The sequence below is a fragment of the Gossypium raimondii genome, chromosome 4, assembly GCF_025698545.1.
Source record: "Gossypium raimondii isolate GPD5lz chromosome 4, ASM2569854v1, whole genome shotgun sequence".
NCBI classification, from domain to species: Eukaryota; Viridiplantae; Streptophyta; class Magnoliopsida; order Malvales; family Malvaceae; genus Gossypium; species Gossypium raimondii.
The window spans coordinates 49,204,918-49,336,922 of record NC_068568.1 but is presented as its reverse complement, the minus strand read 5'-3'; the positions used below and the strand labels follow the sequence as shown (position 1 = coordinate 49,336,922).

The following is a 132,005-nucleotide window of genomic DNA, read 5'->3' as shown; positions in this document are numbered from 1 at the left end:
TTTTTTATATGTCATTCAATTTGGCCCCTAATGTACGAAACTAACAATTAAGGTTTACAATTTAGTCATTTTCTTAATCTAAATTTAATTTCTAACAATTTCACACCAATTTCATCTAATTCTTAACAGTGCTGACTTTCTAAAACTTTAATAGTTTTACAAATTAGTACATGGGCTAGCTAAATCAAACTCTCATGATTCAATTTCCATATAAATAAAAGAAAAATGGCTAGAGACTTACTTGAACTAAAGGCCGAATAGTATGAACCCTAACAATAGCGTCTTCCTTGGTTGATTTCTTTGTTTTGTTCAGTTGGAGAAGATGACATATCATCTCTCCATCCATCAATTTTACTTTTATACTAGGATTACTAGTTAATTAGTTTAATCAATCATGTTTTCACATGAATTAATCACAATTTACTTAATTAATCAACTAACATCATTACCGTCCACTAATTCTTACTTATACATGGTTTAATTGTTGTTTCGAACCTTTGACTAATTGCAATTGAAGTCCCCAAGTCATTTCCTAATTAAAAATATATAGCAATTAGATTTTACAATTTAGTCCTTGGGCCCTAATTAAACACAATTTTGGCTAATTTGACCATCCAAATTTTAATTCATCTATATAATAACTCCATAAATATCTTTATTTAATATTTACGGACTCAATTTAGGGAAATGGTGTCCCAAAATCGTAATTTCCGACCCCACTGAAAATCAGGTCGTTACAAAGAGATAGCTCTTTCATCGGTCAAAAGGCATCTCGAGCGAGAAATAGTTGGATCCCATAAAAAATTTGTCGCAGGTTGACTAATCTTCTAGACTTGAAAATTGACGGTTTTGGTGAAATTAATTTGATAAATTTTAACCCATCCATGCATGCATTAGATCCACAAATATTTTATTTATTATTTATCACATTAATTTAATTAGTTAGAAATAAAATAATTATTTAGTGTCATCATTTAAATAATTTAGTTAGTGGTACTATAAAATTTTATTATTTACCTCTTAATTAATTTAAAATAATCAATGAAAAATAATTATAGCAAAGTACACGATGTCACCATTTTAATTCAAGAAATTTTCAGCTTGACACGTGACATTTTATAATTGGTCCGAAAAGTTGTCCTCTACACCATCAATGAAATCACATCTTGATTAAAACCCGATCCATGCTTCGCTTACATCTCTAACTTCAAAGCAAAGCTTCAACAAGTTCCCAATCTTGTGTGTGCAAAATCTCGAATGCATCCAAAGCAGTATCTGAAATCAACCGTACAGGAACAAAAACATTATGTGCCTCCCAACACAATTTTGAACATATTAATAATCACTGTAGAAACTATTTTGTACAAAACATTACACAACCTAAACCTGGTTATGCATAGTGTGTTTTTTACCTTTGGGATTAAAAGAAATCTAAACAATACCCTGTAACATCCAGACCAACCACATTCCAAGACTTGGATAGAAAAAAGCCTGCATACCAGTTGGACCAGTGCCTTGAGACGATGAAACAGGAACACAGCCTCGACCAGTCGCCTATGTGCCCATGTACTTTGATCCATAAGGTCTATTGGACATAGTTTCCAAAGTTTTGGGCCTCTTACTTGGACGTCAAAACTTTTGATATTGGACGAAAGATTTTGGACATCAAACATTAAAGAAAGAATTACTGTAAGTGAATATATTATTTAGATTAGATGATTACATATTTACACAAACATAAATTTCATTTTTTACAGAACATCAAATATTTACATTGACCAATTGCTGAAAAGCTCCAAAACAATTTTTTACTAGAGGTTTGGTGCTTTTCAATTTGGAAATGGACCACGGCTATCCTCATATCCTGACGGTCCAACGAAATCACATTTAAATTTCAGTGAACCATCGGTGTCGAAAATTTAAGAATCCATGGATCAAGGATGTAGCGAATCAGAGCTCTAAGGACTTTGGCCATATCCCAAGTTCTTTTATTTTGTTTTGTCACCATAATGATATATTTATGTGATGGTCACCTCTGCAAAAACTGAGAAGGAAATGAAAGAGAGGGCACTAAACCCAATGCAACCATTAGCAAAACAGATGCAGATACAGTGCTGAGAATCAGAATATAAGACGAGAGAAGAGCTTTGGTCATGAGAAGAAAATTTTTCTTTGTTTTTGAAGTTCGAGTCCCAAAGCCACAGTGAAAGAGAAGAGAACAACATATACTCGATAACATTTTTATAGAGGCGGAAAAGATACAGTTTTTTTTGGTTGGAGAAGGTTGTGAAAAAAGAGTAATAGATTGTGTTGATAAAAGAGATCGTCGTCGTCATCATCAGCACCATCATGAGTAATTGGTTGGGGTTTTCTCTGACTCCAGACCTTAGGATCGATGAAAGCTTTGGCAGAGAAGACCATGGAGGTTTCCCTTCTGTCATGCCTTTGCGTTCTGATGGCTCTCTTTGTGTTGTTGATCCTTTTCGTCGCTCTTCTACTGCTGCCGATGAAGGTCTTTGCTCTTTCTTTCACTCTAGTATATGTTACTTTTTAACTTTGCACCATGCATGTTTTCTTTTAATGGTTAAATTTTAGTTGCATGCCAGAAAAGAGATTCGCTCTTCTCCCAAAGATCTAAAAAAAAAGAAATGGGTTCTCTTTGTCACTTGTTTTCCGACACTGATTTGCAGATTGGAGATATGAAAATGGTATTGGAGCTGCAACTGCAAACGAGCAGGGTCCCAAACTTGAAGATTTCTTGGGTTGTTACTCAAACTCTCCATCTCAGGAGACCAAAGCTTATTGTGGAACACACGAAAACCAAAACACTGTTCCTAGTCCTACTAGAATCAACGTGAATGTAGCACCAAATTATAGCAGTAGTGGGGATGCGGACGCTGCAGAGAATTTCACAAATCCATCGTCTTTCATCCAAACTTACCGAAATTACAACGAAAACCCTCAAACCCTAATGGCTGGTGGTCACAGCCTCCAACAGTGTGACCCAAACCCTAACCACAACCAGAGGAGTGGCGTGTACCATGTTCCTTTTGAGAGTGCAACTTCAGTTTCAGGATTCAAATCCTGGTTGAGACAAACTCCATTTCCTGGTGGAAAAGCTTCGGGTAATGAAACAAATAATAACTTTAACTTTCAGGCACTCTCTCTTACCATGAGCCCAACCTCTCGAAATGGGTTCCCTGCTACAGCACCATTGGAGGTGGTTGATAACCGTAAACGACCTGTGGGAAGGACCCTCACCAGGGAATCAGTTCCTCGCAAATCTATTGATACTTTTGGTCAAAGAACTTCTCAATATCGTGGTGTTACAAGGTATTTTTACCTTTCAATTTTCATTGTTATCCGAGTTTAATAACATTCAGAAATTTACTTCCTTTTATTCAATAGGCATAGATGGACCGGAAGATATGAGGCTCATTTGTGGGATAATAGCTGTAGAAAAGAGGGACAAACAAGGAAAGGGAGGCAAGGTGCGCGCAGCAGTTCATTATTCTTTTTTTTTTCTTCATTCCTTGATCGTTTTGGTTTCTGATTCTTTATTTTCATTTTTCGGTTTCCTGGAAAGAGAATTAACTAATGCTTATGTTTCATTCACTTTCTGGTTCTCATCCTTCCACTCTGCAGTTTATCTTGGTAAGTGAACTCGTATATTATATCCTTTTGCATGTCTCTTCGGTATTAAACATTTTGGGAGTGCATGATTCTTTTAACTTTATAAAGATTATTCAAGTATGAGAACAAAGAGCATTGGGCTTTGTGCAGTTTCTTTTAATCGTTTATTCTTTTTGTTTAAAATGTTTGTGGATATGATCAGGTGGTTATGACAAGGAAGAAAAAGCAGCAAAGGCTTATGATTTAGCTGCTCTCAAGTATTGGGGTCCAACAACTCATATAAATTTCCCTGTAAGTTTGTTGGTGAACCACAACACTGACATTGTTCTTTCTAGGGTTTCAACAGCTTATTTCATTGACAAGTACCAAGAAGAATCAACATCCAAATTATAGAGTATAAGAAAGTAATCTTGACTACTTTTGTTTTAGTTGAGTACTTACGAGAAGGAGCTGGAAGAGATGAAGAACATGACCCGTCAAGAATTTGTTGCTCATTTGAGAAGGTGCACCAAGTCTTGTGCATTTAAATTCAAAGATAGAGTGGGAAAATTTTTTTTAAAAAAAAAAAAGGACAGACAAAGGAAGTTGTAACATTGATTAACATCTTACTTTTTTGACAGGAAAAGCAGTGGTTTTTCAAGGGGAGCTTCAGTGTACAGAGGAGTGACAAGGTAATGGCAGAAAACGACCTCATTGATAAAGTTTTGCCAGTATGTACTGCAATTTTTGCAGCCTTTTTCAATATTATAGTAGACAATAGTAGGCAAACATTACTATACACATGCAGATAAAATCTCAAATTCTAAAATGTGTGTTCTTACATGATACATCATTTACAAGGCAATCCAACTTTATATCTATCTATCTTTCCTCTTACATGTCAAGCTATTTTCTGTCTCCGGCTAGGCACCATCAGCATGGAAGGTGGCAAGCTAGAATAGGAAGGGTTGCGGGAAACAAGGACTTGTACCTTGGAACATTTAGTAAGCTTAACTTCCTCTCTTTTTTCCACTCTTTGTCTCAATTCAATTAAATGAGTTTTTATATAGACTTTTTTAACTGAACACTCAAACAGTCTTAACTGTGATATATATACAGTAATAATGTGTGTTACTTACACATTGTAGGCACACAAGAAGAAGCGGCTGAAGCTTATGATATTGCTGCAATTAAGTTTAGGGGAACAAGTGCGGTGACCAATTTTGACATAAGTAGGTATGATGTAAAGAGAATATGCTCAAGCTCTACTCTTATTGGGGGCGAACTTGCAAAACGCTCTCCAAAAGACACTGCCTGCATTGCTCCTGAGGACTACAATTCATGCGCTTCATCAGCATCTCCTCAACCTCTTCTAGCTATACCAAGCGGTGAAGCATCAGATGAATTGGCGGACATGGTTTGGACTGCAAATTCAGATGAGCAACAACATCAAAATACTAACACAAATAATGATGCATCCTTGGCAAACTCAAGTAGCCGCAATTCCTCTAAACCGCAAAGCCCGAAAGGCTCCATTGGATTAGCTAGTGATCAGTTTGGCATTGGCGGAGATTACTCTCACCAGGGCTACTTCTCATTACAGGGTTCAAAATACGAAGATGGCAACAGTGAGACTGATAATTCCAATGAAAATCGGCTAGGCAATTTGGGTTTAGTTCACAAGATCCCAATGTTTGCACTTTGGAACGAGTGAGGTAGTGAATTTCTCAAGAATTTGAGACACTTATCAGCGATAGAGAAGTTTAGTTTTAGTTTCTTCACTAAAGAAAACTGGTTAGAAAGAGGGTAGGATATGTAACACAGGATATCATGGAATTCAATGGTCTTTAATTAGTGCTTTAGTTCCGAATGAAATTAACTAACTGTTCTCTACCTTATCAAAATGTCTAATACAAAGATGAGGCAATTGGTTTGTTATTTGCTGTCTGACTCTATTTATGTATTTAGTGATTTTTTTCTTTTGTAACTAGATATATTTTCGGTGTTCTAATAGTTGATCATAAATGTATTTCATTCTGATTAAAGAATGAAGTGAACAATCATTACAGTTCATGGTCAATTCAAACCTTCATTGCACCATTAATACTCCCCGGCAAGGAATCTAGTAAAGTGGAAAGCGATGCAACATTCATTCATTGAGCTTGAAAGGAAAGGACATGTGTGATACTACCTGATGCTGTACCAAATATTGGTTGGCTTAATTGTTTTAAGATAATGATGTTTTTAACATGAAAAAGACAAAACTGATGGGAAGGTCGAAGGAAAACCAAAGTACTAAATTCAAAAGGGGTGAGTTTGTAACAGGTATGCAGTAGGGAGAGAGACACGAAACCAGTCAAAATATGGTTTTGGATTTCATAAGAACGGGTGCTGTTTTATTAAACCTGTTGGAGGAGTGGGTGCACCGGTAATGTAGTGAACAACATCTTAGGCACCCATAGTTCCCTCTGGAACGCCTTGAGCAGTTTGACAATCAAAGGGAGATAGCTGGGTTGGTTCTAACCTAAAGCCTCTATAGCCTTTAACTAAGCAAACGGGATGTGCCTTAACTTGCGTGCCTTGTAGCTTTGTTTTTTCTTTAATTCTTTATTCCAATAAAGTAAAAGCTTAGTTTTGTTCATTGCTAAACCCACGCTCTGTTCGTTCCACGCGATTGCACCTCCCACCAGCATACAAAAGTATCTTGTATTGTTGGTCTCCTCTTATTTTTGCCACGTCGGTAATCACCTCGTACTCATGACAAAATAAGCTTATATATGTAATTCTCCCTTCAATTTAGTATTTCCTCCCGATTTGATATTTATAATTTTTTTATTCCAACTTACCACTCGAATTTTTTATCAATTATTTTAATAACTTTTTAAAATATAGTTTGGATGAGTGATACATTTATCTGCGGTTAATGTAAAAACAGCGGTGACAATGAAATTAGATACTATAGCGATACTGTAGCATGAGATAAAAATTAAGCTAAATGTATCACACCGCACTACCCATCCAAACCAACCCTCAATCTCATTTTTTATTGTGTTTAGGCTTTCAACATTACTGTTAAAGAACACATGTTTTTTTAAGTCAAACTAACCGTGGAAAAGTGTTTTTTAAGTCAAAATTACTTTCTAATGGACTATTGGAGGATGAAATTGAGATCGATTTTGAAATTGAAAACTCCAGGTTTAATCACACATATAACTTTCACCTGTGTACAAAGTTTTTTTTTCTTTTACGAAGTTTTATCGGGTAGAATTGTGAATGAAAAGGTGATGATATGCCATTGGATGTTGGCAAAATAATGTGCATGATTTGGATATAAGGTACAAGTTGATTTGAAATGAAAATGTGAACAATTGAGGGTTATATGTGTGATTGAGCTCAAAACCTTTATGTTTAATGATGTTGTTTGAATCTTGATAGGTATAATATTTGTTTTACATAATGAGTTTGTATGTGATAGGAAATTGAGGTAAGTAAGTGTTTATATTGTATGAGCTTACTACGTATTTTAAATACTTACCCGTATTACTACTTTTTTGTAGATTTTGGATGTTTGAAACGTGTCGACCGGATCAGCGAGAAGCACACACCTACCGTCTTTTGATTCGGTAGACTTTTTAATGTTTCATTTTGGTTAGTTGTGGCATGTACATAGGTTGGATTAACTTATGTAATTGTATATTTTTGGTATAATAGCCTTGTATATAAGCTTATGTTTGTGGTTTGATTTAGTGTATGGTTAACGCTAAGTTTGGTATTTTTAATGGCATTTTGCATATGAATTAGATGGTGGCATGAAATGGCTATAGATTTTGGCTTGTGTTAAGCAAATGTTTATGCTTCCATGTCGCGACATTAAGTTCAATTTCTAGCTTCTTAATTTTTTTTCGGATCCGTCACCCTACTATGTCAACACCTACTATGAAAAACAAATAAAAACAACTAGGATTAATACTAGAAATAAAATAAACAAACAAGAAAATTTAAAAAAAAAAACAAAAAGTAAAGAAAATCATAAAAGTCCTTTAAAAAAACCAAGACAATCCATACCGTCACCATAAATGAACTTCCATCTAGTTCTCAACACTTTTATTCGTCATTTGTTCTTTCGTCGACAAATACAAACCAACCTCCTCGATCGAATCCACTGGCAACGTTTTATCTTTGACCGGTGTGACATCCACATTATGAGCCATTTGATACAAAATTCAAGCCAATCCCACTATGTTTCGAGGTATTATTACCTCGCGCATCTTCACCCTAATGTCATGTGAGGCTTTGGTTACTTAAGCTATACCTCCATCTTCGAATGAGAACAGAATGAACTCGTCGATTTCTTTGGTTGGCATCTCTCCAACTATAGCCAGAAAGTGTACAGACTCTATTACACATTCATTCAGAACTGATTTAAGCTCACTGTTAGTGGTTACTCCTACATTTACTCCCACTCCTACGTCAATTGGATCAAAGACACATTCTTCCATCTTCAACTCCTGATCATGGTCTTCGATTCTAATCGCTTGTTGAGTTTCATCAGTTAACTTAGCTTGGTCATCAATGATACAGTGGCTCTCATCATCAAAGTTAGGAATATCATGCACGACCTATTCCATTGGAGCCTGTACTTTATATTGATATTGGAGAAATTCCAACCTTTTTGCAAATTTATTTGATATGGACATGGCCAACACGGTAGCTTCAACAGAAGGCATTGGAACATCATGCATGACTTCTTCCATTGGAGTTTGCGCTTTCGATTAAGATTGGACAAATTCAAACCTCCTCGCAAACCTATTTGATATGGACATGGCCGACTCGAGATTATTCAAAGCACTAAAATGAACATCCATTTATGGGCACTCGGCATATCCGCTATGTACTTCACCCCAATCCGGATAGGAATATTGAGACTGGGGGTAGTTCTGAGGTTCTGGATCATTAGTTGGATAGTTGTTGTACCATATCGGTTATAGCTCTCTCTTTCGATTGCATACTCACACGAATCATAAGGAGGTTCGTATGAATATTTGTGCCTACCATATTCTTCGTCATAACTTTATTGGTTTGTTGAGGCTCCGTTTAACCAACTCAATCTTTAATTGTTCAGGTGTTGCATATAATACCATCTATACTTGTCATTATCCATGATTAAGTTAAACTTCCAACAAGGTGATGAGTCCTCATTATATTATTATTTTGGGATATATCTTACTTACGTTTTCTTAGTTTCTTGTTTTTTTTTTATATTTTTTAGTTTATCTGACTTTTTTATGTTTATATTGTAAATATTGTGTGTTTTCACGCATTTAGTTTCAATAAATTATTCCATGTGGAATTTGTAAGTAAAACAGGTTTGGGAAAAAGATGTCAATAATGGAACCATGAGATTAAATGCACTATGCCTAAATTTAATCCAAGATGATGAGTGAAAGTTCATTGCTCAAAGATTTAAATTTTGTAATTTGGACACATTCGAAACTTCTAGTCGGAACACTTATTAGGGTTTCAATCATTTTTAGAGCTTCAGGACTCCATTTTAGGTGTAATTTATATCGTCAGAAAGGGAATTTAAAGATATATTCAAATATTGGAACACCAATACCAAAATGAATCGGGAAGAAATCCAAAAGTAAAGGTAAATTTACAGGTTTCATATTGATGGACAGTTTGACGACGCCTTTTCGTGTTTGGATCATATCTCCTAACATACTTAGAGTTTGGAGTTGAAATTTCTACAGTGAATGTACAAGATCCGGACCATCAATTGATTTTCCTGTATTTTTTCGATTGGGAGACGTTAACTTAGACAAAAGATGACATCAATTAAAATGTGAAAAATGACTCAAAAAATGACAAAGAAGTGGGCCTAGAAATTTATTATTTGCAAGTCCTTTGCATTGTCATTTTTCTCTTCACAAACCTCTATGAATAGTCATTGGTTTTAGAATAGGAGGCATCTTGGAGTTGGGATCAAGATCATTTCCTTGTTAAGTATCTGTTTGTTTCTTTATTCGTGTAAAAGCTCAAGTTTCTTATATCTAATCTGTCTTTTTTATATAAGTTTGAGTTGTATAATTTTGTTATTCTAAGTTTTCAATGCTGAGGTGAAATGGTGAATCTCTTGGAAAATATTAAGGTAAATTTCATACTCATCATTTGAGCTAGAATTAATTATCAACCACTATTCATAATCATACTTGTAAAGTAAGATCTTTTATTTGTTATAGACAATAGATGACACAATGAATGCTTGGATAAATTAACCTTGATTTTTGTAGACATAAAAATTGGCATTATAAATATTAAAAAAATTATAAGGCTTGAAGTTATGAAGTGATTATAATACCATATGGTATATTTTTTTACTGAACTTAAATAGTTGAATTGTCATATTACACCATCCTTTGCTTATGGATTCATTTGCTAAACAGTTGGACTTATTGAAAAATCATATTGGACACTCATTTTATGGACATGCCTTTGCTTATAGATTCATATGCTTAATTATTGGGTGTACATTGCTTGGTTATTCGATTGGGACCTCCAATTTTGTGTGGATTCTAATTGAGTAATAACAATGAGTACTAAAATTTAAATCTTAATATGACACCAAGACTTGATCCTCTAACATCAACACATTTTCTTCCAAGTATTTGTTTTTATTATTCTTAGTTAATTTATTGCGTTGACTTTTATTTTTATTTCTAGTGTTTATTGCTACTACTTTCATTTTCGACACTCATTCCAAAGTTAAATGTTAAATTTTTATTCTCCCATAATACATGTAATATTGTAAGCGCTAATCAACTTCTCTATAGATTGACCTCAAACTCCTGAGATTTTATTACTTGAACATAATTTGCACTTGGGTTCTAGACCTAGACAGTCCTTGTCAACTTTTTAGCACTGTTGCCAGGGAAGGTAAGATTTAGACTACAAGTTTATAAGTTTTTTTTCCTTTACATATGTATATTTGGTTGGTTCTACCACCTATAATATTTTTCTTTATTTCATCTCATTTTTTTCTTTAAAGGACGGTTGTATCGCCTAATTTGTCTGTGTATATTTGGCATCATGATTTTAGTTCTCGTCGTTTAGTAAGAAAGAATTGTGAAACTTTTGTTGGTAATTTGATTGAGACTCCTCCACATTCACCTATCATGGATGAAATTGAAAGAGCTCCTAATGAAAATGAGATTCAACAAGTGCACACCATGCGTGATTACTTTCAACCTCCTAGAAACTCAATACCCTCTTGCTTTGTTTTACCTTTGAATGCAAATAACTTTCGATTCAAACCTGGTATGATAACCTTAGTTCCTAATTTTCATGGCTTAGAGTCTGAAAGTCCTTACTTACATCTTAAAGATGTTGATGAAGTATGTGCCACCTTTAATGAGCGACCTTGTGCTAATGAAATTGATAAACTCAAATTATTTCCTTTTTCTTTAAAAGGTAAGGCAAAAATTTGGTTTAACAATTTAAAACCAAAATCAATTGGTACTTGGCAAGAAATGCAAACTGAATTTTTAAAGAAATTTTTTCCAACACAAAAGACCAATGCTTTTAAAAGACATATTCAAAATTTCTTGCAAATTTCAAATGAACCATTTTTTCAATGTTGGGAACATTTCAAAGATTTGTTAAGTTCTTGCCCACATCATAGTTTTGAAAACTGGCGGACTTTAAGTTTCTTTTATGAAGGTTTAATTTTTGAACTAAACAATTTGTTAAGTCAATGTATAATAGAGAGTTCCATGATAAAGAACCTAAAAAGGCCTTTAACTACCTAGATCACTTCGACAAAAAAATCACTACCTTGGCACATAGTTAACCCTTCTGAAGGTTCTATTAGATTGAAACTTGCTAATAAGAAAAGAAAATATCACTTCAGTCAAAAATATGATTTAAGTGCTCGAATTGCTAGTTTAACTAGAAAGGTTGAAACCATGAAGCTTAGGAAAGTGCAAAGAGTTAAACTGATAAAAAATGAAGAAATTTACGGTATTTGTGAAATCATGGGACATTCTACTGTTGAATGTCCAAACATTCCTCTTTTCAAAGAAATGTTGCATGATGAATCGAATTTTACATTCAATCAAATGAATCAAACGTACTAATGTAACATATAATCTTACATTTTTGTAATTCAATTACTAAATATAATTTTGTATTCCTTGAACCAAACACCTTCGAAAACCGAACTGGAAACGAGTGAAGACCATGACACTGCAGAACGAGGGCATGTAGTGCTAACTGAAAACCATCTTTATATAGCATGAGCCGGAGCTACTGCATTTGTAGCCCATTAGATGAAAAGTAAGCCCAAACACAAGTTAAGAATAGTTAAACATATTTTTTATAAATTTTAATTTAATATGTAATATGAAAAATAAATTTTGATTTAATTTATTTATACATATAAAATTTTAATTTGATTCACTTATACACATTATAAATTATATATATATTCGTTTGTGAATTTATTTATTTATATCAAATATCTAAGCAAGATTCACTGAACATTTTGACTTTGTTGAGAAGGCAGGCAGGCTGAGAAGGTTAGCCCTAGAAAAAGAGCAAAAGGGGTCACATGGGAGAGAGATGAAGAAGAGGAACAGAAGCAGCCCTTGGGTGCATAGTGCAGTGCTGCCAAGAAGCATGTTTGGCTGGATCCAGTGGCATCAGCCGCAGCACCTGCTGTCTATTTACAGTCCCAAATTTTGTCAGCACAGACACACACACAAAAGAAAATTTTAACCCCTCCCTCATAGAAGTTTTTTCTTATAAGATAAGCGACAACGAAGAATCTTTCTTTGGGCAAAAGTTGTTGCTTGCTCTTGTCTCATCAATGAACCCTTTTTCTCCCAATAAATAAACCCAACCCCCCCTATAAAGACATGGAAAGCGATGTCATCATGTTCTATATTTTGTGTATGTGATGTAAGAGGGAGAGAGGTTGATGAGGTGTTGGAATTGCAGAGACAGCTAAGGATTAGAGAACAGATGGAGGGATGGGCCAAAAAGATTCTCTTTCTTCTTCTGAATTTGAAAGGCTAAGAAGAATAGATCATATATTATGGAAGCAAAATATATAATGCATTAGTATGATCAACAACTGCATGCCTTGGAAATTGATGCTATTGTCATTGTTTCTATTACTGGCTCGCTTTCAGAAACTGGCCAAACGGCAAGGGCACGCCATATCTCCATAACAAGGAAATGTCGTCCTTGGCCAATTTATTTATGTTAAAATATTATCCCATGTGACTGTCCATATGTCAGAGACATGAAATATGATATTATGATTTTGAGATGATTTTTAATACTGCTCATTATACCTTTTCCCCTAAAACCGGTGGTGTTGATGACAGACTAACAGCTTATCCATTGCTCCTAGATCTCAAAATCTGATTCAAAGGTTGGGTTGGGTTGGGGTGGGGGGACATATGAATTAGTAAAGCTTGACAACAGTCAAAACTTATCCAATCATGGCAGAGAATGTGCAATACACAAATTTGGGTGATTAATAATATATAATTTTATTACATAATCAGGACCTGTCTAAATCAAAAGCACAAAGCAAGTAAATATCCATGGCTGATAAAAGGCTATCATATATAACAGAAGCCAAAACCATGCAAAATGAAAGTACACTGCATTGATCTTTAAATTTCTTAAAGAGTACAGTACATTGCTATTCCTAGAATGCTAGCCCTACCCTAGGATATGTAACAGCAGTTTTATGTATGAGATGGCTAGTTGTAGGTCTACAGTCTAAGATTTGCTTGGCTGTGTAGGTTGTGCTTTTGGGGAGAGATTGACGGGGAAATGTCCTGAATGAAGTATCTTGTCCCCTGAATTTTGTCTTCTACCTCTTCTGTGAATGTTCAAGTCTGCCAGGTATTTTCTTTTCTTTTATTTTATTTTAGGTTGATTCCCTTCTGTCGCGAATCTCTCTCTAAATTTTCTTACTGCAACACCTTCCCAGTCCGTACATATTCCCTAACTTTGTTATTCACATATAAATTATGCCATCTAACTTTATTTACATAATAATTATTTTTAAATAAATATTAAAACTTTAAACTGAAAGTAAATACTCAAGACCCTAAGTTTTCAATTTGAGAGTTTTAATATTTATTTACAATAACTATAATTAATATTTAATTATGTTTAAATAATTTATTAATTTTATTTAATAATAATATCATTGATAGTGTATAAGATTCATGTTTAATGATCGTTTTATAATGTTATCATGTTAGAAGAAATTAGGAGAAATGATTATATAAAGCGTGATTTCACGTCATCCCTATACATTTTCAATAGGAGAATGACAAATCAGATTTTTCTTCCTAATTTTTAGCATTTTAGTTGAATTTAAATTTTTCAGGAGGAAAAAGCTGAAAATCAGGAGAAAAAATTCTGATTTGTTATTTTCTTATTAGAAAGTGATAGGGATTACGTGGAATCACAATTTCATATAATCTCTTTTCAGAAACTAGTTTCCCATTTAATTTGAGAATCTTCGAGACAAACGTATGTTTAGTTAACCTTGAATGGATGAGATCCACTCCAATAAAATATGATCAAATGTTTTCTAAACCTACCTTTGAAAACGGAAGCTCGATACTAAAAATAAAGTTTTTAATAGTAAAAATGGATAAAATTTTTAATAAAAATATTTTTTTATTTAAAGTAAAAAGTTTATTTTCCTCATTTTTAAAATATTAAGAGTAAAATGTAATTTAACTCTTCGTACAAGAACCTCTATACTACTTTTACCGTCTCTTTTCCATTAATGAAGTAAGATCGAACAACTTATTTTAAAATTCTTGAGACCTTCTAAACTTATGGCTTCTAGATTTAAATTTGAAACGATGATGTTTCTTTAAGAGTTTCCTAAAATTGATCAATTTTCTTTCTATGGAACAAGATGTGAGATTAGCTATTGAAATATCTTCGAACCCAAGCAACGTTCTTCTCTTTCATGTTTGCTACTTGTAAAATTATTCTAAGGAGACTCTTTCTTAAAGTGTCATCCATTCAAATAATTTTTTATATGACATGATTTCTTTATAAAAGAGTTTTAAAATAACATGTTTTTTTTACTAATTTCTTAATTATGTTACAGACTAATTCTTAAAGAATTAGATCTTTTTATAAAAATGTTTTAATAGAATTTTACTTGCCAAAAACAGAGACGTATCCCAACGTCTGGTACAAATGGGAGGCGTTACCAGAGCACATACATAACAAAAATCCCAAAGATATTAAAAATTTCAAACTTTAAAGCAAATTAATAAAATCATAAAATCAATTTTAGAATAATTTGGGGCTTTAAAAATATTTTAGAATAATTAAATTGGTGAGAGTGATCAAAGGTGTCCAAAACCCAAAAACGAATTCCCAAAAATCAAAACGGCTCGAAATAGTGTAGCGGCCAAAGTAGTTTGGCACATGATGTTGTTCCATATGCACCCCCTAGTGAAAAGGAATGTGAGAGAAGGGGATATAAAGAGGTGAGCTAAACGTTACACAATAGGGAGCATATGAAGACACATTATAATATTTATAAGTACATTCAATTTAGCGAGTTTTGTGCAAAATGAATGAAAAGTTTCCTAAGTATCTGTGATTTTAATTTGATAACTCTATTTCGCTCTTTTTCAGTCACACAGTTTTGCCCCGTTCTATACTTTTATTTCTCTTGATTTGCTTTTAACCCTCACAATGCTTTTGTTCTCACATTAATTTTTCATTTAAGCACACTTTTTGCAAGAATCCTATATTTACTATATCATATTGTGTCTTACTTTTTTCCACTCTAGTTCTTTTGAAACCTCCATGATGTATCCATCTAACTCTCAACATCTATGACCTGACATCTAAATTCATGCATAATCTAAAGATGGGACCATGAAGGAATAAATAGATTTCAACTTTTAGGCTCTAGTTCCAACCAAACAATGTCTTAGGCCATCCCTAGACATCTAAAAATCCATGGATTCAATCATGCGAGTGACAAAATTATAGCTACTTACAGTTCAAGACAAACATACATGTCTTCCTACATAATCGTTTATCATTTGTTATACTTAATCGCTTTCACCTATTATACATTGTAATAGAGTGAACTAACTAGTTTAGTTTTAAAAGCCTAGAATACTTATCATGCCAGATTTACAACTTTCAACCAAACAATTTCTATTATCATGCTCATAATCAGTCACTTGTATTACTGCAAGCTCAAGCACCATGCGTACAAAAATAAAAAATTTTGGATGAAAATAGCAAGAAAACATATGAAAGAAAAAATAAAAATTTCTATGTGTACTCCCCACACTTTAGATTGCACGTTGTCCCTAATGTGCCCCAAACTAGAGATAAGAGTGAGAACTTTCCTTTTTCAGCATGATGGTATTGCAAGGTGTAGATGGGATGTTCTCTTACAGGTTTCGCTTGAAGTAGTAGTGCATTTTCATGTGGGGTGCCTACATAGAACAATAGATTGTTTTAAACAATTATCTCAAAGGTTAGCAAAATAGTCACCATCTAACTTTTTTGTACTATTTTTGTCCAAGATGACCATCTTCTCATTCTCTTTACTTGTAGATTGCACTTTTGAGAGGGGTCTGGAGTGTCAGATGGATCACAAATAGTAATCCCCTTTTCTTTCAGTCTCGAATGCGCACCACCACTTTGTGGTGGAATCTGCAAGAGCGGTCCAATATGAAGGTGGTTGTGGCCATGGAGGAATCTCAAGCCATGTATCTTAGCATAGTGCGTTGTTACTGATCTGCCACGAATTACACTATTATTTATCCTTTTTTACACATAACATTAGATTGTTTAATAGTTAAATCAAATCATCTTAGTATATATTTATGTTTTCATACTTGAAGTCATAATCTATAATTTTCAGTCATTTTTATTATACTTTAGATACTTAAATAAAGTTACAAGGTCTTATAGGACAAATCAGGAGCTAAAGATGCATATTCAGGCTAAAACTGTTGCCTATGTCACGACACCAAAACACTGATGTTGCAACACTGAAGACAGAAGAAAAAACAAATCTTGGAACAAAACTGTTTGTTGTGTCACGACACACCTCTTGTTATGTTGTGACACCGACCTATGTTGCACACGACGGGCCTGTGTTGCCAGACGGCTTCTGCACAGCCCAAAAATCCTTGCATATGACTGTTGCATTTTTAGGCCAATTAGGGGTATTTTTTCTAGTCGAACTCTAAGTACTTCAAAGATAGTTTAGGCACTTTAATATTTTAAGTTTAACCTATATAAAGGTCATTGTAATTAGATTGAACACATATTAAGGAAGACAAATTATTCTATAGGTTTTTATTAGTTTTCAGTTTTTACTTAGGTTATTTTATGTTCGTGTAAACGAAAGATCTTATTCCAATGTTAGACAATCACGAGTGGAGATTGTTTTGAAGTTACACTTTTCTATTGATGAAATCCATGAGCATCTATTTCCTTTATTCTATTCTTTATATCTCTTTCTTTAACATTGTTGATTGAATATTTGTGTAAAGATTAAAATCAATTTATGCTTTATACATATTTCACATGTTTCAACTGTAGTAACCCTATTAATTCATTGAAAGGTAGAGTTTAATTTAGATTAGTTAGATTTGGTTTAGTGCAATTAAACCTTAGGATTGATGACCCTAGGAAGTCATTTGGGTAGATTTAAACTCGAAATCGATATAGTCTACCAAGCATCACTTAGCGGATTAGTTGGTTGGGAAAGGAAGAACTTAAACCCTAGGATTGACAGCCCTAGGAAATCATAAAGGTAGGAATGAACCCAAATTCGGTATTGCCTACTATGAAAACCTTACCCTGACTTGGTCTAAACTGTGGCATCGAGAGATAAGTAGTTCTTCCTAACTAGTTAGGTTAGTAGAAAGTTGAGAGGCCCTACTAGGTCAATTACTAGCCAATTATTTAAAATCTTACATCAATAATTAATCAGGTAAAGCAACTGGATCTAGGCTAAAGGAACCCGCATAATGGAAACAAGGAATAGGAGAAGCTAATACATTAACCTAGGAATAGATTTAGGTTTAGCATTAATTTAACTAGTTTAATATCATTATCCTAATTTATAATTAATATTACTAATTCATGACTCAAATAGATTAGGAATAATTTTGGGTAATTGATTTAATAATAGTTTTCTCCAAATTGCAATCCCTTGGATACGATCTTCAAAGTACTTTTTGTACTTCGTTGTATGAACTATATTAGAATTTAACCCGTACACTTGCAGACACCGCCTCAGTTCCATATCTTTTGTAGTAGTATTCACACTCTCAATGTTAGCACGTCGGAAGATGGTTAGTTATCCGCCCGAGAGAAACTATGCACTGTGTCATGTGCTCAATATAAGCTTGCATGGTCAGGTCTTCACTCATCGAGATTGTTGGAATTACCCTTTTTCGTTGCACTATCGATGGTTCAGGCCGTGGATCCTCCATTGTTTTCGGAAGCTCGCAATCTTGAGTATACTTTCGGTGTGCTACCATTTTCTTTTGAATAAATGTTTTACCTTGTTTGTTGACACCTTTGAGATTGAAGACACTTCTTTGCCTTAATGTGAACTCCTTTGAAAACCTACAAAATACACAATAAGAGAAGAGAAAAGTGCATAAAATTTTTGTAACAAATGAATGAGGGAGAGGGTTTTTAGAGTTTGAAAGAGGTTTAGTGAACTAGTATTGTGTTTTAGGGATTAATAATGTTTAAATATGATTTATACTTAGGTTTTTAAAGTTAAAAAAGATAGGCTTTAGGGTTTAAGTGTTGGGTTGCATCACCTGGTTAAGTATTTTGTTGTAGAACCCAACTCAATGTCATGGCACCCATTTCGAATGTCGTGACATTCTGCCTAGACTGTCCATGTCATGACATCAAGGTGCAATGTCGCGACATTCCCCCTAGAGGTTCAAAACTTCGATTCTGTAGCCGATTTTGTGACATTGTTGGGCTAATGTTTGACATCGATTCTATTTTTGAAAAAAATAGTATCTTTGGGGGTGTCCTAGCATCATCATATCAATTTTCTAAGTGGCATTGATAACACTCTAGAATAACGTATTTTTATGTATTAATTATGTATTTATTCTGAGTATGATCCTACTAATTTGAGCTATTTATGGTCTTTTATCTCATAGGGACTAAATTTGAGGCAAAAGAAAAATTAAGGGCCAAAAGCGTGAATTTAGAGATAAAATGGGCCAATGTGTGACATAAAGAAAAGTTGGTGCCAAAAGTACAAGCATGGAGGAAACAAGGGTTTAAATGCAAAAAGAAGAGATTTTATTCTATTAGACTCTATTTTAATTATATTAGGATAATTAATATTAAGATAATTATTAAGGATTATTTAATTTTAGGATTTTATTTTAATTATCTTTATTTATCTTCAATTAAATGTATTTATCTTTTGGGACATTAAGTAGGATTAGACTATCTCCCCTAGCACTATAAAAAAGGGGTGAAGTGACTCAAAAGGATCCATCTTTTTTCTGTAAACACTCTCTCCCCAAAAGTCTAGGCTTTTGTTATTCTCATATTTCCTTTAATAAAATCTCCATTTTTATTTTATTTATTTTCTTTTCCACCACAACCATGAGCCACTAAACCCATCTAGCCGAAGGTTGTCGATATTTCCCAAAAAGGGTTCTTGAGGCTTAGAGTCCGCACTTAGCCTCCTCGTCGAGTATTCATTATTTCTCTGCACTACGAGGTTGATGCTTCCGTCCATGTCCCTTAAGAAGTAAGCTTTTCAACGTATGCAAAGGCGGCGACTTTGTATGTTTTGATAATGTTGCACAGTCGGTTCGTTAGTTTACTACGTTAGAGGTTAGCGAGCCCAAGAGAAAATGGCGTGGGATTCGCCATTAAGAAGCATTGATCTAGCATAAGACGATCCCATAGAAGCAACTGTTGGCTAGAGTCAGGTTCCACTAAATCGTAAGTCTAAATCCTTGTAGCTGGTGGTCGTAGGCATCCTCTTCCACTATAACTGGCTTATTCGGTTTGGGAAGGATCATCTAAAAGCCGAGGATTGAACCCAAGGTGGAAAAAAAACTGTAGCCTTGGACCTCCCATAAGAAATTTCTTTCTCTCAACTCTATTTTTAATTTCTTGAATCTTCGATTCAATATTCTTAATTCTGTTTTTATTTTATTTTTCGTTTCTAGATCCAAACTTTTAATTCTGTTATTTGCTTATTTTTTTTCCAGGAATGCAGGTTTTCTTAGGCAAGATTCTGCTTGGGATTTCATGGAACAAGACATTGTGCAAATCCAGTCCCTGAAGATTTGACCCTACTTCCCTTTTACTATTCTTTTTCATTATTTATTAGGGATAGGATATTTTTGGTGCTTTCAACGACCGCATTAGGCCTCAATATTCGTCATACCTTAACTCCTAATTAAGTACTTCCTATTCCTACATAAAAACTAATAAGAAGCTTACAAATCAAAATTATACAAATTATACAAAAGAATTCAATTCTTGTAGAACACACAAATGAAGAAGTTAAATTTTACAAAACTCTCTTTTATTTTATCAACTTACACTATGAAAGGGGTTCACCTTCAAGTCATTCAACACAAATGCTCTTAAGAAACTGAAGAGTTTGAAGAAATTCTGATGAACACCATATCTCTTTTGAAGAAAAGTCACATTTCAATTGTTCAATCGAGGAGAGGAAGTCAAAAGGCGTTTATGAAGAAAGTCACCTTTTGGTTCAATTAAACCAACAAAAAAAAAGGTTGAATTCATTTTATTTTTTTCAAGATCAAGCATAGAAAACCCTTGAAATGGAATCATCATTCCATCTAAGATCAAGTCTAGACAACCCTTGGTTCAAATCTCTCTCAAATCTGATTGTACCCATAAAGGAGATAAAACATGTTTAAAGGTCAAATCTTGACAACCCTTAAACCAGACTCAACCATCTAAGACAAAACTCTAAAAATGTTGTTGAGATAAAAGCTACACACTATGATGAGTGACAAGAGAGTGGGTACTCCTTCACCACTAAAAGTAAAACAATAAACAAACAAAAGATACAAGAGTTTTTACGTAGTTTAGTTTCCTTACATCTGCGGAGCCTAGCTCAGTGAGAACTATCCACTATCTTATACACTTACAACAAGTGGTCCTAATCTATCACACACCCGTAACAATTTCTTCACTATTGCACCTTGAAGAATGATACTCTCACTAAAATCTACCCTTGTGAATTCAACAAGTAAAACCATAACATAAAATGTTTTACTATCAATATGCACTCATACGATAAACTTCCTTACAACGCCAGATTAAGTGCTTAATTCTTTTAGTACAATAACTTATACAAGTCCCTCAATTATATAGAATATTTCGAGACTTGCTAACATAAGAAGATTTATATCAATCCCCATTAAACAACAATAGAATAAGATAAATATAATAATAAAGTACAAGATAGACATAGAATCTTGGCAACTAAGAAATCAGTGTTCGAATTCAGTCCAGTATCCACAATCCAGGGGATTAAATAAGGTAATTCGATTTGATCGAATATCCAAAATATGTTTCCCCAAGTGGTATGATCTTCATTGATGAGCTAGACATCATCCACATACTCAGCACAACTCATAAATACCATTTAATCTCAAATATGGAAATTATCTCAAACAACTCTAGTGGTAAGGGAGTGGGCACTTGCATGGCACTCAAATAATATTTTCATATTTTTCAACACAAGATCAAGTATTGAAGACCCTTGGATCCAAGTTCTCTAAAATCCATTTTCAAGATTAAGTCCCAATAACCTTTAAGCAGTCATCATTAATTCAAGATCAAGTCTCAAAAACTCTTTAATCTAATAAAATAAAATCCTCATGCAAGCATCTTGTCAAGCTCAATTTCAAGATCAAATCTCAATGACCCTTGAAGCAAAGCACATCCTTCCAATATTAAGTTTAAACGACCCTTGGATCGAAGCCAAATCAAAGAAATTTTTTTATAAGAAATCTAGAGATTGTACTCTTTTCAAATTTCATCAATAAAATACAAAATTTTCAAATTCAATTTATGACTCAAAATTTGTCTATACAACGTAATTAAAGTATTTTTTTTCCTTCCCTTCTTTACCTTTCTCAACCTTTTTCTCCTTGTTTCATGGCTTGAGCTCCATTAAAATCCATTGTGCATTTGGTGATGTCTCTGTTTAACTTGCACCATATTATCTGATATTTTTTTTTCTCTCTCTCTCTCGTTTATATCATAGCTTTCGAAGAGAAATCTTCCCTTTATTCTTTCTTTGCTTCATTAACCTTTAAAAGAAATAAAAACCCAGCTTTCTTTTTCTCTTGTGATTAGCATCTCCGTAGATTTTGAAAAGTGGGATTTACTTTTTCAATGGAGAACATTGATGTATGTTTTAAGAATGAGTATTCATTCTCTGCAAACAGTAATATCTTGACATAGTTTTGTATATTTACATGGTGAGACCTACGTCTAAGTCCATGTGATTAACTCGAATACCACCTTTTGAGTGGTGAAAACAGCCCATTAGATATCTGTTTATACCATGCTCAATACTAAAGTTTGTCAAGGATCTCAACAGGGAAGTTGTGGAGTTAAGGGAGGAAATGTATCAATTTTGTAGTCTCTACAAAATTGGGATATTTATTATAGTGTTTACAAATAGAATAACTTAGGTATGCCAGCAAATGGCTTAAGCCCAAGACAATCAACTACACTGATGCTAACGTGATAATGTTCTTTGTAACTACAGCAATCATGCCCAAAGTCATGAAAAATGTGAAAAAGAACCTGGATTTGAATCGAAATTTTGTCATTTTTTCAACACCCTCCTGTAATGGAAAAGCTAGAAACTGAAGAAGCATAGCTGTTGAGAATCAATATTCATTCTTAAAACATACATCAATATTTTTCATCTTTGAAAGAAAATCTTAATTTTCAGCATCTAATATTGCTATCCAAGAAGTTAAAATAACCATAAGAGAGAAAGAACAGTACTAGGGTTTTTATTTCTTTCAAAGGTTAGTGAAGCAAAGGAAGAATGAAGGAAAGCTTTCACCTGGAAAACTCTGATCCGGAAAAAAAAAGAGAGAAATAAAGAAAACCCAGATCGGATAACATGTGCAAGTTAAAAGGAGACATCATCAAAGGCACAATGGGTTTTTGATGGAGTTTAAGCCATGGAGCAGAGAGAACCAGATTGAGAAAGGCAAAGAAGGAATGAAAAGAAAATACTTTAATTACGTGGAAATAAAAAAAAAAACATGTGAAAATATACCCTTAGCATTCTATTAGCATGGAGGAGTGATAAATTTGATAAAACTTTTCAACACCGATGATTAATTTAATAAATTTTTTAATCATCAAAATAATACTTTCTGGTATTTAAAGTAATTAATTGGATAATTTATTATTCATTTATTCAAGAATAGTTTTGTCGAAGCATACTTATGTGCCCCGCTATGCATAACCTAAGCCAAATAATAAATCAGGATTTTTGTTAAAAAATTATAAATATAATACAATACAATAAAAACATATACTAATAACAAAATAAAAAATTTAATTTTTTTTCTTTTTCTATCTACAATAAAGCATTGATCAGAAAACTTAAAAGATTTTTTTTTCACGTTAAAACTGAAAAAAAAAATTGGATTCGTTCCAGCCGTAGACCCTGAACGACCGCACTCCCAAGCAACCTCGGATCTGCTATGCATTACGAAGTTGTGAGCCGAATTTATTCCAGTTTTTTTTTTTGCTCAATGCTGTTGCTCAAGTTAAACTTTTATGTTTTAATTGGGAAACACATATACTTTTATACAATTAATATTTTAACGATCCAACTATTATATTTTATATTTCATTCATATAAATCATATATGCCAAATTTGACATAAATTAATTCTAACTATATTTTTTACATAAAATTTTTTAACCATTCAATAAATATTAATATATATATATATATAATATTTTAGATTGATATGATAGATATATTGAATCAATTTGAAAGTTACATGCTTGACGTTGATAAATTCAATGGTTAATTTGTTAAAATATTAATCGTATAAAAATATACGAAAGGATATAAAACTACCTTAGCTTTACACTAATATAAATAGATACCTTCTATATATATATATATATATTTGTTTAAGCTTGGTCCTCTTTTAAACAAGTGTATGAAATTTTGTTTAAATCTATTCAATTAGATAATTAATTAACCCAATTAGGATCATCCATATTTAACATTTTTTTCTATTTTTTAAAATTATGTTATTTTCATCTTAATATTTAGTAATTTAATAATTTTCTTTTATTAAAATTTTAATAAACAATATAGTACATTTCTTAATATATATTATAATATTATATATTTAACTTTCATATAATATAATATGATATGAAATAAGAAAATGATATGAATTTGGGCTTAAATGTTGGAGCTTAAGCTCAGTATATTTTCTAAATGGATTTTTTTTTTCAAACTTATTTTTCAAGTCTAACAATTTTATGAGTGAGTTACACTAATATCACTAAATTATTAGTGAGTTTAGTTTTGGTCAACTTCAAAAAAGTTACAAAATAGTCATTGAGCTACTTGAAAGTTTTCATTTAAGTCACTGAGCTGTTAAAATCATTATTCTATGGCCTTCTTTATCTGCAATGCCAATAATCTAAAGCTCTCATTCCCCTTCTCTTCTACAGTTCAATTTTTTTCTTCATGAAACAACTTTGAACGACACGAATTTGTGAGCCAAAATACAAACATCTTTCTTCTCAAATCTCCGACACTAGTCGTCAGATCAACTTGGATCTAATCTATATTATTCTACTTGTTGACGGATACTGAAGCACAATATTGATCATCGAATCGTCGCTTAAAGCTCCCTAGCTAGACTTTAAAAAAAAAATCAAACTTAACAACCCTATGACTTAAATAAAAACTTTTAAATAGTTTATTTACCATGTTGTAACTTTTTGAAGTTGAGTTACCAAAACATAAACTTACTAATAATTTGATGAATTTGATGTAATTTACCCTAATTTTATTCAAATCCTCTCAAATGTCAAGGGAGTCTTTAGATTTAAATGGATAACCTAACCAAATCAAATTAATATTGTTATCAATGACAGTATGTATAATATTAGAAATTCTATCACACGTATATGCATATGGAAGCCACATATTTAGAACACGAGGTGTGTTTAAAAATAATATATAATAAATAATGAAACGTATGCTTTGAAACTTATTAATAATAACTCATAAAATACATATATTATTAAAATAAAATATATATTAAATTGTGAGTAAAACGAAATTTAAATACATAAATATATCAAATTAAGAATACTAAATAAATACAATTGTTTATCATGGTGTAGTTATCAATCTTGAGTTGGTGTCAAATTAATTTGTGAGACCAACTCAATCAAAGAACATTGTTAAAACTAGAAATTTTATCATAGCGTATGTGAAAAAACTAAGTACTTAGAACACATATGTTAGTTTAAAATAACATACAATAAATAATCAAATTTATGGTTTGAAACTAATTAGTAATAATACATGAAATACGTACAATTTTAAAATGAAAAATAGACTAAAGTGAGTAAAATGAAATTTAAACATGTAAATACATCATATTAAGAATATAAAATGCACTACAATTGTTTATCATGGTGTTGTCATCAAGATTAAGTTAGTGTCAACTTGACTTGTGACACCAACTCGATCAATAACATTATTAATATATTCAATTGATGGAGATAATAAAGTACACATAATACAATTAAAATGTAAATATTATATTAAAATAAAGCTTTGTTTTAGTGGTAAAGTTGATATTTTATTGACCTAAAGAGCACAAGTTTAAATCCAATCACATGTATGTTTTTATTGTTTTTAAAATACTCTCAAATAATATAGCTTATTTTAATTATGAAAGAATATTTTGTAATTTTCTTAATCGAGTTGGTGTTTGGTTTGACTTGTGACACTAAAGACTTAAATAATAATATGGATAAAAGAATAGAAACTAGAAAATAACGACTATGATTGCTTTCTAATTCTTATCTTGTCAATTTCGAAACAACTTCGTTGACATTGTAGGGTTTTGTGAAATTAATGGTGGAGTCCTTGATTACGATAGTGAACTCATGGAAAAGAAAGGTTGAGAGTGAAGGTGGAGTTGCAGATATTAAAATCGACGATTGTCTAAGAAGATTTTCAAAAGATGTGATCTCTTGGAAACAATTATTCCAAAGGAAAAGAGCTTTTCTTAAAAATTAGTGCTCTTATTCCTAGAATGAGGTTCTCTCTCTCCTGTTTTGTTTGATTATATCTAATTCTAATGAGTTAATATTTTTAAATACAAAAATAATTTTTAAAAATTTAAGTTTTATTTTTATGTTAATATGTAATTGATAAATTTCATTTTTATGTTTATGTAATATTACATAATTTTTATTGTTATGCCTTGCCATCTTAGTGCCTTAAATTTATTAATATTATCATATTGTTATATTTATATCGTGTTTAACATGTATTGTATGTTTATGTCTGTGCTTCTCAATCTCCCACTTCCTAAGTTGAACCATTTTAATGAAATGATTGATATGAAAAAAATTTCAAATATCTTCCAACCAGGATCAATACAGAATTAGAAAGATTAGAGAAAGATATTCGAAGCTTAATCTTGAATGTTGTGAAGGAAAGAGAGAAAGGGGAAGGTACAAAGGACTTTACAAATGATACTTGAAGGTGCAAAAAGCAATGATCTAGACCAAGATGAAACAAATCGATTCATTGTTGACAATTGCAAGAACAAATAGAGGGTGAAAACAGGGGGAGAGGGAATCTTATGAAAAAAAGTTGATAATTGATATAGATATAGTGAATCGATGAGAAAATTTGGAAATGAGTTAAATAAATGAATCTTATGGAAAATTTTTGATGATTGACATGGAAAATTATGAAAAGAATTATAGAAGTGAAAGGTTAAATTATAAAATTTAAAAAAATTAGGGACTAAAGTGCAAATATGACTAAATTAGAAAAAGTGAGTTATTAGTGATGAATTGGCTAGAGGTTAAGTTGGAATATGTATTAGTATCGTGATAATCACATTTGGGACCGAATTGGAAATATTAGACCACATTTTAGCAAAATTAGACTTATAAGTTGGGCTTGGGCCCATTGTTGGTCTTTTTATAAGGGAAAAGAACCCCAGCTCACATTCCCTTCTTCTTCCGTTGGCAATAATATACTATATAATATATGTGGAATGCATGAAATATGAAATGCGTATGAACGGAAGAAGAAAAATTATACTCAAATTTTTATTTATATTTATAACAAACAGATACAAAAAAGAATTGATAAATGTCATTTAGCTGCATAGAGTTTCGTTTTTTTATAGAATATAGCCCCCATGGCTGAACATCTTCTTTTTCATTTTTCCCACTTTTTTTTTCCATTTTCTCTCAAAAGCTTCACTTTCCACCTTGAGATTTAAAAAAAAAATCTTCATGGAAACAACCTCCTAAGCTCAATTACTCCATAAATTTCTTTAATGTTAGCCTAGGGTTTTTTGAGCTTGAGTGAGAGAAGTTGAAGCTAGAATGATAAAGTTTCAATAAGGTAAGAAATAGCTTCCTACGCATCCACTAATTTGATATTTGTTGTGAAATGTTATGAGAAAGCTTGGAAAAAAATTATATTTACTTTTTGATTTTATTTTGTAATATGGAAAATGAGTAAATGATAAAAATGAAGTTTCCAAGCTTGATTGGTGATGGATTGGAGCACATAGAAGCTTGATTTGGTATTGTAGAGCATCCATCAAGGTAAGTACCTTGGATACTCTTATTTTATCTTATGTCGAAGTTTATGAATTAGGTAAAATTTGGGTGATAAATATGAAATGGAAATTTATAATAAACATATGTAAACTCTATGGTTTAAAAGATAGGTAATAAGTCCATAATGTGTATGTTGAAATTGTTAGTTAAGAAATGCTATGTAAAGTGAAAATATGATATGGGGATATTAATTGTCATGGAAGTGTTGGTAAGCATGATTTGACATATAAAAATTATGTTATTAATGTAAAAAATGTGAATAGTTGAAATTGTGGCCACAAATAAGACTTATTGGTTAATTTATGCTTTTAGTTGATAGAGTCAATATCATGTTAAAACATGAGAATACACGTTCATAAGACATTTTTTTTTGAAAGATAAAGAGCAATTGAAAATATGACTTTCCACTATTGGGAAATATTAAATGAAATGGACATGTGTGTAAGGCCTAAAGAAATGTAAAAAATGCGTGTTCAAATGTAAAGCACCAGTGGTACCTACAAGTGAAAATGAACAAGCTCATAAGACATTTATTAATATGTATTTGATCATGAATATGTTAAGGCACTTAATGTACTCTTATATGATATGTGTAAATGTATGTATTAATCACCTTGGTATATATATGTTAATTGTAAGCGTAAAGTGCCCTAGAAGACTTAGTGAAATGTTAGGATATGATTGGCATGCCAATTAGGGCTTATAGTGTGTTGGAGTTTTGTCGGAGATTTCACGCTTATGCATGCTTTATATCGCCTTCAAGTCTTGCACTCATGTGCATCTTGGTGTGGTGTAGTTTATGCTACTATAAGCTCTTTGGTGTGGCGGAGGGATGTGTTATGCTACTTTACAGTTTAGCACTTCAATGCTCATTGGTGTGGTGGAGGAGTCCTATGTATTCGAATAAATTTTACTCGAGTTTACTATAGGAGAAAATGAATTAAATATTGTTAATAAAATTTAAATGTAATTATTTATGGCTAAAAGCAAGATTAAGTGTCATGAACTAAATGTCTTATAGCTAAAAAGATGATAATATGGAAAATGAATAGGTAAGCAAAAGAGAAATTAACATGATAATGAGCTTTAAAAGTGTATGGCCTATTAAACTTACCTTAAATGATATTAAGGAAATTGGTGATTTAAGCATGCTATAGTTTAAAGAAATGAAAATGTTGTATATGATTCTTATAAAGATTAAAGGCTAGAAATGAGAATTGTGAAAGGACATGCCAAGATATTATGACCTACCTAAGAGTCTTGAATAGGTATTTCATTAAATGAATTAGCTAACAAATTGTTAATATGTAAGTTGAGGGGATTCCTAGTTAAGAGTGATAAAAAATTCAATTAGGGTTAACTATTTGCTTAGTTTATAATTAGTAATTCAATTGATTCTAGGCTAAGTAACTCGCATCGTCAAAACTAGGAATAGGTGGTTCTGATAATTTAACTCACGGTTAGTTTTAGTTTAATTACATTTTATTGAAATTTTATATTGAATCTGCACTACAAATTCGTGACTTAATTAGATTAGTACTAATTCATGACATTGAAGGACCTGAGGTTGTGACCTAACTCACTGTTTGGACGTGAAAGAATCAAGTAAGCAAAGTAACTCCATGACATAGTCAAGTTGAGGGTGCGACGTTGGATGAACTAGACTTAAAGGTGAGGCAGATAGTGAGCAAAGCAACTCCATGACATTGTCAAGTGAGCAATGTTGGCACATTGAACCTTGCCTAGGAGAACATGCCTTCGTCACACTACGACGCTGCAAAAATGGAGGTTGCGATGTCATGTTACAGATCTATTAAGATGTTGGTTACTCAGGGTTTTTTAAAGGGAATTGGACACTCCAGCCTTTGAAAAGCTAAATATTAACGAAAGTAAAAAGGTCTTTTAGCTCACTAATATAAAAGCACCTTTGTATTATAAATTAGAGAGAGATTAGAGATGGAGAAAAACTTGGAGAGATTTTGTAAAGAGAAATTTTAGTTTTTTTTTTAAGTTCTTTATAGTAACTTTGTAGAGATTAAATTTGTTTTAGATTTTTAAAATTCTTTCTTGTCGATGGCAATGTAAAAAAGGAAATCAAAGCAAGCTCCAGCTTTGGAATTGGATGCTTCTCCATGAATGGGCATCTCTAAACTCTTACTCTTACTAATTTATGTTTATTGATTGTTTAGTATGGCTGCTTGTACTTTGAATTCCATGTTGTTCTAAAGTTTATTCGATGGTTGATGGGATGCTAGTTATTAATTAAAGTTGACATATACGTTGACGATTAATTTGGTTGTTTGATTGTATTAAAATGCTTAGTAAACTAGAATTGACAACTCTAGAGGAAGATGACAATTTGGTGGAATTTCTATTTCCAACCTTTGTTAAAGTTATTTTTAATGAGGATAAAAAGGTCACTTTGATCCTTACTATAAATATTTTGTTGGGGATAAACTCGATTAAGCAACGAACTAGTAAAATTAACGAAGAAATTGAAAAGATTGAACATAAATATTTTACATGGAAAACCCCACTTCGAAGAGGATAAAAAACCACGGGTAAAGATAATTTCACTAAAACGACAAAAATGAAGAGTACAAAGATGGAGACTAAACCCCGAAACCCAAAAATAAGAACCCGAAAAACTTAAACACAAAATTCCTTGAAAACTTGTAAAAGTTAATACCTAAATGTGTTATGGGTTAATCTTTATATGGTAGAAAATGGCCTATTTATAGGCAAATTTTGTAGGTCAAATAATATTAAAATAATTTGCACTAATTAGAGTTCGAATGGGACAAATAATCAAAATTTGGCTGGAAGAAAAAAATCGAGAAAATTACATGACATGTCACCACGTAGTGACGTGGCTGCTGCCTCGTCAGTACGCCCTTCATATCGTGTCAGGATGAGACATCTCCTCTCGCCGGGACGTCAAACTTGTTTCGGCCTAAAAATGCGAGGCATACTCCCCTTATCTACCTTTAACTAGAATTTAAATTATAAAGAAGAGATTTTAGAGATTACTTTTTAGATTTTTAAAGTTCTTAGAGAAAACTTTGTATAAGCTTTGTAGAAAGTGAAATTGTTATAGATTTTATTGCTCGTTCTTGTGGATGGCAATGTAAATGGAGATCAAAGCAAGCTCGAGCTATGGATGTGGGTGTTTCTCCATGAATGAGCAATTCTAAACTCTTTTTGTCACTCATTTCTATTGATTGAATGTTTAGAATGGTTTATTGTACTTCGAATACCATGTTATTCTAAATTTCTTTGATGGTTGATTGGAATATTGGTTGCTAATTGTAGCTAAGATACTGATCGGCCACGATCTAGGCTATCATTTACATATCTTTTCACATAATTTTAGCTTGTTTAATAGTGGAATTAAGTCATTCTAGTATTTATTTATGATTTTACAGTTCAAGTATTGTTTTATGCTTTTCCATAGTTTTTATGCTATTTTGATATCTAAATAAGGTTATGTGGTTATGTAGGATGGACCGAGAGCTAAAAGTGCACATTTGGGCTGAAATTGATGCCAATGTCGTGACATCGAAGATCAAAGCAAAAACAAAATCCTTAAGATGTAACTGCCATGGATGTCGCGACACCAACTGGATCTTGCAACACCGGGTCTAGATGTCGCAACACCACTTTTGCCCGGCCAAAAATTCTTGCACACGACGATTGCAATTTTAAGGGTAATTAGGGGTCTTTTTCTAGCTTAAAATCCTAATGGACTTTGCAATCGAAGGGGAACTTTAATCTTTTGGATTTTTGTCTATATAAACAACATTATAACTAGATTCAAAGGGGGATTCAACAGACAACACAGAGATTAGGTTTTAGATTTTATTTCATTTTTAGCTTTTACTTAGTTATTTTTATGTTCGTCTAATCAGAAGATCCTATTCCAAAATGAGACTATCGCGAGTGGAGAGTGTTCCGGAATCGCATTTTTGCATCGATTAATCCATGAGCATTCTTCATCTCTTCTTTTATTCTATTATTTATCTCTTTCTTTAACTCCGTTAATTGATTGTTTGTCTAAAGATTAGAATAAGTTGACGCTTTATAAACATCTCGCATGTTTCAACTGTTAACCCAATTAATTGATTAAGTGACTAATAACCTAAAATTTGATATTTATTCAAGAGTAATTAGTATACTAGGAAGTGACGACCTTAGTAGAACATCTAGATAGGTGAGATTGGGAGACTATCCTGTTGAGTAAAACTTGTGCCAAGTGGTAAGACTGGAAGGGTATTCGTATGCCTAGGTGAGACTGGGAGGGTATCTTAGGTAGTAATTCTTAATGAAGATACAAGGATTGACAAACCTAATAAAACCTCTAAGGATGATAAATACTTAATTAAGGGCAATTATTAAATTAGTTAATAATTTGGTGACACAATTGATTCTAGGCTAAGTAGCTAGCATAGTCAGAACTAGGAATGGGAAAATCCGAATAAATTAACCTAGGGTTATATTTAGTCTTAGTTAATTTAATTAACTTTATTATCATTGTTTAAATTGGAATTTACACTACTAATTCGTGACTCTAGTAGATAAGTAATTATTTTAGGTAATTAATTTAATAGTAATTTTCTCCAAATAGCAATATTTAGGTACGATCCTCAAAATACTTATCAGTGTTTTGTTGTAACACTTCTATATTACATCCTGACATGTTCGCTTGCGGAAACCGCATTTCAGTTTGATGTAAATAAAAGGTTGATTTCAAATAAATAAATAACCGAAAGATGGATTGTTGACTTTTGGTTGGGACCATGAAGAATTAAATTTCTAATGTCCAAAACCTTGCACTCACTTGCGAATGTGAGGTATTGTATACCACACTTTCTAAGTACTTCCAGACTTATTTTAATTGCACGGACTCGTGTTTGATTTGAAAAATAAAAAAAGAGTCTAAAAAGTTGCTTGTTACCCAGCAATGATCAACGCCGCATATTTACGTTTCAAGTTTAGATGTCAATGTTTATAGCTTATATCATGGTGTTGCCTTCTGACCTTCTATGTCTTGGAGTCCTGGGATTTGGGCACATGACGCAGAGAATGTAGTAAAGGGATGTCTAAATCTCTGGAATCTTTTGCTGATACAAGATTTTCAAGCTTGCAGTCTTCAATTCACAACAATATCAAGTTGAGAAAAGAAAGGCAGCATTAAGAGTCAGATTATAGACAAATCCGACATTAAGAGAGAAGAATGAGACTCATCTCAGGTTCTGCGGATGACCGAGACGCCGAATCACTGTTCCGCGCCAAACCCATCTCCGAAATCCGCAATGTGGAATCCGCCACCAACAAACAGATTCAAGACAAGAAGGAGGAGCTCCGGCAGCTGGTTGGCACCCGCTATCGTGATCTGATTGACTCGGCTGACTCCATCCTCCAAATGAAATCGGCATCCGAATCTATTTCCTCCAACATCTCTTCCATCCATCATTCTATCCGCTCCCTCTCTATCTCCGTCTTCGAAGCGCCATCCCCGAAACTCCAAACCCCCCCTAACCCTACTACTCGCCTCCGCATCTATGGGATCGCCTGCCGCGTCAAGTACTTGGTGGACACGCCGGAGAACATCTGGGGCTGTCTCGACGAATCCATGTTCTTGGAAGCGGCCGCCAGGTATATTCGTGCTAAGCACGTCCATTCTATCTTGATGCTGCCTGACGGTGATTTGGATCACAACAACATATTGTCCAATTTCCCTCTGCTTCAGCACCAGTGGCAGATCGTTGAGAGTTTCAAGGCTCAGATTTCCCAGAGAAGTCGTGAGAGGTTGTTGGATAGGGGCCTGTCCGTTGCTGCCTATGCTGATGCCTTGGCTGCCGTTGCTGTCACTGATGATCTGGATCCTGAGCGGGTTCTGGGATTGTTTCTTGAAGCCAGAAAGAATTGGATATTGCATACATTGACTGCTTCTGCTGGTAATGGTAATGCTACCTCTTCTGTTGCCATTTCGGCTTTTTGTGATGTTTTAAACATAATTCAGGTCACCATAGGGCAGGTGGGAGAGTTGTTTTTGCATGTTATGAATGACATGCCTCTCTTTTATAAGGTTATTTTGGATTCTCCCCCTGCTTCTCAGTTATTTGGTGGGATCCCAAATCCGGATGAAGAGGTCAGGTTGTGGAAATCTTTTAGGGATAAATTAGAATCTGTCACGGTTATGCTGCATAAAACTTTCATTTCTAGCACTTGTTGGAGGTGGGTGAGGGATTGCGGAGCACAGATCATCAGTAAGATTAATGGTAGGTATCTCATTGATACTATACCTAGTGGCCAAGAACTTAGAACTGCTGAGAAGTTGATAAGGCTTACAATGGAAAGCAAGGAGGTTTTGCAGGAGAGTTTGGAATGGCTTAAAAGTGTTTTTGGGTCTGACATTGAATTGCCTTGGAATAGGATCCGGGAACTTGTTTTGGAAGGTGATTTGGATCTGTGGAATGAAATATTTGAAGATGCTTTTGTCAGGAGGATGAAAATGATTATTGACTCAGGATTTGAGGATCTGACCAGAGCTGTCAATGTGTCAGACGCAATCCACACTATTGTGGTGACCTCTGGTGAGAAGATGGATTTTGAGACATATTTGATTAGGCCTTCTACAGGTGGTGGCGTTTGGTTTGCTGAACCTAATAACTTAAAGAAGCTTGGTCCACTGTTGGGAAATAGAGCACTACCTGAGGAAGATAATCTCCAAAGTTGTCTCAATGCCTATTTTGGCCCTGAAGTGAGTCAAATTAGAGATCAAGTGGACAACTGCTGCCAAAGAGTTCTTGAGGATCTATTGAGTTTCCTAGAATCTACCAATGCATCTGTGAGATTGAAGGATCTAGTTCCATATCTGCAGAATAAATGTTATGACTGTGTTTCAGCTATATTGAAAGAACTCCAAACTGAACTTGATAATTTGTACACTGCGATTGGAAGTGAACACAAGGAAAGCGATTCTGTGCCTCCTCCTTTAATTGTTGAGAGATCTCTTTTTATTGGGAGACTCTTGTTTGCATTTGAGAATTACTCTAAACACATTGCTTTGATTCTTGGCTCTCCACGGTTCTGGGTGAAATACACAGCTCCTGCAATTTTTGAGAAGCTCCCTTCCTCGTTGTGGCAATCTAAAGCTGTCAATGGTTCTCCTTTCTCTGACAGCCTTGGAAGGCAAATACTCACTAGTTCCGAGAGGCAAAGTTCATCAGCTACTGCTGCATTGCTTGGTGCAAATGAAAGTGCAAGCCCAAAACTTTACGATCTTCGTAAGATTATGCGGGAGTTGTGTATTAGAGCTTACAGCTTATGGATATCATGGCTATCTGATGAGCTTTCAGTTATTCTCTCTCGGGAGCTTGGACAAGATGATGGGTTATCTGCAACAACTCCCTTAAGGGTAAGTTTTTACTGGACTACTTTTACTTCCTTTCTCTCTCCCGCTCTCCTTTTGCCTCTGTTTTCATGTCACTAGATTGGAATGGCTATACAGAAGGATGGATTTCTTTGTCATGGCAGTTAAGAGTAGTGCTGAAATTTTATCATTGGCAAAAAGTAACAAGGTCTTTATCATATAAGTTCAGTCCCTTTCAACTTAAGCTTCATATATAGCACTTCTGTTTGTTCTGCCTTTACTTACCAGTCAAAACATCTTACCTTCCCAATCTAAATAATCTTTTGCATGAATCTTTTCCTAGAAGTCATTACCCAAAATGTTAACTCCATTCTAGTTCACATGGACGGCAGGATTTGCTGGTCCAGCATCTTGAAAACATTTATTTGCTTCCAATCCATATCTGGTATCTTCATCAAAAGACCACTCTTTGGTTATTCCAAAGATCATGGTTGCATTTTGGATTTTTTACCAGACTCATTGGTTCCTGTCACTGTAAAGTTTGCTCTGCTCATATTCCTTGACTCAGCTAATTTTGTTTGCTGGATTGCTGTCCTCTTCCACGTCCTCTACTGCAACCAGTAAATGCTTATAATCAGAACAACTATTTCAACATTAATATTAGTTCACTCTGATATCACTTTGATGCACTGCTGTAGAGATATTAAAAAGAAAACCAAACAGTAAAACAAAACCATATCTAATGTTAAATCAAAGTTGGAATTATCAAGTAATGATTTCCAAAAGCGGAATTATCAAGTATACTAGTGATACTTTTGTTTGACTTCAATGTTGGTGTAGGGTGGCTATGGGTTTGTCTTCTGTTTCAGATATTTCCTTTTCATTTATTTTTAATTTTTTGACAATTGGAAACATTTTGTTAATTATGCTTTTTGCTTTATTTGAAAACGTACTAACTTAAAACATGTTTGCATACCATAATCAATTGAAACATGACAAATATTTGTAAGGCTAATGTACTAAATAAGCCCTTGAACTTTGTCACTTTATTTAGATGAGCATATACTTTTGTTAAACCCAAATAAGCCCTTAAACTTTAATTGGTACTCAAATAAGCCCTTAAACTTCAATTGGTACTCAAATAAGCCCTTAAACTTCTATGGGTCCAATGTTAACTGTTAAATGATATTTTGGACTTTTAAAATTATTTTCTTGAAAAGTAAAATGTCATTAATTTTATTTACTTTTAAATATTTATATTAAGCTTCATGAGTCTATAATTCTTTATCAATGGTTATTTGATTTTTTATCATTAAAGTTATGAAAATGAATTATTTGTATAATAACTTTTAGAAATTTATATTATTTGAATTAAGATGAACTATATATATGTGTGTGTGTGTGTATATGCATATATGATCTAAAAATGTTGTGTTTTAATTAATCGTACTCCATACCTATTAAGCGAACTGAAGAAGAATATCCCTATCGAATTATGTTTTAGGTAAGTAGTGATTTATGCTCTAATTCCCATTCCTCATACTAGATCAATAGTTCCAAGTAACATCGATCACTAGAAAGCTTTGTAAACGCCATTGGCAGCTTCCTTTGTGGTTCATCAGGGATGGATGATCAGAGTACATTTGCAATATTTGAGTTGTTTCTTCTACTATTTGAGACGCTTTGCATTGTCCCTCCATAGTCCCTTTTGACATGCAAGATTTGTGTTCTCCTGCATGTATGCAATGCACACACTGATACAAGTTCATCATAGTTATCTATTTATATCTTACATTTCCCCTTTGGCATGTAGAATCTTGAAATTTGATATATGAATGCAACAAATTAGTTCATTAGTAATTGGATGAATGAAATTTTAGAATCTTGCAATAGGGAAATCATGAGAGAAGTATTGCACTTTGCTTCTTCTCAAGTGATTTTAAAACTTTTGAACACTAAGACTGAGGCTTGATTGGTATTTTATACCTTTTAGACTATCTTCTGTTCGTATTGTTTGTTTGTGTAATTTAAGTATATTGCTTTTTTGCATATTAAGTTCCAAAATGCAATTATGTTAATTATTAGCTTATTCATTATATTGCTCAGGGTTGGGAAGAGATAATTGTTAAGCAAGAACAATCTGGTGAGGGGTCATCAGAGATGAAAATATCACTCCCGTCTATGCCGTCTCTCTATGTGATATCCTTCTTATGTCAAGCATGTGCAGAAATTCATAGAATCGGAGGCCATGTTCTTGACAAATCAATTGTGCAAAGGTTTGCATTGAGCCTTATTGAAAAGGTACAAATTTTGTTTTGCATCATGTTGGCTGATTATTCTAGGAACCCTGCAATTATCTTGTTTATATTCTATATACTAAAACAATGCTGTGTGTACTTTAATTGCTCTCTTGATGTTATTTCTGCAGTTCTTTTTCTTGTAAACATATACATTAAAGCCTTAATTGACAGCAAATATTGGAAGTGTTGAATTGCATACAGTTACATTATTGTTTCTTAACTTCAGTTTTATCCCTTGAAGAGCTTTCTTAACTTCTATACAGCTCCATGCACTATGGTTTTTGATGTCTTGACTTATTTGGATTTTGGGGGTTTAATTACTATAAGATTTCTATTGACTAGCTGATTTGCTATTCCATTTGGGTGGTTCTTGAACGGATATATTTTTGCCAGAGGAGCATGTAGTAATTTAGGTGGGTTTTTCTTTTCTAATGTAAAAGTGGTTAGCTTTTGGAAGAAAAAATAAAAAGATTTATAAAACATTAAAAAGACATTAACATTCCTCTTCCATTTTTACTATGAAAATTTTCCATTTTGACTTATGACACCAACTCAATTAAGGGTTTTATTATTAGTATAGATGCAATAATTGGGTGCTACCTATTTTGATTTTGCTTGGGTTAACATGAGCCCAGCTTTGAGGTGTCATTCGTCAGGTTTTTAACCTAATCATTCCATTATTGAGCAGACGATAAGTTTGACTTCATTCAGTTTAAAGTTGCCTTCTCATTTCTTTCCCCTAAATAAGATGGATGGCATAACTATGAGTGTACAATGTAACCATGGAGAATTTAAGTATGGTAAACATGGAAGATCACCTGATACTGTCTTTTAAGTTGGTAAAAAAATAGAAAAACCCAGGTGGTAATAATAAAATAGAAATATAGTAAATTTCATTATACCTTTTTTAATGCTTGATGTTCTTATTAGATCTAGCAGTAATGTGTTAATGTATACCATTCTTTCTTCACATAATTTAATACGTTATCTATAACATATTCACCACCTTTAGCGTTGATTGACTTCACATTGATGCATGGTACATTTCCATGTCATATGAACAACTTGGGAGCATATTGAATTGTCTTCTAGTGCGGCAATGGCTCATGCTGAAGTTGTTCATGAATTCTCTCTATGATTGTTTTGCATCTTTACTTTTCCACAGCCACTTCAAATATTCTTGTCTGATGTTATATTGCTAACCTCATCACTGTGCTCCGTTCCTCCTAAACTAGAAATTATATCCACACAAATATGTATTTGTACTTGAGGCTGTTAGGGATTTAACCATGGTTATTGGAATTACGAGTACTGTATTATTGACAACTCATACGTTTGTTGGCAAAACGGGAATCATCTTTTCAATCCCACATATGTTTTCCATAATCTGTTAAATCTTGTTCCTGTGTGAAGAATAGGCTCTTTGATAAGGGCTCTGATTGTTTAAAGTGAGAACCCTAGAAGATGAAAACATGCTGCAAGAATAAACTCTTTGATAGAATCCATTGTTTTGAGAAAAATGTAGATAAAAAAGGAATTGGATTCTGAAGGACGCATAAATGCTGAGGAACTCCTTAATAGCCTTCGATAGAATGATGAATGCTAAGTGTAAAGATTGGTAACTGCTCCGCAGAATAAAAGTTAATCATTACCAGTACTCTTGGTTTTGTTTACCATTTATAAGGGCAGGATGCGATTATGAGTTTAGATTTTTCTAAAAGAAGAAATAAAGAAATGCCAGGATAGATTCAAGATAGGCCAGCTGGTTTATTGTACTCCTCTTTTAAGATTGCGTTACTGTTCAATTAACTGATATAAGCCTATCCACCGTTAGATTTCTCCTTGTTGCTACAATAAGAGTAACGGGTGTGATCTCATATACTGCTTAAAAAGTCTTATTTATTACCTACAATGGAATAATATGATAAAAGGCATAAAGAATTCTGGTAAATCTATATCTTGTTGTTGAGACATGGCAGTGAAATCAGTCTAGCCTCTGATTTATATTCTATATAGGCTATACCATCCTGGTATAAGGAGCTACCCCTATAGCACTAATGAAAGCCTTATGTCAGTTTTTAAATATAGGATTAAGTTTTGCATGCATGGTTCATTTTCTGACACTTAACCTTTGAATACATATGGAACAGAGAAATGAAATGAGGAGACTTTCAAGTATTCTTTAGGTCAATTAGTCTTTGGTATAGTATAGTTTCCACGTACGGAAATGGTGAAACCACTTTGGTTCTTCAACCGCTTTTTTGGTCTCTTTGCATGTTTGTGTCCAACTTACATGATTACTGTCGACTTAGATTGATTTAAGTGTTTTAGTGACTGTCTGGTAGCTCTTGTTTATGTTAGAAATTGTTAATCTTGTACTCAGTAATTCTTTTCAATTTCTAATCTTAAAGTGAGATTTCCATTGAATGGAAAAGGAAAAAACTATTGCGAGGGAAGAAAATGATGCCTATAATGTTAGTTAGAATGTTAAGCTTATGTTTATATGGTAAATCAGAACATAGAAGGGCTCAACGGATGGATATGATGCTTTTTGTGGCCATTGGCAAACTCAGTTAATTGGGGTTGAAGCAATTGATTCCAAATGAGTTTCTTTGGAGTATATAGGCACAATGTCCTGATGACTAAAGTTCTTGAAAATTAATTGGTCATTACTTCTGTCTGAAGTATTAAATGATTTCTTTAAATGAATAAAGAAATTATGCTTCTATCTTGATAAGTTTCATATGGTGGGTACTTTTTCCTACAAAGCTTTCTTTTCAAAAATATTCACTAGCTCTAAATTATATTTTGCTAGATTCTCATTGGTTTCTATTGTATTCATTTTTTTTATTCATCATGTAGGTTATTTCAATTTATAAGAACTTTCTCTCTACTAGAGAAGCCTCTGGAGCTCAAGTGTCAGAGAAAGGAATTTTACAGGTCTTGTTGGACATACGGTTTGCTGCTGATGTTCTTTCTGGGGGTGATGTCAATGTAAATGAAGAGTTATCTATAAAACTGAAGTCTAAATCAGCATTCAGAAGGAAGCAGGACCACATTCAGACAAAGTCTGCTGTTAGAGACAGTGTTGATGGACTTATCTATTCTTTTTCACAAAAGTTGGATCCCATTGATTGGCTGACGTAAGTATTTCCATATCCTTTTTACATGATGAACAGGATACCTCTAAGCTTGGTTTTGATTCCTATTCTTTTCTTTCATTTAATATATGTTGCCATCAAACTAGTAAAGTATCACTGGGGTATTGTCAGGCACTTTTTGCTCAAATTGTTAGTGATTTGCTTGTAGGGCAAAGCATGATTTAGGTGCACTACTTTTCCCAACATTTTAAGTCGTCCTACATGTAAAATGGTTCAATTAGTCTATTTAACAAATTGTATGTATTAATCACCCACAATTGAATCATCTGCAATCCAGATAGTAAAATATTAAGTGAGATGAATATTCTTTAAAGCCTATCAGCAGGATTTGATGACTGCATTTAGTAAATTAAAATTTTTTATGGTGAAGGAAACTTTTTCCAAGCTGGAAGTCTTGATGTTATTTTTTCTTGAGCTGGGACCTTCATAGTTGATCAAGACCCTAGTCCTTGATTTACCTTCTTTTGTTTTCTCTTTCTATTTCCTAGAAACTTAGTGATTGGTGTAGATACGAAGGAAACCCTGGAAAATCAGTAAACTGGCTTGAATATCTTCTGCTGGTTTTCACCTCCAAACTCTAAGCACATTGCAAGTACAGGTTGCTGTAATTTATTACAATGGGCCTTTCCTGTTAAGAGAAGATATCTGCTTGTTTTACTTGCAACATTGCAAAAGTTTATGCAAAGCTTCTTCTGGTATATTATTGCCTTTGTTAAGTATACCAGATTATTACTGGTCTGATATTTATCCATACCAGATTGTTACAGGTCGGATATTTATCGAACTGTGAAATTCAGATGAAATTGTCAGTGTGTCATCTACTCACTCAGTGCTTCCTTCTGAATGCATTTTCACTTATCAGTTCATCATTAGCTATTGTTTCTACTAGTAAATGTTTATATGTTCTGATTAATGGTATTTTCTAAATAATTTTAAGGTATGAGCCATACTTATGGGAGAATGAGAGGCAGTCATACCTCCGGCATGCTGTGCTCTTCGGGTTCTTTGTTCAGCTTAATCGGAAGTATACAGACACCATACAGAAGCTGCCTACTAATTCCGAGTCGAATATTATGAGATGTTCTGTGGTTCCTCGTTTCAAATATCTTCCAATCAGGTCTATGTTTAACTCTTTTTTTTTGGGTACACAGTCTTGCATTCACTTTAATCAATTTGCATACTATCTAGAATTATTTACTCGTGTAAATGCTTTTCGTATAATTTACGGCTTGTCATGCAGTGCTCCAGCATTGTCTTCTAGAGGGAATTCTGGGAAACCTATTACAGCTGCCTCCAATGATATTACTTCAAGAAGTTCCTGGGAAGCTTATACAAATGGAGAGCTTTCCCAGAAAGCTGATTTGGATGACCACCAGAGTTTTGGTGTTGCAACGCCGTTCTTAAAATCTTTCATGCAGGTGAGGTTATTCATCATTTTTTTCTCTTTTTGAAAGGTTTGTCTAATTCCCTGTCTTGTGAGTCAAAAGGTTTATCTAATATAGAAGTTAGCGTACACCTCAAAAGTAAGCTTGCTGATGCCCCTATGTGTTGCCATTGGCTATAGAGTCTAAGGTACATGGTTGAATAGATTTGTTTGGTTTCATTTGAGCCGGTCTTGAGAGCAGAGGCAGAGCCTCCAAAGAGCCAGAGGGGGCCTTGTCCCCCAAGGTTTTTGGTAATTTACCAAGTCCTCCAAGATATTTGATAGTTTACCAAAGTACATATATATACTTATATGCTAAATTAAATTAAATTGGCGCCCTGGAAATAAATTTTATATATTTTTCATGTGTTATGGGTAAAAGAAAGCTAAAAAACTCTATTTGTTATTTATCTTTTTCATTTTACTGATCATTATTTTTACACTCTTCAAATTATTTGGTTTATCATATCAAGTTATAATCCCATGACTTAAACTAATTTTTCTAAATAATTTTATTTTCATGATTTCAACCACAAGTATGAAGAGAACCATTTTCTTTTTATAACTTCGCCACTCCTATACCTGTCATTTCTATTTTTTTTCTCATATTTTATTTATTAATCTCCTATTTGCTCAGTTTTAAATCTCAAATATCTCTTTGTATTTCTATAGATTAAGCAGATATACTAGCTTCTTTTTTCCCTCTTTGCCTGAGCATATACTAATTTTATTTAAAAATTAAATTACATATGTCACAAAACAATATTTTTAAAAAAGAAGAAAACTAGTGAAGTTTTCGGGAATAATAACAAAATCTATTGTTTTGGAAGGAATTTAGTTGAAATTATTATTGCAAGAAAATAAATTCATTTTCTAGACAATTTAATATTGTAATTGGCCCCCTCAAAAGTAAGTGCCAAGATTGCCACTGCTAGAGAGACTCGATTACAGTTTCACTCTAGTTTTACCTCTGCAAATAATACCTTGTCATTTTTCTTTTTCTTTTTAATTTGCACTTAGAACCCTGAGGTTTCGTTTTGTTGTTATAAGGGGTTGTGATATTAATTTCACACAAAATAGTTAGAAAACTAACTTCATTTTTTTGACAAAGATACCTTTTACATCTAAGGGAATTCTTGCAATTTGTTGGTCAAAATTGATGTTTTAGTCCACTATGATAATGGAATAAGGCTTTTGGTTGTTCAAGTGCCAAGGAAATGAACACAAGGGTATTCTTTAGAAAAATAGGAAATGATGAGGGGTGTAATTGTAATTTAACCCTGAAAACATAGTAAAATCAAAACCCTTGAATCTTATTGAGGAAGTAAAATCTAACTAGCTAATAGAAGTAGAAAATATAGACAAGTTTATTTTATTGGAGTAATACGCTACACTTTGAATGTTTACATTGTTTTAGTGGTTTTATGAAGAGGAAAACATGTCTAATTAATCATAGCTAACCTCTATATTCTTCTTGGAAATAGGCAATACCACAGTGGAAGACACCTAACATTTTTATTTATTCTTTATCGAAGGTAGATTGTTGTACATAACCAGCAGGGAGTGAATTTGAATAATGCACTTTCAGTGTGGTAATCTTGAGCAACCCTGAGTTGTGCCTTTTTTAAGTAATCTATTTTTCCACATTCATACTGTTGTGGACTACTACAATCCTGAAGTATAATGTACTCTCATACCATGGAACACAATTTGTTTCTAATAGTTTCTGGTCTAGACTTTTTCTTAATTGATTCTCAACCGGATTTGTCACAACCAGTGGTGATTATTGCACATGTCAAGTTAATGAATGTATTGACATGTGAGGGAAAGAATACTGGAGTGAATCTCAGGTCTCAACCCTTGTTGAGACTATACATACAGTTTGGCAAGTTTTCTTAACATGAGTATGGTGTATATATACAAAGTGACTTCTTAGCAAGTTGTAAATATCCTGGCATATTTGATGTTTTGCAGCCATGTCAGGCATATTAACTTTTTATGTTGATAGTGATTTCCGTTGTATTTGCCTGGGCAGGTTGGCAGCAGATTCGGGGAGAGCACTTTAAAACTGGGATCGATATTAACGGATGGGCAAGTGGGCATATTCAAGGATAGATCTGCAGCTGCCATGTCAACATTTGGTGACATCTTACCCGTACAAGCCACAGGACTTCTATCATCCTTTACAACCACCAGATCAGATCCTTGATTTCTGCTATATTTCCAGATTTAGGTAGATGTATGCTTTACTTTATATTGGTGGAGAGGGCTGCCTGAAATTTCCAACCTCCGCGATAAATGATGGGAAATAGCAATAGGAGCAGCCATCCTGCCCCATGTGGCACAGCAAGGCAAAGGGTATATGTTGAAAGAAACTAGGGCATTATCATGTGAAATCTAGTCTCCGTTTTTGGTTTCATTGCCTCTTGTTGCTTTGTCGGGTTCAGTAATTCCACATATCATGTTTCAAGAAAAGTAAATAACATCACATATCCTACAAATGAATTTTATGGGCCAACCGGACTGTTATGCCTAGATATGCTTGGTGCAAGCGCTCACTGTTCTAGTTAGCGATGCCTATACGAGAACCACATTACTTAATAATTAAAAAGAAATAGCTTACTAGAGATGAAGGTTGTGGATGCAGTGGGGAATATTGACTTTCTTAGCTACTGACTTCTGATAATTGCTTTCTGTTATTCTAAAAAAACGTGGTGTTCAGAAACTGAGAGATGTTGAAACACTAAAAAACCCAAAGTGAGGAATCGCATCCTTGCTTCATCGTCCATGGTGTATCCCTTATGACAAGATGTGCTTAAATATTAAATATAAGTATTAGATTAGATTTATGTGTGTATGTTAAAAGTACGTTGGAGGTCGCTATATTATAGAGATTTGATCAAATTAGTTTATCTATTATTAAATAGATCAGTTTAGTCATTATGTTATTAAAAGAATCTAAATTCAAATTGTAACAGAGTTAAAATTTATTGTATAATTTTTTTGATTTTTCTCAATTGCAGTTTAGTTCCAAACAAAATATTCATTCACTAAATCATAAAACTATAAAATATTAACTTTGTTAAATAATAAATTATATTTTTAAACCTTAAATGTTAGCTCTATTCCAATTTAAATGTCGAATTAGATTGGATTTTATTTTATTTTATTTTAAAATAAATAAATGAATCCAGGCTAAGCATGATGTATGTTGAAGGTTATAACCTAAGTTAGTTATGTAAATATATTTTAATGGATGAAAATTATATGAAGAAATATTATCAGGGTATTTTTACTTAATTAGACCTTATATGTTTTCCTGTTATTAATGTAACTACAGTAAAAATCGTAAAACCACCGGACCTTTTACCCAAATCCCAAATCCCAAATCAGTTCTTATTCTCACAAAAAAAAAAAAAAAAACCGTGCCGCTCACCAGTACCACCACCATCTGTTCAGCGTCGCTGCCGGTCGACAGCTGTCTCCACTCCGGCGACCACTCTGTCTCCCGCTTCCTCTGTCGTCGGCGCCCATTACCGTTGCGTTCCGGTCAAGCTGCTGCTTCCTCCGTCGCCGGATTTCACCACTGTCGTCGCCTTCTCCGCTCCAGCCTTCAGCCGTCGCCGTCCAACTTCATTTCAAATTTCAGGTATCTTCTTTTCTATAATATATTGTTTTATATAATTTATAGACAATTTTTTTTATTGTTCCATTTTGTATAGATTTGGGAAGTGATTACTTGTTAGTATCAAAGGCATATTTCGAAATATGGGATATTTTCCATCAAAACTATATGATATTTCAAGAATAAAGTATATGTTTTGATTTGGTCCTTTCTATATGTCTCTAACAGCTAAAAATAGTATGATCTATAAAAGCCAAATTACTTGTTTGCAAATAAAGTATCATATATTTATGATTAATTAGAAGAATGTTGTAATGGAATGAGCCAAAGAAGATATTATAGATGATTTAGAGGATGAAATGATGCTTTGTGTTGAATGCTTGTACTAAGGCCTATGTTAATTTTTTGTGTTTATACATATTCTTGAATGTGTTATTATTAATGTTGATATGATATATGTCATATTTTTCTATGGATAAATTTAGTTACTCACCTTATCAATGAAAGCATATTATTGCCTATAAATTTTGATAATACAAAATATTAATAGTAAAAATTAGACACCCATTTTGTGAGTTAAAACAAAAACTTTCTATGGATCATAATCTTTTTACTTCTTTTGTTCATTCTACATGGATCATGGAAGCTGTTTATAAACTTATTTGTTGGCAATATATCTATCATGTAGTGATTAACATAACTTTGGAGATGCATTCTTTTTCTTTTGTTTGTTTTTCTGTTCGTGTTTCTTACTATTGCGCTATGGTGGATTCTATTTTGAGTTAACATTACCTTAACTTATTAATTGATTGTCATTAGTACTTAAATGTGCCTTTCTTAGATGATTTTGGTACTTTGTTTCTGTTTTACTATCCTTATGCCCTTAGATTACTGTTTCATGGGGCAGGTAGGATTATCAAATAGGATTCACCAACTCGATTAACTCAAAAGTTTTTCATTCAATTTAATCGAACACTCATCCCTACCTAATCTATTATTGTACTGCAAAACAACTTGGATTTATATAACTAAGGTTAAAATATGTCACAGGGACTTGTACTCTTTGTAAATTTAGAATTTAGTCCCTGTATTTTTATTTCCAGGAATTTAGTTCCTGTACTTTTCATATTTTAGTCCAATTATTAACGCTGTTAATTTTTTGTTAAATTTGTTTGTGTGACTTTTTGAATGAAAATATATTCACTCAATGTAACTAAAATGACATTGTAATGAACTTGAATTTAACAAAATGATTTTAACAGTACTGTTAAAACTTTGATTTTGATTCAATTTTATATATTTAAAGAAATAAATAGATCAATTTATTTTTATATCGATTAAATATAATTATTTGTGCACACAATATGTAAATTTAATTTTGTGCTATATTGATAATTGTGTTAGTAGTTTATAAAAATTGAATTAAATCAAAATGTCAAAGCCACAGCCCAAGCCAAACCCACTTGAGAAACAGGAAGAGAAAATAAAAAATGCACGGCCGCCCCCGAAAAGCACCGAAACCTGAAGAGGAAGCGGCTTCGGTTGCCAAAGCTCAGAAGTTGCGCGCTCTCCAAACTCAATTCTTCTCCTTTCACCATAATAAAATGTAATCCTTTCTCTCTTTTTTTGGTTAAATTTGTAATATTATTTAGAACTTTTTTTTAATCTAATTTAGGATGAATTTTTTGTTATCCATTTTGATTTTTCTTGGTATTTAAAATTCGTCAGTTACACTAAAGAGGCGGTTGAACTTAGTGCTAAGCTTCTTGAGATCAATCCTGAATCGTACACCGCTTGGAACTATAGGAAACTCGCTGTTGAGCACTATCTGAGTCAGCCCGATTGTAATCCTGACTTGATCAAATCTGTTCTAGATGATGAACTCAGAGTGGTGCGTTGCTTACTTACTTTAAGGATTTCATTTTACTGCCCTATTTTAGTTAAATGAATGTGATTTTATTTTACATTTTGTAAAAATCGAGATTTTCTAGTTTGGATTAGTTAGGATCTGAATGATACTATAGTTTTATCCCATTTCACTTTATTTTAGAATTATATTTCTTTTGTTGCATGTATATATATATATATTCCTTCTTTGGAATTTATTGATTGAAGGAAATTGTGCAGGTAGAGAACGCATTGAGGCAAAATTTTAAGTCATATGGAGCGTGGCATCATCGAAAATGGGTTATCAGCAAGGGCCATTCATCGGTCGATAATGAGCTCAGATTGCTGGACAAGTTCCAGAAGGCTGATTCTCGTAATTTCCATGCATGGAATTATAGGAGGTGAAATTACTATGCCTTTTCTGTTAATCTTGGCGCGTGTAGGTGTGGAGAATTATTACTTTGTGCCATTCATGTTTTCTTTTATTATTCTTCCCAGATTTGTTGCAGAGTCAATGAAGAGATCAGAACAGGATGAATTGAAGTATACTGAGGATATGATTTATAAAAATTTTAGTAACTACTCTGCATGGCATAATCGAAGGTAAAATCGTTTCCTTAAATCTAAGGTCAGAATGTTTCTTTATGGTGCTTTCATTGTGTATATAGGAAGTGAATGCCAGTTCCTTGTTTGATAAATATATTAGTTATTTGTGCTAGATAATTGTTGATGTTTCTGTGGACAAGTTTCTTTTCGCTGAGCTATAGTCAAAGTGTATTAATAAATTCAAGCAATTCACTGTAATCCTGCCCTTGATATGGTATTTGTTGTTGGACTTGGGCACTAATTGCGTTATCAATTTTTGTTTTAATATGAATAATTATTCTAAATAGCATCTTGATTGCCGGAGTATAATGTTTCTCTCCATGCTGAATATATCTGCTAATGATATAAATCGCATGAATAATTTTTGCAGTGTATTGTTGTCTGCTTTATTTGAGAAAAAGGCTGAAGGATTTCTCTCGAAAGAGAAGGTCTTGCCAGAGGAATATGAATTCATACACCAAGCTATATTTACAGACCCTGATGATCAAAGTGGATGGTTTTATCATCTTTGGCTACTAGACCAAACAGTTACAACTGACTCTCCTCTACTTGCTTCATCTTGGCCTGGTCATGGTTATGATGTCCTTTTAGTGGAAGATAGATGCTATAATGGTTCTGCATTTTCTCCATTTACTGCTTTGCATTCTGATTCAGGGTCATTTCCTATTGTTCTTTATTTTAATCAACCTGTTGGGGGTGTAAGCTCATCTACAGTTACTGTAGAATGTGGATTTAATAAAAATGAAGATCTTCTTTGGAAACCACTTTCTGCAAGCAACTCACAAACTGCACGAGTTTGGGTTGCACATTTAAAAATTCCATCTTCAGATCTTCATTCTACAGTTGAAGTTAGTGTTGGACATTCTAAGGGAATCATTTCAACAAGAGGGTTTGAATATAGCGATCCTTCAATGTTTTCATTTAAAGTACATGTACAGCCTATGGAAAGAGGTTTCTCTCAAGTTTCTGTTGCAGAAAGTATTTCATTGAGAGAAGAAAATTTTAAGATCTATGGAACACAATCGGAGGAATCAATTATTAACTCTTTTAATCAACTAAGTATCAAGAATGGTCATGAATCAACTGCATCTAACTGGCGCTCTGAGGCTTTAGCTAAAGAGATTGAATGCTTCCGTGAACTGTTATCGTTGATGGACTGGTGAACTTGGATAATTTAATTATTACCTTTATTGAACTCTTAGGAAACACGTTATTAATACTGTCTCTTATTTTTGTTTTTTTCTTCCTTTTCTGTAGTAAAATTGGAAAGCTTACACTTGCTAGATTACTGATGGCTTATGATGTAATGTCATATCCATTTGCTAACAAACTGGTGCATTCAGAAGAAGTTCTTGAGCTGTATAGTGATTTGATGAAATTGGATCCAACACATTACCAGTACTACAAGGATGAACATAGCATGGTCTTGCTACAGAAGGTGAGTACATACTTTCTCAGTGATTTTGTCACTAAAAGCATCATCATTTAAGCTTTAGATTTGGACTGTTGTTTCTGATGTTTTGTGCAAGTAGCCAGATCTTTTCTACAACTTCTAAAATATATGTTTACTTGTTAGGTTACTGTATCTTATGTATGTTTATCTGAATTGGTACTTTGTGGTGGAAAAAGAACCTTCCGCTAGACAACTAAACTTTGTGTTAGATTCTGTGCACGTTTGGTCTTTTCGTTTGTTATTTATTTTGCACCCCCGTTATCATAAGATATTGGTTTTCGTTTTTCACTATTGTACTAATTTCTGGTATAGATTGTTAGATTTGCATAGAGGTTAACTGAGAACCTTTTGACTATCTATTCTATAGGTGACTTCTAGTAAAGAGTCTTTACTTCAACATTGCTTTCAGTATAAGGACTCAGTTTCATCAGCCATATGTGGTCCTATCTGTCTCCGGCTGAATAACTTATCGCTATCACGGATGGGAGCTTTTGAGAAATTATTGTGGGTCCAAATGTTAGATCTCAGCGACAATGAACTACAATCAATTGAAGGTACTGTACTCTCACTAATGTTTCAAAATATTGTTTGTCGAATTGTAGACTATTCAATAAGTTCCTTAATGCTTGAGCTGTTGTTAGTGTTTCTTACAAATTTTAGATTTCTGTCTTCCCACTCCACTTCATACCCTTTTATTCTTAAAAGTATGAAAACTATGAATCTAATGTGAGTGTAAACAATGCATGATGCTCCTTTTTTGGGTCTTTTTCCTATTAGTCTGCACTGATTTGGAGTAGAACCTTTTTAGCAATTTACACTTGACCGAATGTATTGTTTTAATGTTAGGATTGGAAGCTATGCAGCTCCTCTCTTGTTTGAGTTTGAGAAACAATAAACTGAGAAGTTTAACTGCTCTGGAGCCTTTGAGAAAGCTCAAGTTATTAAGAGTACTGGATATTTCATACAACCAGATTGGTGATCATTCTATTGACACAACAAGGTACTTGTGCTCTTCTCCTTTGTCTCATTCAGTTGGAAGTGAATCGAACAAGGATGAAACCGTGACCAGTGATGTTGCTCTTATTGACAATTGGGAGGCTTTTTATATTTTTATAGACTTCAACTTGAATCAATTAGATATAGTGGGGAACACAATTGCTGATGAAAAGTTTAAGTCAGTTCTGGTTAAGATTATGCCTAAACTTAAGCAACTAGATGGCAAACTCTTAGGTTGAGTTTCAATATATTTGCTTGGTACTCTTTACATTTAAGTTTCAATATTAAGTCATCGAACTATTCAAAAAAGTTTTTACTTAAGCTACTGTATTGTTAAGTTGCCAGCAAGCTTCAAGTGATGATTTGACGACCGGTATAGTGGATTAGTACCCATCAGTGAGTAGAAGAACATATCATAGATCCAAGTTGATCTAACGATCAGTTCTGAAGATAAGAAAAAAAAAACTATTTAGTTCATCCAAAGTTATTTCATAAAAATAAACTAAACTATAAAAAAGAGAGGGAAGAAAGCTTTTGATTTGTTGAAGTCTTATTAAAGAAATAAAGGAAGAGGACTTTAAAGTGTATTTGATAAACTATAAAAATATAATCTTTGATATATATATATATAATCATTTTTAAAATTATATACATCTTTATTGTAATTTTATATTTTATATAAAATCAATAAAATATAACTCCATTTTAACTAATTTTTATGTAACGATCGAGATCTGATAAATTGATAATATCTTCATTTAAAGTTTGTAAGGCATTTAAATATAAGAAATGATTGGTGACTTGCAGGGCACGAAGACGACCTTCAATGAAATACATCATAGAATAATACGATTAAGTTTTTTTATTAAAAAAATTACAAACACCTCTCTCCAAATTTCAGTTATGATATGCTTTATCTTATAACGAAGTAAGTGGAAGAGATATTTGATAATTTTTTTAAAAAAATTATATTAAATATGATAAATAAATAATTATTAAGGCTCTCTTGGGATCCTATCACGATTGAATCTCTAGAGCAAGTTAATTTTATTTTGGTTGAATCCCACCCCACCCTCACTGAAGTTGAGAAGCTGTTTGTTCATTCACTGGATTAATATAAAAATTACAATTTAATATATTTTATTAACTGGTATAAAAATACTTTAATAATTTATATGTTTTTTAAAATATAAATTTAAGAAATTATTAATGTGTTTTAAAAATACAATAATTTACAGAGGAAAAGGATTATGAGCCATTGACGAGATTGATATTGTAAATGGAACCCAGAATGATAAAGACATTGTTGAAGGTGCCAAAAGCAGGGCCGATAAATATAATTGTCTATACTTGAATCCAAACACAGATTGAAGCACCACCCTCATCCCTCCTCATATCACTCTCATTCAATGCTCGCTTGACAGTCCACTACAAACACAGCAAAATGAATACAAAAGTAGGGGCTAAAGCCAAGTTTTTTGTTCCATCATTGGCACCAAAAACACGAAAACATATCATGACTAATCCGAATTCATAAACATTTCGGCTTTCTTTATGCTGGAAAAGGCAAAACCTACACAACAACTCATTACAGCTTTGCTATATTATAATACATACATACTAAGTAGTGCTTCAACTATTTGTTCATATTTTAATACACTCATATCGGCTGTCGGCTGCCATTGGTGCCGCCTAATATATATATTGCTTCTACTTTGGTTTGACCATAATTCGATTCTCGGTCTTCCTCAATTCCCGACGTAACCAAGAAAACCCAAATCTCAAAAATGGACCTTTCATCTTTAAAATGCGCCAAGGAAGAGTTGAAAGAGCTGGGTTTTCGGGAGGCTCTTGTTGAACTCTTACCACTTGGTATGCAGATCTTTATGCTTTGTTTCTTTTGAAACTTTGGTTGATTTACAGGCCTTCATTCACTTTAATCTACCCCTTGGACGTACCTATCTTGTCAGACTTTTGCCGAATTTGGGTTTAAATTCTTCCTTGAAAATTCAGAAGAAAAAAGACGAAATCTATTAATGAGAAAAAAAGAATTTAGACAGCAAGCAAGTAGGCTAAGAATAGGAACAAATTAAACCATAGCCAACAAGCTCACCCAATACACCCGAACCTATAATTACAATATTATGATTATATAAAAAATTAACCTCTTAAATAATCCTAATTTAAAATTTAGTTTGGGATTGAAATTAAAGTATCTCAATATAAAGCAATAAAAAGCAGAAGGGATTAAAAGTGAAATTCACCCCAAAATCAAATATACATTGATCCTCTCATGGTTTCAGTCCCAAAATCTTTATATACATTTATGATATTATTATTATTCACAAACTAAGATTAAAAACAGAAAATAGAAACACAATGTGTGCAACCATGCCAATAGTGTTAGCAATATCCTTTAAAAATAACTCGAGATAATTTTCTTGCCAAAATCTCAATAACATGTCTAAGGTCCAATCTACTTGAGCTGGATCATGCAATAAGCGGCAACAACTCTGGAACCAGGAAGCTAGTATGCGGCTATTGTGGGAGAGAGCAGCGGTGCACTGCTGGCTGCTGAGTTGAGGCATGATGCAGCGCTGAAGAAAAGACCTGGTGCAACGTATATTGTGCTACTTGCTGGCTGCTATGGTTACTTGAGAGCAAGGACGTGGGGTAATAGAGGAAGGGAGAATTGATGATGGTGGGCACACAATAAGCCTTTTTAAGCACAATACAAAGGCAACAGAGTATTGGGAAGAACATAGGTTGGCGGCAGAGAAAAAGAAAAATGAAAATAAGGGGGACGTGATTTGGTGTTTTAAAAAGCTATGGCCAATTAGCCATTAAGCCCTTGGACTTATTCCTTCTTAAAACCTCTTCTTTTCTCCCCCTTCTGATTTAGTCCTAACCCTTAAAAATTTTCAATTTTATCAGTCTAACAAACAAATATATAAAAATTAAAACAAGCCAAAAAAAATTCAAGAAGAAATTAAAGATTTTAGAGATGGGTATTTCAGCTTGGATTTTTTTTCGACCTTCGGCTTGAATTTGTACAATCCAATGGAGAGGGAACCGGAGGGTGGGAGGAATAAGATGGGGGGAGAGGGAGAGGGGAAGGGAATTTTTTATTTTATTTAATATTAATATAATTTTTTGTTTAATTATTTTTTCTCTTAATTCTTTAATTAAATTAAAGTAAAAGTAAAATTTTAATAACACGTGTCACTTCTTAATTGGTTGCAAATTTTTAATGAATGAAACCATATGAACATTAATTACGAAAATACGAAAATAATATTTAGATATCTAAATTTAAATACCTAAATTGAAAAACTTCATAGTTTATGACCAATTATTCAAGTAAGCCTAATTTTTAATGAAAGATTTAATTTGTTAGGAAGAAGATTATTCGGTCAAAAATTAAATGGGTGAAGGAGAGAGGTCTATTAATTATTATTCTTTGTTCCATCAACAAATCTTTGTAAACTATATTATTAGTCATTAAATTACGAGTAAGTTTCGCTTAATCACTTAACTAAAAAAATTACAATTTGGTCATTGAACTACTTGAAAGTTTTCATTCAACTTATTAAACTATTCAAAAGTTTTTACTTAGGTCACTGAGTTGTTAAATTCATTTTTAATAAAAGTTCTGCCAGCAAGCTCTAAGCGATGATTCGATGATCGATATAATGGATCAGTATTCATCGATGAGTAGAAGAACATATCATAGATCCAAGTTGATCTGACGGCCAGTTTCGAAAATCAAAGAAAAAAAATGTTTGAATTTTAGTTCGTAGATTTGTGACGTCCAAAGTTGATTTATGAAAAAACACTAAACTATAGAAGAGAAGGGGAAAGAGAGTTTTCGATTGGTGTAGGCAGTACGAAAATAGAAATCCATATAACATCGATTTTAACAAACCAATTATTTAAATGAAAACTTTTGAATAGTTCAATGACCAAATTATAACATTTTTTTGTTAAGTGACCAAAACAAAAACTTACTCATAGTTTAATGACTAATGGTATAGTTTACCTTTATTTTTTTTAGAATATTCAATTTCTTGTTTTTATTTCGAACTCATATTTGAACATGATATAATATATGATTCTTTAATCAAGTGCTGAGTATACTACTAAGGCACATTGCACTTTTAAAAGAGAATACAAATTCAAATAAGGCACATTGCCCTCTTAATAGAGAACGCAAATTCAATCTTAGAGATGACGTTGTTAGAAGGGGTAGCCACATATCCATGAAAGAATTAACTTTCATGGACAGTAAAACAAACATGAAGGATACTTTAGTTATACAAAAAAAATATGATCTTTGATATGTATAATTATATAAGACTTAAATGCAGCATATTGAACGAAAGAGATACATTGGCAACGGGGATGAATGTCCATTTACATGCACTACAAAAGGAGAGTATTCGGCCATACATTGACTTGTCAATTCATGCATCATTTTTTTATTCAATGTACAACACACATTCATGTACCATCTTTTATGGCTATTAGACTACCTAGCTTGTTCAATAAATAGGGCTCTTTTGTACTCTTGAAAGGAAATCTAGATCAATATACATTTGAGAGTTTAATATCCTTCGTTCTTTGAGAACTTATCTAAACATATCTGAACTTATCAAGATATAAGTCTTGTGGCATTCAACCAATTGATCTTATCACTCTCAGTCTCATCCCTTTTTGGAGTGTGGCGGTCAATCATACCCTAGCTTCCTATCTCTTTATAGATAGTGGGTTTCAGTTCTTCTGCTTTGTTGATACTTATTATTCATTAACAAACTTTATAGAAAACAGGTCGGGTTCTTAACAAATTCGATTCTTTTTTGGGTTTGGTTAACGATTTGAAAGTTCAAATTACACCTATCTTTTATTTATCTTTGTTTAATAACTTCTATTTCTATTTTCTTACATGTTTAGAACGATGAGGAAAACTTAGCATTCTTGTAATTCATAACTCGATTACAAGCATGCATCATTTGGTATCAGAGCTAGTTTTCTAATCAGATGACAGTTATTTTATCTTTCAGTATTAAAAAAATTTATGAAAAAAAAGTTTCATGGAAAAAAAGAGAATAGCACACAAAATTTTTAAAAAAATTGGAGTAGAAAAAGTGAAGAAAATTTTTCAAAGTGTGTTTAGTTGTTGTGATATCATTTTACACCATTTGATATCATTTGGGGTTGTATGATTTTTATTTTTGTCAAAATTTTCATCTTGTTAGTGTTTGTCAATTTTCACCGTTTCTTCTTATTTCTCAGAATAATTGCCACAAACATCATTCACCCTAAGACTACAATTTTGTTTAAGTTCATTCCAAGCAAATTCTTAAAGGACTTAAGAGAATCTAGTGGTAAAAGGCAAGGGTGGTGAGAGCAATAGAGTGGTAAAATCCAAATTGAGTGAAACACTAGTTGAGTGCTTCATCGATTTGTGAGGGTGAGTGAACGAGAGATTTAATTTTGTTACTGATCTTTGGTTTGTTTTATAGCCATTATGTCGCAAGACGAACATGAACCCAGTGAAAGAGGTGGAGTTCCCAACCTTCAAATGCAAGCTATAATGTGGGAAATGTGAAGGATGATACAAGAAGGTTTCGAATAGTTTAGTAAGCGTCTTGAACGTATGGAGGAAAGGTCTCAAAGGGGGAGATCTCCAATAAGTTCGACAATGACAAATACTATGGACATGATGATGAAGGTCATGAACGGGCTTCTATACTTAGCATAGGCCTAAACAATCAAAGGCCTAAAGAAAGCAGAGACTATGAGCGAGTTGATGACAACCTTTTTCACGCCCCATATTTTTTTTACTTTAATTCGCTAGTGTATGAATTTAAGTAGCCTAGTGGTTAGGTGAGACCCTTTTCCTAAAGGTCCTAAGATCAAGCTTTCACACTTTCAACTTTCTAATTAAATTTTTTGGACAACTTTTGCATGAGTCAACTTTCCCTCAATAGCCCCCTTTTCACTCCCATGATCCCTTTTCCATGCCATTGTCCCCTCAACATACCATTTTTCCTCCCTTATCATAGTGTGTTGTCCTATGCACCTAGACAATACTCATACTACTTTTTATTTTATTTTTCATTTTGCTCACCTCCTCTCTCTTTGTCGACCTCCTCATTGCTCCTCTCCCTTTCTTTCTTTTTCTTTTATTTTCACCACCTAAATCTCCTATTCTCTTCCTTTCTCCTCCATCTCACCACCATTAGAAGTCACTGAACCACCGCCATCGCTGTCACGTCGTCGCCACCGACCACCACTGAATTTTTTCATTTTTGATCTTTTCTTCTCCTCTACTTGTAATCGATTTTCTAATCATTCAATTTTAGTACTTTGATCTTAAGAGGGATTTATCCACATCCTATTTTCTAATTCATCTTTTTATATATATTTTTTATATTTTGTCTACTTGCGAATCCTCCTCCCTAATCGATTCGTCGTGGGAAGTTGTTGAGCCCCTATCCTTTTGTTATTGCATAGGTATTGAAGATCTTCCGTTCACAATATTTTCTCGTACTTTTATATTTGATTTAGGCGATTCTAACATTAGGTTTATTGTGCATTACTGAAGTGATATTCGTAAATCTCATATTTGTACCCCACTTTTTGGAAGTGTACGTTTGGACAGCCAATTAAGTAAGTATTTTACTTAATCACTAAAATGAGAATTATTCATTAAAATAACATTATTTTGATGAATTTTTTTTAAACCTGAGGACTCAAGAATCAATCTCCTCCCTTAGAGTTAGAAATGAAGTTGTTATCATCAGAATTTGCAAAATTAGGTGTGGGGAATCTATCTTGTTAAAATATATGATATTTTTGTTAATCATAAAAATCAAAATATTAAATAATTGTTTAAGAAAAACTCTAAAAAGTGAAAATGGGTGAATACACTAAGTATTTAATTGGATTGATAAAATCCGTTAAAAAGGAAGATTCCAAGTAAGCGATTCTAAAACTTCAGATCTGTGATATTATGTATGTGATTTTGTGATTTTCTGTTAAATGTGTTGATATATGTTTTCCTGATACTCATGTAATGTGATATATGACATTATTGAATATGCATGTAAAATAAACATGCCATCGATTTGTTGATATTTTGATTCACATGTTAAGCATGTCATTATATTGATTATGATTCACATGTTAAGCATGCCATTGCTCTAATTCTGTTTCACATGTTAAGCATGTCATTATACTGATTATGATTCGCATGTTAAACATGTTGCTATACTGATTTTGATTTGCATACCTACTGAAAACTATGTTTTGTATGTCATATCACATGCATAGGGTTGGGATACGAATGTACGAATGAAGTTTTGACAGTTTACATTAGTAAGCCATCATGGTCGGGCAACTCGGGGTGGTAGGTCATCATTGTCAGGCAACCTAAGATGACTTAACTGATGGCTTAACCACAACATTCTGTATTTGGCAGCTTGGCTGCATTTTCTGGTGGTTTGTCCATATTATTGGTGTGTTATTGGATGAACAAGTTTTGGGGAACTTATTATGGTGTGTAGCGGAGATGGGTAGGAAATGTTTTCTAGAAATTTGCACTGTTTTTGAAAAAGCGTTGCATCGACATCATTGATATGCATACTGATAAATGTGATTCTAAGATTGTGTGTTTATGAACATGTGATATGTTATACTGTTGAGATTTTGTTTAAATTGATGTTGCTATGCAAATTGACCCACACTGCTTTAAAAGCCCACCCCTTTAAGTTTCTGATTTTTCAAATATTAATCGAGGTTAGGGCATGGGATCAGCTTACAGAGGTGTACTCGGATATTTTTTTCAAATAAATTATCACACTATAAAACTTGGTATTTTGGGATTGTTTTTTGTTATTTTGGACTGTACTTTGGGACATTTCATTTGGTATTTGGATTTTTGGGTGATTATGCATGATTGAATTTTTAAAACTATCATCTAAATTGATTTATAAACTTAGTAAGAAAAACTGGATTTTTCAACCTAATCGACAACTCAACTCAATGTTGATATTTCAAATATAAAACTTCGTTTTTGAAACCCAATGTTATTTGTTCATTAAAATTGTATTTAACAAGACATGTCAAAATTACGATTTCAAATCAACAAACGAGAGTTAGCTAAGATATTTTCCACTGGGACAGTTTTGAAATATGATGTTTTCTGTAAACTTTCAAAGCTAGAGTTTTCCAAAGATAACTAATTTTGACAAATTCTTTCCAAAAGAAAACTTATAGATGCTATTTGGTTTTTCTCAAGCAAATCAAAATGACGATTTTTAAATAACAATGTTAGTCGATAGAAATAGTTAAATAATTCTTTGCGTCATTACTATAACCAATGTGATCTTTGAGATTCGACCATAACGTCCAGGTTGAGTTTAGGGGGTTACAAAATTAGAAGCATCAAGTTGAAAATCCCTTCATTTCAAGAGCGGAATGACCTTGAAGCTTAGTTGGCACGGGAAAAGAATATAGAACTTATTTTTTTATTGTCATAACTACTCTAAATTAAAGAAGGTAAAGGTAGTCACCATTGAATTTACTGATTACGCCTTAATCTGGTGTGATCAACTAACCTTAGTAGAAGGAGAAATGAAGAACAGTCGATGGAAACCTAGGCCGAAATGAAGGCTATTATGCGAAGAAGGTTCATTTCTAGTCACTACCATAGGGACTTATATTAGAAACTTCGGACTCTCATCCAAAGGTCTAAAAGTGTGGAGGATTACCACAAGGAGATGGAAGTCGTAATGATCCGAGCAAATATCGAGGAAGATCATGAAGTAACCGTGGCAAGATTTTTGGTCGGACTTAATCGAGAGATTGCCCACATAGTGGAGCTACAACAGTATGTTAAACTCACAGATGTGGTACACATGGCGATCAAGGTGGAGAGTTAGTTGAAGAAGAAGGGATCTTCTAGAGTAGATAACACTTCTGGTTCTACCTCTACATAGAGCCAAAATGTAAACAAGAAGGATATGGTGTCTCAAGTGAAAAGTAAAATTGACATGTCTAAAGATAACAAAAAGGAATTTGTTTTAGATAAAAATAAGAACGAAGTTCAACTAGGTCGATCAAGAGATGTTCATTCAAATACTTGGGAAAGAGGAACATTACTAGCCAATGCCCTAATCGAAACGTGATGGTCCTAAAAGACAACAGAGAAATTGAATCTAAAGGTGATGCCAAAGAAGAACCTATGCTACTATTGCAAGATACAAGCGAACTAGAGTACCCAATGGAAGGTGAACTCCTTGTCATAAAAAGAAACTTGAACATACACGTTAAGGATGAAAAGTAGCAAAAAGAAAATATTTTCCACACCCGACGCCGCATCAATGGTAAAGTGTGTAGCATGATAATAGATGGAGGTAGTTGCACCAATGTTGCTAGTAATAGATTTAGTGGAGTAGCTTGGTCTGCCAACAACAAAACGTTTGCAACCATATAAGCTATAATGGTTGAACGATGGTGGTGAGACGAGTTTTGGTATCATTTAATATTGGTAAATATATCAATGAAGTTCTATGTGATGTTGTTCCAATGCATGCAGGGCATATTTTACTTGGAAGGCCATGGCAAAATGATTGGAGGGTTGTGCACGACGGCTTCACTAATCGATATTCATTCAAGTTTAATGGGAAGCCGATTACGCTTGTTCCTATGACTCCGAAACAAGTATACGATGATCAGGTTCGTTTGAAAGAAAAAAAAGAGTCAAAATAAAAGAGAATGAGGTGTTAAAATCGAGTAAAAATATAAAAGATTGAAAGAAAAAGATAATGAGAAAGAAAAAGAAAAAGGAAAATAACTTGTGTTAAGAGAAGAGAGAAAATCAAAAAAGAAATTGAATTTTCTGATAAAAGAAAAAGAGTTTGAAAGAGTTGTTATGAGTGGTTAGTCTACTACATCTGTACTTCAGTACAAGGTGGACGGCGTTTTAACTAACCAAATTTATTCATTTGTGCATCAAGATATGTTTATTCTACAGGTACTCGGAAAAGCTTTCCTAAAGTTGATGTTCGAAAAGGTCCGTGACCACGAGAAATTTTTTTTGAGCAAATCGCCAGATTTGAGGACAAATCTTTCTCGAGAGGGAGGGTATGATGTATGCACGATTGCATCATGTGATCATCCAGTTTGTTAGGTCGATGAATGGGTCAAAAGGCAAATGATATCTTCAAATGGATCATTATTGGGTCAACCAGGTGTGGGTCGAAGAGGATTTATGGAAAACCCATAAACTCTCTTTGGTCTTTGAAAGATTATGAAGATGATGGGTTTAAGTTTATACTTCGTAAACAAGAAGATTGGGTCGTTCAAGTGAAGCCAAAGCTAATATGAGAAAAGACTTTATTGGGTTTGCTATTTGTGCTTTTGTTTTTGACCATTTAGCTTACCACCTTTTGAATCCTAATTGATGATACCGTTCTTCTTTCTTTTGAGTTTTATGTTATGTTTTAGTATGTCTATTGGTTTTGAGTCTACTGTTTTATTTTATGTTTTAATCTTGTCTTATATGATTATGTTTTCATGCGCCACTTATATCTTATGTTTGTTGTGTCTATTCTATGTTGAGTGCATATGTGGTGTGTCCTAGTGTGTTATTTTACTATTTCTTTTATATGTCATGTTACAGTCTTGTTTGAGTCTAATTATATTAGGTTCAAATGTTCTAATTTGTTTTACCTTCATGCATGGGAGTCTATTTCTAAGTGTTTATTTCTTTGTTCGAATAAGCACTATTTATACAATTTATAGATACATGTGGTTGGTCACATTTTTCACTTATGCACCAAGTTCAATGGATGACAACATATCCAATGCACCAAGAGAAGTACATGCATGAAGACCTTTCAACTTCCAAGTTTATTAAATGGTTAAAGGGGGAAGCATGGACGATAAGGGGCCTTAATATTTCGGCCGGTACATGTTTTTCCCAAATACATGCACATCCAAGGGAGGTTGTATGACTTAAATGCAACACATAGAACCAAAGAGATACGTTGGCAAGGGGGATAAACATCCATATACATGCACTAGAAGGAGAGAGTATTCAGCCATACATTGAACTTGCCAATTCATGCATCATTTTTTTATTCAATGTACGACACACATTCATGTACCATCTTTTATGGTCGGTTGTAGCTATTAGACTACGTAGCTAGTTCTATAAATAGGGCTCTTTTGTACTCTTGAAAGGAGATTTGGATCAATATACATTTGAGAGTTTAATCTATTTCGTTCTTTGAGAACATATCCAAATTTATCAAGATGTAAGGCCTGTGGCATTCAACCAATGGATCTTAACACTCCCATTCTCATCCCTTTATGGAGTGTGGCGGTTAACCATACCGTAGGTTTCTATCTCTCAATAGATAACACGTTCGGATTCTTCTACTTTGTTGATACTTTCAATTCCTTAACAAACTTTATAGAAAACGGGTTGGGTTCTTAATAACTTCGATTCTTTTTTGGGTTTGGTTAACGATTCAAAAGTCTGAATTGCACCTATCTTTTATTTATCTTTGCTTAATAACTTCTATTTCTATATTCTTACCTGTTTAGAGCGATCGAGCAAACTTAGCGTTCTTGTAATTCATAACTCGATTAGGAGGATGCATCAATGGTCCCATAAAATCTATGCCCCAAATGTCAAAAATTTTGACCTCTAAAATTCCATTATGCGACATTTCATCCCTTTTCGAAATGTTCCCCATTCGTTGACATCTGTCACAGGATTTTATATATTAAAAACATTAATCAAAAATAAAAAAAGCTTAGAATAACATGAAATGAAAAATACAAATTTGAGTTGGAAAGCAATTAAACTCGAGACTTCAAAAATAAAACCACTAATATTTAGTCATCTAACCAAATGAATTAATGTGTTAAAAGAAAAATATCTTGTAAAAGTGTTTTTAAAAACGTGTTTTCCTACCAACTCAACTGAAAACGTCATGCTAAAAATATTTTCTGTTTATCTCTAAAATCGAGATATTTTTTAAATATAAAAAACCTACAACCCTAAATATTTTTTAAAATAGGTGCATACTGCAAATTTACTCAAGATTTTACAGCATATTTTGAACTTCAATATTAATACCAAAAAGTCAACATGATTGAATATTGAGGCGGCTTGCGTAGAATTAGCTAAAAATAATTTTTTTTAAAATATGGACATTAAAAAATGATGATGACCATCCCCCCCATGATTCTCCTCCCTCAGCAGCTTCATCGTTATTAAAGTGCCCTTCTGAATCAAGAATTGGGGCATCGTCATTTGTCAATCACACGGTCGTGCAACACGACTAGTATTGGTCATGGCATCTTCCTCTCCCAAGAATCTGACAACCACCAACCATTTGAGACATGTGGAGTCCATGGCCTCCTTGCCTTCTGGCGCCGGCAAGATTTCCCATTTGAACGCTGTCATTTTGGGGGAGGCTCTTGCTTCCGAAGAGAACGACTTCGTTTTCCCAAGCGATGACTTCTCTCGTCAGGCTCTCATTCCTTCTCCGCACAAGGTTCCTTCTCATTTTTCTCTTCTTAAATATGAATATGAACAATTGCATACACACACATATAGTTGCATGTATCTATGAATATGAATAAAAATATGGTGTTACTACATATGTTTACTTATTTATTTGTTTGTTTAAATCAATAGCAGCAGTAGCAACTGTACATGAAAACAGAAATGGGTATTCTGTTATTCATTCATTTCTCCCTAGATTTGGCATGTTCTGAGTAATTAAATTTATGATCGATGATTCTTACAAAATTGTCATGTGAGGCGAGATGAGATCAGTATCTGGAGATGTACAAAAGGTCAATAGAGGACCCGGCTGGATTTTGGTCAGGCATTGCGTCATCGGAGTTCTACTGGAAGCAAAAATGGGGAGATCAGGTCTGCTCTGAGAATCTAGATGTCAGGAAAGGGGATATCAAGATCGAGGTATTTCTCTCTACCTTTTTCCTTTGTCCATTTTTTTATTTATGTAGTTTAGCATTCGGGTCAACGTAAGTGGAATCACTTTCTTTCTTTCTGGGCCTTACCAGTGGTTCAAAGGCGGAATCACCAATATATGCTACAACTGCTTAGATAGAAACATCGACGCTGGGCTTGCAGACAAAATCGCCCTTTACTGGGAATCCAATGAACCTGGCTTTGATGCCCATCTCACTTATTCCCAGCTACTGCACCGAGTTTGCCAGGTCTATTCAACTTTATATTAATTCTCTGCATATTTTCAACTTCCTCAATTGGAATCACTTCTAAATTTAGTGTGTCTTCTCTGCAGCTTGCTAACTACCTGAAAAGTATTGGTGTTAGAAAGGGTGATGCTGTTATTGTTTATTTGCCTATGTTAATGGAACTCCCGATTACCATGCTTGCCTGTGCCCGCATAGGCGCAGTTCACTCGGTATACATCCTTCTTCCACATAAAATAGTTGAACAATGTCAAGCAACCAAAATACTTTGTTAATTTCTGTTTTTATTGTTGCATAAATTCCCAACGCTTTTGTCATTTCAGGTTGTCTTTGCTGGATTTTCTTCAGAATCTCTTGCCCAACGAATAGTGGACTGCAAACCAAAAGTTGTGATTACTTGTAATGCTGTTAAAAGAGGTCCTAAGACCATCCACCTCAAGGACATTGTTGATGCTGCCCTTGTTGAATCTGCCAAGAATGGGATCTCCATAGGTTGGTATACATTAAGAAACCGGTATCTGATTTGAAGATGCTTTTCTCCTTTGCAGTTCATGCATAGTTAAGTTGGGTCAAACCTATTTCCTGTATTGAATCTTACAACTTTTGCTTAAGACCCTACATTGGAGCACTTATCTTTAACAGAAAACTTGTTTCTTATATCAATGAAAATCTTGGGCAACAGTCTCCCCTTGTGCTACTGTTCCTTAAGTGCTATTCGGAATGTTTTAATAGCCAAGGGCAACGCGGTTACCATTTTCCCTAACATTGCTTATGGAAAGTACCATGTCTTAGTCAGATCTGGCTTAACATAACAAATGTAGATTTAACCAGGTTGCTAATTACTTATGACTACCTGCATCCTGTGCTTTGTAATTGAACTACTAGCTCAAATTGCTTCACTGATTACCATCATGATAAGACAAGATAATCCAAAAGAATGTCTACCAAAGTGGTCAATCACATCACTAGTGAGACACTACTTGCTTAGTTTTTTTTATATTCATTTGGTTGTCTATCAATGGTGATATCTTCTTTTGGGCAGATGTATGCTTAACCTACGAAAACCAATCAGCATTGAAGAAGGAAAGCACTAAATGGCAGGAAGGAAGAGATGTATGGTGGGAGGTTAGTGTACAAAAAATAGAGAAGTATTTGGTGGCCCCTGGTTCCAGTAACCATTATTTTTCAATAGCTTTTTCTTTAATGTGGAGTGCTGATTTTCATAAGCTTCATCTAGGATGTTGTCCCAAAATATCCAACCACTTGTGATGTTGAGTGGGTTGATGCTGAAGATCCCCTTTTTCTACTGTATACTAGCGGGAGCACTGGGAAGCCAAAGGTGTCGCTTGGTATAAGTATTGTATATAGTTTCTCATTGTCCTTTTCTATGTTCTAATTTGAACTTTGTAAAGGGCGTACTCCACACAACCGGGGGATATATGGTGTACACCGCGACAACATTTAAATATGCATTTGACTACAAAGAGTCTGATGTTTACTGGTAATTTTGACACTCTTCGCCCTTGATGTTTTTGGAATTTATAAATTCTCACTGTTTGGTAATCTATTGATATTGGGTCTTGACGTATCTTTTACTTTAGGTGCACTGCTGATTGTGGCTGGATTACAGGGCATAGTTACGTAACCTATGGACCTATGCTTAATGGAGCAACAGTTGTTGTATACGAGGGAGTAAGTTTCTTTGTTGGTATTTAACATAGAAAATATAGATTAGGCTTCCAAGTTTGGCAACTAATTCAGCAATAGATCTGACACTGAATAGTGTTTGTAATGTAACTTTTGATTCCCTAGGATTGTCATTAGTGACTAAGGAGAGAAATGTTGGATGAAACATCATGGTGTATAGAAGATTTGACGTGTCACGGTGTTTCTAAAAGTTTATCAAAAGAGCATCTAGGTAGTAAAAGGCTGCAGAATAAAAGAACGACTATTTTAAGATTTTAAAAAAAATAAGTAAATGGTGGAAATATGGGGGATTATATTTTATTGTTTGCATCATTTACATTCTTGTTAATTATAGAAATGGGTGAATTTCCAAGGATAAGACTCTTAGAAATAAGTGGAATAAATTTGCAGCAGCATATCAACATGAAAAATATATTAAAAATTACTTATCAAAAGAAAAACTTGAGCGTTGGAGATATAACAGCCATTAGTGAGTGCAGGAATCTTCATCTTAAACCCGATATTTGATTTCAATATATTATAGATGTTTCAATAGATAGCAATATTTCCACATATTATATGCAGGCCCCAAATTACCCTGATTCTGGAAGATGTTGGGACATTGTTGACAAATACAAGGTGACCATATTCTACACTGCCCCTACATTGGTGCGCTCTCTCATGCGTGATGGTGATGAGGCAAGCTGTATCTCTAACCTTGTTTACACTCTAAAATCTCCGGTTCAAAATGTTTAGCAGAACTGCTGCAAATAAAAAGAGCTTCTTGTTATTATTTTGCTTCATTTATGTTGGTATTTGACACCCTAGTTTAGAATTTCCACCTGCTTTTTTCTTTGTTTTTTCTTTAAACATTGTCAACTAAAATTAGAGTGACAAAGATCAGAGCAACTCCATTCAATTTTGCAAGCATTCAGCTATTTGTTTAATTCTGGCATGAATGTTAACTTGCATGATCTGCGAAACTATTTTTGGGCCTGCGAAGAACTATTTTGCTTGGGGTGTCATGTTTCGGAAGAATGTATTTGAGTTCCACTTGATGCATATCTAGACTTTGTATTGATTTCACAATTACTGTCTTTGCAGTATGTTACACGCTACTCACGGAAGTCTCTGCGTGTTCTTGGAAGTGTTGGCGAGCCCATTAATCCAAGTGCTTGGAGGTTTTCAGCCTTATATAATTTCTTTTAATCAATAGGTTTTCTGTTTTTGAACTTTCTTTTATCTCCAATGCTTTCTACATGTAAAAAGAAAGTGTTTAACCTAAAACAATCCTTGTTACCATAGGTGGTTCTTTAATGTAGTTGGAGGGTCTAGGTGCCCTATTTCTGACACTTGGTGGCAAACTGAAACAGGTGGCTTTATGGTAATTCTTTTTCCTTTATTTCTTCATGTTACATATTTTGGTAGCATTTCCTGGAAAATATTATTATAACCTTTTACCTTGATGACTTAGTTGAATTTACTCTGCTTTGTGTGCATATTTCAACTTTTTTATTGTTTTCCATGTCTTAACTGGCAGATTACTCCTCTACCGGGTGCCTGGCCACAGAAACCTGGTTCTGCCACCTTTCCTTTCTTTGGAGTTCAGGTTTATTGCAATACTGTAACTAAAAATTAGAGGTTTTTTTTTTCTTTCAAAAATTTTCATAATTTTTTTTTCTGTTACAACTGCAGCCTGTCATAGTGGATGAGAAAGGAACTGAGATTGATGGTGAGTGTAGCGGTTATTTGTGCGTGAAAGGCTCATGGCCTGGTGCATTTCGAACTCTTTACGGTGACCATGAGAGATATGAGACAACATACTTTAGACCATTCCCTGGATATTATTTTACTGGCGATGGCTGCAGTAGGTACGATGGTCCTAACACTGAAATTTCTTTTTGATCGGTCTGGACTTTTATTAGTGCAAAATATTGATTGCTAATCTTTATCCCTATCCATTTATCCACTGATGGCATTCTAGCCCAGGCACCAGCATTGAGTTACTGTTATATCTGTTTCAGGGACAAGGATGGGTACCACTGGCTTACTGGAAGAGTTGACGATGTTATCAATGTTAGGTATATTTTACTGAAGCTCTGCTGTTATCTGGCTTGTTGAATGGCTTCACGTTCCTTATTATTATTTTGTTTTTCCACTGCCTGCGAATGATACAACCTTAATATTTGCAGTGGACATCGTATTGGCACAGCTGAGGTGGAATCTGCTCTAGTTTCTCATCCTCAATGTGCAGAAGCTGCTGTGGTTGGTGTTGAGCATGAGGTAATCAAGTGGTCTGTTGCATCTGTTTAAGAATGATGGCCTAAATAGCCCCAAAGCATGCTTGTGGTTAGTAAGTCTAAACTTTCATTTTTCCTTGATGTTAGGTTAAAGGACAGGGCATATATGCCTTTGTTACTCTTGTGGAAGGTGTTCCTTACAGTGAAGAACTTCGGAAGAGCCTTATACTCACAGTGCGAAATCAGGTTTGAATTTATTGTTCCAATGGTTGATGTGGGAATGGTAGCTGCATTATCTTAGGTCTGTTGTAATCTAAGGAATATTCATGTGGGATGCAGATAGGAGCATTTGCAGCACCTGACAAGATACACTGGGCACCTGGCCTCCCAAAAACGAGGAGTGGAAAGATCATGCGCAGGATTCTGAGGAAAATCGCATCCAGACAGTTAGATGAACTTGGAGACATAAGCACGCTTGCAGAACCAGGTGTAGTTGATCAGCTTATTGCACTTGCGGATAGCTGAAACAATTACAAGTGTAGCAGAAGTGGGTCAGAGTTGAACACTGTTGTTTGTGCTTTCCTTCTACTTCTAGTTTGATTGATGAACTATTATTATTCATTTTGTTGTCATTACTAATGTATTTCTCATCCTAGGGTTCCTCTATGTTTGTCTTTGGAGGTTGTTGTACTTTAAACCATAGTGCGGGTTTATATATCATGTGATGCGATGCGAGCTAGGTGGTACTTGTAGACCAATGTACAATTCTACTCTGAAAACAATAATCACCATCACAATAATAATAATAATAATTGTACTTCTTTTTCTTCCCATCTTTGTTAAGTATCCTTCTATCCTATGGAGTAAAAGTATGATGGTAGTTATTGTATTATGGGTTTTTTTATTGAAGAAATAGATAAATTGGTATCAAACTATATGAAATGTGAACAAATATTTTAAATTTTAAAAAAAATTAAAGAATTATGATAAAAAAACGATAACACTAAAAATTATTTTTTTAAAAAATTCTTCAAATTTAAAATTTCATTATCATGCGCCAATTGAGTCTTAGTTTGATTGGCATGTGCATTGTTGCCAATATAAGAGCACGTGGGTTCAAGTGCGCTGAAGTGCATTATCCTCATATTCATTACCATGGAGACCATGTTATCCAAGCCATTTTGTTAGTGTACCAAATATCAATCCAAGACAAGTGGTCAAATCTTTATAAATCGATAACGCTAGTGACCGAATCATAACAATTAAAACATCAGTGATCAAAACGCAAACTTAAACAAACACAAGGGATTATTTTTGTAGTTGACTTTTTTAAGCTTTTGATTTTTGAGAAAAATAATTGTAAGTTAATAATCATTTTTCTGATTTTTTTTAATTGAATTTTAAGAGTTTGAGATTATTGACTTTTTAGTGTACTAGTTCTCATACTACATGTATTGCACGTGATTTTAAGTGTTTGATTCTTAAAATTTATTAAATAACAAACTTTTATAATTTTTTAAAAATATTTGCTAATTAAATGAGAAATGATCTAATTTATAATAAAATCTATTAATTTTAAAAATAATGGAAAGAATAAAATGATATTTTAAAATAATGAAAATAAAAAAGTGAAAAACAACCAAATATTAAGTTTCACCTATAAAGAACCATTACAATGAACTATGACTTTAATAATTCATTGCCTTTAACAAAATATTTCACAACACAATGGTAAGCAACATTCACAATTATGTAAATATTATTAAAATAAAAAAAATAGTAAAACTGTTGGTATCAAATAATAATAACTAAACATCTCAAATAATATGAAAATCATACATTTTTAGCGATGGAAACAAAACCTATTAAATAATACAAAAATGTTTTTTTTTGTTGAGTATGCCTCATATTTCAATCAAATTTGAGAGATAATCTCCAAGTTAAACTATGTTTATTTGTTTCAATCGAACTCTGATTAGTCTAGGTTATTTTATTATTATTTGACCTACGAATTTAGCGTATAAATAAACTCTTTTACAACCTTAGAAAATACACCCATTAAAGATTAGAACCCATAACACTTTTGGAGAATTTTGTGTTTACGTTTTGAGGGTTCTTTGTTTTCGGGTTTCGGGGTTTAGTTTTTATCTCCATCTTTTATACTCTTCATTCTTTTGTCATTATAGTAAAATTATCTTTACCCATGGTTTTTTATCCTCTTTGGAAGGTTTTTCCATGTTAAATTTTTGTGTTCAATTTCTCAATTTCTTTCGCTATTTTTTACTTGCTCGTTTCTTAATCGGGTTAACCCCCAACAAGTGGTTCAGAACTAGTTCAATTTTCGTAGATCAGGCCGTTCAGAGATGATAACAAGTTTTGACATTGAGAAGTTTGATGGCATCACAAATTTCAATCTGTGGCAAGTTCAGATGATGGCAATTCTAGGACAGACCGGCCTGAAAAAGTTCATTACCGGGAAAAAGCCTGAGAATTTAGATCAGACAGAATGGGAAGAGCTTGATTAAAAGACATTGTCTGCAATCCAATTGTGTCTTGCGAATAGGGTATTGCAGGAGGTGTTGATGGAGAAAACCCCATCCGCCTTGTGAAAAAAGTTAGAAACTCTTTATGTGACTAAGTCCCTGGCTAACTGTTTAGTGTTGAAACAACGTTTATTTACGTTTCCCATGAACGAAGGTGAGCTTCTTAGAAATTACATTAGTCAATTTATTACTCTTTTGAATGATTTAAAAAATGTCGAGGTTAAGATTGACGATGAAGATCAGGCTAAGCTATTGCTGTGATCTTTACCCTCTTCATACAAGTCTTTCAGGGAGACCTTGACTTATGGCAAAGATAGACTCTCGCTCGAGGATGTGAAGGGTTATTTGTTGAGTAAAGACAAACTCGACAATGAGTTTGGTTCGGATAGTAAGGCGGATAGGCAAGCTTCCATTTTGGTAGCATCAAAGAAGCGAGACAAAATGTGTCGCTATTGTAAAAAGTTAGGTCACGTCAAAACAGATTGTTATAAACTGCGAAATAAAAGGGTTGCTGAGAGTAACAAGGAAGATGTAGCTAGTGCTAATTTGGCTGATGAAAGCGGTAATGATTTCTTGTTAGTGTCAACAAGCGATAACTCCGAGCTTACGTCCAAGTGAATCCTAGATTCAGGATGTTCTTTCCACATGTGTCCAAATAGAGAATGGTTCTCCACATACAATTCGGTTGAAGGTGGAGTTATGCGCATGAGAAACAATTCATCCAATAAGGTAATCGGTATTGGTACTATTAAATTAGGATGCACGATAGGACGATTAGGACACTCTCAGATGTTAGGTATGTACTTGATTTATGAAAGAATCCCATCTCCTTAAGTATTTTAGACTTGAAAGGTTATAAAATCAACATCAAATCGAGCGATATTAAGGTGTCTCATAAGGCTCTCGTTTTGTTAAGAGGTAAAAGGACCAACAATCTTTATATTCTGGAAGGTTCTATAGTGACTGGTGAAATCAGACGTCCCTCATCCGTTACGAAGTTGAAGTCAACTCTTTTGGAGCGAATGCAACTTGGTCATAATAGGGAAAAAGGTATGATTTTTTTGTTAAAGCGAGGTTCTCATTTGGATGCAGGTTTTGAAAAGTTAGGGCACTATGTTCGTGAAAATTAGACCCGGGTTAGTTTTGATTTGGCAATGCACAAGTCGAAAGCTAGAAGTCTTCCAGCTTCTAAGCACAGATTCGACTCAGTTAATTCCCTGCATAGTTCAAGATAGACCCATGGCAGGTTTTGGTAAATATGGCATTATGGAAATACGAGTTAATAGGGAGATTTGTTGAGTATTTTAATCAAATTAAATTTTAGGCTTAATGATATAAAAGGCCCTTGAAGTATTTAAAAAAAATCAATTAAGCCCCGTCCAACTTTTTGCACCCAATTGAGCCATGAATTGACAATTTTGACCTAACGGACACTATATTTACTGTTAGAAACTAACGACAACGCTGAAGTGGCCGTTAACTGACACCATGTCAACTAACAAATGTTAACATGGTGTTTTACCTCAACTAAAAAATTCTAAGAAAACAAAAAAAGTATTATTTAAAAAAGAGTCTAGAATGAACCTAGACAAATAAGCGTCCAGCTTCAAATATTCATTCTAGAGTTATTAAAATTATAAAATTTATAAAAAATATATAAACATTATAAAACCATAAATTGCATCTTTTCCATATGAATTGGAGTTTAATGAGTTATTAGGTCCACTCTCTTTTCTCTTTTATTATGTACTTCAAGAGAGATTATCTAATCAACATCTGCATTGCTATTTCAATTCAAATATAAACATATGGAATGGAATGTCACTATAAATTATGGACAATTTTTAATTTTTAATAATTCTTTATGATTTCTATAATTCACATTTTAGACTTTTAATTTTAAAATATTTTATTTGTGAATGTTTGTGGATAAATCTCACTAGTTGAAATGGTAGGTTAGGCTAATTTGGGTTTAATTGTTTTTTGTTTAACTCTTTGAGTTACATTTTAGTTATATAAATTTCGATTTAAATTATAATTTGATACATAAATTTTGATTTTTATAAAATTTTGACTGTAATTCAAATATATTTTAACTTTGATCTTACATATTTAAAAATAAATTAATTTATTTTTATATAATAATACTTTTTAAATAATTTAATATTCTAATTATATTATTTCCTTTTTAACACAATGCGAAGGGGCTCCTTTAAGCCCACCGGCATGCGAATTTACCTTAACAACACCCGAACGAGTAAAAAGGAAGTTACATTTGCTCATCGTCTAAATAGAAGAAAGAAAATGCCCGTGTTGACGCCATCTTCAGATCTGAGGCTCCAAATCCATCCTTTAATCGCCAGTCTCGAAGACAAAAAACACAATTTCCGGTCAGAAGCAACTCAAGATGAAAAGCCGAAGCAGCTATGTCCCACCGCCTTACATACCCTTGGGGCAGTCGGACGAAGACCTTCCTCGTCCTACTGGGGAGGGGGATGGTGAACCAAGGCCGTCGCCGTCGCCGTCGCAGTCTCAGTCTGTTCAGTGGTCTTCTGGAATCTGTGCTTGCTGCGATGACATGCAGAGCTGTATGCTACTTTGACTTTTGGTTTGTCAGGTGCCTCTATGAGTTTTATTTGATTGGAGAAATTCGGGAAATTTTATCCAACAGAGTTTTAGGCTTCTATTGTCACAGTTAATGAAATAAAATAAAAAAAAACTCTTAGGTGATTGTGCAAAGAATATATGGTCATATGCTCAACTGAGTTTGAGACTGTCACTCACTGTGATTTGGTGAATAATAATACTTGTATCCCATTGCAATGCACAGGTTGTATAGGTCTCTTTTTCCCCTGCTATTTGTTTGGAAAGAATGCAGAATTTTTGGGTTCTGGTACTCTAGTCGGATCCTGCATCACCCATTTCATTCTTTGGGCCCTTGTCAACACTCTCTGCTGCGTCTTAACTCAAGGCTTCTATTTGGCTTTACCTGGATTTGGATGCTTTATCTCTTGTTATGCTTGTGGCTATCGGAGGGCACTTCGCTCCAGATACAATTTGCAGGTATTTGCATATCTATTTCTGTTTTCATCCTTAATTTTGTTTAAACTTTAAGGCTTTGCTTTATATGAAGGATGGAAAGGAGTGAGGACGGAACATTAGTTAATCAAATAGTTAAGATTCATATCTACTTTCCTACTTTGTAGGTTAGCCATTAGATTAACAAAATTTTCATTCTCATTCCTTTTCATCCTCCATACCAAGTAGAGCCTAAGAAGTTGAAAACGGCGCATACTGCTTAGCTTATTGCAACCATGCTGCCACTCTGCCCACATATTTTCTCTAAATGATTGGTTTTACTTTTGTTAAATATTACTAGCTAGAGAATACAGATGGACTATATTTGGAGTTATTTACTTTTATTGATCATATTTGAACGTTAGGTTCATTTCCTAAGTTTATTTGCCTCCCTATTGTACAGGAAAGAAAGTGACAGTGTCAGAAGCTAATATGTAAACCTGTGTAATTTCAGATTTTAACCAAGATTAATTTATGGATAGTAAGCAATACATATGCATGCATAAGATTTTATCTAAATGATTTTAATATAGCATATTTCCCAATATTAGTATCATGTTATTCTCCATGAAGTTATTGCTAGTCCCAAACTCCCACTTAGGTCTCCCTTTCATGAGCAAATCAAGTTTTTTAATTTATTGGAGGATATTCGTATCATATTTGTGAGCATGGTTTGTGAATAGTTCTCTTTCAATAAGGGTTTAAAGGACTGATTCTTAACCAGGGAGTTTTATAACAATTTGATCCTTTACTAGGAAACTTCAGGCTTTAACCATGTGATGTAAGTTAGGTGTGGATAATTTGTGTTTTTGGGCATCTTTGGTGTATTTAATTAGGAGAAAATGTATTTTTAAGTTGGTGCTATGGTTCAAACATGGAGTCCTTTTTTGTCTTTTCCAACTGTGATTAGATACAAAGTGTCTGAAACCTAGATAGCTGGTGCTGAAGTTCTTTTCAGTAGCAAACAGAAAATATCTTTTTGGATTCATTGATAGTTATCCTTGGGCCATTTGCCAAGTAATCTTAACTTAATCCTTCAATTAGCTTCTTTGCTCAATGCATTAACTGCTTTAATGTTTTAGTATCTGACTGTTGACTATTCTTCACAAGGAGGATTATCTTTGAAACACATTGATCATATTCCATTATCAATTTCTTATTAACATGCCATGGGACAGTGGGAACTGTTTTTGCAAAACTGAACTGCCATTCACCCTTCCATTGGTTTTTTGGGTACCATTAATCAATTGGTTGAGTCACTTTTTTTTTTCGAATCACTTTTACTCTTGAGATCTAATTTCTATTTTCCATGGAAAGAAATACTTAACAATATTAGACCCAAAGGAAAGGCCTTTTGGTTTTGAAGGCCAAAGAATGGAAAGATTCCCTCTTTCCTGTTATTATTTCCATTAAAATTGAGCTCCACCAATTGAATTGATAGGATTACTTCACAAAGCATTAAAATCCTAATAAGAAAGTGACTATGCCATGAAGTGGAGTTCCAGGAGGTAACCTTCCATGAGGTGGCCTCAACTGTAGGTAATTATCATGTGACTTCATTAGAACACCCTTTTTCTGAATTATCAGGGATTATGGATATACACAATAGGATAAGAAGCATTCTCAAACAGTTCATCAGCAGGGGAAAAATAACAAGTTCCCCTCAGTACTTGCACAAAGTACGTGTATATTTTACGTGAAGTCTACTTATTTGGAAACCTCTCTTTGTAACTCATGTCACAATGTGTATAGATGGTACAGTTACTAGGGATTGTTGAGACTAGATTATAGGGAAATACTTTTGGGTTCTTTTTATTAGATTTAAAGTGCTTGTATCTCATTCCTTTTATTAACATGGTCTGGATGCAAAATGGTAAATGAACTCAGAAGTACTGCTAAGTACAAGGTTTCAAGATGGGAAATGGTTATATTTTAGCACATAAGTTGAGTGATTTTTGTATTCACCTCATTTACTTTTGGTGAGATATCTAAGAATTTAATCCTGCCGTCATACTCAAAATTAATGGATCTTACGTTATCAACAATGTAAAGGTTTGACCTTTAAACAATCTTAAATATTTTTCATACACAGGCAAATTGTTTCAACTATTATTAACAGGATTTTGTGAAATAATCTAATAGTAACTTTCTTCTTTTTTTCCGTTCGGCAGTATCTGTTAGAATGAATTCCATTGGGTGACACCAACTTTCTTTTTATATGTTAAGCAGCTTAATAAGATTTCTATCCATCCGCTTACACTTTCATTGGATGCATCGTTTGCTAACTATTAATAGTATTTGTTAATGCTTGATGCAGGAAGCACCTTGTGGGGACTTTGCTACTCACTTTTTCTGCCATCTTTGTGCCATTTGTCAAGAGTACAGGGAGATTCGTGAAAGGGCAGAGGACCCTAAACCCCCTGATCTTAATCTGGCTGTCGTAACTGCACCAGACGTCCAGACAATGGAATCATCAGGTCTCTAGTAATGAGGTGCTATTACTTGGAATTTTGTTTCTGTAGTGGGTTGTACTTGTTTCATATGTTTTATCAAATCTTCTCCCAGCACCAGGATATCTATTAACTTTTTTGTTCTAAGACTACTACCATGAAGGAAGGTCTCTAATATGATATTAGATTGTATTAGTATGACCACACCACTTGTTTGGTTTTCTTGTTTTTGGGCTGCATTTATGTAAAAATGTCTCCAAGTGCTGCTAGAAAAGGCTCTAATTGTAGCATATTAATTATGAAAGATTAAGTCTGCTTGGATGAACCAAATCACCAGTTGATTCCGGAAGCAATCTGATGTAATATATCCACTTAGGCATCTTAACTTGGCAGGTGTTATGATTGTCATCAGGTGATTGACGGGAAAGTTTAGATTAATTGTCTTTCCTTTATCTCGATTCTTCGAACAATTTATTGTAACCGATAGTTTATCTCGTAAAAAGATTCAGATTTCTAAGAATAATACTTCTTTTATTAAGATGTAATACAACTTCTTTTCTAAGAACAATATTCTCAAAATACTTTTAATTTTGGTGATAGATATATTGTTATAAACATCACAAATAGTCTGGTTTTAATGGAAACTTCAAAAAATTTTGTTGTTCTTATTTCTGTTGTTTCAAAATGAGATATTGTATGACGATGGATTGAGACCACACATTACAAATGTATGTAACTCTTACTTGGTTTAATATTTTTAATTGGTTTAAAAAGGGAAAATAAATACGAGAAAACTCGTCTCTACCAACTTGTGCTGCCGACCAGCCTTTTCCATGGAGGCTGTCTCTTTCTTTCTCATTTTTCATGTTTTTTTCTTAAGATTTCTCTAAAACTCAACACCCAAACCTTGAATTTTTTGTCAAATTCACTTGGAAACTTATTTCCACCTTCAATTTTCCCCATTTGCAGCAAGGGCTTAGTTGAGTCTTGACAGAGAAAGTTGAAGCTAGAGAGATTAAGTTTAATTAAGGTAAGAAATTGTGTTTTTCATCTTCCCTAGTTTGATATTTGGTATTAATTACTTTGGGAAAGCTTTGAAAGATTATGTATTAACATTCTTGTCGTATTTTTGTGCATGGAAATGAGGAAATATTGAGAAATGAAATCTCAAGCTTGGGCACAAATGAATTCAAGTACTTGAAAGCTTGATTTTGAGTATTTATGCATCCAAGAAGTAAGTACCCTTAGATACTCATATTTTATTATGATAACATGTTTAGGGAATTTAAGAATATGTATTATAAATATGGAAATAAGCATGTGGATGAATGTTTGTAAGCTTTCACTATTTAAAGTTTTGTAATTGAGTAACTTGAGAACTTGAGTTTTAATAAACCTTGCTTATAAAATGTTTTATGAACTAATATTGTATAGGGAAAATTTGGTTGTCATGGGAGGACTAATAAACATGAATTGGGTATGTATGAATATGTAAGAAATGTGTATGCCTAAAAGCTCGCAACTAAAAAAACCCTTAAGCAAACAAAACACCCTTTTATCGTTTCGCTAGTGCAGTCGACCTTATACCAGTCGTTGCCCAACTTTCTTTTTTTGTCCTCCTTTTGTTTTTAAAGTTTTTTCTTTTACTTTTCTCGTTTGTCTTTCTCTTTCCACCGACAAAATAATATCTTGCCTTTCGCCTTCTCGTTCATCGTCTTTTCACTAGCGATTTGAGAATTTTTTGTTGGCCAACTTGCAGAGGTCCTCCTCCTGTTAGCAGCTCCTGGCTTGGCCTGTGTTTTCTCTTCGATTGCCTCCATCTCAGTTTCTTGGTGTCGCCTTCACCATGGATCCTCGATGGATGAAATTGTTGGAGCCTAAAACTCGTCGCACCAAATCTCTTGAATGGTAATTTAGTAAGGCATGTACCTAGGCTTTCATAAGATTTAAGAATATTTTTTAAACTATCATGATGTGTAACACTCCTTGCTCGACTCGATCGCCAGATCCAAGCTACAGGATGTCACAACCATTGTTGGAGCAACGATAATCAATTGCAACATACTTTCTATTCATTCAACACAATATATCCACAACCGTGATCATTACATCATTATCTTATAATATATTATCTTATATAGGGTTTATAAGAGCTAAGAAAGCTCTTTTTATAACCCTGAGACTATTGGAGGACTAAACTATAAAGTTTCCAAAATGTTTCGAGCTGGAGTTTTGACTTTAGGGGTACAATGTTACAACTTCCAGAACATTTGGTTGACATCGCAACTTGAGGACTAAAATGTAAAGTTTCCAAACTTTATCAAGTTAGCATTGCGACCTCAAACAGGGGACGTCACAATGTTGAAAGATGGTGTCGCCACATTCATGAGGTGGTATTGTGACTTTGTAGGCAGAATACAACAATTTCAATCCCTTTTGGTTTCAATATATCATTTCACATAATATGCCAAATTTTGTGACCTATAATGACAAACATCACAATAAAATTTCATTCCAATTTCGTCAAATATCATATCATGCCAAATTATACCAAATTAAACTTATCACACTTTTGAAATCAAATGTTCAAATGGTACAAAACTCATGATCAAAGTCTAGACATATCCAAGCCATTTACCAACCTTAACATACCAAGTTACCACATTTCCAAGTTCAAACACATAAGGTCTATGTAACCGTTGAATTCAAGAATCCAAATGGGATTAGCATTATCAAACTAGACAAAACTAAGCCATATGTCAAGCTTAACATGCAAACATAACCTTAACCATAAACACAATATTGACATTCACATTGAGGATGATCATTTATATAACAAAATGACCTTATATACATGTCACAATATTAGGAACCAAAATGAACATTTCTACCGTCTTGATAATAGTGTGTTATCTGCACTGATCCGTCTTGGTAAGTTCCGCAACTTGGAGATCTATATGTAGAGAGAATAACAATAGGTGAACATTCAAGTGGAAATTACAACACTTACCTTGTTCATAGGTGAGCATTTAACTAACAAATGTTTTGGCATACATTTAGCTAGAACATGGCACTTAATGCCACAACAAAGTGAGCATAAGAAACATAAGCATTCATATGCATCAAACATTATAACATAGCTCAAAGCATCACAAATTTGTACCAAGCCACATCTCCTCACCTCAAAGCCATAGTCTATCATCAATTCATAAGTTTATACCATTTCATGTGAATCATGTATCATATTAGTTTATCAAATTCGATTCATTTTATTTTTCAATTTTAAGATTCAATTTCAATGTTTCGTCCAATGAACTCTAGTAAAACGAACTTGAACACATGGATAAACTACACCACACTAAGGCCTTGAAGTGCAAAGCTTGTATGCATCAAATGTTTAAACATATTCAAATACATCCCTCCACCATACCAAAGTCTTCGTGGAGACAATGAATACTCGATGATTCGCAACAAATGCTAGATCCCGAAATAACCTATCATAATATTCATATCATTAACTATCCCATACACAAGCGCGTAATTGATCTTATTGGCGTGTCAATTGTATCCTAGCCTTTTACTAAGTTCACATGGGCATCAATCATTCATATTTGCATATTCATACCCTATACTGTCACATATCAATTTTTGAGTTCTGTCGATTGAATCTAAACATGAATTATACATACATTTAATGATCTTTGACATTCCCCTAGTTACACTAACATATATAATGTCAATCATTTATCTTATTTTGTTTCAATTCAATCACATTTACTAGCAATGTAAGCCAATTTCCACCAAAACCTTAACTATGCTCAAACATAGATGTAATGAAAATAAATACAAGCATACCTATTTAACAAGTAAGGGTAGAAGTTCCACAAGAACTTACCTTTCAAAACACAAAATGAGTATGTAACACCTAGTTACCCAAATTGACTCGAGGTTTGGAAAACTAGGATTCAGTTTAACAGAATAAGAAATTGTCGGTCTCTGGTAGAATATTAGAAAATTTAGAGACTGAAATGTGAATAATTGGATTTTAATTCTGGTTCGGTTGGAATGGAACTGACAAGATCCAAAGTGGGAGACAAAATGATTAAGAATGAATGGTGGGAAGGGCCCGTGAAGACCATGCCTAAGGAGTATATATATAGGCGAGAGTGAAGACAAAATTCTCTCAATTCTGTTTGTAGTCTTCACCTCCCCCTAACATCATCTCCTTCAATCATTCTAAAGAGAAAGGGAATGGGAATGAAGAAATCTTTGCATGTCGTAACAAAGGGGTGAATCTAAACCTAATGGTGCAGAAATTGAGGAACTGGTAAGTTTCCTTATATTCCACTATGTTTAGGAACTGAGGAAAGAAGTAGAACAAGGCTTTCAAAGATTCTGTATAATTTAAGATTCTGTGTTTCTAAAAATTTACCACCATTGGTTTAACCATAACATGGTTGTCATGCTTAGCCACTAGAACAAAGGAAGTTCTGGCGTTTGGATTAGCTAAGCTGTTAATGATGGAAAAACAATGAGAGTCTGCACTTCGTCCTCTTATATGAGGTTATGAGTAATTGCCATGTTATTGTTGATCATAATATTAGGTAATTGATGAATGATTATCTGGCGTAGTGCATTACTTACTGATGTTCTGCATGATATGTATGATTAATGCATGCATATTATGTAAGGGGTGACTAACTATGGGTTAGGTAGAGTTAGGAACGAGAAAAATAGATGGTTTTGTTAGATACTGTCATAGGGTTTTGCTGAGTGCAAAACGTGATGTGCAAAACTTCGAACCTTGCAGAGGGGACACTACGGTGTTCGAGCATCAAGGTTAAGAACAGTGGAACGAAAGAATGGAATGAATGAAATGAGGAGAGTGAAGATCATGGCAAGGTCATGGAACCGATCGGAGGCTATATACCTAAATTGAGTAAGACCATAGCTAAAAGATGTTATGGCATCATGACAAAAATGAGTAAGACTATGGCTGAAAGACACCATGGCATCATGGTAAACGAGATTAAGACCATAACTAAAAGACGTTATGGCTTTTTGGTAGTCCATCGGGACGATAAACACGGGGAACACCTAAGGTGTAAGTGTTGGAGAAAACGGGTTTGGAAAACGCGGCGGAAAATAAATTTAGGGAAAATAAAGTTTTAATTTTTTTCCAAAACAAGATCTTGGTTGTGATATCTAAAGTAATAAACACTTAATCAAAATTGAACCTTTTCGATTTGTCTAGGATGAGCGTTTCGTCCGAGCACTCTTCTCCGCTATCCTCAAGCTCACATCTATCGAGTGTGGGCTCGCTTCGAATCAGAAAATTTTTCACAAAAATTATCAGTGGGGTAATTTCATAATTTCTCTAAACTTTTTGGTCAATTTATGAATAAAAAATATCAGAGAATTTTCTCTATACAATTTTCTCTTGAATTCAAGTGTATGTAAAATAATGACCCAATAGTCTCTTTATATAGGGAGAGTTTAGAGTTCAACTATGATTAAACTTAATCACTTTAATATTAAATTTAAATTAATATTTAAATTTAATATTAAATCTTATTAAAATAATAGAATATTTATTTATAAGAAAATATTAAATTAAATTTAATATTAAAATAATCACTTTAATATTAAATTAATAAAATACTATTAAGATAGGTATTAAGTTAAATTTAATATTAAACTATTAAAATAATATTATTTTTGGAATAGTTAATTTGAAATCAAATTCTCTGGTAGAGTCCTAGTAGGAGTGTAACTCTTCCACTGCTCAACCACCGAAGACCAACCACCGCCGGCCACTGGAATGCCGTTGTTGGAGCCGCCGACACCGCTGTGTTCAGTGATGCAGGTGCAAAGCCTTTACGACACCTCGAGCTAGTTCGGTTATTGCCGATCGGTCCGGGTCAATGACCACCCGATAGGTTTGGTCTAGCCACCGATTGGATTGTCGATCCGATTTCATATACTAGGTCTGGTTTAACCAGTTTTTGAGTATTGGTCTCGGTTTTGGGCTCCGGGATCCAATTTATGATCTCAGGTCCAATTTTCAAGTTCAATTACCTATTGGGCCAATTATCTGACTTGAAATTTAATTTCCAAAAATATCACATTTATTTTAATTAATTTGATTAATTTAATTTTACTTAATCAAAATTAATTTTCTTAAAAATCACTTAGATTTTCTAAATTAATTTTTCAAAAAATTTCTTTAATCAAATTCTCTAGTTGAACAATTCTCACAACCACTTAATTTAATTCCAGATCGAATAAATTGACTCAATTAAATTATTTCCAAAGTTGTAGAATTTTCTTCTGATTCAAATGCAGTTCGATGAAGCTTTTGTTAAGCTAGCGGATGGACCAATCGAACATATACAATTAGGCTCTAGTAATTGCAATTATGTCTAGAAGCATCGTTCCGATAATTCACAATTACTTAATCATGGAGTCAGTCCACAAGAAGTACCATGATTGAAAACTCCGTATTGAATACTCTTTACGAGAACAATTCATCCAGCTGTTTTGTCCAATGACTTCATTATGTGTGTGTTACCCTCATATGATATCCTTGATTCATTTGAGTTAAATTCGTTCACTCAATACAATCTTATTTTATCTCATTGTCACCATTGTGTCTTCTTCATGATTAATATGACCACTATCAACAAATAACTGCGATAAATTACTCGTTCGAGAACAAGCAACTCGTGGCCATTTCCATATTTATCAATCCACACAATGCCAATATGAGGATATCATTAATTTTTTAATTGAACTATAAATTCCACTATTGCTAGTAAAACCATGCCATACACAAATCATGTACCCAACATACCGGCTATGGGCTCGATTATTTTTAGAGCATAAGCCTCCACTTATATCAAAGCATATGAGTTACAGACGCATGATTAATGACTAACTCAATATTTAGGTAAATCAGACTACGAACGTCACAAGTGCTTTGATATAAATGGTCTGTGACTATTTTATCACTTGCATCAAAATTCAGTAACTCTTGGTGTAATTTAACCTAAAAAAAAAAGTTGGGTAGTAAATATCAGACAGCAAGTGCTAAGGTTTAAGATTTAAGCAGCACTTGTTTCTGTATAGGGTTTTAGCATATTTTTGTTTCTCTCATTTTCATTTCGACTATGTCCCTTTTCCGCCTCCTCCTCCTCCGCTCCATCAACCGAGACCCTCCCAAGCCCGCCGCTTCTCTTCTCCTCACCCACTTCTTCCACAATGTAGCGCTTAACCCTGCTTCCGAAAATCCAATCCAAGGTCCTCCCACCCCTCCCCCACCCCAACGCTCCTACGCCTTCACTTCAGCAGAAGAAGCCGCTGCTGAACGCCGCCGGCGCAAGCGCCGTTTGCGAATTGAGCCTCCGATACATGCCCTTCGTGCCTCTGCCCCCTCTGCTCCTCCCACTCGTGACCCTAATGCCCCAAGACTTCCAGACAGCACCTCAGCCCTCGTTGGCCATCGCCTTAACCTTCACAACCGTGTTCAGTCGCTTATTCGCGCCTCCGACCTAGACGCCGCCTCTCTTCTTGCTCGCTCCTCCGTGTTCTCCTCTACTCGTCCCACCGTCTTCACTTGTAACGCTATCATCGCGGCCATGTACCGCAACAAACGCTTCAACGAGGCAATTGCTCTTTTTCATTTTTTCTTTAAGCAATCTGATCTTGTTCCAAATGTTGTTTCTTACAACAATTTGATTAATACCCATTGCGATAGGGGTGAAGTTGATATTGCTATCCAAGTTTACCACGAGATTTTGGAAAAGGCACCTTTTAACCCCTCTCCGGTGACGTATAGGCACTTGACCAAGGGCTTGATCGATGCTGGGAGGATAGGGGAAGCTGTGGATCTGCTGAGGGAGATGTTGAATAAAGGGCACGGTGCCGACTCTTTGGTTTTCAACAACCTTATATCAGGGTTTTTGAATTTGGGGAATTTGGACAAAGCCAATGAGTTGTTTGATGAGTTGAAAGAGCGTTGTTTGGTTTATGACGGGGTTGTCAATGCTACGTTTATGGAATGGTGGTTTAATCAGGGAAAAGATAAGGAGGCCATGGAGTCGTATAAGTCGTTGTTGGATAGGAAATTTAAGATGCCTCCTCCTACTTGTAATACCCTTTTGGAGGTTTTGCTTAAACATGGGAAGACCAAAGAAGCTTGGACCTTGTTCGAAGATATGTTGGATAATCATACCCCTCCTAACACACAGGCGGTGAATTCAGATACTTTCAATATCATGGTGAATGAGTGTTTCAAGTTGGGGAACATTGAGGAGGCCATTAAAACATTTAAGAAGGTAGGAACGAAGCCTGGATCCAAGCCTTTTGCTATGGACGTGGCTGGTTATAATAATATTATTACAAGGTTTTGTGAACATGGGATGCTATCTGAGGCGGAGAAGTTTTTTCAAGAATTGTGTGGCAAGTCTTTGACACCAGATGTTCCAATGTATAGAACCATGATTGACGCATACTTGAAAGCAGGGCGGGTTGATGATGCTCTGCGGTCTTTTACCAAGATGGTCGAGACTGGTTTGAGGGTGGTTGCCAGTTTTGGAACCAGGGTTTTCAGTGAATTTCTAAAGAATGGTAAGAACTTGGAAGTAGCCACACTTTTGGCGAAAATGGGGGAGAAAGAGCCTAAACCAGATGCCTCTATTTATGATGTTGTAGTCAGAGGGCTTTGCAATGCTGATGAGCTAGACAAAAGCCTAGATGTTCTGGACCAGATGATGAAGTATTCCATCGGTGTTACTCCTGCATTGCAGGAGTTCGTGCGTGGAGCTTTTGGGAAAGTTGGGAGGAATGAAGAACTTGATAGAGTTTTAAATGAAAATAGGTGGAGATTCCCTGGGCGTCAACCTCGACCTTTTGGACAGTCACCACGGTCACCCTCTGGACCTGCTGAGATGGGTGAATGGCAGTCATCAGGTCCTCCACAAATGGCAGGTGGACAGCAATTTTCAGGAGCTTCTCAAATGCCAGGACAGCAGTCATTGTCATGGAGATCAACTTAGATATTGATGCAGGGTGAAAGGTTTCGTTCAGTTTGTCACCCTGGAACTGATCACGTTTGCGCATCTGTTTTTGTGATGGTTTAGCTATTCTTGTATTGGAGGAGATCTCTCAAATATATTTGAAAGTTTGATACAATAGCTTTGTGCCTTGTTTGACTTCTCTATTAATTCTATGCCAAAAATTGTATTAGAACTGCTTATTATTTGTCATTGGGTTGAGTAATAACACTAATCATCAGTCAGGATGCCTGGCAGAGCTATTTAAGGTTTATTTGGTGGAGTTACTTCTTGGGTTTAACGTGATATATATGTATATTCAACTGCATATTTGCTATTGATGCTTGTTGAATTAAACGTTATGTGAAAATTTCCTTATTTTTTGCTACAAATACAATCTCACTTGGTATCTCTGAGAGAGTGTGTGCGTGTGTGAGAGCATACTTTAGATTTGTTTGTGATTAGATGAATTCACATTATCACATTTTCATTGAGAATCTCATTCACATTATCACATTTTCATTGAGAATCCCAATAGAGACAAAGGGAGAACTGCTAGCTCAAAAGGATGGTTTTATGATGCATATCAAAAGGAATGTTAGCCTGATCAAAAGAATTATCAGTGTTTTCCAATTGAGGTGGACTTTTTGTCTTGTTAACAAGACTGATTGTACCAATCCTGAACCTTTATGGAGAAATGGATTTGATTCCAGTGGAACTACGCTACGTTTCTTTGTTGCCTTATTATACAAACTAGACTTCACTGGAACTATACTGGAAGAATCCCCAGGTGTTGCTGAAACTTGTCTTTGTCATTTTGCTGCTTTTAATCAAAATTTCTTGCTGCTTCTCATTCACGCCTGCTAATCCTAGTTTATTGGTCTCGGTTGCCTTCTCATTTCTTCATTTTGGCAGGGAACTTCTCATTTTCAGATTTGGTCAAGGTACTGGTTGTGCTAACTGAGGTTTGGGATGTGTCGGCATACTGCCAGCTGAAGGGATTCCACCTGAAGTTTTAGCGGTGATGTCCCTGCTGCTCTTGGTGATGGTGTTGAGGGCTACGACTTACAAGCATAGCAGGTAAGGGAGATTATTGATGAAACCTTCTTTGTGGTTGAAGATTTTGGAGTTTCCTTGTATTAGCAGGTTGAGAAAGATTCGTAAGTAGCTTTTTGGGAATTCTTAACAGATTTTTTGGTTTTTGTTGGACGATCCTTTTGACAAAAATATTCACATCTATGGAAGCTATTTATGCCTTCCCCTCTTTAAGAATGTGTCTGCATTGCTCTAATTTTCTTCTTTTCAGCAGGCATTCCAGCATTATTGCGTCAGTTTTTGATTTCTCTTCTCCTTATTATGGTCATAAAATCCACCTCTGCTCTTGTGGTGGATTTTGTATGTCTTCAGTTTGAGGCTTCCTACAGCTAACAGACTAATTTTCCATCATCTCTCTGGATATCTGTTTCAACTCTGTTGACTCTATTCTGCTGAGCTTTTCGACCTTCCATTAGCTTCCTCTACATCAAATTTATCTGTGATATCTACTGCACGGCATGAACTGTCTTCCAGTTTTCACTAGTCATTGATATTTTCTGCTCCATTAGTAGTATCAGATTCCAATTTAACTTCTGCTGACCTCCTTGCAATGTCACTATCGGTGACACTCTCAGGAAGCTCTGCAACAAGATCATACCAGCACCGATCTTCTCAATTCAGACATCCTGCTCATTCCTATCAATAAGCTTTTCTTATGGTTAGTTGGATTTGCAGAACTAATGGCATGTTTGGTTGCGTGACCGCTGCTCCACTGAATCAGTCATTGGGCAATGACTGTAATAAAAAACCCATTTTGCCCTTACATTTCTAACATCTTCCACCACCAACCCAGCCACTCCCTTTTCTTGCGTTAGTCACCATTTCCTCTTGAATCAGCCATATCCTTGATGCTGTCCTACACCATTCTTGCAGGTATGTTGCTCTTTTTTTTACAGTTGGGTTTCAATTCTAAGTTGATTTTAGTTGTTTGCATGCATTTCGTATTATCTTTCAAAGCTGAATCTCAAGGGCTTGAGAGGATCTTTAAGCTTTATATGTTTATGTTTATTGATTGGAAATTGTTATGAAACTTAAAGCTTTTTCTGGGTTTTTAACTAATGATTTAATATTGTTAGATTTTGGATGCATTTAAGCTTTCTTGATGTAATTTTTTAATAATTATAACTCATCATTTGGTTGATATCTTTAGCCCATCCTTCTAAACAAAAAGGGGTGTTAACATAGCAAATAATGGTCAAATGTTGATCACTCTACATGAGTATTTGTTAACTTGCAGAGGCATACCAATTATTCGACAAAGTACCTCTGCTAGCACGATATAAAGAATCAACAACTAGAAACCAACCCAGATATATCATTATGCCCAAACCTTTAAGTAATTGAATTCTGGAATTTTATTAAAAGAATATAATCCTTCAAATAAATGACCTATCGCAGGTATTGGTTGATTAAGACAAATGGTGAAACTTCCTTTTTGCGTGCTTAAATTTTGTTTAGTGGGTTGGGATTCATGGTGTAGTGCTAATATTTAACAATGATTCAATTTCATTTTGTGCAGCCTGTAAGGCAAGGGGTTCTAGTCTCAGGGTTCATTTCAAGGTATTATCATCTTTACTTGATGTAATTTGATTTAATTCTTGATTTAAAGTTTTGGGTATTAGTTGAAGATCGAGAAAAAATCATTTGACAATAATAAATATTGTTAATCTTTAATAATTAAAGACTATATTGCTATGCTGCTCGGACTTTTCATTTTTCATGAATCATGAAGTACCCATATCTAACACTTGTGTCTGACACATGGATATTGGGATATGACCTCCAAGGATCCTTCCAATATAGAGAAAAACTAACCGTACCCATATTTGGCACTCACACCCGAGTCCGAGTAACGTATTTTGAATCTTCTCTGTTTATTTTCTTTGCTTGAGATAGAACTTTGAAGTGATTTTTACAACCTTTTAAGGATGCGTTGCTTATGGTTATAGAGTTGTTTTTGGGTATCTGGATTCTTAGATATATGGTTAGCATGTTTCTTTGATAGATTGATTTGTTTTAAGATGTATTACTTGTGCTTTAATTTTGCATAAAGTTGGTTTCTTATTTTAGTGTGTATATTGAAGATGGAAGTTGTTATTTTCCATGTCAAATCGATCGTGGGTGTTAAGCTAGCCAGGTTTTTTACTACTTTCTTTCTTGATGCATTAGTTAGTTTGTGACTGATTAGAGGATTATGTCCGACATTTTTAGTTTAATTTTCACCTTTGTCCCTGCCTTCTGTTTGAATATTTTAATTTGATCTATGTTGTGTTATGCAAAGCAAAGCTTAAAATGCTCATTAGCTTGCAATCTTCTTTAGAAGTATGTTAGGTAATTTTATAGTTTAATTTTTCAGCCTTTAATTCTTCAATACATAACTTTTCAGTTTAATATAATATTGATGCAGAGGTGTCCTATGATGAAATCTGGACTTCAAACTGCTGAGGCAATGTTAATGGCCACAATAAAAAAAAAAAAAAAAGAGACGCCTTTTATATTAAAGAATTTAAGGAGATTGCATTATGCAGAAAGGAAAATTAAGACTATGAAGAGAGAATATGTGAAAGCGACGAATGGTGTCCTAGTGTTGAACATGAGATTCGCCTTTTTGGCTCCTTTGAGTAGGATGTTGATGAAGCTTTTGTTAGTGAGGATGGGCTTCCCAAGGATATGCATACTTCAAGGTTAGACATCTCACGTTCATTAACTTTAGCAGCACCCACAAGATCCGTTGTTCGAATCGTCAATACAGAAGAATCTGAGGAAGTACGAAAGGGTGCATGGAAAGTACGCATCCATGGATATAAGACTCGACTATGATGTCATATTAAGTTGTGAAGCAATTTAAGCTAATGTAACACGAATACAATTAATTCAATCATCAAAATAATTTTAATATACAAATTGTTAAATTCCAAATTTATGTCCCAAGAACAGGGATATCTATATCTTGAGACCTGGTCAAAAATTATTTTGGGACTTCTAGCTTTAAAGTTAGTATGTCTCAAGATGCTACAATTGTGCCCCGAGACATAATTCTTTATGTCTCGAAACTAGGTTCCGAGCCCAAGTTCTCCTGTTTGTTTTCATGTTTGAATCTTTAGAGAGAAGAGGTTCTTATCTCGAGACTTGGAGTAGGGTAAAATCTATTTATCTTTGATGTTTTCTTGTTTCGAGACAAATGTCACTTGTCTCGAAAACAATTGTCTCAAGATTATTACAAATATGTTTCGAGTCCATAGGCTCTTGAATGCAAAATTTAAATGAAATTCGTTTCAATAGTCTCGAGACTTAATGGCCGAATGACCTAAAATGAACATTTTCAAACATTTAAACCTCACCTAATTGTATTTAAAATATACCCAAATATTACACGAATACGAATATCAATTTAACACATGTAAACACAACTAAACATCATTATCATAATATCCAAAGTATTAAGATTTATTTACTAATCAACACATTTAGACTTATATAAACAAATATAGATAATCACAACTCGTGATAAAACTTATATTTCAAAAAATTTATAGGTTATAATATCAAAAGTATCAAATATTAATAAGCAAGAAAACACAAACCAAATAGAGAGATTTATAACTTTCTATTAGAGTCAATGTTGTTCAACAATATTTGTTAAGTGACCTAATTAGTTAAAGATTTAGCCAATCAAGACACAAGACAGTTTGGACATATATATGTTGTCCTTTTTGACGTGAGCTTATTGGATGTTGTTTTAATATGCAAATAGACTTCTTGGAAGTTCTCATTTCAGTAGTTAAAGTCAAAATCGAAATGGTGTGTATCTATGAAGAGCTTAAATGTGTTTAAAAGTTTGAATTCGACGGTGAGAGTTTTTCTCAATCTCAAGGACATGTTTTATGACTATTTTTAAGGAGATTTATTCTATTTGGGACTTTATTAATAAATATTTTTTAATATATGTGGCCTACAAAAAGTTAAGTTCATCTCAATTTATTTGAGCTTATCTTTTCTGTTTGTGAAGCTTATAAATAAGCTGTTATGCCACACATTTGTAGGTGTATTTTGGAGTGCTTTTAGCTGGTTTTTTGTGTATATTTTATTTAGTATTTTTGCACTAATGTGTTAAGACTTTTATTGGAAAGTTTTTATTTGATGTAAGTGAAGATTTTTGGGTGAGTGATTTGTAACAATTAGGGTCGGTATTGGGGTTGCAATTATCTTTTTGTGTAAGAGTATATTGGGCTTAAACTAATAAATGATTTAGAAGATTGTTGAATAAAAATCATTCACCAAACGAGGCTTCGTAGAATAGAATTATTTTCGAACTGCGTTAACAAACGACTGTGTGCAAAATCTCTTTACTTCTCTGTTTTTCGTTTCTGTTTCATTATCTGATCAATACTGTTACTGAACACAACATTGAATAGTCAGACTAAACTTGTAGCAAACTGACGTGGTTTTTTTCACTTTCCCTTTAAAGAATCAAGTTTCATTTACCAGTTACACCCAATTATGCACTTGGTTTTTGTTTTCGGTTACCTAATTATTACTTTTTTGGATTTAGTTACTAAAGTTTTTAAATTTGAATATTTTAGTCACTTCTCCTCTCCATCAATTATCGTTAGGTGAGTTTTTTTATTAGTCTGATCATAAATTTAGTCTTTCAATATTTACATATTTTATTAATTTAATCCAAAATCTAAAAAAACCCACCAAATTAATCCCTCAACAGTAACAAAATTTGTGTTTATATACCAAAGAAGAAAAAACAGAATTCCTCACTGATGTAAGATTGACAACCCTTCATTGGATAAGAAAATGACATCCACGCTATACACACATCAATTTGTCGTTATGTATAAATATGTTTGGTTCTTTTTAAGTCCTTTATGCTTGCGAGGTGTCAAACGCCTCCCTATATATGTATACTAGTTTGCATACTCGTATAATTTATAGGTGAAGTATACACTATATACATTACATAAAAATAAGCTTAATATAGTATTTGGTACTTAAATTTGACATTCTTTTAATTTGGTACTTAAAACTTTTTTTGTCCAATTTGGTACCTAAACTTGACACTTTTCCTAATTTGGTACCTAAATTTGACACTTTTCTTAAGTTTGTATTTAATATTTTTGGGACAAATTTGGCACCTGAACTTTACTCTTTTCCTAATTTGGTACCTAATTTTTTTGTTCGATTTGGTACTTGTCAAATATTTTATAAATTACTACAGATACTAAAATGTTATTTTTATGAGGTAGCAAAATAATCAATGTATGACTGATATGTGATGATGATATGATATTTTTTTGTATTTTATATGTTCAATTACTTTTAGTTTATTTAATTAATTAATTATTTTATTTATTAAAATAATGAATTTCTTTTAATTTGGGGTTTTAAATTTTTTTCTTATTTAGTATTAATTGTTAAGTATAACTCAATACTTATTTTTAACATGAATTTCCTCTAGTAATCGATAATATTTTGTAGCATAAAAAATTTAACACAGTTAATATTATGCGTAATTTGTATAACATTTAATAAATTTAGGTACCAAGTTGAACCTAAAAAAGAAAGCTTAGACACCAAATTAGAAAAAAAAAAAAGAAAAAAGAGCCAAGTTTAGGTGCCAAATTGGGTACAAAAAAAAATTAGGTACCAAATTAGAAAAACGTGTCAAGTTCAGGTACCAAATGTTATATTAAGCCATAATAATAAATTTACTATTCATAACACACTACATCTACCTGAGAAAACTATCTCTACTGTCACCACCTAGCAATCTTCTTTACTTCAGTGGCATCTTCGACATAGTCATGCCTCTGAAAGTAAAATTTGTCCTTTAGTGGCTCATGGATTATTAGAATCCACCAAATTTGAGTTGTTTAAATGTCTTGAGTGTTAGCTTGCTAGACGTCCAACTTTGTTTTTTACTTACTACATCTCCTTTCGAACTTTTTCACTCCGACATTTGGGGTCCTTCCCTGATTTCAACTGTTAGTGGTTCTCAATATTTTGTTATTTTTATTGATCATTACTCTCGTTTCACCTGGATTTACTTTAACTTTTCGTACTGATATTGTTGCAGAATACAAAGAATCATCTCTTCTCCAATTCTTTGCTCAACAAGACACTCAAGTTCAATGTTCTTGTTCTTATACTTCCTAACAAAATGGCCGAGCTGAGCGTAAACATAAACACATCCTAGATTTCACTAGGGCACTCTTTCTTTTAGCCAAATGTCCTAAAAATTATGGGGGGAAACTACTCCATAAAATCAACCATATACCCACTAAAGTTCTTAATGATCTCTCTCTGTATGAACGCTTTTTTCACAACTCTCCAAATTATTCATTTTTCAAAACTTTTGAATGTGCTTGCTTTGTATTCATCCAACCTCATGAACTTACTTAACTTGAACCTCGTGCTCGTCTTTGTTGTTTTCTGGTGTATGACATTGAGCATAAAGGCTATCGTTGTTGGGAGCCAATATCCAATAAATTGCTTATCTCTCGACATGTTACCTTCTGGGAAGATGTTAAGTTTTCTTCTTTGTTGAGTTGTTCCCCTGTTCTAATGCATTCGATGAGCTCAGTTCTCTTCCATCTTTCTCTTCTACATCCACTGAATCTGAACCAGTTAAAAATCCTATTCCTACTTCTGTTATTTGTTGGTCTAATCGAGTAAGAGAACCATCTTCTCACTTAAAAGATTATCATTGTTTTTTCTGCCCTTATCACCCTCCATGAGGCCCAATCCTATCGTGAGGCTAGTACTATTCCTTCTTGGTAGCAAACAATGTCTGATGAATTTTAGGAATTAGAGAAAACTCATACTTGGGATTTAGCTGATCTTCTTCCTGACAAGATACCAACTGGCTATAAATGGGTGTAAAAAAATCAAGACCCGTTCTGATGGCTCTGTTGAGCGCTATAAAGCTCGACTTGTGGCCAAAGGATACACCCAAGAGTATGGTGTTGACTATGAGGAAATGTTTGCTCGTCTCACTTCTGTTTGTAGTCTGTTGGCCATATCTGCAGTTAAACGCTGGAAATTGCATCAGATAGATGTCAAGAATGCCTTTTCTCAATGGTGGTTTACAGGAGGAAATCTACATGCATCCTACACCAGGGTATTCTCATTCTCCCAATCAAGTGTGCAAAATTTAATGTGCTTTGTATGGTTTGACTTTCTAACTGGTTTCCTTATTTCTTGGCGAAGTAAGAAACAAATTGTTGTTGCTCACTCTAGAACCAAATCCAAATATCATGCTCTTGCTGGTGCCACTTCGAAGTTACTTTGGCTATGCCGACTACTTAAAGATATAGTGTAACACCCCTTACCCGAGACCGTTACCGGAGTCGAGCATGAGGCGTTATCTAACTTAACTTACTAGTTCGGAGCATAAAAATTTACTATTAGAACTAATTTCACGATTTACAACAAAACTGTCCACCTGCACAACTGTCACTAATTTAATTATAAATCGAGTTACGAAACTCAAAATTTAAATCCGTAAATTTTCCCTGAAACTATACTCATGTATATTTTTACCATAAAATTTTTATAATTTTTGGTTTAGCTAATTAGTACAGTTTATTCATTAAAGACTCCCCTGTTCCACTGTCCGATGGTTCTGACCACCACTCACTAAAAATCAATTATCACAACGTACAGATTTCATATGGTGTTTCCGCTTGTTTCTATAGAAAATATACTCACTAAGGAATATATACATATAAATTATGACTCATAATTCTTTCTGTACAATTTTTAATGATTTTCTAAAATCAGAACAGAGGACTTCAAAAATCATTCTAACCCTATTTCACTAAAATTGAAATATCTCAAAATATAAAATTCCTTTTCCTACACCATTTCTTTTATGTAAAAATAGACTTGATAAGATTTAATCTTATATATCATTCACTCTCTAATTCCATTTATACTATTTTTGGTGATTTTTCAAATTCACGTCACTGCTGCTGTCCAAAAACTGCTTCTCTGCAAAATTTTTACTCTTTTATAGTTTCTTTGTTTTCATTACCATTTAAGCATACATAACACCAAAACATATTCTTTACTAACCATTTCAATAGCTAATATTTAGCCATATCATATGAACATACTCAAAATGAATAAGTCTCTGTACATGCCATAACTTTAAACGTTTTGAAATCACATAATACCGAGAAGTTTGTTGATAGTGTGATACGAGGCTCCGACGATCCTCAATTCGAGTAAGCTCAAAACACTATAAAACAATGGAAAGAAAGAAAGGTGTAAACTACTAATAGCTTAGTAAGTTACATGTAAACAATAAGTACTCATTTAATAATTAACATTTTTAACATATAACTAATCAATACATTTCTTAGCAATTTCAATCACTTACACATGCACAATCTTACCAATTCACTTGCACATACATTTATACACTTAACCTTTATCACATATGCTCATTCTTTCAAATGTACCTGCATACACACTTCATTTCATGTTTACTTTAACTCATTAGTAATCCCGTTGAACACTCGGAATATACACGGATACGTAGAGAATTAGCACATAAGTGCCTCACTGATATGTAGCCGAAGCTGCCACTGATATGTAGCCGTAGCTACCACTGATATGTAGCCGTAGCTACCACTAAATCGTAGCCGAAGCTACCACTGATCAATAACACTGGAAATGTCCATGGGCCTACTCATACAAGCTGTCAGGTATCTGCAACACATGCTAGATCACCCAGCACCCGGGACTTGCTATAACACTGTAACACTGGTCTCTAGTGACATGTCACTTGTATCCACTTTAATTCCTAAGTTCAACCGGGAATTTACACTTAAAACTTTATTTTAAACACTTTATCACTTGAATAATTCATGAACAATTTTCCTTCCACATTCAATATTAATTCACATATAAAATATAATTCACAATTTATAAAAATATATTACTATTATTTACACGTAACTTACCTCGGATGCAAAAAGACTATTTTCGTAAATTAGTCGATAACCTTCTCTTTTCCCCGATCACTTCCACTATTTCTTCTTTCTTGATCTATATTAACACAATTTAATATATTTTATCAACATTCCATTCAAATACAATTCATACACAATATTTTGACAAACTTACATTTTTTCCCATAACTTTTCAAAAATTACACTTTCATCCCAAAGCTCGTAAAAATAAAATTCACTAAATTTCTTAAATTTCAAACCTCACTAAATCATATTTCATGCTCATAACAGCCCTAAATTTCACAAAATCACAACTTTATGCACACTTTACTATCTTTCACAATTTAGTCCTTTTTCAACATTTTTATCGAAATTCATCTAGTAAAACTCGTAATTAGCACTTCAAACATTCATTATCTATCATCACTCATCAAATTAGAACTATATCATGAATGAGTCAATTTTTAAACTTTAATTCCATTTAAAATAAATGGTAGAAACATGAAATTCAAGCTTCAATAAGCATAAAAATACGAAAATAATTAAAAACGGGGTAAGAAATCACTTACAATTGAGCTTAGAAAAATCAAGAACCCTGGCTATTGGGACATGAAATTTTCAGCAGCAAGCTCTTTAATTTTTGAAGAACATGAACACTTATTTTCATCTTATTTTGTCTTTTATTCAATTTTGACAAAAATGCCCTTGACCCACTTACTTAGGTATTTTTCTAGAATTACCCTTATGTGTCCATAATACTAATTTATGGTATATTTGTCACATAAACACTTCCAATTTCATGCAATAATTCAATTAAGTCCTTTAATCACTAATTAGTCACACTTTGTATTTTTCTTAATTTAGTCCTAAAAATTCAATTAGGCACTAAATCATTAAAATTTCCTATTCATATTTTCACACAATATTTCAATCAATCGGTAATTAATAAAAATTTGTAAAATTAAACTATTTCACTTCAGATTTGTGGTTACGAAACCATTGTTCCGATTAGGCCCTATTTCTGACTATCACATATAGGACTCTCATCTCCTACTGCTACTGTTCTACATTGTGATAATCACAGCACAATTTAGATAGCTTATAATGATGTGTTTTATAAATGTACAAAACACATAGAGGTTGACTGTCATTTTGTACAACATCATGTTACTTGGGCACTCCACACCTTGCTTCTGTGTCCTTATCATCTCAGATCGCAGATATTTTCACAAAGACACATCTTCCAATCAGATTTCACGACTTAGTTTCCAAACTCAAGCTACAATCCACAGCACCACCTTAAGTTTGAAGGGGGATGTTAATTTAAATCTATATTTTAAAATGCAAATTAGGCTATAACTTAGATTTTTTGACTAGGTACTAGTATGCATTGAAATTCATTTCTCTTTCTTTTCCTAAGTTTCATAACAAACCCGTATAAAATTTAATTACTTTTAAGTTTATCAATATTTTAATATACGAGTCATATCTAGATTCATTTTATATTTTATACTCTTTTAATATTTCAAATATTTATTAAAATTAGTTAGATTTTAAGTTTATCTTAAATATGAAATTATAGATAAAATTTATAATATATGTTAATTAATAAATATTAGTTAAAATGTTTGGGAATGCCAGGATATTAATAAATATTTAAATTCATGTTTAAAAATATATTAGATATAAATAAAAAATGGGAGAACGCCATTCACATATATATCCTATGTACCTTGTTATATTATATCTATATATATATATGATTACATAGATAAGGTTGGCAATATTAAAGTCAAATTTATAACCGAACCCTTCTAAGTTGAGATTATATATTTGACTGGGTTTGAAAGACTCCTTCATATATAATTGTCTCCAGATGTGCGAACGTTTAGAGTAAAAATCGTGGTATTTGGAAGTGAACATGTCAAATTGTAATATAGTTAGTTTACAACGAAACACTTGGTAAGTATTATGAGGATCATATCAAAGGGATTGCAGATTGAAGAAATTTATTATTAAAATAATTATTAATCTATTTGAGTCACGAGTTAGTAGTGTTGATTCAGAATTAAAATATTAATTAAACTAATTAAACCAATTAAAGTAATTAACCTAATGGAATTTCCTATTTCTAGTATCAACGGTTTGAGCTCTCGGCCTATGATCGATTAAATCCCTAATTATATAATTAAGCTATTAATTAACTTTAATTGAATTATTTACCACCCTAAGCTAAGAATACCTGTCAGGTCTCATCTTCACTAAGGTTTACCACCTAAGATACCTGGTCGGTCTAGGCATACGGATACACACACATCCTATTTCGTCCCAAGATTACGTTTTTGGCTTCAAAGTTCTTTGTTGTGACTTTGCATGCCTATGTCGAGACATGATAGTTGTTGTTTATATTTTTTTGGCCTGAAATGACACCCTGCACACTCAAGTAGTCTATTAGTCATTCCTAAGGCCCGCGTTGGCCTAACGGGTCGTCAAAATATTAGAAAAATGCATAAAATTGCTTATTTTGCTAATAATTAAATCTAAGCTACTAAAACTAAAAATGTATTAAAATAACATAAAATGAATTAAAAATAAGTTGTTTTAAATGCCTAAAAATACTTAATTTGATACTACAAATTGTGGCAGGTGAATACCACCTACAAGTGAAAACATTTTTAGTAGTGTAAATGAATACTTTACTAGGGGATTACATGAAATTAATAGCGCCTGCTACTCCTATTTAAGCAAAAGGAAAAGGTGGTGCATGGCTAGCCAAGCCCCACACAGCCCGATTTAGATATGAAGAAATCGGTACAAAGGCTGAGGTGGAAGTGATCCTTCAGGCAAAGGAAGGATATAGTAGGAGTATTCTTCTATGAAGTGAATAATACTAATTAGACGGTGCTGCTGATGGTCCTCACTCCCTCCCCAGGTCTCTTCAATTTCTTTTGACCTCCCACTTATCTTCCTCGTCTTTGGACCACTCATTTTGCATTATTTCATTTCCGTTTTGCACCAAACCAGGCATAGTACAGATACCGATACAGAGAAGGCTTTCTTTCTCTCTATATATTCATTTTCTTCTACGACAACCAAATATTATTGTTATTATAATTACTTTTTTAGCTTATTCATCCATCCACTCACTGTTGACCCCAATTGTCGGCATTGCATTATCCCATGTGGGTCACTCATTTTGTTTTGTTCTCCATACAAATGAATATCTCCATATTACTAGTACTACAAAACAGTTGCCATCGTCATACATTTCTCAGAAATTCATGCATCTCATCTAGTGGCTAATTCCTATTTTAATCCTACAACACCTATAAATCAACCTTGTTTGATTAAGGTAGTTCACTACTAGTCTAATTTACTGTCGCTGATCCAGGGAATTAAAGCAAGGGAACCGTATAAGTAGACAATAATAGTGATTGAGTAGTGATTAAAACATAAATGCAACAAGTTGGTGTATATAGAGCATAATTTATTATTATATAAATAAAGGGTTAAGTGATGTCCCTTTCTGGACCCTCAATCTCCCAAATCCAATAACCTTGGGGTCGAGGTCTATCAAACGTCAGTCCAATGCGTCCAATCAACTTATGAGGCCGAATAATAGGAGGGTGAATGTGAAAATGACATGCGCGTGCTTCTTTACCCCTTTGCTTCCAGCTTAATGTCTCTATAGGCAATTACCCCTCTCTACTCCACCTACTTGGTTGCTATAAATAGAAGCTCATCATCTTCTTGCTTCCGCCACCTTCATTCATGTTCCCTCCCTCTGCTTTCCAATAATACATAATCTATAGCTATAGGAAAACTAAAGTTGGAAAATAAAAAAAATGGACAAGTCCCATATTTTGTCCATAAGTGTTGCTGTTGTGGGAGCGGTTTGGTTTTTGGTTCATCATCTGTATAACAGCATGTGGTTCAGGTCGGAAAGGCTGAGGAGGAAGCTGTGGATGCAGGGTATCAAAGGTCCATCACCTTCACTCATATACGGCAACCTCCCTGAGATGCAAAAGATCCAATTGAATGCTCTCACCTCCACTCCTAATAATGCCGATATTGTTGCCCACGACTATACTTCCTCTCTCTTCCCATACTTCGTGCAGTGGAGAAAGGAATACGGTAACACCCTTCCTCTCTTCTACTACTTAACTACTAAGCTACACAACTCTTTGTTTCCTTTTCCCCCCATGAAGTGGGATATTTCTGCAAACACTCCTTTTACAACTCTGCTATTCTGTTTTTCATTTTTCTTAATGTTTGTCACTGTACCATTGCAATTATCACATGCAACATCATATTGTATGGATCATTTTTGGGTAAACTTTGTCAACCAACCCAGAAGAGAAACAAAGGCGCAGATTCTTTGGGGGTATATTACTCTATAGTGTCACATAAATCTCCACAATTTGTACAATGTGGAGAAATAAGAAAACCAGCACTAATTTTATTTTTAATTTCTTCTACAGAAAATTAATTAACTTATTACACAACACACAGACAGGGTGGGTGGGTGACACTGACAACGACTTGAAGATATAATATTAGTAGGAGTATTTGAAGGAGATTGGTCTAGTGTTTAACAAGTCATGAATCTGAGGGAATAGCCTTAAAACTAGAACTGCCAGGAACAGAGCTGGCATTGCGGGGGCAAACGCGGATTTTCAGTCAACTTTGTGTTTCTGTTTCAGACCTGGTCCCCATTCATTAATAATTCAATATCCAACACGTATATTGGTCAATCAATTATTTACCCCTCGCTTTCTTTCTTCTTTTGCGTTATAGTTTTTGTCCATAAATGCGCACGTGACACGTGTAAAAGATAAGAAATTTCTTTTTACCTTTATAAATTTTGTCCTACATGGTATTTATTAAGATTTACATGAACATCGTCTAGCAATCAATTTTGGTAAAAATGCAGGTCCAATATACACGTATTCAACAGGGACAAGGCAGCACTTGTATGTGAACCAGGCAGAGCTTGTGAAAGAAATGAACCAATGCATTAGTTTGGATTTAGGTAAGCCCTCTTACATAACAAAGAGACTGGCACCTATGCTCGGCAATGGCATTTTGAGATCCAATGGCCCCCTATGGGCACAGCAGAGGAAAATAATTGCCCCTGAGTTCTTCATGGACAAGGTCAAGGTATGCACTAAGAGTAATATAAGTCACGTGCAAAACTAACAGCAATGATGAAACCAATGCAATTAATGGAGTGAAATTTAATTTAGCAGGTAATGGTGGGGCTAATGGTGGAGTCCATGCAACCTCTTGTAAGAAAGTGGGAGGACAGCATTGAGGCCCAAAGTGGTGTGATGGCAGACATTAGAGTGGATGAGGATTTGAGGGGATTCACAGCAGATGTCATCGCTAGAGCTTGTTTTGGGAGCTCTTATTCTAAAGGCAGGGAGATATTTTCCAAGCTTAGGAAACTTCAAACAGCTATTTCCAAGCAAAGCTTTCTTTTCGGAGTTCCAGGCTATGGGTACGTACGTGCTTGTCTTAATCATGAGTTTCAGATAAATCATCTACCTGTCAATTTGCATATAGATGTTATCTCCTCTCTTTCATTCCTTCCAAGTTTCCATTATATCCCTTAATGTTAAAAACATTAGACAACTGATTAATAGTTATCTAGAGTGATCAACTAAAAATATTCCCAAGGAGCTCAGCAAAGGCAGGGTCTTGTGTAGACAAAACCATGAAATACAATGGCTAAAAGGGATAATACCTTACAAGTTGGTATGAATGATGATACTTGGGGCAATGAGTTATGAATCTCACATTAGTTTGACCAGATATACATGTGTTTATACCCTGTTGTCTTTTATAGACATTCATGCAATTGAAAATGCAGACTTCTGCCAATGAAGAAGCAAAATGAGATCTTGAGTTTGGAGAGAGAGATAGAGTCCCTAATCTGGGAAACAGTGAAAGAGCGGGAAAGCAAATGCAAAGAGGCATGTTCATCAGAGAAGGATCTATTGCACTTGATACTGGAAGGGGCATTGAATGACCAAAGTCTTGGTGAGGATTCATCCAAGCGCTTCATAGTTGATAACTGCAAGAATATATATTTTGCTGGCCACGAGTCTACAGCGGTTGCCGCCTCCTGGTGCCTCATGCTGCTTGCGCTGCAGCCTGAGTGGCAATCTCGTGTTAGAGCAGAAGTGGCCCAAGTTTGCGGGGGCAGCTTGCCAGATGCAGACTCGGTGTCCCGCCTGAAAACTGTAAGTAAAATTAATGAGCACATCTCAGTTCACATTCCTCACTACTGTTAAAAGTTAAAGCTAACAAATTATACAAGGGTGTTGGTTGCAGGTAACGATGGTGATTCAAGAAGCCTTGCGTTTATATCCGCCAGCGGCATTTGTGTCAAGGGAGGCGCTTGAGGAGATCCAACTTGGAAATGTTACTATTCCCAAGGGAACATGCTTGTGGACGCTGATACCAACTCTGCATCGGGACGCTGAGATTTGGGGTTCAGATGCGAATGAATTCAAGCCAGAGAGGTTCAGTGATGGCGTTTCTAAAGCTTGCAAGTACCCTCAAGCCTATATTCCATTTGGAGTGGGCTCTCGCTTGTGCTTAGGCAGAAACATGGCAATGGTTCAGTTAAAAATTGTCCTTGCCCTCATTATCTCCAAATTTACTTTCTCTCTGTCGACCAAATATCGACATTCTCCTGCTTATAGAATGATCGTAGAGCCTGGTAATGGTGTACATATTCTAATTCAAAACATCTAACACCTTCCTATCCTATCCTATTCCTAAGTAGGTTACAAAGGCACGACTTTAGTTTATCTTTTTCCTTGTCCTGCTTCTGCTTGCAATTGCTACACTTGCTAAATCTGGATCTCTTAATTCCGTGCGTGCATGCTTTTCCAATACTGCCTCTATTGCTACACTAGTTTTATTTTATGTTTATTTTCGATCAAATTAAATTTTAATTAATTACTTGGTGATATTAGGTAAGTGTTTCGAATCAAACCAAGTTGGATGGTGAAGGAGCCAAATTGGGATAACTATTGTCTCATTCATTCCTGTCCACTTTTGCATAGATGAGAAAAGATTGTATGAAACTGTGATTTCACGTCATCCTTATCCCTTTCTAATAGGAGAATGAAAAATCAGATTTTTCCTATTGAAAAAAAAATTAAATCCAACTAAAAATGCTAAAAATCAGGAGAAAAAAAATCTGATTTGTCATTCTCTTATTGAAAAGGGACAAGGATTATGTGATGTCGAAACCACTTTTTATTTATTTATTTTTTAAAAAATGGGTATCGATTTTGAAAATAGAAATGGAGTCGCCACCGATCTTTTATTAAGGTGTGATCGGATCACCTAGAAAATAATTTTAGGTCTGCGAATTTTGAGAAAACAGGTTCGGGAGTCGGTTACGCACGAGGAAGGGTTAGCACCCTCGTAACGCCCAAAATTGGTACCGAATTGATCATCTTATGTCTTAGTGTTGAAACTTTGAAAAGCTTTTAAAATACGATCCTTCCCCTCTCTTATTAGTGCTAATTTCATAAAAGATGCATGGATAAATCAATGCGAATACCAAAGACCTCCTTATCTTGGAGTAATAAAATGACACACCCAATACATTAGGGCACGGCATTTTTAGTCCTCGAGAATAAGTTTGTCTTTTGATTTTCAAAACTTTCATGGTGAGATTTAAAAAGGATATTCAATTGCTTTAAGTCCGATGAAAAATTGAAACCCAATACGTTAGGGCACGATTTCTCAAAGTTCCGAGCATTGAATATTGCCCTTATTATTTTTTAAATCCTCATTTCGAGAAAACGACGTATCACATCCAATACATTAGGACACGACTTATCGAATTCCCGAGAGTGAGTTTTATATATTTTGATTAAAGAAAACTTTCGATTATTTAGATTCAACGAGGAGAAATAGAACCCAATACATTAGGGCTCGATTCTCTCGGGAATTTCAAATATCGAGCATATGTGTTATTTTGAAAGGCTTTTGTATAAAATAACTTTGACATTTGTAATCTTTTGAATAAATAAAAACGATTGCATAATAGTGTACAACGCGGAATGATAATTTGTAAACTAAAGCATGCATTAATGAATAACAAAGATTCGATATATGCGAATAAACAATATCATATATGTAAGAGCATCAATTTTATACCCTACACTATGCATATACTAACATCCATATTAGCAAGCAAAAAGAATTAAAAGGTTAATCTAAAAAATACAAGCGAATTAACTAAAATGTAACAAGCCTTTTCAAAATAATAAAAGGTAACATGAAAGAAGAAAATTTACATATTAAAATGAATTTAAAATAATATATATATATATATATATGTGAAAGTTTGAAATATACCAAAATATAGTTAAAACAAATAATTTGAAATCAATAGTATTTTATGTACATACATATGTATAATAAAATAATTTAATATAGGTTATGTACATAAAAAAATTAAATAGGGATGTTATCGATAAATCTTTAAAGATGAAATATATAAAATGGCTTTTGAAAGTCTATTATAAAATAAAAGTTATTAAAATATTATAAAAATAATTCATCACAAAGTTATGATAATAATAAAATAAAAGAATTTAAAATAAGTAATCGAAAATGTAACCAAATATAATAATAATGAAAATAACAAAAAATAATAACAAATTAATATTAAACTAATTAATAAAACAATGGGCTGATTTGGAATTAAAGCAAAAATTTTGGGATAAATCTGAAATAAACAAAAGGAAAAGTCCAAATTGCAAAACGCGAATAACATAGGGACTAAAATAGGAAATATTCCTTGCCCATTCAAACGACACGCTGCAAATGGGCTAAAATGAAGTAATATCAAAAATATGGGGGAAATTTTGTAAATAAACAAAAACCGAATCAAATCAAAGAAACAAATCGGGAGGACTAATAGCACAAATATTCCCTCCTAGACCATAACACGCGGATCTAGCCGCATCTGGGTCGGGTCCTCGGGTCGTTGCCTAAACGACGTCGTTTGGATGCTAGGAACCCTAGCCCAAAACGGCGTCGTATGGTATTATTATTTAAACAAAATTTTCTAACAAAAAAACATTAGCAGTCTGTTTTAAAAAAATCTTCTTGTTTCCTCTGCTAGGGTTTCAACCCTAGCCTTCAGCGCCGTCCGAGACTCCGTCGATCTTCGCCGTGATTTCCCCGTCAACGGCGGTCGGAGCTGCACCCCTAGGGGCTTTTAGCTCCTCCTCACGCGGATCCAAAGGCGCTACCAGGTAAGACCCCCTTTGTACATGATTAAAAAATAAAAAAGAAGAAAACAGTAATGAAAAAACTGAAATAGACAGAAAAAGATCACCTTCCCCAAAAACCCTTTGATTTTCTGCTGTTGTATTCTTTTTGTATTGATTTTTGGTGTGTGTCCGTAAAAAACTTACAAAAGTCTCGCCTTTTGTTTTATAGGCCGAGAGAAAATGAAAAAACATTTAAAATACATTTTTTTCTTTTCTGCTGCGTGGTTTGGCTCTATTTGTAGGTACAGCGTACGACGAGGGACGTGGCGTGTACGGAGGCGCGAACGTGGCACGTACGGAGGCGTACGTGGCTGGGGGAAGCGCAGAGGGTGGCGCTAGAAGTCGTGCGGTCATGCGGCGCTGGGAACTGGGTACTGCTAGGGTTTTGGTGGATTTTGGGCCTGGGATAAATTAGATTTGGGCCAGTAATTGGTTATTGGGCTGGATTTGTAATTTGGGTTGCTAGGGTATATTGGGTTAGTGATTTGGGCCATTGAGCCCGTTGCTTGTAAATGGACACTAAACATTAGACTATTATTTTTATTTATTTTTTGTATTTAGTATTTAATTTGGGCCGGGCAAATTTGGGTTATTACATGTGAAATCACAGTTTCATACAATCCCTTCTCCTGCATAGATACCATTTACATTTTTAACACTTCTCCATGCTTCATCCAACTCCATTTTTATTTTACTAATTATTTTTAATTTATATTACAATATAATACATTATATTAATATTGTTAGCGGAAAGTCGACTCATTCGGAAAAAAATCTTCAAAAAGTTGGTATTGCCTAAATGGATAACTACTCTATGTTATAAGGTAAGAGTTCAAATCCCACAAAGTGCCAATATTAAGATTTTCTTGGTAGGTGACTGTAAAGGTGCAATTGAGCTGAGCCAAGCTTTGATATTGGCAAACTTAAGCTCGAGTTTAACTCAAAATTCGGAGCTTGATACTCAGCTTGAGCTCAATTGAATATCTATTTTTAAGCTCAAGCTGGCTAGACATATAATCGAGCCACTCAAGTTCGATTAAGCTCGTTTATCAGTTTTCATACTTAAGCTCAATTAAGCTTGTATGTAGTCAAACTTAAGCTCAAGCGCATGTTGATAATTAAGCTTGGGGTTAAAATATATATTATAAAGGAAAAGCTTGATAAGATTGGTGACCCGCTCAAGCGAAGTATTACTAAGCTTGAATCTAGCTTGATTAATAGCTCGAGATTGACTTGATAATTATTGAATCGAGTTCAATTTCTTTTTTTTTTTGAGTAAAACTTGAGTAGTCTGCGAGCACTAGTGTATCATTTACACCCATAGTGACTATGCACTCACATGGTTTGCCTTTTCAAGCACCCAATGAGGCAGTTCCATTCTGTTGAATCTGTTGCCTCTTTAGGCACTCAAACTCTTGGCAAAATCAGGAGAAAAAATCTCATCAAGAGTAATACCAACCGATTGAGGGGTCCACTAACTCTCAATAAACAACACTTAGAAGGATTCTCCCGAAAGAGTATGAAATCCCTCAATAAAAAAGCATATTTTCTATCGGAGAGTCAAGTTAAAACCCTCGTTAGGGACAATAACTCTCGATAGTGTTGGGATCTAGTGCTCCTAGTATAGTTTTTCGTCATAATGCACTTATAATTTTTTTGAACATACTGGTTTAAATAAAATTCAATCATTTACATTAATGTCGTTTTTATTTTGTCCTCAACGATTTTTGCACGCAAGCAAATATTGACTTACTCGTTACTTAACATTTAACGAATATTAAGTTGCATTATGTGGTCAAATCACAATGCGAGAAGACAACTTATATTAGTTGGTAATCTAAATGGTCTATTGTAACACCCTTTACCCATCTTGATGTACGATATAAGTGAGACGAGTTGCCGGAGCACTTTCAACCTTGAACTAAAAATTTTCTTTTATAAAAATCTATGTTTGAAAACATATTAATGTCCTTTAAATTAAATTAAACAAGTTTAGAAAGATTCAATATAATTAGGAATCAGTTCGAGTCATTGAATATTCATGGGGCACATCCAAGTCATAAAACAATTGGTTGAAGCTCATTGTCTTAAACCGAAGTCATTCAGTTTGAGAAAAATAGGAGTGTCATCATAATTTAAAACATCAAATAATTTAAATAAAATCATAAAGATAAAGATAATATAAAAACATTTTGAAGGCTTTAAAATCAACTTAAAACCATTCGAAAACCTTTTTTGATTGATCAAAAGTGCTCGAGGTCAAGTATGAGCTTTGGGGAGCTCAAAACGGCCAAAATAGTGCAAAGGCATTGTCCAAGGGCTAAGATATCAGTACTTAAGCCCTAGGTCTCGATACATGGTCCATGTATTGTAACATTTTAGCTACTGACTTGTTCTGGTCCAATAGCTAAGGCAATGATACTAGACCCTAAGCCCTTAAAGTTGAAAATTAAACAAAAAAAAAATCATTTCCAAACATATTCGTATCATATCAATAAGTATCAAGTCATAATTACATAGTTCCTAAACTCACAAAGATCCAAATTACAAGCCATAAATGCGTTCAAAGTGAGTAATGAAACAAAAGCTTATAAAAGAGCTGTCAAAAGAGTTGAAATTTACAAATAACCTTACAAATTTAATTCCAATAAATGTCTTTATCTACATGCCAAGATTCAAAACCAATTATAGATAAATTTAGGAACTAAAACCTTAATCTCAAGTGGTGATGCGATGCTCCTAAGTCAAAACACCATCTTTTCGAAAAATCCAAAATCTAGGTGTTTAAAACAACTAACGCGTGAACTTGATGAGCTTAGTAAGTACATAAGGATAATCAAACTTATTCTATTCTGTTATCAATGTTGAGCCCTTAAGACAAATTTTTCAAAATTTATTAATGCTATGTTTAGCCTTTCTAACGGAGTCTTATCTAATTACCGAATCATGAAGCTCAACTTACATATTAATGGTATACTAATTATTCACATTATGGATCTTAAACATGTGTTTCTAATAAGCATTAGACCTCACATACGTTCATCTTTCTAACCAAAATCATTTAACTCAGTTTCACTTATGGACATTGGTTCCTTATGCACGCCATATACAAACTTTGTTCATTTTTCCATTGGGTTTACAAAATCATAAGTTTTACTCTCAATTTTACGTCTTATGACTTATCTCATACTTCACTTATATCACTAGTGGTCGGAACATAATATATAACATGTTCATTTTTAACTCAAGGATTTATTCAAATTTGTCTCTTTTAACTCATTAAACTTTTAACCCATACCACTTTAGGAGATTTCTTACAACTATAATTCTATTATCAAATCTTAATATGTTCTGCCCTTAGTAAATTCCAACAAAACAACTCAAATACATGTGACTGCTCCACCACACTAAAGGGAACCAAAGTGCAAAATTGTATAGTAGTGCAACACATCAATCCACCACACCAAAAAGCTTAAAAGAGCATAAACTACACAACACCAAAAAGAGAGCAATGGAATGCTAAGCTCAAAGGCTTTAGAATTTGCATGTTACTGCATAGCCTGAAGGCAATAAAACTCTAGATACAAAACTCCTAACGTGTTTTAGACCCTAATTGGCATGTCAATCATATCCTAGCATTTCACTAAGTCTATTATGACACATTAAAATTACAATTAACATTTATCCATCAAGACCATTAGCACACACATATGCACACACGTCCAATTCACAACTTAAAAACATTATTATAGTCAACATTTATCTTTATAACTAATGCTTATTTTGACTTTTATGATTCACAACCAATTATTCTAACACATTGAGCCCAAGGAAATTAAACATAATCTTTATTATCCTAGCTTTCCATCTATATCTCACTAGTTCTTATCTCGTCAACTTGGGCATCCTCATCAATATCAATTGCATTTTCTCAATTTAGATTAGAACATATATATTTTACATTTATTTAGATTTAGTCCTTATAGCTACAATCCGTGTAACAAAGTTTTCCATTTTCAATAATACATGTAGCATATTTCAATTCTTAACAATATTCTCATAATTCACAATAATTTCTTATCTCATTTCACATGTCACTTTTACAAATATTGCAATTTGGTCCTTAGTACATTAATAGAACTTTAATAACTTTTTAATACATATATATAACATATTTCATTACTAAATATAATTTCCATAAAATTTCACTAATCCTTATCACATCTATCTCATGTCACTTTTACATTTTTTAACAATATAGTCCTTATAACAATAATATAATATTCAGAAATTTCAATTTCTTTAATACACATAGCATTTTACATTACTTAGCAAAATATCCACAATTCACTATTAATTCTTATCATATTTATCACACATTACTTTTACATACTTTCCAATTTAATCCTTTCTTATTTATACTTCATTGGTATTATTCATAACCTTACTATAACATTACACATATCAATCTTTTACATATTCTACTTCATGTATACACTTATTTTAACAATAACATTCCTATCAAATTTTCCATCATTTACAAATTAGTCCTTTTCACATCTTTAGTCTTTTCCTCACTTTTATTTCTATTTCTCCATTGTAATTTATTTAGTATAACACAATCAATTCATCATTCTTAATACTTAATTATCATCATGTCTAATTCTTCATTCATGTAACATGTAAAATTATACTTAAAATATTATATTCAAGCATTTATACCTCTAATTTAACCTAACTATTAACAACACAATTAAAATAAATAATCCTCTAGTTGTACTTACAATTCAAGGCTTGAAATTAAGCTTTCTTCTTCTTTTCACTTCTCCCTTGCTTATTTCTCCACTTGGTCCTTACTTTCCTCTTATCTAAGACAACCATGGATGCTTATCTTATAAAATTGATGTAGCCACTACTTTTCTCTATTGATTTCACTCACTAACTATGAAGGAATTTGGAAGAAACTAGCTTAATTGGCTTGATATTAGTGAAAATGACTTAATTGAAAGAAAAGAAAAAGTTGGAGAAGGTGGTGGATGGAGGTAATGTGAATTTCCATCTTTTTCTCAAATTTTCTACACATTTCTATATAAAAATCTAATCAAAATATCTTTTAAATAAATTATTTACACTTTGACCCTCCAATCATGTTTTGCCACCAATTTTAATCATTAAGTCTCCACAATTATCTTCTCCAATAATTACCATTTCACCCTTCACTTTTCTACAATTCTATGGATGATTCATCTTTTCTTTTGGTAAATTTCCTATCCTATTCCCACCTCATTTTCCATTGATTCCATTTAATCATTTTAACTTTAAAATTTCTCACTTTAGCCCCATTACTTTTCACTCTCTTACAATTTAGTCAATCCCCCAAATTTATTTCTCTTAATATGTAGACCTTTTCAAATACCTTATGCACCTATCTTCATTTTCTCATAACATTGACAATTTTTAATTTGTCTTTCCCAAAATTTCGACTAATTTATCATGTATTTATCACTATTCCGAACTTTGGAAATTTTGAGGATGTTACATATCCAATTTCACATTTATTACATATTTGTTACCATTTTCCTATAAAAATTAGTTTAAAAAAAGTAGGGTTATCCAAGGGTACTTATCATTTGACGCATAAATATTTCACACCAAGCTCCAAAATACTTGTTTTAATCATCATCCTAGCTCGAGATTTCAATATCCAACAATTCCTCATTTTTCCATACACACAAAAATATATCAAAAATTAATATCCAAGGCTTCTAAGCTTTTATTCAACATCCAAGTTCAAATAACAAGTTAGGAAAGATAGAAATCACTATTTCTTACCTTGATGAAGCTTTCTCTCTCAAGCTTTAACTTTCTCTTTCTAGACTCAAGAAAACCATTTCCTAGAAATGATGATTTGAAGGAAGATTCAAGCTAATGGAAGAGTTTTCTCGTAGATTTTAGCAAAATCTCAATATAGGTATTGAGATTTTTGAAGAAATTGCAAGGAAAGCTTGAAAAAAAACAAAAAAGATGGAGAGAACCTCCATCGATGAGATGTTGGTCGGAAACATGGGGAAGCTAATTTGGAGGGAGGGGGGGGGGAGCTCTTTTCTCCCTTTCTCATCATTTTAAAATTGACCAAATGGACCAAAAGGCTTAAGTCCACATATGAGCCCACCATTTAAAACAATAATAGTCCACTACATTATTTCATTGGCCCAATGATTCAAAACTTATTTAAATTATTCAATATCTCATTCAATTGATGTTTAAAAATTTAATTCTTGAAAGATATTAAAAAACCCTTAAATTAAAATTACCTTTTGCCCCATTTTGTCTTTAAATACAATTTCATCACAACAAATACTTATTAATCAACTCAAATTCCATAATTCTAATTTAACACTTAATGCACGCCTTGTATACCAAAAATTTTACTTTTACCCTTTATCTCGACAAAATTGAATTTTTTAATTAGCCCATACATTATCAAATCTTTCCAATTTGGTCCCAAATGTAGTATCCATTATTCTAATACATTTTACAAACTATTTGCATTAAGAAATCTATATTAACTCATATTTTCTCTTTTGGGGCACTTTAAACTTTAGTCTTGAAATTTTTAAAATTTTAATTTAGTCCTTTTGCCACATTCTCACTTTTAAAATTCTTTTCATTAATTTTACATATATAAAATCACTTTATTATCATAAAATTCTTTTTTTTTTGGACAAATTTTCTAATTTTCTCGAAAAGTCACTATATTCGTTATTGAAATGGTGTCATGTTTTTAATTGGAATTTTGGATGATACAACTCTCCCCTCCTTAAGAAATTTTTTTGCTCGTAATTTCATCCTAAAGATTACAACATGCCCACAATAAACACTTTCACAATAGCCATCATAAGCATATCTCACATGTCAGAGTATCACGTCTTAATTCACAGTTCCACAACACACAATCACATATTTCACAAGTTAACAAGGGAATGAGAAAGTTTTCACTCAGAATTTAGAGTAGGGGTTTAGGCTACTTCTAAATTCTCAATTATCATTATGAATCGTGTTTACAAGTAGTGATTCCAAATACTCACCATACGCACTTTCACCTTGTCGCCGAAAGCTTAAACTATCTTTTCATTGCCTTTCACTTTACTCGTAGAAGGTCCTAACAATTCCAAAGCTTCACCAAAGTAAATCACCTAATTAAGATATAGCCATAGACTCACCTAAAATCAACCAAAAACGCAAAACTAAGATATATTCTCTTGAAACTAAAAATTTCGACTAGCTTAGTCGAAACGTAAAAATGTCAACAGCTACTCATTCATATCACATAAAAATTATTCCAATTGACTAATTATACATCCAAAAACAATTTTCAACCTTCAAACTACACAATACTACACAGATTCATGGTTTTGGAATTTTGACATACTATGGCAATTATCACAAAAATTTATTAAAACATTGGAATTCTTTATGAGAAAACTTTAAGAGAAGTTTAAAAACCTTTCTAATCACTTTAAAACAAGTTGAAAAGCACTTTGAAACATCAGTTTCATTCAAAATCTCGAAATCCACCATTAACGACTCAATTTTTGGTATTTATTAAAAACTGACGATTCAATAAGTAAAACTCCATTTAAAATATTAGGTATTATCAAAAACTAATAGGAAATCGAATTGTTACCTTCGATAAGAGAAAAATAAACGTTTGGTTGAAAATCCAGAAAACTAACAAGTAGTGCGATGACAAAATCATTGGTGTTCTTGATGGTTTTTATGGAATTCTAAAGAGGTTTAATGCTAGGATGATAGAAATCAAATGATTTGAAGTTTGGAAAATAAAATTGAAAAAATGAGTTTAGGGATGCAAGGGATAGCAAAACAAAAATAAGAGGAAGGGGTTTTGTGAGTTCTTGTAGGTGGGGGGAAAATTAGGTCGATTTTAAAGTTTTAGGTTACTTGCTTTTGAACCACTCTTGACTTTCACCCTTTTCCAAAATAGTCCTTATTTCAAAATTAAAGATCTTCCCTAGCTTATTTTCAAAAATTGATTAAATCTTCTAAAAGTTATAGACGGAGACATTTCCAGTTTACCATGCTTGAATTATTGAATACATTTGAGCTAAAATCCCTAAATTAATCTCAAAACTATTAGGCCCAATTTTGGGGTGTGACAATGAAAATTTTTCGCTTATTTTGAAGAGGCTTTATTTTTTTACAAAAGTTTTTACTCAGTTTTTCTAATTTTAAGTTTAAAATTGTACAAAATATTCTTTATTTTATGTCTAACTATTGAAATACATATATAATAAATAAGCTTTTTCTTCATGTTGTTACATTAGTAAACAAGTGAAGCATTATTGTGCAAAATATACAATGCATTAAACACGCCAATTTTATGTCTTACGTCGTACCTTGTCAGTTGCACTTCTATAAAAACACAATTGAATTACATTTGGAAATATTTTTATACACTCCTACAAATATGAGCCTTTTCCATTTTCCCTATGGTGCTTGTAGTAAATTTCATTTAAGGAAAAACAATAACGTTAATTTTTTTCCCAATGGTTCTTAATATAACTTTTGACCTTTTACGCTAAATGGATCTTAATATAAATTTTGAACTTTTACGGCTAAATTATTGTTATGAAAATATTGACAAATCATGAATTGTTTGAACATTCTTATCACTTATTTTCTTTTCATGGCTAAAGTATTTTTCTAGCATATTCATAATATAAATTTCAAACCATTTTGGCTAAATTATTGTTTTGAAAATCTTGACAAGTCATTAAGTTTCAAGCTCTTGTCTAAATTATTATTTTGAAACAAATCATGAATTGTTAGAACATCTAGATGCTATTCAAATGAAGACATTCTTATTTTCCGTATTTTTCAAGTTGAAATTGAGTTGAAAGAAAACTTTTTCTTTTTTGTCTTTATTGGCGTAATCAGAGCATCATTAAAATAGAGAATATATTTGCTCAGCATACATTTGTCAATTCTAACTCTCCATGCAGCGATAGCCTTTTATGGTTATTGTGTATTCATTTTCTGGCGAATCCACCTAGATTACCTTAAATTGGTAATTAATTAAATGCCTTATAAAACGGTCGTCTTCTCCTCTTAAAAACTTCACAAAATAGTGAAGAAAATATAGGCCTTGCCAAAATTTATCAAAAAAAAATCTTGCAGATTCTTTCATCGCTGGTTTGCTCGAAAAAGGCAGAGTTGGTAATTCTCTTCTTCTTGGATTTATGTCTAGAAATTACTTGCTAGAATATCAGATAAACTAAAGTGCATTCTCCCAAGTATCTTTTTAGTGTTGTAATTGTTTTACCATTTTAAATCTAAACCAAGAGATTTTTCAAAATCATGTTTCTGTTTATATGCATGCGTCATCTACATTATTAAATTAGATTATGTTTCTAAGATCTTGTTGGTTATCTTCTTTAGGAGATCAATTTCACTTATGTCGATTTTGAATAATTTTAAAGTTTATTCTAGAGAAAAAATTTTGAATCTATCATCAAGAAGAAGGTAGTTGTTTTGTACTAAAAATTGTTGTCATTTGTGATATATATAATAAAAATGTTGAATTGACTCCTATCTTATTTGAAAATGGGTTTAATTTGTTTCTAATGGTTATATGGTAATACTCAAACTTTTACTACTTAGGGCTAAAGTTTTTATTTAAAGTAGCTTAATTTAAGACTTTTCAAGTAGTATTCTTTTTTAGGCACTGTAGACATTTGATATAATAGTGTTTATTGATGCCCAATGAGGAGGTTGACATACCAAAGGAAAGAAAGAAGCATGGAATGGAAGAAAACTCATATGAAAAATATTTATCTAGAATTCTCTATTCTTCATTTCCCCTAATGCTCTTATTGGTTTTCCTTTTTGAAATTTCAGTTTGATAAAATGTGAACAGTTGTTGTTGTACTATTACTATTACCTGCTAAATTATTTAATCTCGCATGTTTATTGATTTTTAAAATGGAAGTGTTGCTGAAGTATCATACCATAAACAAGTTTTCTAATGCACTTGCATGCAACTTGTTTGATATAGATAAAAATAATTCTCATATACATCACAATCTAGTATTCATCTTTTCCTAAATAAAATGCTATTAAATGAGAACTATTTTCTACAAGTAAAACTAATTATGCTATTTTCTTCTTGTTCAATTTGAAATTTAACATGATACTTTCCACTCTCAGCATTTTGTATTTCTTACCTTGACATTTATGAATTCACTTTTAAAACAGGCACACAGAAACGAAGGGGAAGAAAACTAGTGCATTTTTGTACATAAAGGTACAAAAGTGCATACATCTTATGGTATTTATCGTGACAACGCAAGAGAATAATACATTATGTTAAGTGGGGAATATAGAAGGAGTCCACGAATAATTGAACTGGATGCACGGAAAGCAAAAGAGAGGAGCCAAAATAAGGGCAAAGCGATTTGTGAAGTGACAGACGAGGAGGAGGAACTGGATAAGGGGCAAAATATTTTGAAACAAAAGCGCGGAAGGAAAAAGGTTAAGGTCAGAACTGTCCAAGATGTTGTTGTTAATTCAGTTGAATATAAAGTTCAGAAGGTACCATCTGTAGCTTATCCATTTCAAATGCTTTACCTTCAGTTGATCTTATTCTTTTATTCTCTCAATGATAGAATTAGACCTCTTAAAATTTTCATGCGTATTTTGCTTTGAAAATTTGAGAAATGTCGAATTCTTTCCAATCATAAGGCATGATGTAGAATGGTGATGGTTAAAATAGTGCAACACATTTTAAGAACACGATGCAGAGTAATATCTAAGAATGTATCAACAAAGTTTTTTAAAGGTGAAGGTGTATATTGTGATAAAAAGTAATAGAGAGTGATAGGAAGTAAGGTTGGTGTGAAAGTCCTTGAGTTGATACATAAAAGGGGAAATATTTGGAGTTGGCTCAACAAATGTATTTTTTCTAACAAAGGGGGTAATAAAGTATCACTTGTGGGTTATAAATAATATAAAGAGGTATTAACTAGCAATTAGGAAAGTTTTAGGAGCAATGAGGCACACTGTAACGGATGTGACAAATTGAATAAGCCTATGAAACCTATCTTTTTAGAATGCCAATCAATAGAACTAAGTTATCTTCCCTTGCATTGCTCAAGAAGTGATTTAGATCATATATTTATTCTTTTGTGACACAACTTGATTGATGTGTAAGTTGGTTCTAATTATTTATAGTAATTTAAGATACTATCGTAGGTTCCCATAAGTGATTCTATCTGTGGCCTCATCATTCCATGGCTATGATGCTATTAATCTCTAAAATTGATTGGAGTGTCATTTTATGCTAATTGTTACTATTACATACAATAAATTGAATATAATGTGAATGTTTTAGTCGGACACATATCACAAAGATCTTGAAACTAATATATTGTTATAGTTAAAGTAATATTGTTATATTTAACAAATCACATTATAATGAAACTAATATATTTTCATTTTATATCAACATCTCATTAGAATCTTTCTAGTTTCTATTGATTATTTGTTTATCTTAATTAGACCGTCAAAAGTGTAATCCTCTTAGTACATGTGCCCTAAAGCCTTTTTTTGGGATAAAAGGTGTTAATGTTATATCTTTTAACAAAATATGCAAAAACTAGATAAAGAGCTAGAGTCTGCAGCAATTTTCTTGTAAAAATATATGAAAGTTAATAACACTAGTTTACCGATACATTTATTTCAATGTTTGTTTGAGATGGATATAGTTAATCCATTTTCTATTTTCATATTATGTCAAATCTTATTTGATTCAACTACAGGCCGACACAGGAAATGGCGAAGGTGGCCTTGTAAATGCTGGTTAGCTCATGCTTTAATTTAAATTTTGTTTTTTTTATAAGCTTTATATTCATCCAAGGAAACATCAAAAGCTACAAACAAACAAAACAAACTATCTATATCTACACATGATAAAAAGAATCACCTATTCCAAAATGTTATAAGCTAAACACAAAAAAATCATTTATATAGTTTGTTCTATTAATCTTCTTGCCTTTAAGCCTTAAGTGAACCACTTCTTTAATGTTTCTAATATAAGTAGGAGCAAATAGATTCTTAAAAAAAGTGGCATTGATACACGCCTTGAAGCCTTCATTAATTTCTCATAAATTTATTTTAGCCCCACACTCCAACACACATTCTGCAAAAATACGATCCCTAATTTCAATTTCATAATAACAAAACAAGCAATGACCATCAATACTCATTCCCCTCTTATCAATCTCTCCTTGGTTGGAAGTCTATCTAGAATTGCCATCTAAGTGATGAAAGAATGTTTTGGAATATGTAGAGGAAACCAAACAATCCTATGCCATACAACCTTCTCAACTTTAGGCTTGATCACTCCCCAAATTTTAGAAGCAGTAATCTTCCTCCCATTCAACTCAGAATTTCTCAGCACAGCCACTGCTTCCTCTCTAGTTCTACAATTTTTCTCCAACTCCAACTGATGTTACTTTCAATGGAACCTATCTCAAAGAATAAATTTTAAGCAAGTACCCTTTGATCCAAGCAATCCAAAGAGATCCATGTTCTGCCAAAATATTTCTTATATGTTGGACTCTCAAGGTCCTTCATTCCAAGTTCACCATCACCTTTAGGAAAACAAATCTTTTTTCAACTCACCCTTACTCCTTTGGCTGAGTCTTTATTAACCTTTCAAGGAAAAAAAAAAAACTAGAACACATTTGGTTGATCTTTTTAAGAATTGCTTTAGGTAAAATGAAGATTATGTACAAAAAATTTTGAATCTGAAAGATAACAAATTGAACCAATTGCATTCTCCAAACAAAACTCAAAATCCTAAACCCTAAACCTTAAACCTATGTTCTCTCCAACAAAGGCAATCAATCCTTCTCTGAAAGTCTCCTTGTAACCAGAGGAATACCAAGATATCTCACTGGCAACTACCCAATTTTGAAACCAATAGAACTTTGAATTAGGTTGAGTTCATCTTGTGACACACCTACAACAAAAATCTCACTTTTTCTCAGCATTTAATTGAAGCTCAAGAAGTTGATAAAAATAGAAAGAATAATCCAAATACCCTCCACAGAATCTGCTTTACCCTTGCAAAAGATGAGCAAATCATCTGGAAAGCACAGATGAGTGAATTGAATTCGATGATATTTTGGATGAAAACTGAACACTCATTCATTTGCTCCCAAATCCAACAATTTCGAGAGGATATTCATGGAAAGGACAATGGATGACTCTGCCTAATACCCCTTGCCCCTTCAATTTAAAATTGAAAGTAGAGTTTTATCATTTCTTATGTGTAATCATAATGATGTGTTTAATACTTTTGCTCATGGTACATTAAGCAGCTATTGTGCCTTCAGGAGCTGCAATACCTGAAAAAAGCAAGCTCGAACTACTACTTGGTATTTTGCAGAGGTTTGTAGTTATCTTGTGGATTAGTCAGGCAGTGATAATTTCAACTAAAACAAGCATGCCAGTGATTGTTTTGAGATTTGCTTTCTTTCTTCTGAATTGTAGGAAAGACACACAAAAAATATTTGCGGAGCCAGTAGACCCTGAAGAGGTTGGTACTCAGTAACTCTTTCATCTGCTTTCCTTTTCAAGCCAGATGACAGTCAATTTTTCAAAACCTGTGATTGTGTGGTTAACTTTATTTTTTAACTGAAAGGTTGAATACTATTATGATGTCATCAAAGAACCGATGGATTTTGGCACGATTGCAAAGAAACTGAATGAAGGAAGCTATCAAACACTGGAAGAGTTTGAGGTCTGCTCCCAATCTATTTGTTTGACCACTTATTTGGGTTGCTGTTACAGACCATCTCTTTTACAACTTCCTTGGCAAACAATTTACTCCACAAATATAAAATCTTTGGATCATTTTAATTAATTGCTTCCTTTCACACTTTTACACAGCGTGATATATTTTTGGTACCCAACAATGCCATGCTTTTCAATGCTTCTAATACCATATACTACAGACAGGTAAGTCGACCAAACTTTTACTTATCATCTAAACTTTGTGATACTGTCCTTTAGAACTTGGCCACAAATTTTTGATGTTCTCAGAATTTTCTTAGTTCCCTGAACTATATCAATTTTGGTTTTCCAGGCACGTGCACTGAAAGAACTAGCTACAAGGCTATTTCATGCTCTTAAAACTGATCCTGAAAGCTTTGAAACTGAAGCTTCCATACAAAGGTTGGGACTTAGTGGGAGGACAAAGGCTGGAGCTAGAACTCTGAACAAGACAAATCCTAGCATTGCAGCGAGGGGTAGGTCTTGTAACCAACTGTGGCTATCTAGTTCATTCTTTTTATAATGATCAAATAAATGTTGAGTAGTCAAATATAAGCATATCTGCACATACAACGCAGCAGTATGTAATATGATGTGTGATAACAGTTGTCATAAGACTCCCAAATGTGAGATGCTCTTTTGCGCTTAGCCACTAATTTGATGCTTTTCAAAAAAAAATGTTTAAACAGGGTGTAGAGCTCAGAAACGAGTTCATGATGTTGAAGTGGACAGGCGTCGAACCTATAGACCTCGGAATTCTTTCCAAGGTGGAAATAGATCATTAGTTTCAGCAGTTTATAATGCCCCGAAGCATCTTATGCTGGTGAGTATCATTTCTTCCAATCTAGTTAAATAAACAATCTATGGAATGGTGTAAATATATTTCAGCAATTTACAAGAATTAAATTAAGTGTTTTCAATCAACAGCCTTATGAGAATAGCATTCCCCTTGTAATCTTCTATTATTTACTGATTACTTGTCCTTCCTGGCCATTCAGAACAAGCAGGCAGATATTGGATATGTAGACAGCTTAAAGCGGTTTACTAAAGATATGGGTCCAATAGTTCAAAAGGTTGCCAATAAGAAGATAGACAGTTACATTTCCGAAGCTATGAGAGTTTGGAATATGACAACAAATCATCAGCTGGGGACCCAAAATATACAAATTCCTAATGCAGCCTTTGCATCAAATATAAAGGTTGCTCCATCTTTTAAAGTCCCTTCAAGCACACCCGGATACCAAAACAATTCAGGTGATAAAATGAACATTCACAGTGGATTCTCAAATGGAGGACAGGCATCAGTGATCATGAATAATGCTTTAACTGGAGGAATTAGTCAAACTGGTCGCAGAGTGGAAAGCCTTGGTGACTTCCAAGGGAACATGACTCCATATGCGAGTAGGGATTTTGCTCCATCTTTACATCTCCGTGGGAATTCTGCTGGGTACCAAACCTTCGCAGGTGCAACAATGGATGGTTCACCCAGCTTTTGGAATGGAGGAAAGGTGTCTACAGTTAATAATGCGGCCATGAATGATGTTTTAAATAAAGGTAAAGGAAAACTTGGAAATGAAATGGACTTCCAAGAAAAGATGTTTCAACCCATGAGAATGGGTTTAGATAGCGGAGTTGCTTTCAAGGATTATGCTGCTAATCAAAGCATTGGGGTTCACTTGGATTCTTCTTTACCCAGTTATGATTCAGGGAATGGGGAACTTGATTTGATCGCATTGTGGAATACAAAGGGCAAACAAAAGGAATTAGACGGGACAGCCATGATGGTAAACCCTATCAATGTGGATAATACTGTACGAAAAGCTGGGCATGGTTCTTCGTGGTGGATGCAAGAGCCTATGGTTAAAAGTAAGATTGATGCTTCCTCCTCTTCATGGCGTTCACCTTCTCAAGTCATGACAGGGTTCGATGGTACTCAGACCATGGACTACATGAGCGGAATGGGTTCACCTTCTCAAGTCATGACAGGGTTCAATGGTACTTCTCAAGTCATGACAGGGTTCAATGGTACTCAGACCATGGACTACATGAGCGGAATGGGTTCACCTTCTCAAGTCATGACAGGGTTGAATGGTACTCCGACCATGGACTACATGAGCGGAATGGGTTCTCATTATGCTGGTAAAGGAATGTATGAGAAAGAAGTCATAGCTGATGGACAAGGCTCTAGCTACAGAAACAACGTAGAGCAGGTTGGGGTAGTTTCAGATTTGTTCAAGCCAGCGGAGATGGGAGTTCAACCCGTCAGTGAATACTGTTTTCAAGATGAAACTATATCAGCTGAATTGGCATCCTTACTACAGCAAAAAGGAGGCTTGGATTCACTATGTAACGTTCCTCCAGATGAGAACTGGTTTGGGAGTCTAGGAGACAAGAATTTGATGAGAGCATCAGAGAAGCCATTGGAGTATGAGAGGTTTCAACCTGAAAGCAATGCAGCAGCAGCAGCAGCTGCTACTGACAGGTTTCAACCTGAAAGCAATGCAGCAGCAGCAGCAGCTACTGAGAGAAGGCAGAAGCAAACTGTGGAGGGTGCACAGCAGGCACAATGGAGGTGGCTATAATTCTCTAGTCCGAACAAAACTGCCAATGCCTACATGGCATGATAATGCAATAAAAGAGACTTGGTTATTTTTGTTATTTTGGGATGTGTGTTTGGTCATAAATCCATCCAAAGGAAACTACAGGACTTGCTGCTAGGTTAAAGAGCTCTGTGCTCTACCTTTTTATGTGTGGAATGTGGTGTGGGGACTATGATACTATTCTATGACAGCCCACCATACTCTTTTAACTTTGGTAATATCTTATTAGTTCTATCTTCTTGACCAGGAATTTTTAATTTTCCCTGCTACATCTTACTGCTTGCATCCTCAGGAGTAGTGAAATCTGTCTTCTGCTACCAGAAGCAGATGGCTAAGACTTAAGCCATCTGGCCTTACACTTTGACACCCATTTGCATCTTCCAGTAAACACACAGCATGCTCTATTTTGACTTAGAGGCTCACAGAGTGAACTTTCTGTGCTATCCAAATCTGATTAAGCCCAAATTATTGACTTTCCTGTTCTTTTAACCCCCTGCAGTTTCACTTAGATGCTAACAAGTCATTTTAATCATTCAAACATTAAATTTTGAACGGCAGTTAACTATGCCATGTTTACATTTTCATTTGTCACCTAATTTTTAGGTTATTTTTATTTTGATCACCTACAAAATATCTTTTTTTTTTAAATTTTGGTTTCTCAATATATCCATTAGAGTAAATTCAACAATTAATCATTTGTATTTTGTAACTTCGTTAAAATAGAAAAACGATAAAAACTAAAATAATATACAAAAACTAAAAAATTGTATATAAAATTAACTGTCGTTAAAACTTTAATGACTAAAATAAAAACTCCTAAAATAAAATCGTAAGAATTTAATAATAATCCCAAAAAATTAGTCACTTTTTTTGGGGGGTAACTTTTGCCTGTATTCAACAGGCCAAAAAAGTTGCACTCTTATCTAGATTCCTATTCCTAGCCAATCTGTAAGGCACTCCCACGTAGGAAAAGTTGACAAAGAGTTCACCGTCTAAATAGAGCTTTGGAATAAGTATTTTCTTGTCAAAAAAGTTAAGTAGCTCTCCTTTTCAATTTTCCTTTTAATCAAAAAGAACCTTGTTTCAATCTTTCTTCACATTTTTGGTATGGGGAAAATCTGGATCGAAGTTTGTATAATATCAGCTCGAGGTCTCCGGCGTTCGTCGTCGTTTTGGAAGCTACAGTGGTTTACAGTTGGGTGGATCGATCCCGACAACAAATACTGCACCAAGATTGATGCTTCGGGGAGCTCAAATCCGGTATGGAAAACCAAGTTTGCAGCTCTGGTGGATGAGTCAAATATTCAGGACATGGTGCTGCATGTTGAAGTATACAGTAGAGAGCCTATTTTTCTTAGGGAAAAGCTTCAAGGGACTGCCAGTGTTGCCTTGAAAGAATTTCTGGCCAAATATAACAACAATTCCACCTCTTCCAGTGAAGAAGTAGGGAGCTACCAGTTGCGCAAAAGAAATTCCAACAAGCCTCAAGGATTTGTTGACATCTCTATTCGTATCTCGGAGGAGAGGGAAAATCCTGCTTCCTTCCCAGGTATTTAATTCCTTTTTTCTTTTCTTTTGCACTTGATAATTGAAATGAAGCTTAGTTCTTGCTAATTCAGAGGGAGTTCGGTCTACACATTCTCCAATTTTCATTACAGTTTGGATCAAAGGTAGAACTGGTTTTGCAGGTAATGAAGGAGGACTTGTTCTCATGGACCATAGAACTGATATTCCTATATCCACTGAAGGTGGCTATCCAGCAGAGGCAACAGGGCCTCACAAACAATCTCAGGTGAACATCCCATTCCCATATAAACATCCAGTGCCATATCCTACAAGCAATTACAACCCATCTCAAGGTGAACCATCAGCTTCTGGACCCGGCTATCGTCCACCTAGGAGTGCCACTCCCCCACCTCCACCCCCTCCCTCTAATGTTGGTTACATTCCCACATTCCTTCCGAGAACAGAGACTTACATGAACATGCCGTCGTCTGTGGGAGCTGGAGTAGGGCCAAGACCTGGTTTTGCAATGGGAGTTGGGGCAGGAGCACTGGCTGCTGGTGCTGTGCTCTTTGGGGATGACTTCATGTCAGGGTTTGATGTTCCTGCTGGCTTCCAGGATCCCACCTTCGCCATATCCACCGATCCCCCCTTCTGATGTAACACGGCTTGTAATGTAATGTAATGTAATGCAATTTTAGTAATCCCGCATCGTATATATAAATGAAAATATTCCACAATGTCTAAACTCTCAACCACGTTTTTGAAATATTTAGAACATAGTCAAATTAATGAGCCACTAATTATCCAACATCACACATATATATACATTTCAAAACCATGTTCATCATCTAATGGGTTAGATAGCATTTATATTGCTATTTTCATACTCACATTATCTTTGATGCACGGCTTCTAAAATAAGTTCCAAATTTTACTATATCTCAAAATTTTATAGAGCCGTGTGCTTATATATCATATCAGAGCGTACTATCGTAGACATGCATAATGTATTCTCGATTTTCCCCAAAACTATACAAATAGTATTCGACTTATTCAATTTCTAATCAAGACCATTTTTACATAAATTTTGCAAAGTAGTCAAACCTTTGATTCATAAAACCAATATGATTCCATGGACAATGAAAGATAATTTTATTTGTTATTTCATAAAACTAATTTAGCATATGATTATAATTCTAAGCCAATCAAAATATCATGCTCATAATAAATTAATATTTGATTTTCATTAAATAAAAAATTCATACTTCTTGCACAAGGTAATTAATCTCAACATAAACATAATCATTAAATTTCAATTTATGCAACAATAGCAAATCATTAGATTTGATATATATTTTCTCATTGTTGCCCCATTGTTGATAGACATTTGTTGCAACCTACATTCAGAACTTGCAAGAAGCTTATTTTTGCAAAATAGTGTTAATTTGGTTCGAAGTGAAAAATAAAAAATTCGAAAACCGACCTAATTTTTTATATTTATAGCAATAAACCTAGACTGAATTTCTACAAGTGTTTTTGGATAGATGGATCATTGTCGTTCCCAACATTCAACGAAATGATTTTCTCTGCTATTCTCGTACCATGAACTGTTTCAAGTGTGGGCTCGAATGATTTGAATCAAATACAGAACTAGAGATAGTTTTTTTTTCTTTGGTGTGAAAACAAAAATTTTCTTCTCAAATAGAAACTGGCAAAATCATTATTCTGGAAAATATATTTAATTCTTAGAGAATAAAAGTCTCTCTATTTTTAGGCAGAATAATGATATCTGAAAGTTGTGTTAATAACCCTACCGATACCATCTATTTATCGAGAGAAAAGGTAGAACTCTTGTTAAATTGTAGAAATTTATTTCAACTAAAAAAACAAACCCCTAGTCTAACTAGAAGTATACGGGGCAGCAACCCTAGTTAATAATACTAGGGTTTGTCGCCCTACCCTTTTACATAAGGGGCTTTTGGGCATTTTTCATATTTGGTTCAATTACAAGTACTTCTCGAGCTTTTAACCCAATACTTTATAATTTGATCCAACCCAATATTTGTTTTTCTATTTCCCAAAATAAACTTCAATATATTTCCAATTAAATAATTTTCTCAACCAAATTCTAATTCCGTTAAAATCATGACGACTTTACCATAAAAGAATCTATGAGAAAATATATTTAATTTTTCTGTATTCAATGATTCACTATGACCAAATGATTTATTTCCATTTTTTAACTTTATTTAATTCGAAAAATATAAATTTATTTTCCAAGTCATTTTCATTTTCATTTTGGAGAAAATCATAATCATGTCCAAATGATTTCTCATTTCTCCATTTTCACCATTTCTATTCATTTGATTCATCATGCAGTTTATTTCTAGTTTCAACAAGCTAACAGAAGGACCAATTGGACGTATGCAATTAAGGCTCAAATGATTTATAATTAAGTTTCAGCTTTTAGCCTATTAATTATAAACTCATTTAGTCACGAAATGATTCCACTATAGTATCGTGACTAAGCTTTTCTCAACGGCATAACATTACGAAAACAACTCGATCAGTGCTCGTCTAATAACATTATCAAAAGCATGTTACCCTCATAAGATATCATTAATCTCTTTGGGCTAATATTCGTTCTCCAAATATGATCCTATTTTATCTTGTGGTAACCATTACATCTTCCTTTATGAAAAGTCAATCACTATCAAATAATAATCAAGTCATCCATCATAAAGACAAACGATCTGTGGCCACATTTACTTTTCATCAACCATGTAATGCCAATGAGAAAATATCATTTACCCATGTCCCGAGCTATGAATTTCACTGTTGTGAACAATGCTACATACTGCAAAAGTCACCCAACACACTAGCTTTCAGTTCTTTATTATCTATTTGAAATCAAATTTTTACTTACATCAAAGTGTACGAGCATACATAGTCTGTCATCCACTCAGGATTTAGGCATGTCACACTATGAATGTCACAAGTGAATAAATCCATAAACAGATTCAAGGTTTATTCTTCTTAAGTCCAGTTTAATGTACTATCAATCCAGTCAATCGCATCTATGTCTCTATCTTTTGAGAGTCATCAGCTCCGATGCTCAAGACAAAGTATCTCCCCAATTGAACTTGATAGACAACATATTAATCTTTCAATCGGTATATCATATGCTATCTGTTGATTCATAACATAGAGTAATCTTAATTTTCTTCATTTTGATGAAGTTTGTAGAGATTTTGGAATATCTAAAGCTGTGTCTTCAATAGACTTTGCTCATGGAAGATGTGTATTCCTCCGAGTATTGATATTTTCCACTATTTTGTCCAAGAGGAGTAACAGATAAATCTTTATCAAGATACTCTTGTAGAGTTTTGTCAAAGGAACATATGTTCTTATCAACTTATAGTTTCTATAAGCCTAAATTTAAAACATCCATCACAACCACAATTTATATCGATGGAAAATGTCCAATTAAAGGATCCTTGAAATGGAAGATAAGAATTTTGTTTATGTTAAAACCATGGATATTGATAAAAGGCATATCAAACCAAGATTAAATTCAAGTTATTTGGGGAGAGGGAAAATTAAATCGAAGCGGATTGAACCTTAACATGGCGAGAAAGTAACCTGAAACATAAGAAAAACCTAAGTGAGTTTAAGGTAATTCGACGAACAAGGTAAATATGAGAACTAATCAAATCAACTCAAAAAAGAGAAGAAAAGAATAAATTAACTCAAACAAATGAGGGTTTCTTGAAGTTTGTAGCACGTTTCTTAAAAGAAAAGAAACCCTAAGATCTTGAAACTTATAATTGAACTAGAAGATGGCGTGTTAGAAAAAAGGATTATGAAGAACACAATCAAGATTGAAAGAAAAGATATGCAAAAGATGGAAAAAGATTGTATGGAAGATGATGAAAAGATGATGTCTTATAAAACCCTTTAAAAAGAATATTCAACAAGCTTCACAAATGGTTCTAATTAACCTCCTAAAATTGAACCCTAATAAATTGGAGAGTGAAGAACTTCCTATAGCTTCTAGAAGAAAACTAAGAAGAAAACAACTTTTGAAATAAATAACAAAGATATCTTGTAAAGAAATAAACTCAAAGAGTTGTATTTAATCAAATAATGAAGATATATTTACATAGGCACTAAATACATCAAAATAAAACTCCTATGAATAATGAAGCTCTAATTGATCTAAACAAGAAGTAATTCTAAAGGAATTAAACTTTCTTGTTGACTAAGAAACATAAAAATTCTAAACAATTGAAAATACTAAAAACATCCTAAAATTAGAAATAAATAAATAAAATATAAAACCTAATAAATACAATATTGAATTCATATATATTCAAAATTAAGCTCTAAAATCGAATCCAATATGATTTAAACTCAAATTAGAGCTTGAAATTCATAATTTCCTATAATAATCTGGTTTAGAAATTTTGCTTACATAGTATTCACTAAAATGATCATAACTTGAGCTCTAGAACTTGAAATTAGGTGATTCAAAATACGTTTCAAATCTAAGATATTGCTCTATCATTAGTTAGAAAAACATCTCAACCCAAAAATGTCTAAATCTTATCCAAAAATGCATTGCAAGTTAACCAATTTTCCGAAGTTAAAAATTGGCAGATTTGATAAACTTAATTTAATAAATTTTACCCATCCATGCACATAGCAAATAATCTTGTTTTGTGCACCAAGTACGTAATGGTATTGACCGGGACATGATGGCTAGTTGCATCATGAATTGTGTTGTAAGTGTGTTATCTCGTCTTTCTCTTTATGTATAACCCATTAGTATGGAAAGAGAGATTATTTGCTCTATAACTACAACCTTAGAAACATATACAGACGAATTTCTTTGAGTACTGAGCTTTACGAAAGGGATCCCGTGCTTTTGTGGGATTCAATTATTAATTGCAAGATCATCAATTATGTAAGCCATTTAGAAATGGAGGGTGGCTTTATTTCTCATGTTGACCATTTATGCTCCAATTATTTGGATCAGACTTTAAGGCATTTGAATAGTAAGACGTTTAAGTGCAATGTTGTAGTTGGGGAAGAGGGTCAAGTAGATTGTTCCCAAAAATAATGAGATTACTACAATACTAACGTAAGCATGTTCATACTTGAGGTATTTAGAGTTTAACAAGGCAAAGAATAGTCATCCTTTGCTGTCATGGGAACTAAATGCAAGTCTACCCACACCATAGTGAATTTGTTGTGGAATTTCTAAAGTTAGTGTTCTATCAAGCCTTCAAGGAGCATGTATTTTAGGGAGCTTGGTTTTTTGGAGGAATTAAGGCTTTTAATAAAGAAATTTGATGGTATTTTGAAAGTTTAATATAAATTCAAAAGGGAAAGTTTTGAGTAATGTATCTAGTTAGACTTTGGAATATGGGTAACCTCATGTAGATTGTCCAACTTATTGGTAGTAGTTTTCTTTAGAGAAGGAGAACTAAGTAAGAAGAAAGATAGTCTAGAGGAGGCGAAAGAGAAATTGTCAAAACTAAATGATAGAATTTCATGTTTTTCTTTTCTTTTGGTTACTCTTCCCATATAGTGTCCTAACAAGTGATCAATCTCTTGTTCACTTAACTAAGGTAATGTGTATTAGCCTAGTAGTATGTGCGTAAGTATGGCTTTAAGGACAAGACAAAAAGATTGGTATTGGATCAAAGATAAGCTATAGAAAATAGTCCATAAGAAAGTTAAGTTGTAGAAACCTAAATGCTACTCGAAGAAAAGATCATAGATGCCTATAAGGCCCAAGCATATTGGTCTTGTAGCATATGTGTGACTCAAACTAAGAAATTTCCATAAAATTTCCCTAGGGTTTGTGTGTAATAAAACTATATCTTTCTAAACTCACTCTCTTTGGTTGTTAACTCCCTCAATTCTTGGCTAGCACGAAGCTTGTTTGGCATGAGTTATAAGCTTTGCAGTTGCAACTCTAACGGATCCTCTACATTAAAAAACTCGTGAAATTGATTAGAGACCATAGAACAAACACTATAGATAGCAATATAGCAAAATGATTTCTAAAGAGTTGCTCTAATCAAATTAGTTGTAATTTCCACTGTGACGATGACATAGCATCATAAAAGTTGGACTTTGACTAGACCATGTCTCCAAGAGAGTGCTTGAAGATCAAAAGTCAACTAGAATACCTTGATCCTATGTCTAGGTCACAAAGCTGCATTTCTACAGTTCAACTTTCTTATATACTAATTTCTATTATAGGTTATCTGTGATCCAATGTCAATCCACTTGTCTTGGTATCAAAACCAACTTAGAAATATTTATGAAAACTTCTTACAACCTTTGTCACAAACTGAAATTGCCCATAAGACCATAGATGTCGATGCAAACATATGATCCTTTACTATCAATCCGGTATCATCAAGTAACTTGGTGACAATGCCATCAAACTCTCAAGTATAAACCTAGAACACCCATTCATCTTCCTTTTTCGAATCCCCTACTATTCATGCTTTCTTAAAAAGGTGTCACCATTTCTATTGTGCCTCAATTGTGTACAAAAATCTTCTTCTGGGCAATCGATAGATGCTTTTGCCGAGATCACTTAAGGACTCTATTAAAATGATTCCACCTTTTAAACGTATGGCAATCATGGCTTAAAGATGCTATTGATGAAACCTACACTATCTTCTTCCATAAGCCCTACACCAAAGAAGGATTCAAACCTTTAGTTGAAACCCATACACAAAAGAATGACAATACTAAGAAATTCTAATTGCTCTGTGTCTCATAAACAACATACCAATCCTTGTCAAGGTCCAGTCGTTCCAAGACTCTTTAAAAGAATTGATACCCTCCTTGTAGGGATCAAACTCATACCATTTAAAATGCAAAATCATCTCTCCATGTATATATAGGATGGAACCCTATAAAAATGAAAGATTCCTTTTTAATTTTTCTAAAGTATTAGTTTCCTTTTTACTCCAATTCAAAACGATCAATCCTTAATGATTTGGATGGATGGAGTCGTTGATCATGTGTTGGCAAGTGACTAATTTCCCTTAAACAAACCTTCTTTTAATAAAATAAAAAGACTGAAATAAAAAATATATATTTGAGATGAAGCTCAAAATCAAATCAAATATAATATAATATAATATCATGCAGTAACTAGATTTCAAGTTCCAAGTAGCAAGTACCATCATAAACAGAGAGTAAAGTAATGCATGGCGATACACATGTAATCCAACAACTTCAAAGTTGAAGTTCCAACAAAGATAGCAACCAATTGGTAATTAGTTATTTAATTAAATGAGTGTGCTCACTGCATAAAATAATGCCATTTCTATTTCTCTGCACACTGCCAGATGCAGCCAAAGAGAAAATAATATGGTTTCCAAATGTACTTCCCTTCTCGGTAACCAAAAAACCAACATATATATATTAGAGCTTGGAAGCATATTCATATATATATATATGAAACACGCTTAACTAGCCATAAAAGCAGGATATTTGTGTGACCTTGGAAATCAAGGGAGTTTTTACGGCCATCTTTACTTACTTTACCGCTTCTGCTATTGGCTAGTGATGGTCATGCTTCTAGCTATTGTCAAATTTCGAGGTGTGAGCAGTCCAGCAGTGTGCAGCGGCCAAACATACACATGCCAACACGTGCACCAAACCATTCACTGTCTCACTGAAATTGCAAATGGAAATTTCATGAAACAAGCAGTCAAGAGGCATCAATATTAGTATTTTACTTACACTGCTAGCTTTCATTGCTCTCTTACTACTTGCTCTCATCGTACCAACATGGAGCCTTTAGCCTTTACCATGTCTTGCAGAGCATCGTAAATTGTTTCATTTCATCAGATGGGGGCTGACAGCTGACTCCACTTGAAGAAATTAAAATTTTAACACTACAAATGCAGGAGCCTGAGCCTGAGCCTGGAAGCAAAGCTATATCTATATATTAGAGAATGGAATCAAGGCCAATGCAATGACAAGGCACACTCTTCTTAATTCGTCTGCCAAGGAAAAGAAATGGGCGTCTGAGGACTGGAGAGACTGTCAATAATGGACCCTATGCAACTGCAAGCCAACCCTAACCCAACTAACCATTTCCATTTCATAAGTAAGATGGCCTGCGCCAATGCTCCTTAAACTTGATTTTTCTTTCCTGCCAAGTAAAAAAGTACCAATTTAACTAGTATTTGATGCATGAAATATCTATGGAGGATGTCTCTTTCTGAAAAGGAATTTTGCAATTTGATTGAGACATGTAGCTACTTGACTGCTATATATTTATGGTCGCAATAGAAGGTAAACACAGGGAGTACGTATGAATTAAATAAAATAAATGCGGTGAAGAGAAAGAAGGAGCTCCCTTCAGTCCAAGCACGGAGAAAGGGGGATGCAAAACCATCTCCCGCATCATTCACACAATCACAGTAGCAAAATCGCCAATATCCGTTTTCTACTGAGTGCTTGAATGAATGAGTCGGCAGCTAGTCCAACCCCCTTGTTCCTATCCGTAAGTGGGCTGATGGAAGCTCTCTCTTCCCATTTCTCTAACTTAACATTCCATTCCAACCCAAGATGAAAAACATAACATGGTTCAACTTCATTCTTCCTCAACCAGCCGCTAAACCCCAAACTTCAGTTCAAGAACTGGTTCATAAGCAATCCGTTAATTTGGGTTTGATCTATTTCTATGTTTCTTAATGAAAAAGGACAACTTTTTAACTTAACTAAGCTAAACAGGCGAAATGAAAAGAATTCATTGAATAAACAAGATCCATCCTTGATTACCCTTTAATCATCGAAACGACTTGCAACATGAGAACGCCGAACACTCCGGGTGGTGAGAGAAGAGTTGTTTTGAAAAAGGGGAAAAAAGAAAAGAAAAAGAAAACGAATTTCCTGCACCTAGGGTGTTAGGTCAATTAGAGCTTCATCCTTCAAGGGTACATATAATAGAAGATAAGAGATGAGATATATATAGATAGAATCATAGAACTTACCGTCCAAAGCGGCAAGGCAATGTTGAGTGATGAGATATGGGCTATAAAAGGAAGTACTCGGGAGAGGAGGGGAAAAACTGACAGATAGACAGGCCTTAGGAATTAACCCTGGAAACTTTGACAGACAGCAATCACATACATAGAATACCGTATTTTCCCACTTGGGATAACATAAATCATAATCATGGAGAAAGCAGGAAAATGACACCAAGCAAAAGTGAAATTAATAGAGTGAAACGTCATCTAAACACTGCTTAAAACCCTAAATTTGTAAGTGATGCAAGTACCGCCCACTTAAAACCCTAATTCTGAGAAAAAGTAAAAAGAAAAAGAAAATTAAAGGGATGGCAGTGGAGTGGAGTACCCTGCAGGGATCCAAACAGGAAATAAAGTAAGAGAAAGAGAGAATTAATGCAGAGAGAGAGAGAGAGAGAACGGTGTCTGATAGGGGGAGCAATAATAAAGAAGAAATATATACATAAACATGGGAGGAATAAGTGTATTTGATTACATTTGTCAGGCAAAGGGAAATGAAGGGTCACTGTCGTCATGAGAATCAGAGACAGGAAAGGGACTCTAAATCTTAGCATATCTAACGAGGACCGCTGTAGATCAGTACACCTCTTCTCCTTTCTCTGTTAAATTTTAGTATTATTACAAGTATACGCTTTACTCGTTAGTATAGTATATACTCTTTGTTCATCATCCATACATACATTTTACTTACTCTTCCGCTTTCACTCTCAATCGCTCACTGTCTCACTCAATGATTGAATGAATAATATATATATACATGCATATTCTACTTTGTTTAGTTAATGCTTTTCTAATTCCTCCAATTAAAGCTGATCCACCCTCCTTTCCATTTTCATCTTCCTGATGCTTTTTCCTTTAAATTCAGAGGTTTCAACAGCTACCATACTAGC

General features: G+C 33.7%; 9 protein-coding genes and 1 long non-coding RNA gene across 19 annotated transcripts; 9 read left to right on the top strand and 1 right to left on the bottom strand.

Moving 5' to 3' along the window:
* Positions 1 to 2,057: 2,057 nt before the first annotated feature.
* Positions 2,058 to 5,625, top strand: LOC105780660 (AP2-like ethylene-responsive transcription factor AIL1). 2 transcript variants are annotated; one of them, XM_052629803.1, is made up of 10 exons: positions 2,059 to 2,512; positions 2,691 to 3,125; positions 3,210 to 3,333; positions 3,409 to 3,491; positions 3,646 to 3,654; positions 3,836 to 3,924; positions 4,063 to 4,136; positions 4,254 to 4,304; positions 4,540 to 4,616; positions 4,761 to 5,625. In XM_052629803.1, the coding sequence occupies exons 1-10, from the start codon at positions 2,350 to 2,352 to the stop codon at positions 5,324 to 5,326; spliced, it is 1,671 nt and encodes a 556-aa protein (XP_052485763.1). In that variant the 5' UTR covers positions 2,059 to 2,349; the 3' UTR covers positions 5,327 to 5,625. The 2 variants fall into 2 exon arrangements, with proteins under 2 accessions (XP_012460575.1, XP_052485763.1); XM_012605121.2 differs by having other exon boundaries at positions 2,058 to 2,512; positions 2,691 to 3,333.
* A 26,848-nt stretch (positions 5,626 to 32,473) lies between these two features.
* Positions 32,474 to 44,681, top strand: LOC105779885 (conserved oligomeric Golgi complex subunit 1). The gene is made up of 6 exons (XM_012603853.2): positions 32,474 to 34,993; positions 37,055 to 37,249; positions 40,111 to 40,391; positions 41,347 to 41,526; positions 41,650 to 41,827; positions 43,868 to 44,681. Exons 1-6 carry the CDS (start codon positions 32,807 to 32,809, stop codon positions 44,039 to 44,041), a joined length of 3,195 nt encoding a protein of 1,064 aa, XP_012459307.1. The 5' UTR covers positions 32,474 to 32,806; the 3' UTR covers positions 44,042 to 44,681.
* Positions 44,682 to 45,168: 487 nt separating this feature from the next.
* Positions 45,169 to 50,720, top strand: LOC105780239 (geranylgeranyl transferase type-2 subunit alpha 1). Of its 3 annotated transcripts, none has more exons than XM_052629802.1 (9): positions 45,169 to 45,481; positions 46,899 to 47,063; positions 47,186 to 47,348; positions 47,585 to 47,745; positions 47,843 to 47,947; positions 48,321 to 49,109; positions 49,208 to 49,388; positions 49,813 to 49,957; positions 50,250 to 50,720. In XM_052629802.1, the coding sequence occupies exons 2-9, from the start codon at positions 46,948 to 46,950 to the stop codon at positions 50,636 to 50,638; spliced, it is 2,049 nt and encodes a 682-aa protein (XP_052485762.1). In that variant the 5' UTR covers positions 45,169 to 45,481; positions 46,899 to 46,947; the 3' UTR covers positions 50,639 to 50,720. The 3 variants fall into 3 exon arrangements, with proteins under 3 accessions (XP_052485762.1, XP_012459906.1, XP_012459904.1); XM_012604452.2 differs by having other exon boundaries at positions 45,172 to 45,481; positions 46,905 to 47,063; positions 49,771 to 49,957; XM_012604450.2 differs by having other exon boundaries at positions 45,173 to 45,481; positions 49,771 to 49,957.
* An 11,898-nt stretch (positions 50,721 to 62,618) lies between these two features.
* On the top strand, positions 62,619 to 68,419 carry LOC105780292 (acetyl-coenzyme A synthetase, chloroplastic/glyoxysomal). The gene is made up of 18 exons (XM_012604532.2): positions 62,619 to 62,974; positions 63,259 to 63,405; positions 63,510 to 63,665; positions 63,752 to 63,874; positions 63,986 to 64,154; positions 64,705 to 64,787; positions 64,900 to 65,001; positions 65,075 to 65,163; positions 65,264 to 65,354; positions 65,934 to 66,047; positions 66,453 to 66,529; positions 66,654 to 66,732; positions 66,889 to 66,957; positions 67,044 to 67,219; positions 67,373 to 67,429; positions 67,541 to 67,631; positions 67,736 to 67,834; positions 67,928 to 68,419. Exons 1-18 carry the CDS (start codon positions 62,771 to 62,773, stop codon positions 68,111 to 68,113), a joined length of 2,112 nt encoding a protein of 703 aa, XP_012459986.1. The 5' UTR covers positions 62,619 to 62,770; the 3' UTR covers positions 68,114 to 68,419.
* A 3,944-nt stretch (positions 68,420 to 72,363) lies between these two features.
* Positions 72,364 to 77,744, top strand: LOC105780602 (protein PLANT CADMIUM RESISTANCE 10). 3 transcript variants are annotated; one of them, XM_052629801.1, is made up of 5 exons: positions 72,364 to 72,719; positions 72,962 to 73,194; positions 75,527 to 76,689; positions 76,806 to 76,893; positions 77,419 to 77,744. In XM_052629801.1, exons 1-3 carry the CDS (start codon positions 72,539 to 72,541, stop codon positions 75,692 to 75,694), a joined length of 582 nt encoding a protein of 193 aa, XP_052485761.1. In that variant the 5' UTR covers positions 72,364 to 72,538; the 3' UTR covers positions 75,695 to 76,689; positions 76,806 to 76,893; positions 77,419 to 77,744. The 3 variants fall into 3 exon arrangements, with proteins under 3 accessions (XP_052485761.1, XP_052485760.1, XP_012460480.1); XM_052629800.1 differs by having other exon boundaries at positions 75,527 to 76,893; positions 77,419 to 77,567; positions 77,666 to 77,744; XM_012605026.2 differs by having other exon boundaries at positions 75,527 to 76,893.
* A 5,023-nt stretch (positions 77,745 to 82,767) lies between these two features.
* Positions 82,768 to 84,986, top strand: LOC105780119 (pentatricopeptide repeat-containing protein At1g10270). Its single transcript, XM_012604251.2, has one exon. The coding sequence runs from the start codon at positions 82,829 to 82,831 to the stop codon at positions 84,713 to 84,715; it is 1,887 nt and encodes a 628-aa protein (XP_012459705.1). The 5' UTR covers positions 82,768 to 82,828; the 3' UTR covers positions 84,716 to 84,986.
* Positions 84,987 to 85,142: 156 nt separating this feature from the next.
* LOC105780120 (uncharacterized) lies at positions 85,143 to 88,711 on the top strand. The gene is made up of 3 exons (XM_012604252.2): positions 85,143 to 86,680; positions 87,327 to 87,367; positions 88,215 to 88,711. Exons 1-3 carry the CDS (start codon positions 86,656 to 86,658, stop codon positions 88,494 to 88,496), a joined length of 348 nt encoding a protein of 115 aa, XP_012459706.1. The 5' UTR covers positions 85,143 to 86,655; the 3' UTR covers positions 88,497 to 88,711.
* A 9,745-nt stretch (positions 88,712 to 98,456) lies between these two features.
* LOC105780383 (cytochrome P450 714A1) lies at positions 98,457 to 101,676 on the top strand. 2 transcript variants are annotated; one of them, XM_012604672.2, is made up of 5 exons: positions 98,457 to 98,907; positions 99,707 to 99,933; positions 100,020 to 100,273; positions 100,646 to 101,018; positions 101,110 to 101,676. In XM_012604672.2, exons 1-5 carry the CDS (start codon positions 98,619 to 98,621, stop codon positions 101,533 to 101,535), a joined length of 1,569 nt encoding a protein of 522 aa, XP_012460126.1. In that variant the 5' UTR covers positions 98,457 to 98,618; the 3' UTR covers positions 101,536 to 101,676. The 2 variants fall into 2 exon arrangements, with proteins under 2 accessions (XP_012460126.1, XP_012460127.1); XM_012604673.2 differs by having other exon boundaries at positions 98,462 to 98,907; positions 100,023 to 100,273.
* A 19,857-nt stretch (positions 101,677 to 121,533) lies between these two features.
* LOC105780991 (uncharacterized) lies at positions 121,534 to 122,781 on the top strand. Its single transcript, XM_012605546.2, has 2 exons — positions 121,534 to 122,087; positions 122,227 to 122,781. Exons 1-2 carry the CDS (start codon positions 121,646 to 121,648, stop codon positions 122,697 to 122,699), a joined length of 915 nt encoding a protein of 304 aa, XP_012461000.1. The 5' UTR covers positions 121,534 to 121,645; the 3' UTR covers positions 122,700 to 122,781.
* Positions 122,782 to 124,792: 2,011 nt separating this feature from the next.
* On the bottom strand, positions 124,793 to 131,650 carry LOC105780217 (uncharacterized). 4 transcript variants are annotated; one of them, XR_001129229.2, is made up of 4 exons: positions 130,868 to 131,073; positions 129,618 to 130,235; positions 128,859 to 128,982; positions 128,113 to 128,758 (listed from the first exon to the last, which is right to left on the bottom strand). It is a non-coding gene; the product is annotated as an uncharacterized LOC105780217 (long non-coding RNA). The 4 variants fall into 4 exon arrangements; XR_001129226.2 differs by lacking the exons at positions 128,113 to 128,758; positions 128,859 to 128,982 and adding an exon at positions 124,793 to 125,686; XR_001129225.2 differs by lacking the exons at positions 128,113 to 128,758; positions 128,859 to 128,982 and adding an exon at positions 131,080 to 131,650 and having other exon boundaries at positions 129,335 to 130,235; positions 130,868 to 130,984.
* Between the last annotated feature and the right edge of the window lie 355 nt (positions 131,651 to 132,005).

Coding starts and splice junctions, on each gene's coding strand:
- LOC105780119 (XM_012604251.2), top strand. CDS start 82,829: ATGTCCCTTTTCCGCCTCCTCCTCCTCCGCTCCATCAACCGAGACCCT.
- LOC105780602 (XM_052629801.1), top strand. CDS start 72,539: ATGAAAAGCCGAAGCAGCTATGTCCCACCGCCTTACATACCCTTGGGG. Junction 72,720..72,961: donor CTGCGATGACATGCAGAGCT/GTATGCTACTTT, acceptor TGCAATGCACAG/GTTGTATAGGTCTCTTTTTC. Junction 73,195..75,526: donor GCTCCAGATACAATTTGCAG/GTATTTGCATAT, acceptor TGCTTGATGCAG/GAAGCACCTTGTGGGGACTT.
- LOC105780120 (XM_012604252.2), top strand. CDS start 86,656: ATGCTGTCCTACACCATTCTTGCAG. Junction 86,681..87,326: donor GTCCTACACCATTCTTGCAG/GTATGTTGCTCT, acceptor CATTTTGTGCAG/CCTGTAAGGCAAGGGGTTCT. Junction 87,368..88,214: donor GTCTCAGGGTTCATTTCAAG/GTATTATCATCT, acceptor ATATTGATGCAG/AGGTGTCCTATGATGAAATC.
- LOC105780660 (XM_012605121.2), top strand. CDS start 2,350: ATGAGTAATTGGTTGGGGTTTTCTCTGACTCCAGACCTTAGGATCGAT. Junction 3,334..3,408: donor CAATATCGTGGTGTTACAAG/GTATTTTTACCT, acceptor TTTATTCAATAG/GCATAGATGGACCGGAAGAT. Junction 4,137..4,253: donor TTTGTTGCTCATTTGAGAAG/GTGCACCAAGTC, acceptor CTTTTTTGACAG/GAAAAGCAGTGGTTTTTCAA.
- LOC105780239 (XM_012604452.2), top strand. CDS start 46,948: ATGCACGGCCGCCCCCGAAAAGCACCGAAACCTGAAGAGGAAGCGGCT. Junction 47,948..48,320: donor TCTGCATGGCATAATCGAAG/GTAAAATCGTTT, acceptor TAATTTTTGCAG/TGTATTGTTGTCTGCTTTAT. Junction 49,958..50,249: donor TGAACTACAATCAATTGAAG/GTACTGTACTCT, acceptor TTTTAATGTTAG/GATTGGAAGCTATGCAGCTC.
- LOC105780383 (XM_012604672.2), top strand. CDS start 98,619: ATGGACAAGTCCCATATTTTGTCCATAAGTGTTGCTGTTGTGGGAGCG. Junction 99,934..100,019: donor TCTTCATGGACAAGGTCAAG/GTATGCACTAAG, acceptor AATTTAATTTAG/CAGGTAATGGTGGGGCTAAT. Junction 100,274..100,645: donor TTCGGAGTTCCAGGCTATGG/GTACGTACGTGC, acceptor TTGAAAATGCAG/ACTTCTGCCAATGAAGAAGC.
- LOC105779885 (XM_012603853.2), top strand. CDS start 32,807: ATGAGACTCATCTCAGGTTCTGCGGATGACCGAGACGCCGAATCACTG. Junction 37,250..40,110: donor CATTGAGCCTTATTGAAAAG/GTACAAATTTTG, acceptor TTCATCATGTAG/GTTATTTCAATTTATAAGAA. Junction 40,392..41,346: donor GATCCCATTGATTGGCTGAC/GTAAGTATTTCC, acceptor AATAATTTTAAG/GTATGAGCCATACTTATGGG.
- LOC105780292 (XM_012604532.2), top strand. CDS start 62,771: ATGGCATCTTCCTCTCCCAAGAATCTGACAACCACCAACCATTTGAGA. Junction 62,975..63,258: donor TCATTCCTTCTCCGCACAAG/GTTCCTTCTCAT, acceptor AGATGAGATCAG/TATCTGGAGATGTACAAAAG. Junction 63,406..63,509: donor AAGGGGATATCAAGATCGAG/GTATTTCTCTCT, acceptor GGGCCTTACCAG/TGGTTCAAAGGCGGAATCAC.
- LOC105780991 (XM_012605546.2), top strand. CDS start 121,646: ATGGGGAAAATCTGGATCGAAGTTTGTATAATATCAGCTCGAGGTCTC. Junction 122,088..122,226: donor AAATCCTGCTTCCTTCCCAG/GTATTTAATTCC, acceptor CTGGTTTTGCAG/GTAATGAAGGAGGACTTGTT.